This window comes from Glandiceps talaboti, chromosome 7 (assembly GCF_964340395.1).
Source record: "Glandiceps talaboti chromosome 7, keGlaTala1.1, whole genome shotgun sequence".
NCBI lineage: Eukaryota > Metazoa > Hemichordata > Enteropneusta > Spengelidae > Glandiceps > Glandiceps talaboti.
Genome location: NC_135555.1, coordinates 6,093,304 through 6,237,482, shown reverse-complemented (window position 1 = coordinate 6,237,482; position 144,179 = coordinate 6,093,304). Strand labels below are relative to the sequence as shown.

Sequence of the window (144,179 nt, the reverse complement as noted above, 5' to 3'; positions counted from 1 at the left end):
CTGAGTGCATGGTCTGTTTTAAACTTTCCAAAATCGGTACTGTCACGTGACCCCTACGCCACAATGTTTTTCCCATCGTCCACTGAAATAGGCTTTGGTCAACATTTCGGGTACTTCACTACAATGTGTGTAGCGCCTCGCTATGTCACAACAAACAGACATACACACTTGAATATTACAAGTAACATAATGAGTGGACGGATGGAACCTGATACCATGTACAATTGAACAGTTTCATCTGGGATGATTTCCCAAATCTTTAGCATGGTTTAATGAGTTTTAAAAACAAAATCCATTTGGCAGACGTAATGGATACGCCAGTCCGTGTTGAACCCTTAAGAAACTGTAATTCACTTGTTGACAGCTGACGCCGATCCAGATCTGTTCACATGAACTAGAGTGGTAGTTTTTAGTCATACAAACATTCTGAAGGTGTTGACTGATATAAATATATTTAATACCGTACCAGCATCTCGAAGGCAAAAATCACACTGTATATGTGGGTATGATATCTGGAATTTTAATTATTTCCCATGCCATGAGTATTTCACATTGCTTGATATATGATTGCTTGTATAGAGCAAACAAACATACACGCAAGCAAGCAAGCAACAAATACGCTCATTTAAAGGCAGACAGACAGACAGACAGACAGACAGACAGACAGACAGACAGACAGACAGACAGACAGACAGACAGAATAAAATATCCAGATATACAGCAATAATTGTTCTGCTCACAACGCGGTTTTCTCCCAGTTGTTGTTATAGACTGATCAGCAATTTTACTCTCTGTACACAGTGGGTATGTCAACAGACAGACAGACAAACGGACATCCATTAAGTGACAAACATAAAGGCGGGCAGATAGACAGACAGACAGACAGACAGACAGACAGACAGACAGACAGACAGACAGACAGACAGACAGACAGACAGACAATCATCTATAGCTGGTGTAACAGTTTCGGTACAAAAGAGCTACAATTTTATCACGTGATGCAGAAGTAGGATACAAGAAGAAAGGAAGGTAAATCGCAATTTCTTCTCTCTTTTTTTCGGGGGGGGGGTATGTATGTATGTATGTATTGTGTATGTATGTATGTATGTATGTATGTATGTATGTATTGTGTATGTATGTATGTATGTATGTATGTATGTATGTATGTATTGTGTATGTATGTATGTATGTATGTATGTATGTATTGTGTATGTATGTATGTATGTATGTATGTATGTGTGTGTGTATGTATGTATGTATGTATGTATGTATGTATGTATGTATGTATGTATGTATGTATGTATGTATGTACGTATTATGTATGTATGTATATATGTATGTATGTATGTTTGTATGTATGTATGTATGTATGTATGTATGTATGTATGTATGTATGTATGTATGTATGTATGTATGTATGTATGTATGTATGTATTATTGGGTACTTATAAAATATTTACAAACAAATGTTGACAGCAGTTTATATGTATAATATAATTATATTAATGTATCACGGCTTTCAAACAAAACGAACAGCCTTCTGACAAATGCTTTAGTTATTCTAAAAATTCCGTCCAATTCGAGTGGTTGAAAATTGCGACCATTCTACTCAGCAATTTTAAGAAGTTATGCGTGGTATTGATATCGAAACCATTGAGATACCTCCAGACAAAGAAGCCGGGTGAATACTTGTAGAAATATCAGTAGGTTGGTGTTCAATTGGCTTGGGCCCGGGGGTCGTTAATATGGTATTTATATCATGTCATACAAATATTACTAACGCTAACTGCCACCATGGTCTTGCTTTCGATCTTCAAACTAGCAGATTATTAGAATTGTTCGATTATGGATGTGAATTTATTGAGTATTCACAATAATGAAATTAATTGAATACATTATCCAAATGATTGACGTTGCCAGTTAGCATTGTAATATGGCGGATTAGCCAAACATTGCAAATGACTACATCATACCTACAGAATAAGCTGAGATGTTATGCAAATAATGCTTTAACATGTCACCAAAAATAAAATTTTGACTCTTTGCTCATGTTTATCTAAATTGTTTCAATTATTTTTGGCGCGAAAATATGACCAATGTGTTCATACGGGAGACATGACTTGAACTTCTGTTCACGCAGACGATAATAATGCAAACTCTTGCTCCCTTTCGACGGTACAGAAATTAACAGGAACATTTGCAGTTCTAGTGATGTGTGGAATGGTATGGACGAAAAATCCATTTCCGGTTATAGATAAGAAATTGCGGTTTTACTAAGACATGGCATTAAATTTAAAGGCAAATACAATTCTGCTATAAATCTATCGACAGATATTGATTTTACTGGCATTTACCAGAAAGTACACCAAGTCAATTGGCCAATGCAAATACCCTAGGTTTACACGTCGATTTGTATATCCGTAATGCGATCATTTATCTTTCGATACATTGGATAAAATGATTTGAACAAAGTTTTGAACTTGAAGCGAAACAAAGAAAGTAGCAAACAAATCTGGCAGCTTGTTAAAGCTACCTTATGTCGGTTGTTATGGCCGACTAGCATGGGAAACAACACACTTAAACCTAGAGCAACAAACTAAAGAACCATGCAGTACACACCTATTGAAATGCAGCGGCGCGATTTATCGCTCTCAAGGACGTAGAGACTACATCGCTAGCCTTGGAATGGTGCCTTTTTTCAAAAATCAGCGCTGGTGACTACAATCTTGGAAGTTTGTTTACCGGTCGGAGGTATACAACATCGGCGTCACTTAACGAGGATCGCTGAGACAGCGACAGTAATCGTAGCGACAAACGAAGACTTGTCTAGCGCCCTCACGATCTGATCCGTGACGGAAAGAGGCTGTGGCTGTGTACCTTGGCCTCGTTTTGAAGTTCGTGTTTAATAATCACACGAGGGTCAGTATACACTGCCGTCAATCTTAACACGAATTGTACAGAGTTTTGACAAATCTGGACCAACAGCCAATCGTCTTCCTTGATACCCGATATGCGTCATTTTTCACACAATACATTTGTTTACCAAAATGGGTGGTCAGTTTCTCTTCAGAAAAATTCAAAATAAACACTTTTGAAAGCGGCTTGGGTGGGCTGTTTTAATTGGTGTTGCCATTTTATAAACAAACTTTGGCCGATGGTGCACGATGATTGGTGGAGAGGTGCCGGACACGTGTAAATGTGTCGTAATGGACCGCTGTAAGAATAGTGGGTGGGCAATGCCATAAAGGACTATTTGCTCAATGTTGCATTTATACACTCATGCGATAGCCCACCTAACCCTAAATACAACAACATTCAACAACTTTAAAACAAAGTGGCGTACATGTCTCAAGAATAACAGAGACTCCCCGTTTCCCTTAAGAGCCAGTGTGGCGTTAGTACGGGCTCCATAACTGGCACTGTGCGGTAGGGTAAGAACACTGATTCCACACGCTGTGAGCAGGACAGGTGTTACTTCACGACTCACCAACATTCAGTTAGAGTTACCTGAACTACAAATCACTGCTGTCGACTAGTCATGGCTTCCTTAACGAATCTCTACCCAGGCAATTACACATCACTTCCCACGGGACATTTAAGCTATCTATCACATCATCATGGCTGTTACTTCACCCATGCTGCGAGAGACGATGCCTACAACCCGCTGACTTTGAACGTCTTAGAGAGGAGGGAGCAACCACAGAAACCGCCATATTCCTATATCGCATTGATTGCCATGGCAATCAGAAGCGCACCTGATCAGAAAATCACACTCAATGGCATTTATCAATTTATCATGGACAGGTTTCCATATTACCATGACAACAAGCAAGGTTGGCAGAATTCGATTCGCCATAATCTCAGTTTGAACGACTGCTTTGTCAAGATGCCTCGTGAGAAGGGAAAACCTGGTAAAGGAAACTACTGGACACTTGCTGCTGATTCTGAAGAGATGTTCGAAAATGGTAACTTTCGACGTCGCAAACGGCGACCAAAGTCACATATCAAAATTGGTGAAAAAGACGACAAAAAACAAAACGTGAACAGTTGTGACAAGAAGTCTGAGCAGGTGAGAAGAGATGACACTTCAGAAGATGATAATTTAATTGATGAGGTGGAAGATGGGGAAGAGGAAGAGGTTGAGGAGGAGGAGGAGGAAGAGGAGGACGACTGTAACTTTGACAACAAAACACAATCCAATATCACGAGGGACAAGGACAATATAAATGAACCTTCTCAACGAAATCATAATACTGAGAATCAAACGCCGGTGATTTACGAAAATGAGAATTTCGAACCATTGATGGCTTCAGTTAGTCCCACCGAAGACTTCGCGTCAGATTACGACGTCGACACTTTTTCCGAAGATGAAAATGCATCGAATTCTACGGTTCATCAGTCGTTTGTTACAAATGAAAAAGGAAAGAGCGACGGTGAAGAAGCCCATGAGATGACGATGAACAAACGAGATATCTCATCAATATCTCGATGTGTTCAAATCGGCAACTCGAACCACACAAGACATGAAAGCAGGAACAGTGCGTTTACGATCGAAAACATCATAAAACCGGACAAGAAAGAACGAACACCTGCAATAATGCAACAAGAACGTTCCTTTGAGAGCGTACCCCCATGTGGTCGGGCTCTAAACACACCACTGAAAACAGACGAAGAGAATGAGTGCTACGGCAGACGTGGACAATTCTATGCTCAAAATAGTTGTGAAAAATTGATGAAACTTGCAAGTTTAGCAGACAGAATTAACCCCACTCAGAGGGACACCCTCAGGGCTAACCCGGCGTTTGAAATAGGGGGAGTCTACACCCAGGAATTGAGGAACTCTGCACACTATTCGCAATATCATTCTACTTCGGCATCACATTCTCCCATCCCGTACTCTAGCGGTCTGAACAGCTCTTATCACCATTTCATACCCGTCAGATACTCCCCCTACCCATCATTTCAATATTATATCCCCCAATACCAACAATCCGCCGGTCTGCCGTCGACCGCCGTCTCGTTCCCGTATGGAGTGAAGCCGTGGGCACTGAGTGAAAGGCCAAGCAGTTTGAAAGATGGTCGACTCCCCTGTTTACTGTAGTCAAATTTTATTATGTTTATAACAGAACTTGAACCAGATTTAGTGACTTTTATGAACGGTGGACATTTTCTGTATGGATATGCACATAGAATGGTGTTTGTATTTGAAACGAGTTTGTATTTTATCAAAGTGTTCTGTATGTAATCACCGAACAACCTCATAGTATACCACACGGGTTTATAATTCATGTTCGTATATTGTTTATCTCGATATAGCATTATATCACGGTTTTTGTCTTTTTGCATCTATCTGTCAAAAAATGTAACCTGACATTTCAAGGAAACCCTTCGTTATCAGTCATTTAAATTATATAAAAAGTGACATACATTACGGAAAAGATTCCTGTACGACTAAAAAACACGTTATCTGTGAATCTGTAAATAAGTTGGTGTTTTTATCTGGCAGGTCTCAGTCATAGACATGTTTTGGTAATTACTGTCAAGGAGTTGGTGTAAAATAGCCAGTAACATGTGTAATGCAACTCACTACTCCCCTGGTTGGAGATATATTGCTGCGATTCCACTTTGTACAACATTGGGAAACTGACATTTACGTGTGTTGCATGCCTGGAATTTTTTGTAGAAAACCCAAAGTGTATTTTTCCCCCCGAAAAGGGACATTAAGAATTAGCCATGGCATGTATGTCTTCAAAAAGAATATATGAAATATATTTCCATGGGAGTTTTCTTTCCAATTTGAAACGAAATGAACATATTGATTTTGTTTTCAGGAACTTATTAATTTTGTTTGCCGAACTTAAAACAAATTAAATTCACAAGGTAATTTTTACTCTTACGAATAAATTGGAGTTAATGTCAAGTATTTACAGGCACTTATCGTGATGGATTCTGATTATGTTTGATAAAGTCTTTTAAAAAGAAAACTAGAAGTTATTCCGAAGAAAAAATAATTCAGAAATTTCAAATGAAAAGGACCGGGCAATTTTTTAACGACAGAATTAGAAATTATAAATGAAATTGATCAAGAAAATAAGTCATCAGAAACTTGAAATAGATAAGACTATGTGAAATTGAAATGGATCATGTAGGAACCTGAAAATAATATTTTCAAGTTGAGAATTATGCAGACTATACAAAAGTCATTGGAAAGAAAGTTTAGCTGGAATGGGCCATTCTCAGTCGTAAGCAGAAATCTAACATCGATTTTATTTCAAGATTATATTGAACTATTGGTTGTGAAATGCGACATCTTGGATCGTAACCGATGAGACATCTTTTTGTATCCAGAAACTTTGAAATTGACAATATAATGTTGTGCCTAGAAATCAGAAATGAAATGGATGGGATACTTAGTACTATAGAGAGTCAGAGAATGAAATGAACAAGGGGTTGATGAACTCAGACATGAGAAACGCCTTTCTCCGTCTATATATCTTCTCTCGAGACCTTAATGGCAAAGAAGTTTTAGGTTAGTTTATTTCAGTGACATTTGTGTATTTGGACTATTCCAAACCATTCGCCGCCAGATGAGTGTGTTTAACCGTGTGTGGTATTCAGTCACAGATTGATTTCCTTTGTGAAACTTTTACAAAATATTGTACATTTTTGAACGGTATATTTTTAAACATGATTCTTGAAAGAAATGAAGGGTTTTGCTGTGATTTATGTATGTCTAAGGTTGCGTGTGCACCCGTGTGGCGTGTTGACAATGATTTCCTTTAACCCATTTTAAAGCCATTAATAGTAATACCCACACGCTAGTAAATGTACACTCTTTACTTTTTCCAATAGCTTTATAGGAGATATCGCTGAGGCGGTCGGAACGTGTCGATTTCAGTCAATTTCACTCAAAATATGAACGGTGTGATTCATACCTGTGATGGTTTTGAAATGTACACGTAGAATGATGGACACGATACCTGGTCGACTTTGATGCGATTTGAAACAGGTATATCGCAGTTTTATTAAGAGGAAAGATTACTGTGGGAAACTTCAGAGTTTAGCTTGTTGAGACAGAGTGCGAGCGACTGCCCGTTTTGAAATTGATGAGGTTACGTTTCAGTCGCAGTACAATTTGCTGTGAACGGACACCGCTTATCATTAATAGTGATTTACCGTGGTGTTTTCTTTTCCCTTGCAACAAAATCCGGTTTGTTTAATTTTGAATCGCCCCGGTTGTTTAGGTTTCATAATGGCAAGAAATGATTGTATTGTGAGAGCTAGACATTCATAAATGATCCCGGGCGGACTAAACAATACATGTTGTAAACTTTTGCCTTTTCAGTAAATAGCTATTTAATGAAACCAACGAGTCAACAATATTGTTCCCCTAGCCAACGTTTAAAGAAAACCTGAAAAATAAAAACAAACAGACTGTCGATAACCAATAAACGTATTTGGTATTACTGGTTAGTTTATTAGTTCCTTCAACAAACGAGTTCCAATTGTTGGTGCTATTGTCCAATGTAGGCTTTTAGGCGGACAGTATTTTAAGGGGTTATTTAAACAACACCGGTAGCTCTGAATACTTGGTTGCAGTTGACGGGCGTTAGGGAAAACATTATTAGGCAGTTGCTTTTGTTGAGGCGAATTCCACCATTGAAAAGGGGACGTTCTGCTTCGGGGGAAAATCATCCGGGAGAATGCTCTCGTACAACACTGGCTATTCAGCTGAAGTGGCCAGGTAAAATGGTACACAAGTACGGCTTGTTTGACTAGGAGACAGAGTTTACTTAAGTTGCAACATCCCAAGTTTTTTCATTCTTTTTTTCCCCTTTAAGTTTTGAATGTGGAGGTTGAATTGTATAGCCGAGCTAACAAAATGCACGGGTCAACTCTAGATGCCAAGCAGAATGTTTACGAAAGCCGCTGAAGGTAACCAAACACCTTCTATGGGAACCGGCGACGGAGTGTGAAGGTGTCGGCAGAGAGAAGGTTTCCGTGGGAACTTAAGATTTGGTAGTCACGGTACAACGATACAGTCTACATAGCTAACCCTGTGACGAGGACGGTAGCTCACTTTTAACAAGTTTCTGTTTTGTTTCAAAGCATTTCGCAATCACGTGTCAATTGAATTTAATCGTTTTGTCAACATTACTGTGACAAATATAAACAAATATAATTAACACGGTGACACAATAGCGGACTCGAACAGAGAAGTACCTGTTCATCATTACCGCAGAACTAAACTAAACCCCACCGTTCTCCGATTGGTCCTAGAAACAAAAGAAAGGGTATACCGACAAAAAGAATGGTGATACAATTTCGATAACTGAAAGCATTATTCCATTATTTATAGATAAGTATCGAATGAAACAGTCTCATCTGGGCCGTCGTATTCACCAACTGGTGTTTTCTTTCATTCGTTAAAGAATTCGCGTTGTTTTTCCAAAACGTCTCGAGTACCAGTGTACACACGTTCAAAGGGCTTGACTGCTCCATTCTTCAACAAAATGGGCAAGTAAACATAGACTATAACGGTTTTATTGGCCGTTCGACAAAGCTGGAGTAGTTTTACAAACTGTTATACAGCAAACACAGCTCTGGGTACAAGTGGACCTATTGTTCAACAGCTTGAACTTTGAACATCATGAAGGGGATAAAACTTTTTCTTACAGAGCGATTGATATCTCCCAGCGATATTTTACATTCGATTACATAATTAGCCTTACGGTAAATATTCATGATAATATGTTAATTTGAATTCTAATTTGAATAATGTAAAACTACAGACTTCAGGTGTTTGAGAATAATTATATCGTTTAAACATTCACCATCATCTTTTGGCGCGAAAGCCCATCGTGTACTAAGTGAGAATGTACATTTCTACTGATGATCACTGTGATGCAACTCTACTATATGTGTTTAATATAGTAAACCTACACATTACACTTCTGATAGCCTCGGAATATACAGAGGAAAGGCAAAACCGTATTCTAAAATGACAATCTCATTGTTAGGGTGATGGGTATCCGTACACAGAGATGGGGGAGGTCAGAGAGATGGAGACGGAGAGAGTATAGAGAAAGAGATCAAATACACAGTCTGTTTCAAATGCCAAACACAGAAATGTACATACAATGTATAAATTTATGAGGGGGCATTACTGTTAAAGCTGTCGGATTAACGTTAGCACATGGACGAACCCCCCTAGGGCTACATCAAACCTGTATAATCTCGACTATACATGTTTAGTCCTCGCTATAAATATTTAGGGCTTTGCGGGTGACTTGTACAAGCATAAATACAATCACAAATAAATCTTTCATCATCATCATCATCCCACTTCTAAAGTAAATTTTAGTTTTTTATGATTTAATCCGACATAAAAGAGTAAATGAAGAACAAACTGTCGATGGTCCATAAACATCAAAGGTGTTGTACTAACATATAATCGATCTAGATAAACTTTTCACGCAAATATTTATGTGGATTCGGATGTAATAAATTAATGTGTTGAGAAAAGAATCGGTGGTGGTGGTGGTGGTGGTGGTGGTGGTGGTGGTGGTGGTGGTGGTGGTGGTGGTGGTGGTGGTGGTGGTGGTGGTGGTGGTGGTGGTGGTGATGATGATGGTGCTGGTGGTGGTGATGGTGGTGGTGGGGTGCTGCTGGTAGTGGTGTTGGTGGTGGTGGGGTGCTGCTGATAGTGGTGTTGATGGTGGTGCTGGTGGTGAATTGGAAAAGTAGAAGAAAAGGAGAAGGAACCGGATGAGAGGAAGAAATGAAAAGAGCAAAGATAAAAGTTTATAAGGAACTTGATGGTTGATTATACAGAAAATGGGTCAAATAGATAACATTGATAGATTACATCCACAAAGAATGAATAAAGAGACATCGAGACAGTTTACACATCAAATTCACATTTTCTCTAAACCTACGTGTAACTTAGACGGTAGTATTGGTCATATGACAGGTAAAGACCATGGCTGATTCTCGTCACTTTGGTCGTTTACTAATCAGCAATACATGATTATATAAACACAGAGACTTACCCTATTTCTCATTCCAACAGAGAGATTGTATGTATGTATGTATGTATGTATGTATGTATGTATGTATGTATGTATGTATGTATGTATGTATGTATGTATGTATGTATGTATGTATGTATGTATGTATGTATGTGTGTATGTGTGTGTGTATGTATGTATGTATGTTTGTGTGTGTGTGTGTATGTATGTATGTATGTATGTATGTATGTATGTATGTATGTATGTGTGTATGTATGCGTGTGGGTGACGGGTGAGGAGAGAGATGGGAGAGGAGGTATAGTAGCGCGGTTTTTGCGGTTTGAGATGGGTATCTGAAACATTTAGGATCTAAAATAAAAGGAAGATACCTGCGACACAGTGAACAGCATGAAAAGCATTGCCTTGTAATAACAAACACAAACTTTACCAGTTTTCACTACAAGATGTACATAATAGCCCTGTGATGTTGACTTGGACTTTATGCTTGAAATAACAAACAACTTGGAGATAAAATCAGTACAAAAAGTAGACTGTTTAATTATAAAAAATAACTTGGAGATAAAATCAATTCAAAAAGCATACATTTCAATTATTGTAGCCCTACAGACTCAGTCAATAAACTCAAAGTATTTTTACTTCTAAAAGGCCGACGAGGAGGCATTTTGAAAGTTACAATATGAAGAAATAAAGAGAGGGGACGCTAAATGTGCTGTCAGGATCACGCATGCTCACTCTGTAGTACTGCACTCGCCATCCCAGCTTATTACGCTGGAGAAATTCTGACACGAAATAAGTGGTAAGGGTCAACATTTTAATCATGTCTTAATTGAGATTGTAATGAACACAACTTTACAAAATCAAAGGTGATAAACCTTGTACATTTCATTAGCCCCAGCAGGTACGTAAACAGTGGAATGTACCCTCCAAAGTTCCAATATGTGCGCTTGGCTAGCGGGCAAATTAAACATTTTCGAGAGGGGCTAACAACCGGTGATTTTGCTAATGCGTATGGTAAAAGAGATCCCAAAGTTTGCTTTTCTTGTTGGAGTGAGCATACGTAGTTTATTTTACAGCGTTCTTTGCCGTAACCGGGTCTACAATGTCTCATTTGTGTATAAATCTTTGACGAAATGTTTGGAAAACAATCCGTCTGTGAAGTCGTTTCCAATGGGGTTTGTTGTATTTCTCAGTAAATTTCAATGAACCTAAATTGTATCTTTTCACACGCAATTGGCAGCGATTGAATGACCACTTTTCAGTTGCACAGTAAACACAGAAAGGTTTTGCAAAAATACAATTTCACTGTTATTTTGCTAGCAAGCGAAGTATGACCCTTTCCGCTTTGGTTTCTGTTTAAAAAAAACCTAATGTGCTTGGCCTCCACTGCTGATTAGAACGTACGACCACGCTTCAATGGCAGAGTATAGGGAGGTACTTTGCACTGAAGGTAACTCGCGTAACTTGAACCAACTGTGTTGATCGGCCGGCAACAGGAAGCACAGTCTTACGATGGTGTTAGATGAAAGAGTTGTACGTAAGTCGAGAACACAGTCAAACCAAAACGAGTTTATTTTCTCCCCACTCTCCTCTTATTTCACCTAATAAACTCTACTAGTATGTGACACTTGGTCTCTCTTTGTTTGCTATGTTTTCAATCAAATCGATTTTCTAAAAAAGAATGTCAGTATACTTTTCTCAGTGCCTTGGTAATGTTTACTAACTGATGAAGTGTCAATCGGTGGCAAACACAACCCCCCCCCCCCACATACACACAATAAAATTTTAAAAAACCACCGGAAAAAATGTGGAAAAACGCACAGGTATACACCGTGACTAAGATGGTAGACTTTTTTGCTCTTATAGACTACTTATGCTTTCGCTACTCAACTTTCACGTCGACTAATTGCTTGTTTTAAAGCGATAACTAAATTACAGTAAAGTCCAGTCTGGGGAATGGTATACAGTGAGTGGGATTGTTAGGTGCAATATAACCACCGAGGATTATGGTTAGAGAGAGTTCGGATGGCAAGTCAGTTGCATTTGTCAATTCCATGCAACCATTTATTCAAGGAGGGGGCTGTTTATTTAACTCTGATTTGTGCATACGTGTAGTTTGCCGCGATAAACCAATTATTCCCTTCCATTACGATTAGATTACATGTACATTTCAAGCGATTTCTTCCACTCAGCAACCCACAAAGTCGGCGTCTGATAAAAACAAAAAAACAAAAGAGCATCGCAGTGTCCGCGACGCAGGCGAGACGGAACGTAACCCAAATAAAGACACTGTCGTAAACATTGCCATCCTCGTGGAGTGAAAATAGTTCATGATTCATGCGATAAAGTAGGATAAGGAAACCCTTTCCTGTACTTTTACCCAGTGCCGTGTTAAATATCTCACCTCGCCTACATCATATAATTAGAGACATGTGAATTATCTCGAAAATATTATTTTTGAGTGATATGACATATTTCATCTCTATAAGTTCAAAGTTTTGGCCTTTTTTGGTTGTCACCTCCATGGCATTTTTAAGAGATGCAACAAATTGAAAGTGACGCACGTCTTTTGCTTAAACTAGTCCAGTATGATATTAATGTCTATGACATTACAATTATTGCAATTGACTCCGTTGAGGGATTTTGGTGTCATTTTTATATACGTACAAAAAATTACGCCATCGGATCGTTTGTAAGTATATATCTCAATACCAGGCCTGAGTTCAGTCAATAGCAAATGATGGTTGCGTATGCTTGTGTACGTGGAATACTTTGAGTACATTTTAGATAGGCAGCGTAATAAACTAAGTGTATGACATATGGGCTCACTTATACATCTAAGATATGGTTAACCCCGTCCACCTCGTCCCACACTTGAATGTTCCACTAAGTAGTCACAATATTCAATGTTTATTTTATTTTAATTTTTTAATTTTTTAATGTTCTTTAACACAGTCATACATTTTAGTCTTTTTTCATTATTTTATGCACTTCTATTTTGTCCTCTGTGTTTATTGTCTTTTATTACCGTTTGATATTTTGAAACGATAGATTACATTGTGTTCTGATAATAAAGGTATGTTTAGTATATTTTACCCTGTCTTATGTGTGTCGCGAACTGACAGTCAGCGTGTCTGCGTGCATGTACATCTGTATAGTTGTGAATGAGAGAGGAGAGACAGACAGACAGACAGACAGACAGACAGACAGACAGACAGACAGACAGAAGACACTGAGAGAGACTGCGACTGAGACACAGACATACATACATACATACATACATACATACATACATACATACATACATACATACATACATACATACATACATACATACATACATACATACATACAGACATACAGATAGACAGACAAACAAACAGACAGACAGACAGACAGACAGACAGACAGACAGACAGACAGATAGATAGATAGATAGATAGATGGGGATAGAGACAGAGACATAGACATAGAGGGAAAGAAAGAGATAACATAAAATTTCGATTGAGGGCACAACCCTTAATCAACATTTTCAGAAATAGAATTGGCCTCTTTCAAGTCATAGTGGCGACTGTCTCAAATACTTCCTGTAATGTATGTAAAAGTCTTATATGAAGGCCAAATGTAAAAGTTGTCCACCACTTTAAATGTAACTATTCGCAAAGATTGTTGAATATATGAGAATGTTAATATTGTTAGGTCACTAATGCTACTGCAGAAAAGAAAGTTATCTTGACAAGTTCAACAACATAGTTTACGAATTTGAAATTGAAGATAGTTTGCATATCATGAATCCATAGTAGATGGGCATATACTCTCATATTTTTTAAAATAATACAATTCACACTATTGAGGATATTGTGGAGCATACATACACCTAAAATAAAAGTGAAATACAGCCGCTAATTACATAAGAAATGCAACAAACTTTGTCTAGGACCCAAGCTTTCAACCGAGAACTTGCATATGAATGAGGTGATTTGCATATCACTGTTACTTTTATCTGGACTTTGACAGCGGAGTGACATGGTGTCACTCACTCTTATCTTAACTCGCCAAGAAGAACGTCAAGCAAACTGCTTCTTTGTAGCGGAGTTAATCTTATTAGAAAAGTTTATACTAGTGTTCAAAGTTGTTGCGAAAGCCAAATAAACAGAAAGGGAAAGCTGGATACACAATACGACCCAAGTGTTTACTCGGCCTGAAAGGATCTTTACGCCACCATCCGTATACACAATGAATACTTGTCGCATTTCTCACGAATATTATGCATTTCTCGCGATGCAATGTTCAAAAGCTCCTTGTATATTCTTTTCCTAAATATTTCCATGTAGAATTTCCACATAGTTTGGTATTGAGAAAGAAAGAACCATAAATCCGAAAAAGCAGTCGACAATGGCTCAATCCACCCAACGATTTTCTGGAACGGTTTGGATTGTAGACCGAGTTAGCTGACAGCACCTTTGTATTTATTATTGTATACTTTCTTTAATGTCATTAAGGATCCTTGCTTACCTAAATATAATATCTTTGTTAATGGTCGAACCATTATCTACGTCACTGGAAATGTTCATTAGACCCTGTTTATGTGTCTTAAAATTTACGGCAAAGGTTACATGATTGATGTCAGTTTTCTAACGGCTTGTCTTCACTCTCAGCGTGTGGGGTCTGTCAAGTAACAGACTATATACCAATGATGCGTCACCTAGCATTACTCAGCTGTAAAACTAAACTAAAACATAAATGTCAACCACTTTTTGTTTTGGAAATTAGAGTAAGAAATATTTGTGTTTTAATCATACTCAAACTCGTGTTTCATACAGAGAAAACAGACTAGGAAACATGCACATAACTACACACACACAGACACACAGACACAGACACAGACAGACACCGACAGACACACCCAAACACACAGACAGGCACAGGCAGACATACACAGACACAAACACACACGCACGCACACGCGCACACACACACACACACACACACACACACATATATATATATATATATATATATATATATATAGATATAGATATATATATATATATATATATGTTGTCTGATGATCGCACTATGCCAAACTATATATATATATATATATATATATATATATATATATATATATATATATATATATATATATATATATATATATATATATATTCACTAAGCAGTTTCATCTGAACATATGACTGGACAAAAGCTATAATTAATATGATGGATTGGGTCTACTGAGGCAGCACCGCAGAGCCTGAGCGAAACGTCTTGGCCAGAAACACTTTACGTATAATTATATATATGTATATGTATATATATATATATATATATATATATATATATATATATATATATATATATATATATATATATATATAATATGTGTTTGTGTCACTGTGCGTGCGTGCGTGCGTTTGTGTGTGTGTGTGCGCGCGCGCGCGTGTGTGTGTGTGTGTGCACAATATTATATATATATATATATATATATATATACATATATATATATATATATATATATATATATATATATATATATATATATATATATATATATATATATATATATATATATATATATGTTCGTTTGTCCGTGTGTCATAGTATTTTTGCTGAACTCTCAGGTAATTTCGCCAAACGTTCGGTAACAAAGCGAGATAATGTACAAATACAACATGCAGGCCTACTTGTACACAGGACAAATCATTTTCACAGCGTCGAATACACCACCCATCGTCATACAGTATTAATACCCTAGGCATAGCTATGTGTTGAAGCCCTCTAATACACGATAGATATAAATACCCTAGCGACTAGTTGAAGTACTCCCCAACAACTGTCGTATAACGTATGTGCCTATCCGTTGCACAAGCTACAACCACTTATGAACACGTAAGTACCGCTCGATGTTATCACCGTCCTTCCACAGCTTTCGACGAGTTCATCCCTCGCGGGCATTTCCGCACTCACATTTTCCGTCCCAAAATCATGAAAATCCGATCCCATGCACATGCTTGGCTAGCCTACAGTTATTTGAACACGACTAAAGATAGCACTTATAACAACGATAAGATGACAAAACTGCCAACCTTTCACAGTACAGAATACAGGCTAAGAGAGACAGGCGGGAAACTGCCCCGAGCAGTGAAAAGGTCAAGGGTCAAAGCAGTGAGCTGGTCCAAATAGCTCCGTTGTTGTTGAACAAGAAAAAGAAAAGACCTCTTAAATTCCTGACTATGGGATAAATAAACACGTAGCATTGAGCACGGGTGATTGGCAGCTGCCATCATGTTGGTAGTTTGACGAATTATTTCATACAACTTTAAAAGAAATAATCCAAGGGTTAATTACCCTTTTACTTTCTTAGATAAATCATATAGGTCTCCCTCCACTGTCTATGGTTTAACCTTCAAACATACCAAGATCAAGGCAAAGACACAAGGCAAACCTCTCATAAAGATATAACAGAATGCATAAGTCTATATATAACAGAATGCAGAATTGCAATTCTCGCAAGCCAGGACCTTATTTTTCTTTCCAAGGGTTATAAATAAAAAAAAAACGCGTTGTGTTTACCATTGCCACCAAGAGGCTTGCGGTTTTACGACATTGATAAGTCCACTAAACGTATTTTTAGTTACCTTTATTTTGTTTAAACTTCAGCCGCTTGGCATTACGTCGATTTTACTTGTCCTCGGTTTACAGTCTGCAATGGAATGGTAAAGTTATATATAACTTGAAAAAAGGATGAAAGACATACTATTCAATAGACGACGCGGCAAATATTCATATATATTGTGTACATGTACTTGGAAAAACTGTTCATCCGCTTCTACTGGGTGAAAGGCAAAGTAGAGCAGAGCATTTCTGTTCGCTGGGAACATTAGTAGCGAACAAAACACAGTAGTAATCGAATTCATGTATATATTCCGATAGCACCGATCCAATTTCATTACAACCAATTGAAACAGACATCGTGCGAGGGATTGGAAACGTACAAGTACCTTGTAACTAATTTTATTTGTAGATTTCGTTACAAGAACAACTCCATAATGTTTACTGAGATGTGAAGTTACAGGTTAGAACAACATTTGTATTTTTGTAGTCTGTCCGGTCACATTATCATCAGCAAGTGCGCACGGTCTAAGGGCAGTTCAGATTGTGATGACTGATAACATGGTAAAGATAGTTTACTAATACATCCGGGGTAATACAAATCAAGTATATTTCGAGTTCGGGTGTTTCAGTCTTGATCAAAACGCCATCATTCGTCTGACACGATCTAAGCAGTAAGATACAGTAACACTTCGGCTACATTTCTACGATATATTTAACCATGTCATCAGTTTCGACCATGTTGCTCAACAGTATTGTAATCTCTTTTGTTTTTTCTCTTTCCTTCGCTCTCTCTACCGTTGCGCATATTATGTTCTTGGGGGCTTACAAAAAGAGTTTGACGCTAAAATTAAAAAAAAAAAGTTTCATGTGTCTTTCGAGCACCAAGTGTTAGTTTGTTCTATTCCCTTGTACAGATTTGCTTCTCTTTCTAATTCCGTCCCTCGTTGCTCAGTAAAGCCATTGTCAAACGCGCGCGCAACGATCCCAAGTCATCAAGTGTGCACGTCTCCTACGGTGCACGGGTCTCCCACAACGGAACGTTTACTGAGCAACAATGGACAGAAAGAGAAGCAAATCGATGCAAGAGAACAGATCAAACCAAGATATACATTGGGATTACGCATGATTCTTGAAAAAAAATAAAACTTTTGAATTTTCAGTCTCACATTCGTGTTTGTAAGTGCCCAAAAACTTATGCGCAGTGTAAGATGCGCGGCGCACGACCACTGCACCTGAAGCTCACAAATATCATAATATTGTCTCGAGGTTCTTGTACGAAGTATTCTTAATATCACCAAGAGATAGGGGTGGTTGACGCCACAATGAATGTACAAGCAAAACACAAACAAATACAAATAAATAAATAGAAAAGTCGAATAAAAATGAAACAACGAATAACTAAATAAAAATATATTTGTCATAATCATGTTCAAAGTTTTAAATGATCGGTTCAGGTCATGCCTTTTAGTTCAAAGCAATAAACATATTACCCTGGACAATGGTCTAGATTTAAATCATACTTGACAGACAATTTCCTTAATTCAGTCATCCTTACAGGTCAAATAAAACAAGGAGATATCTGTACATTACAACACAGTATAGGAGATGTGTTGGGAGATTCGTATACTCTCTTGACCATCCATAAAGAAGACACAGCTGGCTAGTTTTAAAGAGGCATAAAACGAAAGGCTGGGAGGCACTGAAATGGAGAAGTGAATTGACGACGAAAGGGGGGGGGGGGAAAGCCAAGTCTGAGGAAGTCAAGTTGAAGCCAACATGAGGAGACAATCACAGATAGAAAGATAACTACCATTTAATGAGTGCTATCACAAAACTATGGAATTCAATGTCAAGTTTATTCATAGTGAAGAGACGTCCAACTGTTCAGCATGCTTGCTGTAATACAAGCCTCCATTAAGTTGGTATGCAAGTATTTGTTTGGAGTATTCATTGCAGACTTCACTGTCACTGATGAACGAGACGGTGTTATATACTCTACAAATGGAGAGTGTCATTGCTGATTATTTTGACTTGAAGTAAAAACGTACTTTACACCCCAGTGTATAGTAGAAACCGTATATACCGTGCATTGTCTATAAGTATTCTATGTATACACTTCAGTCTATTGTAGAACAAGCGTACACCATACACTGTCTATGAGCATTCTATTTATATCACCCTGGCTATGGTAGAACTAGTGTATACCATGGACTGTCTATAAGTATTTTATGTATACCAACCCAGTATATAGTAAAACCAGTGTATACCATGCATTGTGTGTCTATCGTGTATACAACCGATCCTCTGAAGCTGGACTGAGTTATTTGTCTCTTAATAATTCGGCAGTTACCCTAATAAAGTTTTGTTTGCTTGTTGGTTTTACTGTTTCTTCCATTTTTAATATTTTAAAAACAGAAATGGAAACACCTGAGTGAAATTAACTGAATTATAAATAGAAAAATAACAGCGAACGTAGGAATTTGTTCTTACAGTCTATTGTCACCTCCGTCAATCATTTTTTTTTAAATTCATGATTCAGTTTCAAATTTGATAGTAATTTGTGTTGAAATTATGATAGGTGACACATGGGAGATGATGAGATATTGGATAAGTTTTAGACAAAGCATATGTATCTATTAGTAACGAATAAGATTAGGTATTCAACAACATATTAATAAGCAAATTAGAAAGATTCAATATTTAGAGAGACACAGAGAGAGAGAGAGAAAGACACAGACAGACAGACAGACAGACAGACAGACAGACAGACAGACAGACAGACAGACAGACAGACAGACAGACAGACAGACAGACAGACAGACAGAGACCCCCAATGGCTTACAATAGCTAGCCAGTGTATTTGAAAAATAGGGAGACTAGACTAGTCGTTGGCTTTCGAATCAGGCGATCATTTTCAGATTCAGAAGCTAACGACAACTCTCTCGTCTAAAGAAATTAGATGCTACATGTCGTTAGGAATGTGACGTCTGTTAATATACTAGTATGTTATGTATGTTAGTGTATCTCGTGACACTCGTCCGGTGGTCAAACCTTGTTTCAAACTTATTGATAAGGACGCCATCATTCACATTGACTAGATTTGTGCTATAGGATGTCATAATACAGACACTCCTTGGCATTTACGTATATCTTTTTTTCCATCTATCTCTTTTCCTGCTCCTCTTTCTCTATCCCCGGCTTTCCTCCTCCCTGTGACTGTGTACGTCTCTCTCATTCTCTCATTCTCTCTCTCTCTCTCTCTCTCTCTCATTCTCTCTCTCTCTTCTCTCTCTCTCTTTTTTTTCTTTCTCTCTCCCTCTTCCTCTCACTTTACCTATTCACTCTTTCTGATCCATTTCGTTGTTTCTTCCTTTATAACCCCCCCCCACTCGTATTACAAATTAACTTCAGAAACTTTTTTTTTACGATTTCCTACTAGGAAGTTTATTGGGTAACACGTGCTTTGTACCTAAACCCATTGTGGACTGAATTTATATGAGGCCCTGTTTGTTGTCATTCGAATATACCCAATTACATTTTAATTACTTTTAAACTAAGTGAACCAGGACGAAAACTTTACTTATATATAGTGTATAGAAAAACACATTAATCTGAAGTGCAAAAACTTTGTCTTTCCTATGAACGCAATTATAGTTGTTTACAATTTCAAATTTAATTTAAAAAATAATTTTGATATTTTAAAGAATGAGATAATGAGAGATATTCAACGAGTTTGTATACATAGTCAAATTAATAAGCCCTATGTACCCTCAATCAACAGCAATTTTAATATTTTATCAATACTATATATTTCCAATCAGCTGATTTAAGAGCCTTGCTGGTTACTAGAGAGAGACGACAACTTTTAAATGAATGATGTTTACACCAGCATACGATATTGATACTACCCTTATCCCAGCACGAGGGTTATCATGTGTATTTTGCAGTTCTAGTGTCTGTTTTTTCCAAACGGGGTGAACATCCAGGGCAGTTGTTCATTTTTAGCGTATCATATTACTAGCTAGCTAGTTAGTGTGCTAAAATTTTGTTTCAAACTAAATATGCCATCCTTAGACTGAATCGTGTATCAAAATTTGAAGACGTCATCCATAGACTGGGTCTTTCTATATAAAACAATGGAATATGGTAACATTTCAATATCTTACAAGACAATCAATATAGTAAATCTGCAATTTTCCTTTTTTTAAAAAAAGGATATTTCGAAGCAATAGAGGGTTTGTATGGTTAGTTTAATTTTAAGTTGTTATTGACAAAGTCAATTTCATGCTATCTAACGTATAGTTCTCCTCGACAGTGTGGCAAACATTATTTGAAACAAAAAGTGAATGTACAAAATGTACAAATTAGGAAGTTGATCTCGAGTATAACAAGCAGGAAACAATAACAAGATTGTACATGATTGATAACAGCTTGTAGAACGTAAACTCAGACCATTGTAGGCTGAGATATAGAAACGTTGTTGAGAAATCAGCAAAAATTGGTATATCGATTCTTGAAAGTTCAACGCAAATACTAATTTTTTTTCTTAAATCGAGAGAGGGTGAAATTTTTCTGAATTGTTTTCTCAAAACAAACAAAAGAAATAAGTATGTAAATATACAACATGGCAGGCAAACTTCATGATTTTTTAGATTTCCATGACAACGGAACAGCAAGCGACTTTTATAATAGACAACGGAACGAAAATATGATAAACGGAATATGTTATTGGAAACGAGGAAGGGGAGGGGAGGGAGGGAGAGAGAGTGATTTTTTTTTTTTTTTTTTTTTTTTTTTTTTGAAATTTACATAGGGTACTGAAAGAAAGAAATGGTATTCATGAAATAGATTATATAGATGGTGTAGTCAACATTATAGTAAGAAGGGGCGATCGTAGAACCGCTATCGTTGGCTGCATGTACATGACAAATGTTATCTATATCTCACCCTCTGGTGGTCTGTGTTTATACCAAGCCTTTTAAAACAGTAATTTCTTATAGAAGCCATGTCTGCCGTAACGAATTCTGCTATAAAAATACAGAAGTTGGACTGACTGGATTTTCTATGAAGACTGAAGAAGGAAAATGTCTACCCCAATAAGTTTTTTTAATCAACTTATTAAAAACGTAAATGGGAATTCCTCTGTGAAATTTACTGAATTATATAGAGAAAAACAACAGAAATGGTAAGAATTTGCTCTAAAATAACATACGTTAGAAATGTTGTATTGTTACTAGTGTCACGTCAATTGTTATGTTAACGAATGACACATTGCAGATAGTATTGAATAAGCTTGTTTATGTTATTAGATTAACTAAGCCATATGTACCCTAATCAAAAAATCATTAATAAATAATATTCAATACTTAATAGATGTCACTACATATCAGTCAGCAGATTGAAGAGACAAGCGGTATCGTAAAGAAGATACATCGTATTCTCTTACAAAGGGCGAAGTGTAAAGATGCCACCCGTCCAAGCATGAGGGTCGTCTAAGGTCACCATGGAAGAAGATGGCGACGACTGATAACACACGGTAAAGGTGGTTAGCAACACATCCGGGGTAGTTTAGAAATATATAATATTACAATTCGTCTGAATGTCATTTTTGTGTTGAGACTGGATCAAAACGGCAGTCTCTACCTGACTCTATTTATAAGATACAACACTTCATTCAATTCCTACATCTATCTTAAAACATAGACCCCCTCCTCCTGGTGGAGGGTCTATGGTTAAAACGTTGGTTTTGATTATGTTTCGCTTCATTTATTAAAACGTAGAAATATTCTCTCCCATCTGTATATCTCTATTTCTGTCTCTCTTTTCTTGTCTCTCGCAGTCTCTGTTCTGTCTTTCTGTCTGTGTCTCTCCCTCTGTCTGTCTGTCTGTCTGTCTGTCTGTCTGTCTGTCTGTCTGTCTGTCTGTCTGTCTGTCTGTCTGTCTGTCTGTCTGTCTGTTTGTTTAAATGTATTTATTTGTTTCACACACAGAGTGTATACATAAAAAATAAAATATCGAAGTACACAATTCGTGTTTGCATCTCTTCCTCGTCTGCTCCCCCCCTCTCTCTCTCTCTCTCTCGCTCCCTCTCTCCCTCTCTCTCTCTCTCTCTCTCTCTCTCTCTCTCTCCCCCTCTCTCTCTCTCTCTCTCTCTCTCTCTCTCTCTCTCTCTCTCATTATTAATACAGAATTACATGGTACGTCACACACTGTTGATAACGAGAGGTTTTAAATAAGTTCATACGTACCTCCAAATAAACCAATATCTTTAATCACCAATGATTAATATTTAATCTAGCAATTAGCTGATTTATTGACTTACTATCTCATTATGGCGTCTATTGAACAAATCGCAAATGATCATAATGGAAGAGACCCAAACGACGTGTCAGTTCTTTAATCCATGTAATAGTCCATCAAACTAATGAAGTACCTTTACTAATTGTTCTGACTGTATTGGTCCATAGAACAGAACAACTATGGACAGAGTAGGCTTATTACGTTATCAAAGTAATCAATTACGTCACCGAGCTGTGAAGCCATCGATGAATTAATATTTATATATATTTACTTATTAATCGACACAAGATTGTTTTATAATTAAACTAGCATAGCATTAGTGTGATATGGTCAAATGAAATACACACAGGTTCACTCGTTTTATAAAAATAAGTACAATTAATAGACACAAACTTTAATATAATACCATTGGTAAATTGGAACACGCAGTTCTTATAAATGGGGCAGGGGCACATAACGGTTTAAAACACGTGTATAACTATTATCAACCCCCCCTGGAAACAATGAGATCTTTTAGTCCTATCAATATCATCCACAAATAGTAAACAAACAAAACGATACATACACAATAACAATAAAAGTATGTATGTATGTATGTATGTATGTATGTATGTATGTATGTATGTATGTATGTATGTATGTATGTATGTATGTATGTATGTATGTATGTGTGTATGTGTGTATGTATGTGTGTGTGTGTGTATGTGTGTATGTATGTATGTATGTATGTATGTATGTATGTATGTATGTATGTATGTATGTATGTATGTATGCATGTATGTACGGATGGAGGGGAGAGACAGACGTACGTACGCATGTATATGTATGCACGTGCACTTGCGTACATACATTTGAACATAGAATGATAACCGTTAACCAACCCTTTAATTAGTGCTATCACAAAACTATGGAATTCAATGTCAAGTTTAACCATATTGAAGAGACGCCCAACTGTTCAACATGCTTGCTGTAATACAAGCCTCCATTAAGTTGGTATGCAAGTATTTGTTTGGAGTATTCATTGCAGACTTCGCTGTCAGATGAACGAGACGATGTTATACTCTGTAAATCTACAAGCGAAGTGTCATTGTTGATTATTTTGACGTGAAGTAAAATGTACTGTATTTCGACATCTATGGTAGAACTAGTGTATACCAAGCATTTGTCTGTAAGTGACACTATATGCAAAGTATAGACCAGGCATTTTTCTCAATGTCGATCTATGCAAAGTGTATAATAGGTATTGTTTGCAGGTGACAATCTATGAAATGTGCAGACTGGACGGACATATTCACCAGGTCCTATGACCATCATACATAGGGTGTAATTTCTTCTAGGTAGTTTTGTTTTTAATTTTTTGAAGACTTGGATAGAAACATCTGAGTGAAATTTACTTCTAAATTATACATAGAAAAATGACAGTGAATGTAGGAATTTGTTTTACATAATAGGTCTTTTGAATTTGTCATCCAAGTCACTTCAATGCAATTGTTATTGTATATTTGTTTTTCGGTTTCTAAATTTGATTGTAACTTGTATTGAAGTGTGGCACATGAGAGATAATAGGAGAGAGGGGGGGGAGATATTGAATAAGATTGTATATAGGATCAAATTAAATAAGCCATATGTGCCCTCATCAACCTATCTCTAATCAATAATATTTAATATTTAATCTATCGATATTATGATGAATAAACCAGGTGATTTAAGAGCCACATCGGGTAGAAAGACGGCGGCTTTCAATGGATGAACCACAATGCCCTTAAAAACTTTCCAGCAGAGCTCGGAGTTCCTTGAGCCATGAAATGGTATCACGAACTTACTAGCGTCACGGGTTTGCAATTTTTATTACGATTGTGACGAATAATTTATCGGTGAACAATAACGTTAGAGTAGCATTGTTTATGTTATCAAATTAAGTGACTCCATCATCCTGCAAATGAATTACAGAAGTGTAATGAATATTTAATTATTAAACAAATTAATTGTTCGATAAAAAGGATGAATATTAAAATCGGTATGAAATCTAACTCAATGAATTATTAATGTGCTGTGCTTCTAAGAACTCTTTTTCTCTCTCACATGAGGTTGTTTCATTAATTGGACTAGCAAAGCAGTGGAGTGTAACTTGCTGATGGTAATACTAGTGCATATAGATGTTCGTTGTAAAGAATTACTCAAATTTGTCCATAACAAAGGTTATTACAAAATGAAGTATAACAAAGTGTTAATATAAACTTTTAGTTGGCAGATGACAACGTTACGCCTACAAGGGAAAGTGCAGTTTTTATGGGCGGGGGGCGTCTCAGTGTGGTCACGCTTTTATTTTACAATGTAGAGAGAGAGCATCTGACTTTCTATTCTCGTTGGTTCAGCCGTTAGAGAGTGATAAACATTGCGTTTCTTAGCTTACATATTAAACTAAATTAGTAGACTAGTGTGATCACAGATCAGACAAGGTGTGGTGTGGTGTGGTGTGATAGACAACTCACAGACTCGACTCTGGTCTTTGTAAATAACAACAGTTATCACTTATCAGGGGCGTTTGCTCTAATACTCAATACACCGAATCGAAGGGAAATTGTTTTACTTTTTATCAAGGGAAAATTTTAAGAAAAGGCTTAACGCTCCTCTAACCTCACCCTATTCCTTGCAATTGATTTGGCTGATATCCCCCCGACAACAAATATAGTGGGTGCTCCCTAATGAGGCAATCAAGTCAAAATTCGGCTGCATGTTAACCCTACATTTTGAGCATAGCGAGATCGCTTGGTGTTGCGACCTTGCAGTGATCTCACAGCAATGTAGAGTAGTGTTTCCCATTAAAAAACACTAGTCAATGACGTTTCAGATATTTGGGCCACCCAGCTAGCAAGCGACGGCCGATGGATCAGATCATGGCCAGCCCATAATCCTAGACAGCTTTGCTGGAACACTGATCCCAGCCCACATAATGAGACGTACGTGTATTCTATCGCTTGGCGGGGTGACAGATTGTTGAGGCTTCGCTGGTTCTCGTAGGACACCGCCCCGACTATAAACACTGCATACTGGGGGTGATTGATAGTCGAGACGATAAATGAATTGATGAACATGATCGGACAAATTTGAACAGTTCTGGTGTCTGTGTATCCCCTAACTTTATGAGTATAGTAACTTCAACTGTTGTAGTACACACGTACATGACTTTGCTTTAGAGTTGGAGCTTAAAACTGTTAACGATTTCATTCATTGGAATACTATTTATATCATCTGTTTTAAAGTAAAACTTTTGTTTAAAAATATGAATTGTATACACGTGCGTGTACAAATTTTACGTGAAATGAGTCAAGTACATTGATGGACTTAATCTTAACACACTTTGAAGACTGTGTATCATTTTTGGCATAAAGTAAAATCAAGGTAGTCAGTTCCGTCTGTGTGGTAGTTGGTAAAGTGGATGCTGTAAGAGTGGCTGTTCAAACAAAGACACGTATTTAATACCCCATCCCTACCCGGTATAACATCTCCGTCCAGTTTCGTTTAGGACATGTTACATACGTCAATCCTGACTCTAACAAATCCAGCATTTATTGAAACCCGTGGTAATCGACTTTATACCTATATGTCCATTACTTTGATTGATTGATCTTAATTCAATGTCATAATATTTTAAATAATCGATACAAGTGTACCTTATGGTTAGACGGGTAGTGAAAACGTACATTTAACCCAAACCCACCCAGCCACCAGCGCCCCCCCCCCCCCCTCCGGCCCTAACTACCTTTAATTGTAATCAAAGGGAAAGTTGACTTAGCCTAGATAAACCACAGACGTCTATGAATAGCAACATGAGAAAATCCAGCAGACTATTTTTTATCGGTTTTTGTTGCGACAGTGGGCCAACCTGACGGAGCACCACTTCATAACAATATTATAAGACCGGAATAATAATTTCAAGTAAGCTAGGGGACACTGTCAACAGGGTCGTTTTGTCTGAAATACGTCCATATGATCCAAGTTTAGCCAATTCGGTGTAAACATTACACACACTGTGTTATTGACAAGTTCGTTTCGAGAGCTATATTTGGTAACAAAGGTCCGTACAGTTTATTGAATATTTTATCCTAAACGGCTACAGAGGAAGTGAGCAGTTACAAAACACTGTAGGTCAAAAACTAATGTATACAGTTGGTACAAATATGGAAGTGTCTGGCATTTCACGGAGGCAGGCTGCTGAAACAGCTGTCCTATTTCACAAACTGTTTAATGTCCCTCATGTATATATATAACGCATATAGATCAATTTATACTTTCATCGTCAAGTTAGTTGTATACCTAATCTTGCTTTCCTACCCAAGAAAATGTGAAAAAAAAGTGAAGAAAAATGAAAATATTTAAAGATTATTTTTGTAGTTGAATTTTAGATGAACATGCTAAGACATTCGTTACGGCCTCACTTACAGTAAGACGAAACAAATGAACAGATATCAAATATTCAATTCTTATCCGAGCACCTTCATATCACGATCAGACGTTTTGCAAAAATGCGCCTCACTTTTGTAGATATTTAAAGTAAATACTATTAACTTTATCGAAATTTTGATCATCTTTGAACCAAATTTTAAGAGTAGATTTTCTTTGTAGTATTCCTCCCAAAATAAAGTTGAAAGATACAGTAACTGTACATGTCAGCAAAATGAAACTTTGTTCATATCATTTTTAGCGGGAAAGAATTCGGTACTGAATTCGTTCAGCAATTCACGTATTTCAGTTAAATATTGTCCAGTCTGTATATTTGACTTATTGCGTAAAAGACTAAATTACGGATTTAAAGTCAAGTTACGAAAGTCTATAGACAACAAATTCTATATTATTCAACATAACATTTTTTTTGTCCGATTAGCAACGACGTCGTCAACAGGACGAATGCACGTATAAAGTGTAGTTTTACAAAGAGCAATTAGAGCAAGGCGTCTTCCATGGAACACTTGACAAAGACGTTCGTTCACGTTATTGCTCCTCAAGTATACCATACGTAATGTTGTCCTCCCTAACATGGGTACGGGGGGACACAGGTCCAAGAGAACAGTATTGGAATTCAGAGATGAACTAAGCATGACATTGTAAGGCGAAAGAACACACTTTAGAACTTTTTAACAAGGGGTTTGAACTATTGCCATTCTCAATAATCGAAATGGGTAGCCTGTTTTTCGGTTATTTTTTCATTTTTCGTGGTTTATTCTTTCTATCTCGCCATACATGTCTAGACCACCAAAATCTTCTCTCATTGCTCTCTTTGGGATTGCAATTAGTGAATGGACACATAGGTATAGTTATGGCGCACTCAGTCTGATCACTGTGATGTGGCGTGATACGTTGCCACACCGTCTGGAATGCGTGCGTGCGGGTCATAGATTTATGACTATTGGACTATTATAGGTAACTTCATCCCATTGAATAAATTTACTATTTCTGAAAATGAAAATGAAAAATACGAGTCTTTGGCACTGGAAATTCCTGACTATAGTAAAGACAAGGGCAGCGATATTCTTTCGTATCAGACATAACTTCGTATTTAGAACAATTGAGAAGTTTAAAAGAAAATCAATAATGAACATCTTACAGAATTAGCTAGTTCACCTATCAAGCAACAACGATGCAAGAGTTACAGAACGGGCTACGCCAATTCGAGAATCAACTATACGTTTAACAGACGAGTCGTAGAACAAGCAATGTCCATCTTCAACAATCTGTACTGTTGTATGCAAATAACAGAATTAATGAGTCAGACGGCATTCAAAGTGATATCTCACGTCACACGTCATCAACGGTTGATATGGACATAGGTCTAGGATATTAATTCATATCAAGCCATCAAATTATTATCAGTCGTCCTCACAAAACGCAACTCTCAAAGCGGAAAGAGTTCAAACTATTAACTTCTACCAAACGATTCATGACCAGATCTATCGCTAACAAGATTTTACTACCAAACTTGAGAGACTATAGGAGTTTCAATTAGGCGGCATAGTTTTTTTTTCTTCTACATCTCGTACTTTTTTGTACGAATTACAGAGACAAAATACAGGTACTGATACACTCATGAAATGTTACATTTTGTCTCACTGTTAACACAAATAAAGTTTTTAGGTTTGAATCTTCCGTGTTTGATCTGACAGCGCTGTTGATGTATGTTCAAAATGCATGTATTTTTGTTTTATCTGTAATTTGTAACAAAACTCATTGTGTGAGACCCAAACATACATAGTGGTGCCTAATTGAAACGCTATAGTCACTCTGATTTGGTAGTATCGTTTCACACCATACTACACGCATAGCAAAAATCGACCAGAGATAGCAACTCTTTTACCCTTATATAGAATTTATTAAATTTCACCATCATTAAATTAGACCTGAATTGTCGACAAACATATACTGCGCCCTGTGTACAGTTTATGCATTCATAAACAACTCCCTGTGATCCTTTTCCTACCATACACACCCAAATCTCAATAATACCAAAATTATATTGATATCAGAAAACTAAGTGTGACGTCACCTTCAATCATGGAAAAAATCCAATATTAAAGTAAGGTTGCATTCCAAGAAGTATAAATAAGCCAAATGATGTGAAGGTTGGTATGTCGCAGGGTTTCACAAAACACACTAGTTTTGCAAATTACTTCATCCCTGAAAAACTGTATGTTGTGTAAATATGGGTAGAGATAAATAACAATGATGGACAGCTAATGAAAGAAATAGTTGAAGACTAGATTCTCAAAGAAACATCATTGTTTTGTTTTTGTGTTTTTTTAATTTTGTGTCTTTCTTTGGCCAGGATTTTGCTGAACGAGTGGAACTATGCAGTCAGCCATAGTACAAGTGGTGTTTATGGGTGGCAAGGTTGAAGACTGTACAGGATTTCTGAAGACCGGCTTACTGAAATTGCAACTCTGAAATCGTGATATGTGCAAACAATGTTTTATAGATATTACCTGATCCCCCCCCATGTTACCATGGTTTCCAAATCATAGTAAACATAACGTTCAGAATCACAAGTTATCCTAAATACTTGTGACAATGGTGTCATATGATAGCCTGTCATTTGATTTAAGTACAACTTTCACTGTGGCTAATGGAGGCATGAAATTAACAACTTTTGATCACATTTTTGCATTGAATGCATTTACACATCAGTCTAATTATTCAGGTTCTGTCAGCAAAACAAACTTTTATGTTTGTTCAGTCTTTGAAAACGATTTCCTATCTAGAATACAATTGCTCTGGCAAACAAAACACTGGAAACATGATTATTTCAAAATTCTAAACTTGACACATTTTCAGGAGTGATACAACCTAAATATAATTTATAATTTAGAAGTTAAAGACTTTTCAATTTTTCACTCTTCATTCTTGCATTACCTGAGAAAATTAATACATAAACATCTCCATATACTGAAATTCATCACTGAAGAACTATCAATGTAATGTCACACTGGAGACTTACACTGGTTTAACACAGAAATCGGGTTTTTGTTTGTAGCACCAAATGCTACAGAAATAATTTCTTTATTTGCAGCACCAAATGCTACAGAAATCATTTCTTTATTTGTAGCACCAAATGCTACAGAAATCATTTCTTTATTTGTAGCACCAAATGCTACAGAAATCATTTATTTGTAGCACCAAATGCTACAGAAATAATTTCTTTATTTGCAGCACCAAATGCTACAGAAATCATTTCTTTATTTGCAGCACCAAATGCTAGTTTTTTAAAATTTTGTAGCACTACATGCTACAGAAATGTTTTATTTGTAGCATCTGTGCTACAGAAATCTGTATTTCATTTTTTAGCACCAAAAGCTGCAACAATGTGAGACTCCATATTTTTTTTGACTGACTCCATATCTTAAATAAAAACTTTATTGCAATTTTTATTGCACAACAATTTGTGAAGAGATGAAAAATGGCAAAGAGGAAGAGAAAGAGGAAGACAGAAAGAAAAAAAAATGCAAATATAAACTTGCGAAACCACCAGAATTTAGCTCTGTCTCTTTGTATACGAACTACATTCCTTGGTCCCTCTTACTCTCAAGTGAGAACTTCAAAAATAATACCACATGATCAAAACTAATTATTCCACAAAATGGTTGCCATGGACAACAATGTACAATGCAAATCTGAACATGATATTGTTTGCAGTATAGTCTACCATGTGTACCTAGTACACCCCTTTCTATGGATTACCTGCTTCTGACTTTCAGCCACACAGTGGTTCATTTTAAAACACCAAAGAAAAATTTTCCCAACTGAAACAACAAAACTAAAACTAAAACTAAAACTAAATACCACTAACCTTAACCAGTTTCAATATAATTTAAAGTATGAAGTAAAGTATAAGCTATATATAAAAAACAAGATAAATATGACGGGCAGTTTAGAATACTGGTACTTCCTAGCACACTATTTTAAGTTATTAATTTGGTAATCCAGTAACCGTTTTGTTGCTGTTTTATTTTCTGTAGGAAAGCCAGTTTATTTATGCTTTAGGATTTTCTTTCATAAGGGCTATGTCAGATTCTACCATCTCTTTCACCAATCCCTGTGAAAGAAAGAAACATGAGAAATAAATGAAAAAAGGAAAGATGAACAGAAACTTTGACAGAAAATATTACATTCTCTCTTTGAAACTGTCTTGCTATAGCCTGGAATCCTTGTGATTTTTTTACATTTGTCTTTCGAAAGATGAATGTAAAACATCAGTCTTGCTACAACTTTGGATAAGTATTTTGTATTAATTAAAGGTACAATGTGCCTTAGAAACAAATTTCTTTCAAAATCAGAGTTCTTAAATTTTCTCCAAATTTTGCAAAATGAAAACTTGTTACTGGTTCTTTTGAGATAATAAAGAAATCTTGGGTTTCACGGTCTTGTTTTCAAGGAAATCGTCAATCTTTGTTTCACCATAGCATTAACACTGTATTTGGTGGCCATATTGGATTCTAAAATGACTAAATTTTGATATCAATGTAACCTCTATTTCAGTGATGCCAAATTTTTAAAATCAATTTTATCTAAGCATAGGTTGGAGTTTTCTTGAACATTACAATAGCTCTTGACATTTTGATATGAGAGAGAGAGAGAGAGAGAGAGAGAGAGAGAGAGAGAGAGAGAGAGAGAGAGAGAGAGAGAGAGAGAGAGAGAGAGAGAGAGAGAGAGAGAGAGAGAGAGACAGACAGACAGACAGACAGAACGGGGAGGAGGGGGGGGGATACAAACACATGCAGAAAAGACAACCCCACACCATGAAGACGACACAGACCAAGACAGACATTGTTTAAACAATGAAGTTTCTATAAAGGGAAAATAACAAGATGGCATGTAGCTTATAGCAATGTGCCAAAACCCGTGTCCATTGACAAGTGAATGTATAAAACAGCACTATAGGAATATACAGAACTGCATACCTTGAAATCCGTTTTCCGTTTCCAACCAAGTTGTGTCTCTGCCTTGGTAGAATCACCTAATAAGAAATCCTGAAAAATATAACGTTTGGAAAGAAGAATGACTAAATGTACCAGAGAGTACTTGCACTGACGTGTGTGCATACTAATAGTTTTGCACTAAAGTGCAATACTGAAAATATTATTGCATACATATTATATACCAATGATATGCAAACGAGTGCACATTTTTTCCATGAAATTGTGTGATGTGAAGTGTGTGTTTTTTGGAAATTACTTAATCTGGCTCAACATTAATCTTACTAACATATCTACATTTGAATGTCTGTTTCAATGAAAATCTGAGCAAAGACTCCTTCAATTTTCTTTGACTTACTGTTATCCCTTTAGAAGATCATATCTAAGTAACTGTAACACAGTAAAACAATTAACACTTTGAATGAATATTGTGACATTATTTACAAACAACAGTAGCATACACCATTCACAGTCTAACTAACAATCTGCTGAAATAATGATACATGAAACTGTATGATAACCAAGGCATTGACAAATAGAAAACAACATAGGGAGGATTTGGTTTAGTCATACGACATTCTGTATCAGGTTTACAGGTGTCAAATTGTGTATTTTCAAGAAATAAAATATTTTGAATTATTGTTTGTCAAGTTTGGGTTAGATTTTCAGTAAGAGGCAAGCCTGTAGTGACAGAGAGGTGACATTTTAAAGAGGTAGAACATTTACCCTTTTCTTCTGATGAGGAGTAATAATACTCTCTGTATTTCATCAATACTGACACTAACTTTTCAAGATGTTTTAAAAACTAGAGTCACATGTTTCAAACAACTCAAATTTGTTGTGTCCACTGACAGCTGTTAGCTTTGAGGGATGATCTTTACAAAAACAATAACATAATAGCATTTTCTTCAAGTTTTCTCCACAAAATAAGCAGAAACTTGTCTTTTGATTAAAAATTTTCAGACTTACAGTTACACTAAAAGTGTGGTATGAAGATTTAGAGAAGACCCAGCGAAATAGCATCAAAAGTTCAAGAGAACTTAAATTACAATCTCGCCCCCACTTCTTACATAACTAGTATTGAAAACCCCTAGACACATCTTTTACATCCTGTGTTTGTTCATTCCACCACCTTCATATTGACAAGTCTACTCAAAACATCACTGTTTAAATACATCTACTGACATTAAAACAAACATTGTGAAAAAATTTCAACTTGTTTCAATTTTACATTCCCAACCCCCTGCAAGCTTATGCATGTCTGCCACAATGTTTACTTCTAACAAATCGATACCGAAAATAAAACACCTCAATGTAAAGTAGCTGGTGTTTCTAAATTTTGTTGAAAGCACGGTTACAGATAACAATGATTATTTGAACAGGTTGTACCGATTCCACATATTTACAGTCTGGGATGGTTCTTCAACAATGTACCAAGAATTTCGAAGGCTTCTGTTTCATTTTTTTTGTTCAGATTCTTTCCTTTTCTTTCATCTTTTTTTGGAAACTTTTTGACCACTTTATTTGAACAGCTCCTAGAGAAATGTTTGGCTATGTGTACATTTGAAGTTTCACACATTTCCGTAATCAATACAAATTAATCACCACTCCCTTGTAAAAAAAAAAAAAAAAAAAAAAAAAAAAATTTCCTCTGAGAACAAATTTTTTTTCTGTCCATTTCAAAAAAGATTCTCAAACTTTAATCTTAACTCTAACACATTCTATTTGTTTTCAATTTGAGGATAATTAAAGTAATAAGTACTCTTGAAGTTTCCTTGAAGAAAACATAGTTTTAGGCCACTGTAAGAACTTGAAATTTGATCTGATATTAAATAACTTGTTCACAACAAAGACAACTGAGTACTTCTTTTACATAAAAGGTCAGATTTCTATCGTATCCCACCCCTATGCCCCCCTTCTGAAATTCCCTCACCATGAGCATATTATGAATTTCAAAATGACTCAAAGTCAGTCATTTCCTTATACAAGGCAGATACAGTATTTGTTTACTTCATGAATTCAAAGTTTTCGTTTTTTCATAGTATTAAGTTTATGTATGTTATTATTCAAGAGTGGGTACACTTTAAAATTAAAGTCTTTCCATTACAGAACTTGAAAATAAAATCAGCTATTTTCACCTGCTTATGAAAGGTCTAGTAGTACTAGTAGTTGTACATTTTCCTTTAGTGTTAACTTTTAGATTTAGGTTTACAACAGCCATTAACATGACAACTTTGCACTTCTTTCGAGTAAAACAACTTAAAAGTGAAATTAAACCACCCCGTTTTGTTTTTCAGCCCCAAAACTATCTTCACAAGTTAGCACATTGTATTTCAGACACTCCCTTTTTGACAAATATGTTGAAGATAATAGCTAGTGTATAAGGTGTAATTATGAAACTTATCATTCTGATGTGGATCGTCGACTAAAGACAGATCGAAAGCTCAATGCTGAAAACTTTGAACTGTATGTGTGTTATAACTTTTGTAAATCAGTGTATTATAAGATGGTTAAAACTCTCATTAAATCTGCTTAAAATCTACTCATTGTTCATCGAGTGAGAACAATGATTGACTTCACAAGAATGATACCGTTACAGAGTTGTAATGTCAGAAATCTACAACCTGGAAAGACAATTCAGTTTACAAGAATACTAAGATGTTTCACTGAAAACAACATTATGCAACTCACCAAAACTATTGTTCATGATATTGAAATGACTCAAAATATCCACAATGTACAAGAGATTCAAACGAAATTTCATCAATACCCACATTTGTGTAAGTTGTGTATTAATCTGTAACTCATTCATATCCAGGAATCACAATTTACATGAATGAATGAATGATTGAATGAATGAATGAATGAATGAATGAATGAATGAATGAATGAATGAATGAATGAATGAAATTTATTTCACCAGATAATAAAAATAAGCTACACTTTCAAAGAAACATACGATACAAAAATACAAAATGGATACAAAAGAAATACACAATTGTTATCTGACATGGACCAATGTCACCATGGAAATAGTTCAGCGGAACTAGTCTTGTCCATGGCCCATACATTTTTCTACATTGCAAATTGATAATGGGACGCAATGAAATTTCAGAGGAAGACTAAATCAAAAGTACACACAGCACACAGCACACACAGACACACAGACACACACACACACACACACACAGACACGCACACACACACCAAATATATGACTGCATTCAATTTGTTATTGCTTACATACATCAAACAAAATTGTTATGATATAGTAAACATACACACTTCACAAATTATGGATAGTATAAATATAAGAGGAAGTACCATACAGTATATGGCAATACCAAAAATCTTCAAATATCAACTCTTTTTCTGATTCTTTTATTTTAGAGTGCAACACTTTAACATTTAGTTGATTTTTTTCAAATCTTTATTTGTTCAAGAATTGTGCTTCATTACCATTAATATCCAATAGTTTAGTTCCAATACCTGTCTACCTTTTCTATGATCGCTATCGTAGTGATCATAACGCATATAGGAAACTAGACTACTTATCCAGAGGTGAAAAAGTGTTTTTAAAAAAATACAGTAAGTTGTTTAATAATACAGCTTTGTGGTGGGGTAAGGTAAAGAAAGATGAAATCCCTTGCCCTTTTCATTGGACTGTCCTCAAGTGTTGTATCACCACCCCCAATCTCTACTATCAACATTTTGGTTTGAAGAAACTAACACTTAAAGAGAACAGTGTAGAGATGGGTTACAGCTATACAAACACTTGACTGGGGCTTTAGCTAAGAACTTAATGCGCTGGTTTTGTACAATTTGTCTTTTAGCTTAGGTGTACCCTGTTGAAGTCCACCAAATCAACCAATAACAATCTTTCCTGTCTCTGCTACACTGTGACGAGACAGTCTGAGTGTAAACTTTATAATCAATCTGTGGATGTTGATAATGGGTAAACTCCTTGTAAAAAAAAACTACACAAAAAGATCACTATGGCAACTATCCAGACATAAACAATAGATGGAATTGAAAGTGACAACTGCAGTGAAACAAACGAGATTGCACAGATACAAAAGAATTGGTGGAAATTCCTCACACCCTTCACAAGCCAAAGTTGCATACTTGAAATACCAATATCATGAAGACTATTGGAATGTGTTCAATGATTGAAAGGTACACATTAAAGACAAAAGGTATGAAATCAACGATGAAATTGACAGACATTTGTGTCTTCTGTTATAGAGACATTTTACTATAGAAACACAGCATCCTGAGCAGTAAAATCGGTCAAAAATTGGATGGTTTCATTTTTAATGCGAAAATGAAGTGTGGCGGTGTTTTGGTTAAAAATAATCAATACTTTGTTGCAATGGTTCACCTGAATCAATATTATTTACACGTTAATCACTATATGCGTAACAAGTGTCTGTGTTTGAAAAGGTCTGATTTTTTTTCAAAGACATGATTGAATGAAAAGAAAAATGTTTGCCATACTTTCAGTGCAAGGTATGTCAGGAAGTTGTTCCGTTTTCCACATCGCTGTCTTCACCTGTATTCTTTAGTCAAGAACGTTTTGGGTTGTTTTTCGTATTTTGGAAGGGTCAGGCTACAATACACAAAAATATTGTTGAAAGCTAAAGGCGTTAATTTTCTGGCCTGGTGGTGGTCCCGTTGCGGTTCTCGTCGGTTATCTTTTTAGATGCTGCTCCTTCAATAGTATCTATGTACTTGTTGGAGGGCTACAAAAAGCATGCCAGAGGGCTGAACCAACACATAACCGACACTAGAATCAGGAAGAATAGACCGACTATTTACTGTTGGTCACTTTGTTTGTTTTGATGCAAATGGTCTGACAATACACCTGGTTCAGTATGGGTCAATACAAAAACATCTGTCCTTGTTCCCCAAGAAAGGGAGATAATTGTATTAATCATCATCTTGGAGTGGACTGACCGCGTGCGTTTCTTCTCGAATTAAGTCTCTGTCAGCTCTTGACGTGCCAACTAATCAGGTCTTTGAGAAACTGGTCTAAAAACATCCAATTAGCCATGAAATGAACTGTCTAGGGGTCTTAGACCAGCAGGCGAAGATGTGGCTAATGCCATAAAGTATGCTTGATAAGGGAGTGCGAGATGATGAACGGTACACAATTCTGAGTACTGAAGGTCTTTCGCAGAAAAACAAAATACAAAACAAGTAAATGTGATGATGTGTTTGTATTCTTACAACACACACCTGGTATTATGTCAAGATGTCTTGTTGAGTTAATATCTGCCCATATTTTAAAATCAACAAATACAAAGGCTAGATTTTATGGGTCAGGTAAGAAGTTGGCAGTTCGGCTCCCTATCTGTTTGACCGAAACACTTGATGGAACAACAAGGATGGGGATATACATACATAAATATCCAGTTATTAGCTAATGACTTCTAGAAGACATCTTAACCACTTTAAGTTTTAAGTTACGTTGTAAACAAGACACTTTCATTATGTACACACTCAGCAACATACAAAAGTTGATGGTTTTAGTTTAGTTCCTTCAAAGATAATTACTTTCCTGATAACAGCTTACAAATCGTTCTTGTTTATCTGAAATTTTTTTTTGGATGAATTTTAGTCACGTTTTAGATCCAAGTGACACAAACTAGCCTTCTCTTTTGAATTTTTGAACAAAATTCTTATTCATAAAATATGACATCAATCTATAACTTTAGTCACATTTCTCGTAGCACCAATGTCAAAAAAGCACATTTCCACTAAAATTTTCCAAACAAAAATTCTTCAATTTCTGTAAATTTTACGTGGTATTTTTCTCACTTGGTCAAAGACAGGCACCTTCTCAATATTATGAAGTCAAAGTGACTATCTTCCCATTCGTATTTTCATAGCACAATATCTAATTTTTATACCTGTAGTCTAATGTCACTGACAGATTACGATGCAAAGAAACACCATCATAACTAGATTTACACTCATACATGGTCTATCAGATTCTCCTCAAGGCTCTCAAACCTTTGAAATAACATTATTTTTTTAGACTTAGTGAATTCATCACAGCACTTGTAGCCGACGTCAAAATGCTGAATCATCAATGACACAATAAGAGTATAATTAGGAAAGATTGCAAGATCTCGGTTATACACTAAATTGACACAGAGGGCAGGCTAACTGTTAATTAGTATGGCCACACATTCTGTACACAGGTAGGCAATATAGCATGTACAATGTCAGGATATCAAATGATGTACAGTACTTGCAGTCCTTTGAATCTACCAGCCAAGGAGGACATTCCAGCTGACATGTTTATAGTCCTTTATGTTCAAGGTTTTGGATCAAGTTCTACCTATTACAAGGATATTTTCCTTTTTATCGACTTTTTTGTTTATTATTAAAAAGCCAAATTTAGCAAAATAGCATAATATAACTTAGTAACTGAGAGTTCAATAAAGTGCTGAGAAGTATAAAATTACTGCTAATGTTAACATTACTTGATGAGACATACATTTACAATGACGAGTCTCGCTAACTTCACTTCAACACTACAAAGATTTCAACATTAGCAGGGTTTTTTGGATTACGCTTTTCTCTCATTTTTGCATAAAATTAGAATCAATTTTGCACTACAATAAGAGAAATAGTCCTTATTGCTCCAAAAATATTATGATTTTTCTTCAAAAGTTAACACATTTATAAAAATGTTTGTGAAAATGGAGTCATGGATGGAATGGCTGACATATTTCTGACAGTATAATGTTTAAAGTGTTGTCCATGTAAATTAAATCCTAACTTGTAATGCTAATATTAGAGACTACATATTTGCAAGTGAAAATGATTTTGATATTTTCATTTTTCAAACTGTGTCAGATTTGTTAGGAAAATTTAGAGGGAGAGTTATTGTAACTTATTTTCTTAGATTTGGTCTCACACTGTCAGTGATGTTAATTTAGGTTTTATGAAATATTTCACAAATATCTAAAATTGTGTCAGGTTTGTCATTGAAATTTTACAGGTAGAGTTATTGGAATTATAGACACATTTTTTGTTGGATTTGACCACATTCTATCATTAGTTTTGATCTTGAACATATTTTCACAAAATATTAAAAAATTAAGTCAGGTTTGTTGGAGAAACTGCAGAGGAAGAGTTACCATTTTAGTTGGTTTTAACCTTGTACTGTATTCCATATATGATTTGTTTACTCACTACTTAATAGTTGAACTCCATTTTTGATGGTAAAATTGTGTCAGGTTTTCTCAGGGAACTTTCTGAGGTAGAGGTATTGGAACTATTTTTTTTTTTGTGCTGGATTTGGTCTCATATTATCGGTATTTCTGATGTGAAATATTTCTGTATACTGTGTGTGGTTAGATTAGATTAGTTTATTTCAGTAAATCAACCAAAGTGACAGATGAGACTTGGATAACCCACAGAGTCAAAAACTCGTTTCCAGTGGGGTCCATAATATGGGTTTCACTCCGTTGACTACATTAACTTTGGATTTCATTTTTTCTTGTATATTTTCTTTTTTCTCAGTCTCATTACAACACATTCTATATTATATTCCCACACTTAGTTCCCTACCTTAGCTTCAACCACGCCATCCCAATACTTTGACACTTTAAAATAATATTTAAAAATTGTTTTGGAAATATTAATAAACATGTTAAAAGAAACTTGAACTGTCCACCAGTAATGAAAACAAGTCAAGTGCATAGTTGCGATGGTTTGCGCACAAAATCAAGTGTTCCACCTGTTTTAGTACCACTAATGAGAACCATTCAATATGTGGAGTATTTCTACACCAATATCTGACATTAACTAAAAAAATAAAGCTGCCATATGTTACTGACGATGGTAAGAATCTGAAGAACATGTGTTAGCCACTCGCTGATAGTAGCATAATAAACAGGATAAATTTGAAACATATCGTATTCTTGCTTGTCTATACCTAAAGTAGTTTGAATTATAGGCTAAATTTGACAGTCAATTAAAAGTATCACAGGAAACTGATCAGTATTTCTGCAATGTACGTTTCCCTTGCCAACAGTTGCTAAGACCGAATGACGACAAATGTTTGGATAATGAACTTATTCAAACAAACAAGCCTATGAAAACTATTTTGTGAATCACACAGGCTAATGTTATCAGTTTTTCTTTTGATAGTAAATTTCAATATTATTTTTGATACTTGGGTACTATGGCATTTTCAAGACACTTTGCATGTACTTCCAAATGCTACATACAGTGGCGTTATACAATGTATAAATTGCCTTGAGGACCAAACATTGCCAATATGAAAGCTTGTTTCGGGTCGTTTTGGAATCATAAATGAAATTTGGGGATTCATCGCCTTATTTTCAAGGAAATTGACAATCTCTTTAATTTATAGAATTAACCAGGATTCGGCGGCCATATTGGATTCTAAAATAACTTCATATTGACAATATTTTGACCTCTATTTAAAAAAATTTATGGTGACCCTTGGGTTTTTTTGTCTTGATTTTAACTGAATATGGGTTGGAGTTTTCTTGAACAAAGTAACAGTAAAAGTTGAAACAATTTATTTCTGAGATGCATTTCACCTTAACTACGAGCTTCCATGGTCCACTGGTACCTATATACTGTAGTTTTATTGCCTCTAGATTTATCAATGACCTCATACAAGCTATATTTGGTGACTGGTTCATGGTAAGACTCGATTACATGTCTCTTGAAGAAAAAGTTAATTTTCATAACAATCTGAACATACATATATAACATGTTCTATAATTATCTATACTGTTATGAATTTAATTATTTTGATTTGATGAAATAGACATCTGTATAATGTTATAGGCCAATGTCAGATTAGGAATAAATCTACAATGTGAAAAATGGTGGTCTGACGGAGTTATAGAAAAAAAAGTTTATCTCATTAAAAGAATTATCCTATGTAATCCCTAGGGCTCAACGGATAAGATAATACTAATCCCAGATTATGGGATTAAGGATTAAAACATTGGGGTTTAATCGGGAAGAATCTGGACTGAAAATAAAATTATTCAGAAATGATAGGCGCTTCCCTCAAATATAACCTGTCTACGGGCGTGATGACAGCAACTCGGCGCCATTGAATTACAACACAAAGTCGCAGTCATCGTCGCAGAAATAAACAGACTACCACAAACAGTGATTGACAGGTCAAACTGTATCAGGGGGTGAACTTTTGACAAAGTTCATGACATCAGCGACCATTGTTATTGCGCTGAGTTTTGACATCAAAGATCTCTGACTAGACTTCTCTTTACGACCACAACATTGTTATTGAGTTTAGAAAAAACAAACATCTAACTTATACCTCTGATTTTGATGAAATATTATTGTTTGAAATATTTGGTGTACTTTACATCAAAGAGGACTGTTTTACCAACATTTATTCTACATCACTTTTAATCAATACAGTCCTAACAGCATTTATTCATTTCTACACTACTATTGTTAGATAGAGTTTTGACGCCAAAGATCTGTCTGACCCCCCCCCCCCCCCCCCCCTTTTATGACCAAATTATTTTTATTCTTATTAACATGGATGTAAAATATGTCAGGTTTACTGTGATTCACGTTTGCTAACTTTTTCCGATGTAACTTTTTTTAATGCAAAACTGTAGTTATCAAAGAAAACACTTTTCACTTCGACATCTCTATAAGAAAATTGTCAATAATTTGCATCAGTAAATATCTAGACTGATTCAAGTATTATGTTTATGTCAAAAGTTCTGAAATAGTCAATAAACGATACCATTTTTTTTTGTCTGTGTCAGCCATCATCAATTTTGGCGAGAGATTTTATTAATGTATTACTATTACACATAAAAGGCTTATAGGTTGCTTTCTTCATGCAAAACTGAGATGCAAGGCAAACTGCTAAGTCTTGACAAATTGTAACCTCAGAATCTGAGCATATACAAACATACCAGCAATTTCTGTCTTTCTTGGCAAAGATAACAGGTTACATATAATATTATGTTTTAGGCTAACCAACACCCCTACCCCCACCCCCACCCCCACCTCCACCCCTTATATACATTTACCATGGAATATTTAATGCTATGTTAGTTATATTTTGTTCATACATTAATAAACAGAGTGTAGTTTCGGAAACTGGAAACTATCATGCCATCATTCTGAATTTATTGCGTCACACACTCAAATATTTGTACAAAGTAAAAACAATACAAGCAAAGTACAAATTGTAGTTTTACAAGAAATTTGTATAAAATTATTCAATGTTAATCACAATATCAGATTGTGAGCATCAAAGATATCCTTTCAATTTTACAATTAGAATCTAACCAAGCTTATTCTGGATAAAATTCATTTTGACAACATCTTTACAAAATTACAACAAAAAAAATGAAAATAAAATTTTGAATCTGACCTACGAAAAACCAATATGACAAAGTATTTGATGAAGTCCAACTTAAAGTATAATTTCAGAAGGCAAAAATCTTGACCATGTGTCAAGTGTTTTTGAGAAGTATTAAACGATTTTTACAACTTGGCAGTAGGGAAAATGTGTGGCGCCCTCTGGTGGTAATTTAGTGTATATTCCAGCAGCTGGAGCTTGAAAGGTTGGAAGATGACAAGGGTGTACAGCTGACAGTCATAGACTATTTGTGGTATGCAATTAAGAAAAACACTGTGACAGAAAGCTGCTAGTCATCCCCTTCCTAGTGAGAGAGAATCAGGGGATCAAATGCCTCCAAGATAGTATCGCTGTCAGCCAACATGTTGATAACTGCAATTCAATGCCTGCTTTAAACGTTACCTATCACTGTCCACACAATTGGTGATATGCCATGCTACTTGGAGGGTGACACGGATTAGCTAACCCAATGCCGAGTGTGTGCCTTGCAAACATACAATGCAGTTATCAGTACAAACATATCATTTAGTCTCTCTACACAAACATTGCAAGTTTCATCCGAGATGGACTATGTATGTGTTGAGAGATATGTTTGCTATAGGCTTTCCCAAATTCAAAACAATCCGATCACACACTGAGTCTTCTCCCCTCAGTATGTTTGGAACTTTAATTGGAGCGCACCACTCGATATTTTCTCCCAATTAACATACAGTCAGGGGCAAAGTTGACAGACGGAGTTCACGTCAAACTTTTTACAATTTTTTTTTTTTTAGAAACTTCCATTCATACTCCTCATACTGTATAGCCTGAAACTCTATCTGGTTGTTACTTGAAACACAATTACACACTTGAGTGATGAAAATAGAAAGAGAGAATTACTGCAGCCAAGTCTAGTGAATTGAAAACATTGCTATGTATATGAAGTGTTAGCAATTGTACCATATCGCCTACCAAGAGCAAAATAAAAAGTGGGAATATTTCTTTAAACTGAAGTACTGATTGTCTGATATTTTGAACACTTGACGATACAGCAGTCGCTGTGTGGTAAAAATATTGATAAAGAAGTATGAATTGACACAAAGGCAGCAAGAGGGTGTTTTAACGATGTCTAGCCCCTTAAGGCAAGAGTACACTGCGACAAAAGCAGACCGCACAAAAGGGCTTACGAGTTGGGCCGAGCTAACAGTTAAACTAATTACACCAAGAAAAGGTACTCAATTGTTCACTGCTGGTCTTTTTAAACTTCAGTGAATATGTTATTCTGCCTAAAACACATTCACCTTTATTCCTTGAACATTTAAACATGTGATACATTCATTAAAAAAAAAAAAAGAACATTCTTTTTCTTTTCCTTTTTTACTGTACATGTATTGCTGATTAGCTGTAGTGGGTAGGTCATTTTTTTTTTGTACAGGGCTCGCTTGTTGGGCAATCAGATTAGTACAATTGGGTGAAGTGATCATGCAGCGGCTATAGTAGTCCATACAAAAATGTGGAAGGAAATGGCTGGAAGGCAAAATAAATGGGAGCAGGCCACTTGGACAAAGAGAGTAGATGGAATGTACTGCTAGTATAAAACAACCTATCGGTAGTGAATACAAAACAACTATTATAGTGGTATACATCTAATTACCGTACTCTCTGCCTGAAAAGTTTTGAAAAACAAAATTTGAATACGATGGGTCATAAAAAAAAGCAAAGAACATGTACTAACATAATAATGATTAACTTAACAAGTTTGCTTTTACGTTTTTTAATACAATGATGGATAGCAAAGTCATTAACCACATCAAATAGTTTCTTTGGAAAATACAGTTCGGTAATCACAATTTATTCTAAGATAGACATTTGACGACAGGGCTATATTTTGAGATTTTTCAGGTTTTGAAGTGAATTTTTTTCAGGATCAAATGGTTTACTCTTCTCATTGTGCACAAAAATAAAAAATAAAATATTTGTTTTGGATATTCTGGCTACTGAATTTCATGGATTAAAATTTATGTAAAAAATGCAAAAACATCCAAATTGGGCTGTAGAGAACGTCAAAAACAAGACCAACCAGAGAGTGACATAAGTTTTTGCTGTGAAACTTGTGGTAACGTTATCACTTATACTAGCCAAAATTTTTATATGACTTTATTTAAAAAGCCTTCTGCCAATAAGAAGGTGTAGTGCTGTAACTCAAGACTGGTTCTTTTTACCAAAATTTCCCCCAAAAAGACAAGAATTTTGATCAAACATTTCCAGCAGGCAAAGTCTTTGGTACTTGAGAGGGTAACTTATTCATGAATGAGAATAGCCACGTGCAGTATTACAAAACAACTAATTTTAGCACCAGTCTTTTCAGCCTTCTTGTCAACCACACATCTGACATGTTGAAATGTGAGATGACCTCATCAAAGTACAGTTAAACGAAAAATAATGATTTTTTGATGAGGTTAACCATGTCCGGCAGGGGCATGAATATATTGGCGATATCAAAACTCAGACAATATCTACAGAAACGTAAAAAAAAAGATTTACACTGACACCTGCTTCCTTATGTCAGCCAGTACAAGTCTGCTGTTACTCCTGGACATGGTACGCAAACAACTTTATGTTTTCTTAATGCTGATAGCACAAATGACAGAGACAGAGTTGAAATTTCAGAAATGTTGTCCACCCTGATGTGGGAATCACAGGCATCTTTTTTTGATAGCCTTTTAATGTGCATCTGAATACTGGAGAGCAGTGTATCAATTAACATGGAGTTAGGCACACAATGTTCTATAGACTCTACTGCAGTAACCCAATACATCGCATACGTTAGTCTATTACAACATGAACATCACCCATTAAGCAACTGTCATTTCATGCCTGGAATTAGATGACTTCAGAGGAGAGGAGTTGTTGGAAGGGCAAACAACAATCCTCCACCTGTCACTATTAGCAACAATAGGACATTGTTCTAGGTTGGGGGAAACGAACATTGAAATCTGACATGTGTTCCATTTCACTTTCACCAGAATTCATTGGATATAATAAGATACTTTTGTAGGCGTTGTAGGCCATGCAGAAATGATCAAATAATTAGGCCATTGATTATTCATAGTCTTAATCACTGCTCAACATTGTGTCTTTTGTTGGGAGGACACGAACTCATCAATGTTTTTTTGTAGAACTGAGCTTACAGTCGCAGGTAAATCACCTCCGTAAATCAGACCCAAACCAACTTATAACAGATTCCCATTCATTTGCTCTATTGTCACGTCTATGTCTTTCTTTTTTTAAATTGTCCCTTAATCAACAGCTAAGTTATTCTCAAGGCTTCATCATTGTGTATTGTTACCATGGATTTTCTAAGATTATAAAAATGACCTTCAATTTCAAAGAATAAATTGAAAAGATGGCTCAGACACTTAAAATCTTTGATGAAAGACCTAATTACTTTTCCAATCTAAGCCATAATGAATTTAAAGACCAAACATAGTAAAAATCAACCTTTTTCAGCACTGTATCCCGGATATTTCCCTCTCTTATCACCTCCTCTTTGCTGTTACTATGTCCCTTTCCCTCTCAATTCCCTCAGGGTTTAAGATAAGAGCCAGCTATAAATTGGCAAAAAGAGCTACTCACATAGTTCAATTTTCAACACTTTACAAGATGATTTTAACCACTCTTGAAACTCCATGAGTTCCAGATAAGAGTGGGTAGCTAACAAAAAACACAATCAACAGATAAGAGTGGGTAGCTAACAAAAAACACAATCAACATTTTTCTCTCTTACTTTTCATCATATATTTCAGACATATATTTCCATATATTTTTTGAGATCATAAATATACACTAGATAATCCTTGTAATTCCCCCCCCCCTCTCTCTGTGTGTGTGTGTCTGTCTGTCTGTCTGTCTGTCTGTCTGTCTGTCTGTCTGTCTGTCTGTCTGTCTGTCTGTCTGTCTGTCTGTCTGTCTGTCTGTCTGTCTGTCTGTCTGTCTGTCTGTCTGTCTGTCTCTCTCTCTCTCTCTCTCTCTCTCTCTCTCTCTCTCTCTCTCTCTCTCTCTCTCTCTCTCTGTCTCTCTCTCTCTGTCTCTGTCTCTCTCTCTCTCTCTCTCTCTCTCTCTCTCTCTCTCCCCCTCCCTCCCTCCCTCCCTCCCTCCCTCCCTCCCTCCCTCCCTCCACTGGAACAGTACAGAACTACATTGGTGAAACAAGAATGCAACATCGACATTTCAACAAAGTACGTTTACATTTGACAAGTAAGCCATGTGACCCCAACATCCTGGCACCGATTGAACCTATACACCTTAGGTTCATTCAGCAGGTCATTAAACTAACTTTAACCCTAACACAGTTATTAAAGCTGCACTAGCGGCAATGGGAACGTTTTTTGTAATGTGTTATAATAGATATAATGACTTACTCCTAATATTGCACACCCTGCACAGTATTGAATCAGTGTGGGTAAGCAATTTTGTGTCGCTATACACATAACATGGTACAATAAATCCAATCAAAACTGATTTTTAGTACATACCCTAAAATCAGCGGCCCCAGTGCAAACATGCTTTCAACATGAAACTGTACTACTAATTATGGATAAAATCAACCTCTAATTAGTATGTGTAATGTCTAATTATTCATATTTTAACAATTTTCAGTCAATATATTGTTGGCTGTCTGATCATAAAAATAACATTCCAGTTACAGCTAGTGTAGCTTTAAACTAACCCTAACCAGGTCATTGAACTAAACCCTAACTGTAACCAGAGCATAACTCTATCAATATGTAGTCAATGACGTAATGTAAGTCTAAAAGTCTTGGAAGTACGACAATACAGGAAGATTGCTATCATTGCAAATCTTTGAATTAAGTGGAACTGGTCAACCAAGAAAATTCTATAAGTTTAGATCAAGTTTGTTACATACTCCTGTTGTCTTTCACAGTGCATTGTCCAGTCAGAAAAATTAATCACAAAATATATTCTTCTACTTTTAGTTTGTTATTGTGATTGTGATATGATTATTTTGGAACTGTTTTGTATGGATGTATAGCCAGCACTGTCATTTACCCTTGCTACATGTAGGCAAAGTTAGTTCCCTAATATTTCAGCTGCATGAACTGGCCATCAGTGGTTGGAAAAATAAACCAGCTATATGAACTGGCCATCAGTGGTTGGAAAAATAAACCAGCTATATGAACTGCCATCAGTGGTTGGCAGATAAACCAGCTATATGAACTGCCCATCAGTGGTTGGCAGATAAACCAGTTACATGAACTGTCCATCAGTGGTTGGCAGATAAACCAGCTACATCAACTTCCCATCAGTGGTTGGCAGATAAACCAGCTACATCAACTGCCTATCAGTGGTTGGCAGACAAACCAGTTACATGAACTGTCCATCAGTGGTTGGCAGATAAACCAGCTACATCAACTGCCCATCAGTGGTTGGCAAATAAACCAGCAACATGAACTGCCCATCAGTGGTTGGCAGATAAACCAGCTACATCAACTTCCCATCAGTGGTTGGCAGATAAACCAGCTACATCAACTGCCTATCAGTGGTTGGCAGACAAACCAGTTACATGAACTGTCCATCAGTGGTTGGCAGATAAACCAACTACATCAACTTCCCATCAGTGGTTGGCAGACAAACCAGCTACATCAACTTCCCATCAGTGGTTGGCAGATAAACCAGCTATATGAACTGCCTATCAGTGGTTGGCAGATAAACCAGCTACATGATGAACTGCCCTAACTTGTTGGCAGATTAACAAAGTATCAATAGTTCTCATTACCACCAAGGCATGTCTTAAAACTAATACTCATTCAATTTCTTGGTAGACACCATGACTTCCACTCAAAGCATTACACATGCATTATTATAAGCTTGTGAGAGAATAAGTCAACCTTCTTGTTGTATTCTGACCCTCTAGCATTAGGTATAATGCCATTGCAGGTACTGAGAATAAGTCAACCTTCTTGTTCTATTTTGACCCTCTAGCATGAGGTACAATGCTATTACAGGTACTGTGAATAAGTCAACCTTCTTGTTCTATTTTGACCCTCTAGCATGAGGTACAATGCTATTACAGGTACTGTGAATAAGTCAACCTTCTTGTTCTATTTTGACCCTCTAGCATGAGGTACAATGCTATTACAGGTACTGTGAATAAGTCAACCTTCTTGTTCTATTTTGACCCTCTAGCATGAGGTACAATGCTATTACAGGTTTCAAGAATGGGTGGGTCAAACGGTAAACGGTGAGAGGCGAAAACAGAATGACTAACTCACTAACTCACCACTTCAGTTGGTCTGTAAAATTTGGCATCGACTCTAACCCTGACTTGGCCTGTTTTTTTCTCTCTGCCTATTTCAGTCAAACCTTCTCCTTCCCATCTGAGAAAACAGAACAGAAATGATACATTCTGGTTAAATTTACAAAGTTGATTGATTTTGTCAATTGATACAGATATTGCAGCATAAGTAAGTTCCAATCACCGATAACTTCCATATGACATTTTGATGTTGTCAACACAGCGCCCTCTGGAGTTAAGATATAGTCTACATCAAAGCAGCCTCTACTTTTGATAGAGAAAGTTACAGAATTCCTGGTCCTTAATATTGAATATAGCTGTTGTTCAAAATAGTCTATGTGACCATCTGCCAAATGCTGTTCTGTCCTGTTTGTCAAATCTAAACTATTCAACAAAAAATATTTCATTTGAACTGAGAATAAAATTTGAAACTTCACATTAATTTTACACAGACTATTACATTTGGTTATGTTGTGTATAGTCAAACAGAGTTTTATTTTTCCATGCTACTTTACGAATACTAAATTCTACAATTCGAATCACAGAAAAAAAATGGCCTTTTAAGGACACAAAAATCTACTGAAAGGGAGGAACTACTATGCTGGCCCTCACTTCCGGTCCTGAAACTACTTGTGAAAAACACTTCAAGTGGGCACACCATGAAATATGTCTTCTTTTCTGACAACTGAAATTATTTGTATAAATGTTAAGATTTCTATTATGATATTGACTTACTCTATTGCCTTATCAATAACTCTGAATGCTTCTTCTACAAATTTCCTAACACTGTGTACTTCCCCAGTGGAGATGACAAAGTCGTCGGCTTTCTCCTGTTGTAGCATCAGCCACATAGCCTGTGAATGTAGGGAACAAAATGTTAGAAAGCAACCAGACACAGAGTAATGGTGACCAATTGTAATAACCCCTCTCTTACCATTTTCGATTTGAGTACTTATTATTATCATTATTATCCTTGACTTTATTTAATCTCGATAAATTGTTGAGACATAGGCTCTTCTTACCCAGATGTGGAGAAGGAAAACACAATATTTACATTAATAATTCCGTTCATACTGGTAACTTGAGAAAACTACAGTTGTCTTAAATTGTATGATTCAAGCAAATGAACTTCAGTTCTATTTATTACAGTGCTATGCCAACAAAATGCAAATACAAAGTTTTCTCGCAATAGTGTAATACCTCTATGAGCAGAGACAAGTTTGGATTCATTTCTTGATATCCTGTTTGTCCTCCACATACTATTCTTACCTCTACGTAATCCCTGGCATGACCCCAATCTCTCTGTGAGTCTAAGTTACCGAGAATAAGTTCATCCTGCTGGTTAAGGTGGATCTTTGCCACAGCTCTGGTCACTTTCCTTGTCACAAAAGTTTCACCTTTCAAAATATAAACAGTGATAATCTTATATGAAACTGAGATTATTTACTTTGTTAGAATCAATATTAAAAGGTTAGTTGGCTGGTTTCTCAATCAATATCCATAGATATATGACTGACCCCCTTTCAGTCAGGTGACTACCATGTGTGGTGTCACCTGACAGTCACAAGTTGTTTATCACTGTGTATCAGTATTGGAAATTTAGTGTTAATTTCTATACTATATTGATAATCTTAGATGTATATTATGGTATGTACTTTATATCTATATTTGTATCAGAATCAAAGCACACTCAGGCCTCATTTAAACAATGATATTTTCAAATGAAAACACTACCGTTTTGTTTTTTTGCATTTGCACCTACCGTTTACACAGAGATGACAAAATGCACATGAAAATGCAACAATAGTAGACTGCTTTGAAAACATGTAAACTGGTGTACACGGACAAAAACACAACGAATGGAAATGCACATATTTGACTTCAGGAATGACCCCCCCCCCCCCCCCCCCCCCCCCATCATGTTACACGGATCTCTCCTATTGGCAGATACAATTACATGATGTACACAGAGCTCTCCTATTGGAGGATACAATGTACACAGATCTCTCCTATTGGAGGATACAATTGTACGGTGTATGTAAATGTGACAAGATTTGGCGGTATGGTAAAGAAATGAACGTTACCTCTTCTAGGACTTTCATGATTAAACAGAATACCATTACATGCGTACATATTGTAGGCTTCTCTAAAATTGACAGTGATCCAATATGCATACACTTTAGCACAGCCTACAGAGTAAAAAAGAACAAATCATTGGCTGGGTCAATAATTGACAAAGAATCTACTACACAAAATTTCCTTATAATACATATATCAACTCACAAATTGCAGATGACAATATTACAGTTCAGAAAGAGTAGATGTTTTCAGTGTACATAAAAAGAAAACCTTATTAGCCGACTGTGTTTTGCCTAACTTTACATCACATCCTTGTCGAGTTAGGCAAATTTTGCTCATGACATACAGCTTTGTTGACTACTTGCCTAACTCAGCACTTTTAATGTTGGCTATGCAAAACTTGGTCTTAATTTACAGGGTTATATATCGATGAAAGTTTGAACAAGTTGTTTTCTTAGATCAAAATTTCACTAATATCATTGAAATGCTCACTATGTATGAATTAATATCTAAAAGATGTCTCACTTTAGAATTTATTTCCCTGGACAGCTTAACTTGATGTGGTACACCAGAAAAATGGCAGTATTAATTTCAAACATAAATACATGAATCGGCAGTAAGAGAATATGATATAGTGATTAAATGCTGATTTCAAATTTATTTCTGCAAGCAAACTAAATCTGAAACACAAAGTTTGAGATGAGAGGATTTTTAACGACACATCTGTGTACACTACAAATTATGATAATCTTGAATATTGAAAGTATAAAATAATCACGTAATTCAAACTGTCTAAATCTTTCAAAGATGCTGCTATTTCTTCAGCTATGAAAGTATATTTTTTTCACCATACTATACAGAAAGCTAAAAGTTTTACCACCTGTAATATCTAACAAAACAGTTCTTTGGAACCATTTCCAAGTTTATATTTCTCATTGCACATGTAGAACTTTATTCTAGTATTCAAGGGTAAGGTTAAATACTTGTATTGTGTGAATTGTTTTTTGAGCCTCGAGAATGGTGTTTGGTTTAACTTAAATACTGTTATAAAAACAATTCACACATTTGTTAATCTTGGATGGGGGCAGTGACAAATTAAGAGAAATGTTTACTTTAAAACAACTGCAATTAAACTAGAACACACAATAAAATTTAAATCATAATGTGCCTGTTCCTTTTTCAATGTAAAATTACAATGTGCATTCAATTTCTAGTATTTCAATGGCAGCACTATCTCTCAGTCAACTGGTCTACAGAGGGTGCTATTCAACTAAATTACTGCCATGGCATGCCAATGACCATGTTGATTCAACACACATGTAAATGGGTTTGTTTACCAAGGAAAACCATTGTTGAAAACTTGGAATTATTTCAACAAAACATAAAACCTAATAAGATATAAAGAGGATACTCTGTCAAGAATTGAATCTGTCAATAATTGTATGAATTTTGTTTTTTATGTGAGGGGAAGGAGGGGAGGGTTAATTTCCTCTCCTCCTTTATACCTTTGTGATGATGAAATAGGCTTGAAATATCCATTGCTTGCTTAGGTGTTGTTACACAAAATCTTTCTTGAAGGAATACCTTGTCTATTCTGTCGCTGACAGGAAATTCCAGATTCTTGTGAAAAAGAAAGGTGTTTTCCAAGCAAACATAGAGGGCAGTATACAGCACATTTCTGGTACTGTGCTAGACTATTAGTATTGTTACTCCTGACTCACTTTTCTGTCTCCTGGAGACCATTACAATCTTTACTGAACTAGGCACACTGGATTAATCATTAACTTAAATATCTAGTCCTTCATAATACCCAGATCTAACAATGTATGGATCCAGAGTCAGTCACCTCACCTTACACATACACACACACCGCCGCCGGATCTAACAATGCACAGATCCAGAATCAGCCAAAGCCACCTCATTCCCCCCCCCCCCCCAATCTAATATGTAAAAATCTAGGGTCAGTATCCTTTCGTATCATCATTTAAAGTTACTTACCATAAGGGGATCTTGGATAGAAAGGTGTTGTTTCTTTCTGTGGAATTTCTTGAACTTTACCGAACATTTCACTACTTGAAGCTTGATAGAATTTAACTTTCTTGTCCAGACCACAGGTTCGTATAGCATCTAACAAGCGTAATGTACCTACACCATCAACATTGGCAGTATATTCACCCATTTCAAAAGATACCTGTGAAACATTTAAAACAGACAATATAGTTTAAATTGTGTACAACAACCTGATACACTGACATTGTTAATGCAAACATGTCAGACACAATGTTATAGTCAGTAGCTCTTTGGAGATTTCCAATTAGCTCTGATTACTTAGGTTTTTTCTGGTCCTTCAATTGGGTGTGTGTGTGTGTGTGTGTGTGTGTGTGTGTGTGTGTGTGTGTGTGTGTGTGTGTGTGTGTGTGTGTGTATGTACGCACACATGCCGGTGTATATATTTGTGTGTGCATGCATGTGAGCAAGCTTATTTTGTGACAGTAGATTGAGATGTGAATGCAAATTTTACAGAATTAATAAAAAGGAAAGAAATTATTTCATGGCCAATGGGGGCGCTATTACCACATGACCATGACCATCCCACTCTAAATCAAAGTAACAATAATAATTTGCATATAGTAACCAAGTAGTTATAATGAAATGGAAGTCTATAATAATCAATGATAAATAATATGATTTGTACAACAATATCAGAACAAATACTACTACATCCATCAGACCTGACCACAGGATATTTTGGAAGATAAATGTCAAACAAGATAAAAATTAATGATAGGTCATACACTCTACCATTTTAATGGCCTAAATAAATTACAACTGCATACATATCAATTTTTTTTTTTTCATTTTCCAACATTCAATAAAAGGACTGATCCATCCCAGCTGTTACTCAGAATCCAATATTTATAATATGTATAAATCAAACAGACAGAAATTGGTGACAGATGTCACCAGTTTACACCAGTAATCCTATTTCAGTTACTACATTCCATGGAATTGATACAGCAATAGACATTGTGTGGTTTTTGTTCTTTCATGGGCTGTAATCCGTTCCGTGGCAGCCATTTTGTTAAAGGTGACATCTACATATTACCACAAGATTTATAAATTTATCAAATCTCTTCCTGACCAGACATAGGGTAAACAATTATCCACAGGTTCCATTTTGAAATCAGTTTATTTTTGAAGAAATTCTTTTTATGTATAAAACAAAAAATTTGTACGATAACTTTTTATGGGAAAGTATTTTTTTAATTTTATAATCAGTTCTTAAAAGTAAATTCCACTACTCTTAAACTCAATATATTACAAACTCAGTGATAATCTTTATAGAATTACACAAAACATACAGTGCATGTCATTATTAATACTCCATGACAGAATTTCAGAAATTATTCGATAGAATAACTTTCAAGAATTTCACAAATTTGATAAAATTACTTTCATAATCCTACATTCCCAACACATACATCAGCTACACACGGTGTATCCTCTAATGATAGCCATATTTTGTTGTTGTGAGTCAAAATGAAATAAATGTCATTTCTTGTGAGTCACCACACAGTAAGAGATAGGGGAACACCACATTTTGGTGGGTACTAGAAATTGTATCCACCAGTGGCACATCAAATTGGCTTAAAGGGCACACTGGCTACATACAAGTAAAACACCCCCCCCCCCCCTCCTCTTAAAGTAAAAAACCCTAATAAACAAATGTCCCCCTCATAAACAATTTGAAACCTAGCAATGGAGGTGTACTGTCAATCATAATGTTTGCCTCTTTGTGATCAAAAAATTTACTATTTAAATCTTGTAAGTTTACTAAAAAACAATCATAAGGACCTATCCACCCACATTGTTCACCCACCCACATAAAATGTACCACACTATTCACTAGAGTTGTTTGCTCTCCTTGAGACTGACCAATCAGACACTTCTAAATAATATCACATGACAATCCACATGACAGGAATGAAAGAGTGGGCGGAGGGACATGACAACCAATAATAAATTATCTTTATTTAATAAAAAAAACACTTCACACTTTAATACTAAATCTCCTTTCATTTTGAATGTTTTTCAACTCAGATAAAGATCACATGAGAGCAATCCCAATCAAATTTATCTGTTTGAAATTCTATTTCCTTTGGTAAATTTTTTAGCACAAGTTTGTAATTCAGAGAAAATATTTTTCAGCTGAAACCAAATTTTAAAAAAACAACAAAAAAAACTTAAAACACACTGGGAAAAAATGTCATAAAATGTTGAAAATCACTTGATTGAAATTGACACTTTTGACAATCTATTGATCCTGATTAACAATGTCATTTGCTAATATGAAATATATTTATTCCTAATAAGTCGGAGATGGGGTTGAATACTAAATACTAACCCCACCCCCCACCCCAACCCCCACCACCACCCCATATGTGACATACCGGGTGGTGAATGACTGACATGGAACCAGTGTCATATTTCATGCTAGGCTAATAATGATAAAATCTATCAAGAGAGGCTTTATTTTTACATCTGTTACCAGCTGTAATCAATGCCACATAATACTACAATGCCAGAATAACGATATTTCATATATTGGAATATCTTTACAACAGATATACATATTATTTATTAGATATAAACTATAACACATTATGACCTTGAATATACTGAAACAGTTTTAGTTACCAAAACATAACGTTAGCACCATCTCCACTTTTTTTCACAATATGCTGTAAACAAATTCAAGTTTGGATAAAAACAAACAAATAAGTTATGTTCTGTTTCTGTTACCTTGGTAACACTAATACTGGTAATAAGTATTACACTAAGTTGTGGTTGTTCATGTGTGTGTTGGCAGTACTTAGTTAGGGTGATGACTGTTCAGTTGTTTTGACACTTCAACAATTTGAAAATAAGAACTTTAAATTTTGTTACCAATGACACTGATATTAAAAGTTACTTAATACTTAGTAATACTAATAGTAATACAGCATGCACATAACTCTATTCTGATGCATGATGTAAATTCTGCAAATTTTGAATTTTTTAATTTTATGAAGGACACATCTTTGTTACCATCTACAGTTTCACTTCTATCATGAAATAAATACTAATGGCTTGTTATACAACCTTTAAAAGTGTGTCATTTGAAATAAACTTTTACAACATGAATACTACTTATGTATAATTCATGACTCCTTGTCATATGACTTTGCATGTTTTAGTTTCAGTTGTCATTCTGTGAAAGTAAACATAGCAGTTTGGTCATTTTGGGGATTCAAAGCTCTTGAAAAAAAAATACCGATCAAAAATAAAAAAACTTTAGACAAATTCAGTGAGAAACTAGGAGTACTGATGTACTGTATAAAATGTAGTTATCTCATTTCTTTTTGTTAAAACTTTTTTCTTCAAATTTCAATAGAGACATCTGTGTTCCTGCAGTAGTTTCTTTTTGTGATTTATAATGGAACAAATTTGTGAAAAATTGCTGTGAAAAGATACGATTATAAACGTTTATTGTATAATTTTCCATATCAATTTTAGGGGTAACCCTTGTTGTAATACATTGGTAACAGTTATACACATTGGGGGAGGGGATAAACCTTGTAATATTTGGGAACTGGTACACAAATTAGGGGAGGGGGTAAACCTTGTAATATTTGGGAACTGGTACACAAATTGGGGGAGGGGGTAAACCTTGTAATATTTGGGAACTGGTACACAAATTGGGGGAGGGGGTAAACCTTGTGATATTTGGTAACTGGTACACAAATTGGGGTAGGGGGTAAACCTTGTAATACATTGGTAACAGTTATACACATTGGGGGAGGGGATAAACCTTGTAATATTTGGGAACTGGTACACAAATTGGGGGAGGGGGTAAACCTTGTAATATTTGGGAACTGGTACACAAATTGGGGGAGGGGGTAAACCTTGTAATATTTGGGAACTGGTACACAAATTGGGGTAGGGGGTAAACCTTGTAATATTTGGGAACTGGTACACAAATTGGGGGAGGGGGTAAACCTTGTAATATTTGGGAACTGGTACACAAATTGGGGGAGGAGGTAAACCTTGTAATATTTGGGAACTGGTACACAAATTGGGGGAGGGGGTAAACCTTGTGATATTTGGGAACTGGTACACAAATTGGGGGAGGGGGTAAACCTTGTAATATTTGGGAACTGGTACACAAATTGGGGGAGGGGGTAAACCTTGTAATATTTGGGTAACTGGTACATAAACCTGGTTAACAAAAAAATTTGACTCTACAGGTTGGTTTGCATGAAACTGGGGATAACAGAAAAATAGCACTGACTTACTGACTAAAGTTAACTACACAATTATTGTCATAATTTCCAATAAGTTGCATTTCTGATATCAAATCAAGAAAAATACTGAAAGAATTTAAAAGACTTTTGACTTTTGTGACACTGGAATATTTTGTTACAGGTCACATATCTAATACTTGTATGTTTATCTTTCAACCACTTCTCACAAACAGTCTACAACTACCTCAACACGTTACCACACCATTATCAGATATGACATGCAACAAGAGACAATTACTACATTCCTGACCCAACCACAGCCACTAAACACTGGAATTCACTATGCAACAACAGAAAAAAATTAAAATGACAATTTCAATGAAAGCAGTATTTAGTAGCTAATTAATTTTTTTGACATTGTTTTAAACCCTCATTTCACCTCTTCCATATATTCAACAGATATAGTCATTCATTTCCCATTATGTTACACCTCTCTATATTATGGACCACAAACTTGACAAGTTTGGAAAATTACTTCTTGTGGTCCAGCCAGAAGTTTAAGTTTTGTAATCATTATTTATTGCTAGTATTTATTTATTTATTTATTACGTTTTGTATTTATGTTGTTTTCTTATTAATTAGTAACCTTTGTTTTCTTTTCAACATCTCGCAAATAGCTGTTATTAAATTACACACTAAGCTATAGGTCACATATTCAATATGCCAAGTGTTAGAGAAGCCACCCAACTTGTATTGTTTTATGAAACTATGCTGTCAACTCTTCCTTACAGTGGTGGTTTCACTTCCGCTCATAGAATACTACATCATTTCAAAGCTATGTGATACATCAAATACCTATCGCCCACACACTGTAAAGCCTTCCTGTGTTTGCATCTCAGAATAAATACGCTAGGGTAAGAAATGTACCCGCCTAAGATAGGTCAAATGTCTTTGTCGCAATCTAACGAGCACGATCGTTTTGAATGTTAATGTACTTCGAGCACGTTTTGACCCGGACTCCACATGATGCATAAGAAAGCGTTCATTTCATATTTAAATATGAGTTACGCATAGTTGAAGAATCTACGCACTTGTCATTTCCTTATAAGGAGAGAATTGTTTTCAGCTCACGATTCCCAAGCATGGAAATTTCCGCCCGTTAATCGTGGCGCCACGATTATTCGATTTACGAGTTCAATGAAGGACATTTCTGAAGTTGTAATTCACAAATACAAAACAGGTTTTTTTGGTTAAAATAAGAATCTACAAAAACTCATTCATTCTGATTATATTCTGACTAGTTAATCCTCTCTCTATATGCGGGGGGTGGGGGTGGGGGAGGGGGGATTTCTTTATACACAAAAAATTACAAAATGGGAAATACATGATTAAATAGTATTACTTGTATACATACTTATTGATTCACTTTTGGTACAAACAACTGAAAATTAAGTAAAATACAGCAAATAAAATAAATCTAGCATTTCTTCCTCAGACTGCAATGCTAGTCTCTAAAATTATTTGGCAACATTTTGAACAAGTAAACCAGGAAAAAATTTGCATTAATTCTTTAACAGCCCACTTACAACATTAAAACTGTCATGTTTTGAGCAAAACACACTAATTGGGAACATTTCCTGAGGCTGATCCAAAGGAAAAATAATTTTCACAAAGTGTCTTATTTAATTTGACTTTATGAAAGCCCATGAATTCTTACAAAGTATGTCTGTCTGTCTGTCTGTCTGTCTGTCTGTCTGTATGTATGTATGTATGTATGTATGTATGTATGTATGTATGTATGTATGTATGGATCAAAATTGACAAATAACTTTTGGACTTTTATTTCCTGTGTTGTCTTGTTAATATGAGTACTTCATTGAATTTGATTCAGGCAATGTAACTATCATAAGGAAATATTTTACAATAATGGTAATTGTTGAAAATTTTTCTCTCCTTGCTTCATTTGACATTAAATCCTCCTATTTCATTTAAATGTTGCACTCGTCACTTACATCAGATACAAGATCGGCAGAAAAACTTTGGACGACAGCGGAAATTATACAGACATTTTCTCATTTGTATGTTGACGACAAAAATTGACCCAAACAGGAAGTGAATAATGCCAATGGTATGCGATCAACCGTAATTGGAAATCCAAAAATGTCAAAGACACGTGTAAACGTTTCTCGGTTTTCGTAGTCGGTGACAACATGCAGTTTAAAACTTTGATGAAATTGTACAAAGTTATAACTGATTTACAAATGAAGTGTTTTATCACTGATAGTAATACAAAACAAAGCCTACTCTCAAAAAAATGCCAGAATCGTCAAAAATGACACAATTCGTACCAATATCACCATGCGATAATTAATACTACTGAAACTGCAGAAAATACATAACAATCCCAAAGACAAAACTGCCACATAATTGCAACAAGCCTTCATAGAAGACACAGCCCCTCCCACAACGCTTTCTTTGAAGGATGAAATGGTGTTTTTCTTCTTTAATTTAGCTTTGTATTATGTGTAATCTAAAAGAAATCAGCAATACTTAAATACAACAAAGTATCTGCAATATGTAAGAAATAGCATTGAGTTTGGTAATTGACTCTGAAGCCTAAATGGGGATTAAAAATGAAAAAAGACTAATGGAAGAAAAAATTTGTGACTACATTCACTGCAAAAATAAAGTATATCAGATTACTGCCTTACCTTGACATGACTCTGAGCACCTAAATTGTAAATTTCAGTTGGCACCACATCGCTGATAATCTTAACTAAATTGGTACTGTCTGTTAAGTCACCATAGTGTAGTTTCATTGCTGTGAAGACAAGACATAAAGAAAGTGGTTTTGTGCCATTGTTCAAATAACTGAATAGAAAACAAGTCATTGTAGAAGACAGTCAACCCTCAAATACTTTTACTTCTATGTGACTGAATGGAGACACGATTTAAAAGAAATTGGTAGCAGCAAATAGATAATGCAGGAAATGTATGAATTTCGATAATTAAACCTGAAGACTAAGGTCAAGGCCAAAGGTCAATGTCTCAAAAGGAAATTTAAACTTGGCTATATGGGGGTAGACACCTGAATGCAGTCTCCGTATATTAACATTTTTTAGTTATGTGGTAAATCATGATCATTCACAACAAATATGGCTCCCATTGAGTGAAAAGTGACATGAGCACCAAAGGTAATGCATGTGTATGTTTATCTTAGTTCTGTATTACTTATAGATGTGATCTAAGAGAAATTAACCACACATAAATGCTACAAAGTGTCTGCAATACACAAGTAATAGTTTAATTTTGATGGCCTACCTAAAGTCAAGGTCAGGGGTCACGGTCTTACAAGAAAGCTTGCATGTGATTATGGGGTTAGACACTAAAATGGAGTCTCTAGTCATTGAAGTTTTTGAGTTATGCAGATATATAGTGTTTGTTTTTATTACTACAAATACGGCTGCTATTCAGTAAAAGTGATATGACCTCCAAAAATAATGCTTAGGTATAGTTCTTTTCTTCAATATACTTGTAAACATGATTTAAAAGAAATTTTCCAAATATAAATACTACAATGTGTCTGTGATACGCAAGAATTGGCTTGATTTTAATAATGAACTCTGAAGGTCAAGGTCAAAGTCTCAACAGATAGTTTGCATCTGATAAGACAGGGGTAGACACTTAAATGGAGTCTCTATGTATTACATTTTTTGAGTTATGCATTTTTAACCACAAATATGGCCGTCATTCAGTCAAATTTGCTTATCAAGAAACAAAGCGATGTGCATATGTCCCATATGATATGTCACCTTTGTATCTGGTTTGAAAGAAACTGGATTTTCCATGTCTGAGAAATGATGTATTACAAATGGATGGATGGACAGACAGACAGACAGATGGACAGAGCCAATTGCAATAGTCCCCCCTTCAGGGAACTAAATATGGTTGAGTGTGGTAAACCCATAAATCAATATCCACATTATAAATTGGACCTAGACTGGAAACTAATTTAGTGTTCTGTGATCAAATATTATGATATTTACTTCATATGTTTTATATTTCTATATTCTACAATATTTCCAATGAAAGGGAGAAGGACCATATTGGATTGGACTGGCTTATACTTGTACAATATGGTCCTTACATTTTGTATTTAGTTTGGGTTGCAAATAACCACATCATAAAATTGTACATATTACTCTAGTTTCAATTATTAGATAAAAAGCCGACATAAAATCCAAACAAAACTATAATGAAATCATAATGAATTATAGTTTTTGAAGGAAATAAAATGCAACAGAAATTTCAAAGTCTAGCGGTGCAGAAAAAAAACATCCCTGGGTATATAAATCATCAACAGGTGCTACATGGCTGGGTTTTCCCTAAAACTTGTCACGCTTGATCACCACCAAAATGACCTTTGACCCTCCCCATAAGAGGCATCAATCCGTTAACATCATCTATACGGAAATAGATTGATTCAAAATATGACTATTTGTACCATGTGTGGGTGTAACTAATTTCAGCTGTACAAAGTCCTGGTGTTTTAGAACATAGCTAGACAAGTAACTGACACAATACGACAATTAGCATTAATTTAAATAGTCTGAATATTATGGGTTAGCACTGGTGGTACAAGGCTTTAGTAATTTGCTATTATAATCAAGTCAATCCTAGATTTCAGTTCTACAGAAAAAAATGAGAATTGGTCCAAAATATAGAGATGACTGGAGAGAGGGGAAACCAGCCTACATAGAACGAGACTGAGGATGCTGTGAGCATCATTTTTATCCCTTTCTACCTATGTGAATATTTACCTTTACATGTAAAAACAGAAAACTCTATCTTCTAACAGTAAAATATATTTACTTTGGAAAGATAAATTGGAAACGAATGTCACTTTTCGATCCATCTGCTATGGACATTGACGGCATCCTTTGCTTTACGTTTTAACCAGTCATTGCGTGATCTAACTTCGTAGTAAATAGATCAAATGTTGCGCTTGTTTCTAATTTAGTTTCCAAAGTAACTACATTTTACTGTCCTATTGATTCTTAAAGCCATGACCAACTATGTTATTATTATAATTATCAGTATTTAATTCATCTCACAATAGTTATGTTTTTTACATTTTGTTGTATGTCACGTTCATATTATTTAGTGTATTTTTCTGAAGTGAAAGGGATAATAAAGGTAGTACGATGCTGACAAGATGTCAGAAAATTGCGGATTTGCTTCCAAGAATTTTTTAGACTCTGTGAGTTTAAATTTCATTAATAAACAATATAAGAACTTTTCTTTATTTAGCTCAATACATCACTTTAAATTATTTAGTGTGTGACATCTATGAATGTGAAAGGGAAAAATAAAACAGAATTACAAGTTACTAGTTTTATCTAATCTAATCTAATTCAATTTTCTTATATAGCGCATTCCATATAACTATCACAATGCACTTTACAAAGTACAGACTCAAATTGAAATAGGTCTTAAGACCTGATTTAAATGCCTGGAATGTAGCGACACTCTGCAGATACGATGGCAGAGCATTCCACAAGTTTGGGGCACAAATGGAGAATGCTCTGTCACCATAATAAGCAGTATTGCTGAGTAGTTGGTGTAAGTAAATTTTAATATAATGTACTACTAAAGGATAAGACTAGCTGGATTAAACCTTACTATCATAAAGTATCTCAAATGAATATTCATGAACTCTGTTTATAGTAAAACTTCTATCAGGAGAATCTTGGAAGCAAAACCCAAATTTTCACCAATGGACATCAGCGAAAATCTGAGATTCACTTCCAAGGAAGTTTTTGACCGCAAGTAGAATTTTTCATTTACAAAACATCAAGCACTTACTAGGTTTTTATTTTACAGTTGATTGTGGATAGCTAGCATTAGAATGTACGGTTCTCCATTCAATGCATTTCAAGTTAGCATATCAGTTCGTTTCATAACACAAGTTAAAATAAAAACCCAGTGAATACTTCAATACACTGACAGCAATTACTCTCACCTCCTTGTCTATGTGTTTTAGGGTCTGCATATAAATGTGCTATTCTTCCTGTGTTGAAGGTACTTGCTCTTCTAATAATACCATGTACCTATGAAAACAAAATGTTTAACAAAAGTGTGTAGTTACACTATAGAATAATGAAATGATCAGGGTTAGCCACACAAGTATTATTATTTCTTCACCTGTGTCCTAAGACCCCATCTCCTATTGGATCCCTAACTTTCTAACTGTATTATCATGACAGTAAAAATACATAATAATAATTACATATTGATTAATTAGTCACTTAGCACAACCACTTTCAGATAACCATTGCAATTTGATGAATGGTTTGATCATGTGATATGTGATAGTGTTCCGTGCATAACCATGTTCTCATAGTATCGAAACAAACTAAATGAGGGAATCATCAGAAAACTATTAAACTCTTAACTACACTGTGATAGTGTCCAAGATGAACTTTAACCCTTAAAGCCGACACCCTATATTTTAGGGTGTAATTATATAGAGTTACAGAAACCAAGTCATTACAACATAAAGGGTTAAGGATACTCTGGCTTGTCGGAAATGTTACAAATCAACTTGAATTAATATTGTAAACTTCTCATTAAGTTTTGCAATTGTCAATCAAGGTGTGAAGATCATGTGGAAAATGTTAACAGATGTGTAACTCAAAATTCTCATGTTTGACAAACAAACTAGTAATTATTGAACAATGAAATATTCCTCATATTGTGATGGTCAAGTACAGTCAGAAAGGTTGTAAATTTTAAAACACTTCACATTCTTTATTGTTCAAGTTTGTTCACATACTTGTATCAAGTTATTTGTAAAGATAAACACATTCACTAATCTCGTTTCCCCTCATGATATATCATATGCTTCTTTAACATTTCTGAAATTGTTTATTAGAGTCTAGTGACTGTTTTGAAATACTTGTGGTTAAACCTAAAATATTTCTCTCCTCCTATTTCTTGTACAGTGACCACTGATTCACCCCTACAATGTTTGTTAACAGTGTTGCAGCCAGAGGGGGGTTTTGGTCATTTGACACACATTTTTTTGACCTGACCCACAATTTTGGAAGTGAAGGGTCATAGATGAGCCACACTAAAATTGTATGCAGATATGTTTAGCAACATGACCACACCTACATGTATAGCAACAGCCAAATGATTGCGTATATTGCATAGATAACAGGGCTGGATAGACAACTGCATAATCATTTGAAACAAATATCTAGCATGGATCAGCATGTCGGTAAATATTTTTACAAAACTGTACAGTTGTGCTACAATGCCATTGGGGCTTTTTTTTTATAATGTCCCCAAAAAATTTATGATGACCCAGAAAAATGAAAGTCTCGGGGCACTATGTCCCACTCTTTCAAAAGGCTGGCTGCAACACTGTTGTATATCACATTCAGTATATAGGTCGGGTCAATTTTGTCAGATTGAAATGCAGTAAAATTCTAATATTTCAAAGTACACTAACACTTTATCTTGATTATGTGTTGACCCTTGACCTAACTTATAATAGTATACAAGACAAAATGAGTGTTTTGTTGCATTTCTTACCTCATACCCTTTGTCTATGAGAAATTCAGCAAGATATGACCCATCCTGGTAGGAGAAATAAGCAAAACAACCAAATTAGATTCATTCATCACCATAGCAACAATTCAATACACAATGACTGTGGAAAAGGATGAAGATTTATGCTACCTGCAGCATCCATACGTGGGTTGGCTAATTCAAGATATCGCTAACTTTAACCAGTTTTGAAAACCAAACAAGCAAAAAGAAGTGTGATTTGAAGGTTAGTGAGGGACTGTATTGGTTATGTGTATCCAATAATCTCCAGTTACCCCAACATTGTTCACATATTGTAGATCAATAGTAGTTTATATAAGTCAAGATCATTTAAAATGTGAATATTAAAATCTGTCAGTTTTTGTTCACACAAAGTACGTTCATAGAACATTTGATTTAATCTTTGTATCAGCAAATGGTGACAAGTTTCGTTTGAAAATAATTTTGAATTTATTTTTTCAAATACTGACATTGCGATCCCTTCAAAATGAAATTGATTTTTGTTGTTTGATTTTTTAAAATTCATTATTTCGACAATTTTGTGACATTAAAATTACAATTACAGAAGAAAACATGAGACCTGTCTGTGATGTATTTAGCCATTTTATACAGCATTTGTTAGTAAGTAGAAATATGACTGAAATACTGAAGTGATGAAACTTGGAATCTTTGATGTCTCACTCTACAGTACACGAAAGATGTTAAAATGTCCTGTCACATTCTAAGTGATCAAGGCCAAGACAAAAACCCCACCCCTCCCCTGAATGAATTTCACTTCAACCTTATATCAGAAACGTACTTTATCCACACCCATGGAAAACAAAAAACAACAATTGTGATTCAGATCTCCTTCATAATATATCTTTTGTTCTCTCAATTAGAAAACAAAGAGACAGGAATTCACTCAATAGTGAAACAATACAAGTAGGGGTGAGTCACCTCCAAAGGCTAATCTAATTAACATAACAATAGACAACAGTTACATGTACACAGAGATTCAAGCATGGCAAAATACAAAATGTAAATACTTAGTCCTAAAATGGTTTGAATTGATACATTCTTCTGTGAGATACATAAACTTTGTTAGTATAACTATTCTACATAGATTGAAATAAAGTTTGAGAAGAGAATTTGATTGAATACACTACTAATCCTAAGTCAATTAAACCTCATCAGTATAATTACTCCAAGATTAAACCATGGATGTATCTGCAGACAGACAGACGGACAGACAGACTGACAGAGAGACAGACAGAGAGACAGACAGACAAACAAACAAACAAACAAACAGAAACTCATGTTTGAGGTAAGAAAGGAAGGCATGCCGAAAAGTACATTACTAATACTATAATGTATTAGTCCTGTTAGTGCAACGGGTGTAAGGGGTTGGATTCTGACAATGTCCCTGGTGGGAGAGAGTTGTTGTCAGAATCGAACTCCGTCTGCAGGCAGGACTGATAACGTAAGAAAAATGGAATGGATCTTACAATGTTTTAGTAGTATGCCACTTATGTAGTCAAAATGTTCATTCTAGAACGGTGTCATTTTTTTAACAACCTCTTTTCTGAGCTAGCCCACCCATATGCAGTCCTGCTTGCAGGCGGTGCACGCGTTACGCCAAGGAAGGGGCGACTTACTCTGTATGCAAACAGGACATTGTATTATGCCACGTAGTCGTAGTGAAACAACTGTGACAGCTTGGTATTGTTCGTATAAACATAAACGCAGACACGCCGGTCTGTGTACGTACGTATGTACATGTACGGAAGTCACAGACACAACTGAACGATTTTCGGCACTTTTAGAAGCGTTGGCAACTTTAATTTTAGCAAGTCAATATAATGGCGCGTTTACGACCTCGACAGTCGTCGTATAAACTTTCGTAACCATGACAATACGCACAGAGTGTCAGACGCCGGGCACAGGCTCGAGACTTGATAATGATATTGAAGCCGGCCGGTGAGTTGAGAGGCGAGGCGAGCATGTGTGGCACAACATTCATCATATCTAGTCATCTAAAAAAATGTAGCTGATAATTTGATGATACACGTAACCTCTCTGTTTCCTTACCTGCCCAGTAATTCCAGTGATAAGTGCCACTTTTCGATCCTTCCACGCATCTTCACCATCTCGTAACTTCACTGCATCAGCAATGCCCTGAAAAGCCGCCATGTTTGAAATACATTAATATTAAACATTGCGATCTTTCTGATTGGTTTTTCAGAGAGGTCAAGGGTCAAAAGTAGGTCAAAAATTGAAGTCGTTCATTTGCCGATAATTTATCAAAATAAGTCGTATGAAGTATTTTCAAAGCTCTTCGAGATAGTTCAAAACAATTTTTCCTATTTCTCTAATTTTCCTTATCTTGTTTTGAAACGGGCGCACAAATACTTAGTGACATACATGACCAATCAAACTCAGTGATGTCGGACGTGTAGTGACATGGTAACCGCATATTATTTGCATAATATTAACTACGATAGCGTCTTTCCCCGTGGACATGTCTGGGCAAGCACGAACATGCTGCTATTTTTAGACGGTTGGCCCCTACGTCATGAAGATATTTGAATAACAAAGTGAAATTTATGAACTCAACCAATCGGCGTGCTGTTTACCGGCCTAGTACGGCGGACTGCATAATAAGATACATGTTCATTCACAGTACAAGCATGAATCGAAGAAAATGTCCCGGCAATTTTTACTATGCGACGCCGGGACTTCGCTGCAATATTTGCTAGAACATGGACGATAGCAGCGCTATAGAAAGCTTTCTAGAGCCATTGGATTTGATGCAATATTTGGAAATTTTCCAAACCAAGGGTTATGACAGGGAGACGGATTTCAGCACTTTGACGGACGTGGACCTGGATGAGCTCGGGATTACGGACGATGATCACCGGGGTATGATACTCCATGCAGGTACGTGTAATATAAAATTCTGTACTGATAAGAAAGTATGTCTTTGCACATTCTCTCATTCTATCATAATTGGATTGAAAACACGACCTCATTTAGACGCAGACGACAAGTTTCTTGAACATTTTGGAGAGTCATTGCATTGAGCGAAGAGGCCAGGGGAATCCCCATAACCTCATTAGTAAACAAAACGTTGGTACAACGTTTAAAATCTCTGAATGCCAGGGTCAAGATCAAATCAACGTCTTTCGTCTAGAATTCAAACTAAACGTGAAACTTTTTGGAGTTCGCAGTTTCTTTCTTACTCTTTACACCCCTAAAGATTTTGTTTTCTTGAAACGTCGAAAGGGTGAAACACCGGGGACTTTTTGATGAATAAGCGTATACAATATCCACACACTTGTAGGCCAAAGAAATGAAATCGAAAACAAGTCGGTAAATAAGCTTACATGTCCAGTTTTTTTTTCGTGTTTTTTTTCGTGTTAGCTTATATCTTTATATATTAAGGGATGTGTGTAGCCTCTAGAGAATCGTCCAATTCAACAACTGAATTTTTTGGTATATGGAAGTTATTCGGAGTTTTTTGTTAGATGGAAAAACACCACTGTATTTTAATGTTGTAGAGGAAATACATCTAGGATATGTCCCTACTATTAAATACCACGGCTCATGTTATCGGTTATAACTCGATGGTATTTATTATACACAACTGAGTCAAATTGCAATCACTCGTGATATTCTAGCAAATTGTATTTTTTTGGCTTTCATAATTGTTGATGACTTCCACAACAAAACCGACAGTTTAAATAATATGGCGAGACTGGCCAAAAGTCCCCTTTGAGTAAATTGCTTAATTTAACTTCTTAGTCACCGTCTAGCTACATTTAAAATTATTGTGCTCTCAGGCTCAGCTTTCACCCAAATTGCTTGGGTGAATCTTCTGCAACCCCCCTCCCCCCTTTTCAATATGGCCATGCAGATTTCTAAGTTCTGTAGAACTGTAACTGCCTTGCATACAATATGATAAAGCACCAGCTTATATTCTCGCTAGCCAGCGCACGTTTTTTGGCTGACGTAATGAGACCCGTGGTTTACAAGATGATGACGACGACGACGACGACGACGATGGTATATCATAATCAACGTATTAAACCTTGTACCCATCCCAGGATTCGATGATTCACAGCGCGGCACTAGTTGCCGTAATGATAATAAAATATTGTTTGTTTACCATGTCGTCCACACTTACTTATTAACAAGGTAGGGAATCCCCGTGCCCTGGGGTCACTTAAGGTCATAGAATGATTTACACAGACCTGTGCCAGGATCAATAGGAACGTGCGTCACTAGACAAGACTACCCCCACGTGTACTGTGTAAGTTCTAGAGTCACTTTACATTTTACGGTACCATCGGAGCAGAGAGTCTACTGTTCAATTAAAGCGTCCTACACCTGCCGTTGGGGGAGGTTTTTTTCTTCACTTTTCTGACCATGTTAAACACTCATGATTATGTTTTAGGAATTCTTTATATACATTAGAAATGACTTATTTTAACATTCAGCAGTGTCTCTATTGCCTTTATCCTATTTATACATTGTAAATAGTTTTTGAATTAACTTGTTTACAAACCTATAATTAGGGTTTCATGTTGATTCGTAAATAAATCAACGAATACACAAATTTACACATTTAGGACAAGAAAATACCCGTGTGTAAGACAACCTATTTTCCTTAGTATAACGAATCCATCGAACTAATACCCGGGGGGTTGTAGTGACGTCATCGAAAATCAATCATATTTTCGCCACGGTCCCAGGTCGATAAACGAATCATGAGAAACAATGAAAAAACCTACAATTATTCTAAACATTGTTTCTCCTTGCATATAGTTCTGTAATCAACAGTAATTAACATCGATAAAAAAAAAACAATTTCTAACCCGTGTCCAATATTTCTTTTGTTTCAGCTGAACATTACGAGTTATCAGACCAGTACAAAGTATACCAATTTTTAAGAGACCACGAACTGGACTATTACTATAAGCATTTTATCGATAGTGAATATACTTGTCTGGACACTCTTTCTAGAATGGACGTCAACGAAGACACTTTAGATGATTTAGAAATCACATTACCCGGGCATAAAAAAAGACTACAATTAGCTGGTAAGAATTTTTTTTTTTCATTTTTATTTCATATCCGTTCCTTTTGTACTTAGGGTCTATTTTTTATTTGTAAATTGTATGAGCGGAAAATGAAAGATCCGTTCAAACTTGTTCTTGTGGTTATTGTTTGGAGACCGTCCGACGGTCATTTAGTCCGGAACTCAGTTACGAATATTCAAACAAAATCGGAAACGGGTTAATTTACGCGCTGGTATCACGCATGCGCTTTCAACAGTTCTTTGTTCATTTTCTTTGTACATGGCAAGTACGAGCGGACCAAATCGGATGTAAGCTTATAGAACACAAATAAAGGACAATAAAAGTGTGATTGAGATATGGGAAAACTTGTATTTCTTTTCAAATATGCTATTTTTTCTCAACTTTGCTGATTCAGACCTTATCCTTTGTCCTTCATTTCAGTTTCCAAACTAAGAAAGAGACGGAGACTAAGTGATGAGGAGGCAGAATCTCCCGTTGCTATTGGTTACTGGGGTAGGCCTGCAGCTCTTGAAGATGCCAAGTACGACTTTCTGTGTCTACGATCGACGATCAAATCAACTAAAGCTAATACCCCATCGTTTGAACTCGGTAGGTTTTACTATATCCACTATTGTGATTAAAAAATATCCCCATCACTTCCAGGACGCTCTGTAGTAACTGATACTACAAAGTTACTGTACATGTCAGAGAAGTGAGACTAAATAGAATTGACACTGTCGTAAATCACAGCCTCTTTTACGGCACTGTCTAAGACGTACAGCCAAGAGGTTTATTTGGCAGTGTCGCAGAAGAAGTAACAGCTCTAGTTTGCGAGAATAAGAATTGAAGGTGTATGTCAAATGACGGGGAAGTAGGGGGGGGGGGGATGGAAAGTATGAAAACTGTATATCCCGGGATCAATTTACAATGTAAATCATTGAAACGTTTTGTGCTGTTGTTCATACAGTTAAAACTCTCTTTTCAGTTATGAACACGTTTCAGTTGTTTGGGTTGCCGCAGTGCATTGCAACAATATTCACTCGTTGGATTGTAAAAAATAAAATTAACTCAACAATCAACCAATGTGGATATTTATTTATAACTTATCATCGGTTTAACGTAGCCAGGATTTACTTCTTTTACTGCCCCCATTGAGTGCTTCGAAAGTAACCAACTTTCTTTTTCTAATCCGATTAGAATTCATGGTAGATTCCGGAAGTGACGTTGTAACAGTACGACAAAGCATTTTGGACCAATTAGATTTGGAATTAATAGGTACCATTCAAAGTCGAGGTGTACATGCAACGGTCGAAAAGCAGCTGTACAAAGCTGTGCTGGGAGTTGGAAATTTCAACATTGAGATCGAGGTAAGAGACGGTTGATTTTTTACATTTAAAATGAAAAAATAAAGTATGTGATGGCCAAAGTTGATGATGATGGTGTTGTTGTCATCATTATTTAAGGAAACGTTTATTCATAATCAGACCCTGTTACAATTAAAAACTAAAAAAATGCATGTAAGGGTAGCAGACTCAGGTGAAAGCATGGGGTACTCAACTGTGCAATGAAATGTTCAGTATAAAGATGTAGAAAGGTTCTATAGTTACAATTATCGGTAGTGACAAAGTGTGTAGACGGACGGGTTTTGCGTTGAGACATACAAATTCTCATTGTTTTCGTGAAAGAGAGTTCTTCTGATCGAAAAAAAGGTGAAAAGGGCGAAAAATATTGTAATAATGTCTGCAGACATAATCATCATCATCATCATCATCATCATCATCATCATCATCATCATCATCATCATCATCATCATCATCATCATCATGATTAATTTCACATGCACCTAATATTACATTCGGAATGATGTTAGTAATGTTTCTTTGTTTATACTCCAGGTAATGGCAGAACCTTATGAATCCATTGGCAACCGCGTGTTACGTCACTTCCGTCATTTCATCGATCTAAATCGTCATATTTGGCTTCAGGGACAAGCTTTAAGTTCACCCTCTGTGAGCTCAATGACATTCCATGGTGAACCTTCTACATCTACAAGTACAAGTGCAAGCATTCCAGAGACGCCATCACTGAGTCAAGAATCGACAACAACATCAACAAGTCAATCACGTGATTCAACAAGCTTGGCGAGATCCCGATCGAGTCAAAGCGAGCATAGGGAAGACACCCCCGGTGGTGACGGCTCCACTGCCGAAAAATCATGACATTAAATAACTTTTATACTGTAAATATGTCTGTAAATAAGCATTTACATTTCATTTCGTGAGGAAAGCGACTTTATTTATATAACTGAACGATGAAACGCACAAAAAGAAGAGAGAGGACACAAAGAATTCACAAGTGTATTTTCCTACCATTGAGTGGATTATTTGCCAATCTTTGACTTTTTATTTGAACATGATATTTGACATGCGTTTTTTTGTAAATAACAATACGTGTAGATCAAGATTTTAATTTTCACATATTTTGATGAAATTTCAAATACTTCCCCGGCGGATTTTAAAATACCATGTTTTGAAATGTATACATGTATTAGAAATGACATAATCATGTGAATGGATCATTCCACTAAGATTTTAGCAATGGAGTCAGTAATAAATATTTTTTACTTACAACTACTAACTTGGACCCGTTTGTATATTTCGCCCTGAGTATTATATGAGACATGGAAAAAAATTGCTATATTTTTGACATGAATTCGATGTCAAAGGTCGTGACCTTCATCTTCAGTCTATATTGACTACACATACACTTGGCTACAGTAGAAGCCCTAACTGTCAGATTCTCGTGGTACTTTTTAGACACATTTGTTGATCTCCTTCTAAAAGTGAAATTGTTCACTGAATTTAATTTCCTAGAAAATACTATTTGATTCTTTTTTCCACGGCCAAAGAATTCCATCTTAGTCAGACAGAAAGTGGTATACGTAATCATTTTGAAGTCATTACTTATACTGTAATCTCGGTCTTAAGTTAGTTGGGATGTACCAAAAGTTGAGATGAAAATATTTTTAAAATTACACTTTTTGCACACAATTTGGAACATAATAAAAATATAAATTCCTTCTATAGAAAAGTAAATAAAAAGTGCAACATACCAAAAAAAGATATTTTTTTACACACCATTAAGCATGATATTAAGAGTAAAATTACAACATTACTTCTGCAGAAAAATACAATTGAACATGTTCACTCAATAAGTCTGATTGAATGGTTGGAAAGCCTTTTTAAGTGCAGGACAATGGCAAGTAAACCCATCACAATACCATGTGATGTATGTTTGTTGTAAGTATCACACTGACTTCACTGAGTATACCTGTAGGCCCGTCATCTTTTCTTCAAATACTGCCATTGTGTATGTATGGAAAATTGTAACTAGCAAATGAAGAAGTACTTGCAGGAATAAACCAGTCCTAAGAGTTTAGTGTGGCAGCTCTGTTTACTGGTAAAAAATCATACACTGTTGCGCTTTAGCACCCTTCTCCCCTCTCCCCCGTGTCTCTGTGGCAAATTAAGAGAGAGAGAGAGAGAGAGAGAGAGAGAGAGAGAGAGAGAGAGAGAGAGAGAGAGAGAGAGAGAGAGAGAGAGAGAGAGAGAGAGAGAGAGAGGGAGAGAGAGAGAGAGAGAGAGAGAGAGAGAGAGAGAGAGAGAGAGAGGGAGAGAGCGGGATGTAGTACCATTCCGTGGCAGATGGAATATTATTCTGGATAAAGTAAGCTATGATTCAAAACATGATATCTTTATTCTCATATTTTCGATAAGTTTATAATCGTTTTATCCTCATGTACAGCCAAGAAACTAAGTCCCTATTGAAAATACAGTTAGTGTTAATTATTCATTTACTACACTTCATCAATGACTATATACAATTGACACAAACAGTAGAAAAATACAAACCAATATTAAAGGACAGACAGACGTGACTATACAAATAGAAATTTAGACGTATGCAATTGTACAAATAGAAAACTTGTAAATGACAAAGTGATAAAAAGTATAAATAATAGAAATGGCTGCCGGCCAAGTAAATGGTATATTATAACAGACTAACAGGGGGTACGGCACCTCTACTTAAATCAAACCAACACATCAAAAACATGACTAAATGTAATTATTTAAATTAATTTAATTCAATAAAAACACAGACGAGTACGTGATAAAATTACTACCAAAAGCATACTAGATAATTTTACAATTTCGACAAGGTGTTATTTTTATTGGTCTTTTGTATAGGAGTATAGAAAGTAGACAGACGAAGTAGATGTGACATCAAGCTTAAAGGAAACCTAAATATTAGTGGTCTGAGATCAATGGTATGAAAGAAACACTGCCAATTTCATAACTGTCTTCTCTATAACGTTTGTCAATTGACGTCACAATGACACCAATCTCTAAAGTAAATCGTTATTGTCTCGAGAGACTCGATTGTTGCCGGCCGGTAGTTTAGTTTTTAATGTTTGACTGAACTAAACACCTACGTAACCACATGGAGTTCGTTTTATATTAATCCAATCAACAATTCAATGAAAGGGTGATATGTGAGTATTAAGAATCAATAAATCGATTATGTAAACAATTGATCGTCGTAATATTGAGGCGAGAACGGACTGGCAATTGACTCCATTCATGGTGATCGATCGAAATTGGGGTTAAATTTATAGCTGAGAATGGCTGGAGAAGTGAAAGAGGTACTTTGGACGAAAGTACTTCTATTTCTGGTGTTTGCGAAAATGACGAATTAAAATTAAAGTGTGTCGTCGGACCCCCCCCCCCCCCCATCCCCATAGACATACATTGCGTAAACACCACTCCATGCATCAAAATCTTCCCAGGCCTTTGTCTAAACGATACTTCACGTATCATTAAGTTTAATTAAAAAAGCGAAATTGCTTAAAGTATCTGATTATCAAACACATTCTTTGGTCACAGTATTTACTTAAAAATAAAGGGGTGGGGCGGTAGAAGATGTAATTTTGTTACGTCTATTTCACCAACTTCTACAGTGATAAATTGTGTCTAGGAATGGCTCAGTGAATTTTCATCAGGAATACTGATATCATAAATGAAGTTTGATGATAATGTTTCGATTCAATTATCAATTATTTCGGTACTTTTATTGTGATCGACCGCGTATATCACATAATGTACCGATTCAGTACGACACTGTTTATTATTATTACATCGATTTAGCCATAGAGAAGTGTTTTGTGCGAAATTCACGCCGGGGAGAGTGGTGGGGGGTTATACCTAGTCTTCAATCAAACTAGATACCCGATCATCACTAATACTGTTATGACAGTATTTCACCGAAGGAGTGACACGTGACCCACGTGACATTCAGCAAATTGTTCTGTTACTTGGGATGACTGCCATCAAGTACTGAACTGTTCGCGTAATAGGTTATTGTCACATAACTGAACGCAACAAGTGATGGTTCAAGTTTTAAAGCCGGCTTTTCATTCTAATGCAAACGAAGTTGTACAACCATCCAATCTTATGTAACTCTTTTTAAAGAATACAATAAACCAGTGCTAATAGCAGTATAAGGCCACTCATTGTTTGTTTAATTCATGTAAGCACTGTCTTACAATACTTTAACATTAAAAATAATGGTTGAAATAACAGTTATTTCCATCTATGTACGAAACTCAGCGACCAAACATGAAAAAAGACATTTTGGCAATTTTTTTAAAGTCGGTTTCATCGAGTTCTGGGCGTGGTCCTTCGATCCAATGTTTCACAACTTACAAGTTACATGAATCACTGTCATCCACAGAACAGTAAATGCCATCACTAGTGAAGTCTCAAAGTGTTACTCTCATAAACACGAGTACATATTCAACGGCGACAATATAGACACCCAACACTGTTACAGAATTTATCCAACCGGTGACGACTGTTTTTTTTAAGAATATAAATCCCCCACTGTCGGGTGTGTACACGTGGCGTTGTCCTTAAGACCTGCGCAAAATATCCAACACCTACATAAAACACGAAAGTTTTCCGTTCGAATCATCGAGCACGTTGTAAAGCAAGGCAAAGAAGTGAGACTTACCGCTATTCGCCACTTCAGCATACTGAAATCATTTGACGGTATTGACTCCATTGAATTGCTTTCCAGTCGCTCTAAAACTACACTCTCTTGTTAATTAGCGAGCATTTATTAGGTTAACTACACCAGTTGAAATGCTACGAGACAATAATTATTCAAATACGTGGGTTCATTTCAACTGTGGAGATGCAAATTAGTGAAAACAACACGCAACAGCTGCATAGCTAATTGAATTGCCACGAGACAGATTTTTAGGGTCAGTTGTCATGTCAGTTGTGTGTAAACAGAGAAACCGGTTACGTTGGCAACAGTGGCAGGTTACTGAGGTTAAATCATCAGTATTTCTGACTATTATCCATTGATAAAAAGGTAAACAGCTATACTGCATATAACATATCTATAATAATAACAATTATTATATTATTAATTCAAGAGACCTGTGAACGATTGAAATAAAAATACTGGTTATCATTTGAACCTTAGCAAAGTACTAGAATGTACAATACTTTTTATGTGCATCTAACTAGGTGGGCCAACTTTACTTGTTTTACCTTCTAAAGTACGCCATTGTTTTGTGACCAAGGTCATAATACTGTCAGTTCACGTGTACACAGCCGATGTTATCCGTACATAAGTTCATCAGGTTGGATAAAACACAGCAGAAAATATAGTTCTTGTTACACGACCAAGGCATCTGATCATTTATGAGTAACCTTTTGCCTAGTTGTTCAGGTTAACAGGCTTTGTCAAACTGTGCGTTTTGCTAGCTTTACCGCTAGGCGGTGATGATGATGATAGTTTGCGAATTGCTACAACCACGACCTCTCGTAGTTTGAGGTCGACATGATGAAATGCATGGTTACTTCCAATTCAAGCTTAGTTGTATGCGAGCATTTATACCCTGCTGGTTTTCCGTTCTACGCCATGGCAACGCGTGTCTACGACACTGGTAGTTGGATTATGAGTCAAAACGTCCAGATTTGCTAATATTATCCCCCCACCTTTGTCTTAACATTTATCATGTACAGGTATAATCGCATTATTCTCCAATGTTTTTCTTTCAACCGGAAAATACTCGTGACAAAAAGGGTATCTCTACGAGTCACAGACTAATAACTAGTATTTCCTCGGACGATAGAAAATTGGTGAATAATATCTAAATATACAATAATTTATGATTAGAATATATATCTCAAGATGAAGTATTCTCATATTTTGAGATTTCTATTTTTATAGGTAATGATTGGGTCGGACATATTTCATATTTGTAGCAACTTAGGACGTCACTTGGTCTTATGGCCCGTGGAGAACTGTATTGCAAGGCCATTTTATGAGAAATGCAAGTATTACCATAATTTGAAGACTGAACATTACAAAATACAACATAAACTGTGTGGAATATTTCAACGCGTTCTACTAGTAGTATATACTTAGCTGCGTGGATTATCTGTTTATTTTTATTTTGCAGTTCAACTAGCCTTTTCTAATATGGAGTACACTTTTCAGTTGTGTTACCTATGTTTATTTGTTTTTTGGGTTTTGTTTTTTTGAATTTTTTATTTTTATTATTTGTTAAATCGAAAGTTCCTAAAGTATGTTGTTTGCTAATTTTTTTTGGAATTCAGAATTCCGAAATCCCTTATCGGATCAGTTTTTAATTGAGAATCCGAGGTTGCGTAGTTCTGATATTATATTATATTATATTATATTATATTATATTATATTATATTATATTATATTATATTATATTATATTATATTATATTATATTATATCATATCATATCATATCATATCATATTATATCATATCATATCATATCATATTATATTATATTAGATTAGATTATATTAGATTATATTAGATTTGATTAGATAGGATTTGAATATATATCTCTAACATCAACACAACACAACACAACACAACACAACACAACACAACACAACACAACACAATACAACACAACACAACACAACACAACACAACAGAAAACAACACAACATAACATAACATACAATTATGATAAAATAAAATAAACATAAAAGGTTTCACAAAATTTTTTTTTTTTAAATATTAGAACCGTATTTGGAATCCGAGGTTGCGACTCTCTATGCGACACTCAAAATTGCACTGAGATGACGGGTGAGAACATTACCAGCATGCAATAGAACATATCATCTACAACCTAGTACCTGTCATTATTAAAAGAGCTCTCTTGAGGAAGAGATCGGTTTCTTGTAGGTTTACTTTACAGCATCTGGACTTCACCGACATTTGCGAGGTTACGAGCATTTTTTTCAAGTGCACGAACTCAGTTTACTTTGAAATGTACACATTCCTATGTTAACCACAACTACTCAACCATAACTACAAAATAACCAACTTTTAATAAATTAATTACTTAAATCTGGGATAATCTGATAACTGATGACTGTAATATTCGTTATAGAGTTTATATATTTCATTTACGTGTAATATTGTTCTAACAGTGGCACAGCTCGTCGTTCATTTCACAACCACTCTTGTGTAGCATTTAATGGGGTACAGGTCCAATAAAGAAATCATGTGTTTCCGTTAACCCGACCTACTCTAGTTCAAACCCTTGACCCTAAGTATTTTTTTACACTCTCAAGTAAAACAGTGAGAATTTTCTTCTATTTCCGTGTAAATGTTCTTATCAAAGTATCTTTGGTCAAAAAACTCGCATTCGAGAAAAATCGAGAATAAAGTTGAATTGACACAATACAGTCTGCGTATTGTGCTCGTCTACTTCACATATAATTGTCATCATTTACACCTTGCTAAATAATCACAGAAGTATTGCTATCAAGAGTGTATTGTGTTAAGGTTGAATCAATTTCCCAACAACAAACATACACAAAAAAGGGCGGGGAATAAACGAAATTCCGACCTACCGACCCCATTTTCCGAAGCAATGTTATCGAAATCATTTTTATATTATACCATCTAATAGTTAAATACTTTCTTCAGACTCTTTTCTGCCAAGTTTGACTAAACTTACCCCGTTTTTAAAAAAGAAAGGAAATAAGAAATGCTACTGACTAAAGTAAATTGTTACAATTTGTTTGGACGACTATGATGAAAAGGTGAACACATTCTATTTTTTTTCGGATTGATAACTTTCGGATTGAAATGAAATCACAGCTAGCTTTGTCAGAGCAAAAAAAAAGGGGCTTTCCTTGTCCAACTCACCTTAATTTTCATTTGCAATGCCGTCTGTCCTTCCATGTTGGATTTTAAGATGTAGATATTGTAATATATACAAGTATGAAATGTACACGTATATGATGACACTGTCATCAATCGTTACCTCTCCACGTATATAAAACAACGCGTGTTACACTATGAAACTAGAATTTTCAAACAGGTTACCCTAATCGCCATAATCCATCAACACGCACATTAGGTTTTAAAAATAATGTATGTCCGCTGCCATGGCAACATGTAATCGTTTAACTGTTATATACCATTAGTGACAGTGCCGACTTTTCTCAACATTTTAGCCCTTAGCCCCAACAGTACAAAGACTTTAGCTCTTTAATGGCGTATATCCACGACTTACAACATCGATACTTTTTCAAGGCTCTCTCATTCAATGAGTGCTCGAAATACATTCTAATATAATGCCATCGTGGGCGATCCTGGTGTAGGCAGTCCTGGTCTATCTATGAGTAGACATTGTCTGTTCCAAAACCAGATAGTAAACTAATGACTCCGTTACCTAAAGCTCAGACCCCTCTATAGAAAATAGTGGTGTGAGCTTAAAAGTATCTTGTCCAAAATGAAATACTATGCAGCCTTTATTGCCAAATAAGATTGCTTGCTTCTAACAATGTGTAGCTTTCGCTAACAAAAATCTATATATCTCAGTTTTGTTTTGCAATAGGCAACATGATAGTCACGTGACCCCAAGAGAGCAATATACATATTAATGTTAGTGTTGTATGACATATCCTGATACCATGATAGTACCGTACATTAAATTAGAATGCTTCAAAATATGTCTTATATCTGTAATACCTAGTATGTACCAGCAGGGAAAACATACTTCTTCTTTTCTGCAAACCTTTGACTGCCTTAACTTTATGTCATACGAACTCTTTCACCTATAGACTACTATGTTTGTTAAGGTAGTGGTCAATGCTGTACATTGTACACTTTAGCTTCTCGTCAAGGGTATATGTTTGGCAACCATCTATACGAACATGTTCAGTGCAATATGTTACGGCACACTTCTCAGCATCACAGTTGATTTATGCAAGTATCTTTTGTACACTTTACGAGTATTCGACGCAAATCAAAGAAATACTGTTCTGCGACATCGACAGCTACAGTTTTTAGCAGCCTTTGCTTGACAATATAGAACTTTTTGCACTTCTGTCATAATCTAGGCATATCACCATTAATGTCATCAACATTAATCAAAGGTCGTAGTAAGAAACGTCAAAAAGAGTTTCGTAACGACTAGAAAAGGTCATACCAAACTGTAGACGAAACATACCAAACAAACAAACAAACAAACAAACAATCAATCAAACAAACAAACAAACAAACAAACAATCCGAGATGTAAACGTAGCCTTCGTCCAATCACATTGGCGAAGGTAATATAGGAAGATATGTCTGAATGACAACGTATGGTATTCATGACAACCTTTAACCATCGTTTATATGAACGGATCAAAGACGTGACATATATGGGGGATTAAGAGATGAAATTATTGACATTTGCGTAAAGATGTATTGGAATGATATGCCAATCACACTAGATTTAAACATTGAAATACAATTTCATTACAATCCTTCGTTTGGGAAGGCTATATGGTACTACAATACCCTGGAATATGCTATGGTGTACTACAATACCCTGGAATAGGCTATAGGGTACTACAATACCCTGGAATAGGCTATAGGGTACTATAATACCCTGGAATAGGCTATGGGGTACTACAATACCCTGGAATAGGCTATAGGGTACTACAATACCCTGGAATAGGCTATGGGGTACTACAATACCCTGGAATAGGCTATATGGTACTACAATACCCTGGAATAGGCTATGGGTACTACAATACCCTGGAATAGGCTATGGGTACTACAATACCCTGGAATAGGCTATAGGGTACTACAATACCCTGGAATAGGCTATGGGTACTACAATACCCTGGAATAGGCTATGGGGTACTACAATACCCTGGAATAGGCTATGGGTACTGCAATACCCTGGAATAGGCTATGGGTACTACAATAACCTGGAATAGGCTATAGGGTACTACAATACCCTGGAATAGGCTATGGTGCACTACAATACCCTGGAATAGACTATATGGTACTGCAATACCATGGAATAGGCTACGGGGGTACATATAAACCCTGAAGTAGGCCATGGGATACTAGTAAACCCTGAAATGGATCATGGGGTACTAGTAAACCCTAAAATATGCTATGGGGGTACTAGTAAACCCTGAAATGGATCATGGGGTACTGGTAAACCTTAAAATGTGCTATGGGGGTACTAGTAAACCCTAAAAATGTGCTATGGGGGTACTAGTAAACCTTAAAATGTGCTATGGGGGTACTAGTAAACCTTAAAATGTGCTATGGGGGTACTAGTAAACCCTAAAATGTGCTATGGGGGTACTAGTAAACCCTAAAATGTGCTATGGGCGTACTAGTGTACCCTGGTAACTACATCCAAGCAGTATTGCTAAGACTAACATTTCACCTGTTGAATGTATGAAATGAATTAATGTCATCACATTACATCAGAGGTCCACACTTCATCATTTTACTCTACATGTTGCATTCTGAAATGTTTCCAATAATGTTGTATTATGTACTGGTTTGGTCATTATATATATTGCATTCGGTCAATCATTTTTAATTTCAGAAGAAAGGTCGATCACCACTGCAAACGCAGTGCGACTTTTTCGATGTCGCGACCTTAGTAGCTCTGCGGAGTGGTCTTCCCTCGATATTCTGACAAGAACTTACATTCTTGAGGTTTATCTAGAGATTTTCGACTAACTTTTCCTTTTGTTTTATTTGCTTATCTCGTTGTTTTTTCTGCTTACCATTATAAACTAGTATGTTGTGTACTAAAATAGTAACTGTCCGCAGTTGCCTCAGTTCCCAGCCCCCTATACCGTATATTTATGAATAAGTTCATTTTCGCCCTTTTCACCGTCAATATTACTTAGCAATTGTCTACCACTGTTGTCATATTGGATATACACATGTAGACTATACATAAGTGATCAGAAATAGTTATCATAATTCAAAAAAGAACAATGGATTTGTTTGTCAAAATGTTCATTTCGCAAATAATGACGGACACCCCACTCGCGACAGATGTTCTAATTTACTTACGTGGCCTTTTAATTTTCAATGACACACCCTCCGTCCAAATCACGCCTGCTGCCGCCACGTACAATATCCCGTGAAATTGGATTACATTTAACACGGTTTTAAATAATCATAGATTTTACCTACCTGTCGTTGAAATGGTATCTCTTTAAATAGTCGAATACTCTTTCTATTTTATTTTTCCTTGTACAGTGTATTTTGTCCAAATAGTCTTATCGGTTCTTTTTTTAATGACTGTCTATAAAGTTATATCAAAGCCACAGAAAGGGTGATCCGAAAATCATAAATAATTTTACCTTCCACAGACGTACTGCCAGGGCTATGATAAATTATGAAACCTACTTTAAATGTTCAAACTACATTTTAAATCCATACAGCATTGATACAAAATTTAGGAGGAAAGTTTAACTTAATCTGCACATTAGTCCACTTTTAATTCTGCCTGGTTTTTTTTTTTTCATTTTAAATGTTGCGAACTTTAACTGGACACATTAGGAACCTTCCCAGAGTAAAAAATTAAATAGCAGCTTAACTTACCCCAATTTTGTGTTCAAGTGCAGACTGTGCGTTCATCGTGAAGTCTTAAAATGGAGTATTGAAAGTACAGAGGTTTACTATTACAGCGTACTGTTGTCGTTGATGGGATCCACGTATATGAACTGAATTATGGGTATCTGAATTGAGTATAACAGCTAACAGGTTGTATCATCATAATCCCTCTTCTCCTTGTACAACGAAAAGTGATTAAAAAAACAGTTGTTACCATGACAGCGGCAACTCTAATATATCATAATATTACAACGGATGTCACAATTTGAACTGGGAATTACAAATGACAAAACTTTACTAATATAACAACAATCATTATCGTACTATTTCCTGGGAACACTGAAATTCTTCTTCATGGCAAAATTTGGAAAGAATGTAAGTAACACCGATATAATTAAATGCCACTTTTCTAAAGGCTAAATCCGTTGTATACGTGGAATAAATTTGCCCTGTCATTTTTTTTCAACCAAGTCATCATATCAGCATTATAAGGACATTTCTCCGGAATGGTACGGTTTTGACCAGATAATCCAATATTGTAAAATTCATACTAGATGTTTAATCGGAAAAAAAACCAATTTATTTGTGGTATATATGTATTTTGATATATTTATCATATTTGTATTAAACTACATACGTATGTACGTAAATGCATGCATAGATAGATAGATAGATAGATAGATAGATAGATAGATAGATAGATAGATAGATAGATAGATAGATAGATAGATAGATAGATAGATAGACAGACAGACAGATATATAGATAGACAGATAGATAAATATATATTTTAGATAGACAGACAGACAGACAGACAGACAGATATATATATAGATATATATAGATATATATAGATATATATATAGGTATATATATAGATAGATACTTTAGAATTTTGTTAAGGTGAGAATTGTTTTCATTTAAATTATCAAGGGGAGTTTGGAGAAGAAATTTACGACATTTAGTGTCTCTATCCAGCCAACAAATGAATGAATGTTTATGTATGTGTACAAACATGTCATATGATAATAAAAGCAGACCTGCATGCGACACATCTGTGTATACATCCATGTAAGATACGTCGTGTCGCTCCGCCCTCACCGGACTGCTCTATCGGACGTGAAAGGGACTGACCAATGAGGGCGCCCCATCACGGCGTACCTTACAGAGTACGTGTAACATCACTAATCGCTATCTTAGACATCACATTGTTTCATACCATTATTCTTTTTTCATCGTCAGTAAATTAAACTTTAAAGGTGATTCAAAATGCTCACATTCACTATCGCTAATTTGCTAGACTACATGTTTGTGAAATGCATTCTGGTTTTAAAACTTTTCAAAAGCGTCTGCAAACACCTTAAAATGATCTTTTTTCAGTCACTTCCCTTCGGATTTTAGCAAAATTTAGTTTACAACTTGTATAACATAACTTCTGGAAAAACATCTCCAGCCTTATAGTGAGCCATTTCGCAAGGGTTACTAGCATTTGACAAGTGATATTGCAATCCAGACACCTGAGGTATATATCAAAATATTCTACAAAGTATGACGTCAGTGTAGGGTTGATACACAAACACAGCCCATTTTTTTCCTGAATGAAAACTAATACAAATATAAAGGGCCTTACATATTTTGCACTGCAATCCGTTCAGAAAACGAATACAAATATACCGGAAATAGTACGATGTTGTAGCATCCTCATGCGGCTAAAATGTTGTTTCTTTTGTCTTTATTGGAACGGTTTTTTTTCCCTTCTGTTTATACAACTATACACGCCATAAGTAATCTTATATTACAATATCATCTGCAGGGTTGTCTTAAAGATTAAGTAGGTACAAATTGGATTATACAAGGTGATAATCTATAAAGTGAAGAATATGACAGATAATCGGTATAGTAGTCCACGGTTTTATGACAAATTGAATATAAGTCAATCTAATAAATATCTGATGTGGTGAATACGGTTCGATTTCTTTATTTACCTCAATGTCCTTCGTTTATTGTCGTTTTTTTCATATTGTTTGTTCCGGGGAAGGCAGCGATCACTCCCGGAACATTGAAATTGAGGTAAATAAAGAAACTGAGCCGCATTCACCATATCAAATTGAATATGAGTGTTCATTTGTAAATTGTATAAATGCCATGTATGGCAAAAATGGGTTATAATTGTGAGTTTCGAAAAAAGACCACAAAGGGGATATTTCAACAATAATAATTAAGTATGAAAACAATCATTAGAAATCTGAACACTGAGCCGAATAAACTAGTTGTATACCATAGCTTGCTTTAAAACGCAGATAAAATGAAGTAGACTGTGACGTTAGGGTAAGTGATTTTAGAATTCATAATCAAATTGATAAAATCGTTACCGGAGGCTTTATCTAGTGTGAAATTTTGAAGCGTCCTTCAGGTGTGCCCCAGGAAAGTTATAATCAAATTTAACTTTTTGTTGCAATCTGTAATTAAAACTGAATGACTGCAAGCCATTACAACTTACACGTAAACACAATCCACTCCCAGTACTGAATACGATCAATGGTTTCTTACTCTACATTAGTTTGAATCGTCGATCAAATTGACCAAACATGAAAATATATCTACAGTTTGAATGAACAAAAAAATATGAACAGTGAACGGCATCAACAGAAGGTTTCAAAACATCTGACTACGTATACCACTTTGTTAGCAGATTATTATGTTTGCAATAGTAACAATATTTTGGCATTGCAATAACATGACACGTGTAGGGCAAGACATAGAATTAGACAAGTGCAAAATTACATAACTTATACACACGTACTACCTAGCCATAATGCCTACAGCTAGCTAGCTGCCAATATCAACATTCTGTGAAAATTTGTACTTACAGGAGGTACTCAACATATATCTAGGCAACTAAGGCCTTGTTAGAAAGTACTCCCTAAACCTACACTAGCTGCAACTGGGAGGGTTTCTTTTTATAGGACTTTAAATTTGTATCTGTCAATTAGTAGTCAATATTATCTGTTGGTAGTGTGCTGCCAAGTTTGAATCTTGAGCAAAAGCTTGGTTTTGAATGTCACCATGTTAAAATTGTACCGGTGTAACAGGAGTATAATTTTCGATCAGACAACCACAATATATTCACTGAAAATTGTTAAAATACCAATAATTAGACATTGTACATGTCAACCAGTTGATATTATCCATAGCCGGTACAGAAACAAGTTGAAATCGTGATCGCCGTTGAGGGCGCACATTTTTAGGTGCAGTCCCAAAATCAATTTGCTTTGATTTGTTTATCGTGTATACAGCTACAAAAATACGTTTATCCACAGATAATGCGATACTGTTCATGGGGTACAATATTACGAGTAAGTTATTGTAGCGAACAAAATATGGTAAAAAAAAAACCCGGCTCCAGTTGCAGCTAGTGCAGCTATATCGTTCATTCTGCTATCGATTGCTTTTTTACGTCACCGTATATTGTCAAACTTATACTACGAAAAACGCTGACAGTACAAAATCATGGACTTTTAGTAGTTTATGCAAAATTTCTTTCTTTTGAACTCATTTAAAATATCAGTTTCTATCTTGGAATCAATTTGTTAAACTCTGGTCGGAGGAGTTATCTAAAATGCACGAAAACTAGTGCAATGTATGTGTGGGTGACGGTAACACGTTATCCTGCTTTGGTGGTCTTCTTGACCCTCTCCTCCTGCGACCTCGTGAAGCACTTCCACTTCCACTTCCACCACCACCACCACCACCACCACCACCACCACCACCGCCGCCGCCGCCACTGCTGGATGCATGTCCCCTTTCATTAGTTTTAGCGGATGATCGCTGATCCTTATGGTCCCCCATTCCTTTTGCAGGTGTCTTTGCAGTTGGAGCGGACATGGTATTGCTTTGTCGAGGAGCCTATGCAGAACGTGGAAAACATGGATAAACACAGTATTATTATTTCAATTTTATCTAAACTGAACTATTAAAGGCAACCACTTTGTTTTTGGAATCACACAAAATGTATTGTACAATGTCGTAATATTTCCGAGGATTGTCAACGTTTCTACTGACATTAAAGCTAAGGTCTAACTCTAAAACAAAATCACCATCGACTCTACTTTGTACTACTGGAAGGGAAGTCACAAAACGTAATATAACTTACCCGTTTTCGGTTTTTAGATCTATTGGGAGCATGTGATGCTGTCTGGTTATAACCTGGAGCAGATGTCCCACCGAAAGTCTGCAACGAACGAGCAAAGTTAGTTGTTATATATGACCGATCTTATCATCACGACAGGGACGGTCACATTATTTGGCCCGACTATGTTTTATCTATGGAATTTGAAGTTCGCTGATAACACGACAGTAATCCTCTTGCAATACTGTGAATTAACACGTTGTGGGTAAGATGACGTCACTGGTGATCTTCAAGTTTATTTTTTGAACATATTGCTTTTTAAGGCTATATTTGTCGGTAAGATTGTACATTTGGACTATTTAAGTACTGTCTTCCCAATCATTTCTCGAGCAAATACTTTTGGTTTGTCCTACTATAGATCAAACCTTGGACGAGTTGACTAAATGATTATAAAACGAATATTGTATTCTTAGTACCTTGTTTTGCTTCCATTCACCCTTGCTTGGACGTTGTTTTTGACTTGCTGACCTTGGGTTTGAGTTCTGATTGGTTGTTACCTGAGTATGCAAATGTAGGTAAATTTACAAGTGGCGATTAAAGTGATGGAATGGTGGGTGATACTAGCTGAACTACTTTTAAATACAGATCTCTACAAAGACCAACAAAAGCTTTGGCCAAGGAATTCTAACTGTAATGGAAACGAATTTAAAGTCATGCACATATTATAACCCCATATTTTCTTATACCATGCTTGTATATGGAATGTTTAATTTCAAATGGATTTCAGACATATACTGGTAGTGGCAGCTATCATACGGGATTGCTATTACATACCAGAGGCTGTCCTCTCTTCTGTTGAAGAAAATCCCTTGCAAATCCCTTGGAACGAGTGGATGGCGCCGACATCTGTCTAACTGATTTCTGGAAAAGTTAAATGTTTGAAAAAAAAATCAAGAATACATATAAAATGTTTCCTTCTCTTTATTGCTTATATTTGATTCAAATTTGACCATGTTTGATACTACCTCCTAAAAGAAACCTTCGATTTTTGCTGCTAAATCTTAAGTATAATGTCACTGTTACATAATCACTTTTAGTCCGTAATATCAGTTTCATATTGCAATGGATTTATATTTTGATTATACTTACATTTTCTCTGTCACTGTAATCCACTCTCTTCGGACATTGCTGACATCGAGGCCATTGAGCACAACCAGCACCAAACGCATCAGAAGAATCAACATTGTGACAAAACACATGGAAGCTAGAGCATTTAAACCAATCACCAATGGCAGAAGTTTTCAGTTTCGATGACTTTGAAGGGATAGGCTGCACTGGTATCCTTAACTTTGATAACACATCTGGATGTTTCTGTTTCAGTGTTGACAGAATATTACTCAGAGTTGTAATGTCTTGTGGAACCACATGGTGGTCTGCATGGTCAAGTAAGAAACCTCTTCTTGGTCTTTGCATATCAACCTCAATCTGTTGTACCGTCGATAGGGGTATAAGCCTTTCATGTAGTCGATACACTGCATGTACATAACAACTTTGAAGCATAAGACTGTGTGTTTCTTCCTTTCTACTGGAGCAAAGAGCATCATAACCACAACTTGCAATTTCTTCTAGCTTTTTGTCCATCATGTCCTTCAAATTTCTAGCATGTTCATTGATTTGCTTTAAAACACCAACTTCTAAATGTGTCTCTGTGTTGGAAATTTCGACATCAACAACAGCTATTACTCGACCAATACAAAGATGTGCCAGTGCGAGTTCTCTGTAACATCTTATGTTATTTTCGACTGATGACAGATCAATCAAGTTTGTTGATGACTTTATCATTCTTTCGAACAGTGGCTGGTGGTTGCGAGGTACTTGTGAAACCATTAGATTTCTAACATATCTTCTTGCAGGTATTTCGAATTGAAACATCCCTTCAACTTTCTTCATCTGTTCCATCGTAATAGGGATACGTTTTATGATAGAATTGTAACGTTTACAACGGACGACTTCTCTAGTGCATTTTGGGCATGTCTTGACACTCAAAGGGGTGATTTGGTCGCCAACCAGCGATGATATTCCAAACATCCACCGGTCAAGATCACGTGACTCAAATACATCACCACAAGTCAGCTGAATGAAGTGGCTTTCGTCTGTGTACATCCGACCAAAGAATGCTGCAGACGCTTGAAGACCTGGTTTATTACACACTCTGCATAATTGTGGACAAACCTCACCACACAAACCTACACAGTTATGGCCACATCTCAGTTTCTTCGGGCATGGATAGTTGCACACTATCCTATCACATGGTTCCCAGCATTGTCGTCTACATTCTTGATGCCTGCATTTCCAAGAACATCGCATAGTGCATCTCCTGTCTTTATTTCCATGGTCACATATAGTATGGTGCATGAAAGGGCACACACTACATGGTTCATAGCATTTATTCAAGCAAGTGTGTCCACACATGAGCTTGCGATCACACTGTGTTTTGCAGAGACTGTGAATACCACCTCGCCCACTGCAAGACCCACATGTTCCACTACACTTGTGTCCACAGGGGAGAACAGCAACACAATTCACCGGGCATAAAATTATTTGCTGACAGCAAAGTGTAGTTATAGTATGTCCACAATCTTGAAAATTATGTTGGACCTCTCCTAGGCATACCCGAGTACACTCTTCATGACAAAGCTTGGTGCATGTATGACCACACTTCAGTAGCCTATTGCATGGTACTTTACAGGGTTGGTGGTTACCACTAGTCCTACAATTTCCACAAGAACCCTCACAGGAATGGCCGCATGCAAACTTTACATCACACTTCACAGTACAGCTATCTGATGTCAGATAACATGGACCTTGTATTATGTGCCCACAAGGCCAGTCATCATGCAGGACATTAACATTGCATTGTTCGACACATTTATCACCACATTTCCTTTGGCAAGCATGTTCACATCCAAGGATCTTCTCACAGGGTAGGTGGCAAATATATTGGGTAACATCTTGTGAGCATTGAATCTTCTGAGTATGACCGCAACGTGGTAAAGTCTTCTCTACCAAAACCCGACACTCTTTAGAACAACTATCAGAACATTTTCTAGTACATCCATGTCCACAAGGCAGGACATTTTGACAAGGTTTCTTACATTTGAATTCCCCTGGATCTTGATAGCATTCCATTGTCTGGTTGTGGTGACACTTTGGAAGAATTTTTGAGACACGTATTCTGCATCGTGAACATTCCTCAAAGCATCTTAATGGACAAGGATGCTCTAGCTCACATCGTTTGGGACATTGCTCTTGACATTTGAAATCTGTGGGCTTCATGTAACATGGTACTTGTTGCTTGTGGTTACATTTTGGTATAGTTTTTTCAACTTTTACCTCACATCGTCTACACATCTTATAGCATGGCAATTCACAGGGGTGTCCTTCTTTGCATGCCTTTGGGCATTGTTCCAGACAGAGAATTGTCTCTGGAGGTTTGTGACATGGCACCATTTGTGTGTGACCACACATTGGAACAATCTTGCTAACTTTAACCATACACTGACCACAATCTTTATGACAATGCAAGGGGCAGGAATGTCCTTCTCCACATTGCTTTTGGCAGTCTTCCATGCAGAGAACTTTGTCTGAATCATCAGGATTTTGATAACAGTGCAACAGCTTCATATGCCCACATTTTGAGATCCTCTTGTACACTTCAAACATACATTTGCACTCTTTATAGCACCGTAAAGGACAAGGATGATCACGTTCACATTTTCTTTGGCAATTCTCCATACATTTATAGATTTCATGGTTGACGTCATGTGGATGACAGTGTAGTCTGCAGATGTGTCCACAATCTAGCAGTGTTTTACATAGAAGACGACAGCCACCCTCTGGAGCAGCTTTGAAATGTTCAGCAGATGAACACTCTGTAACCGTATCTGGATGATTCCTGCAGAACACTCTCAGACTTCTTCCAATGCTGTTTGATGTTTCTAAGTCAGAAACAATATTCTTCCAAAGGTTATTTCTTCGAGAAAGGAGCTTGAAATTCCCTATGCAGAAGAATCCCTTCTTTGCTCTACTAAGTGCAACACAAACACGGTTTGCAATATTTAGGAAACCAATGCTTCCTTGGTTATTACTTCGCACCAATGACAACAAAATGATATCATTCTCTTCCCCTTGAAAGTTGTCCACTGCACTAACACGAACACCTTCAAATATTTTTCTTGGCATTAGATTCTTAAGCTGGAGCAACTGGGCTGTGTACATGGTAAGAATTGTTATCTGGGATGGGTCATAACCTTGCTTAAGGAAGTATTTACATAGTGCAACAACGAATTCTGCTTCATGTGAGTTAGAGCGACTTCGGGTATCTTCCATAAACACTTCCCCCTCTTTGTGGTCTACAAAATAAATGTTGCTCCCAACTCCCAGGATATCTTCATATCTTTCAACTGAAGGGTGGTTTTTGAGATCTTTATAAATGTGTTTCATGAGTTTGGCTATTTCTGGTCTCATTCTATGTTGGAGTTGTAGGGTATCATGGTGAAGACCATTGTTGAGAAGCCTCTCAAACAGTGATATCTCAAGGTTGAAATCTTTCGCCAAAGTGTAAACGGTTGGATTTGGGCGTAATTGCTGATGATCTCCGATAAGTATTAATTGTTCACACCCTGAACTAAGACTCGTGATAATGTGAGATTCAAGTACTTCTGCTGCTTCTTCAACAATGACAATTTTGGGTTGAATAGCTCTCAGAATGTTATCATACTTTGCAGCACCAGTTGTTGTCATCCCAATCACTTTAGCTTCTCTAAGAATCCTAAGATCTTCTTGCTCTCGAACTTCCTTTAGTCTTAAGGAATCCATTTCATACTCTTTTACAGAATTCATTAGGCACTCTTTGTTCACAGCTTTCCACTTATTAAGCCAGAAGCGATACAACTGCCAGCGTTCAGCAAGGTTTAATTCCCAAATGTCAGTAACTTCTACTGCATCTTTCTCTATCATTTCTGTTGTGTCATTAATCAAATAATCAAGCATTTTCATTTGTTCCTCTGATGCATTCTTCTCCTGTCCATGAACTCTTCCTGCTACCTTTCTACCATGTGATTTATTTAACTGTCGTAAGATCCGTAGAAGTTCAGGATTTACAAATGCTCTTTGATAAGTATCCTCAACATCAAGCAATCTCTGTTGATTAGCAAAGTCAGCTTCAGTTTCAACATCTATCAACTCATTATCATGCACATGTGCATTTCTGGTTTCACTGTCCATGTGATCTACCAATTCTCCATCTACAGTCAACATATCCTGGTTACCTGATATCTCTGGACTTTCTCTTGCATTTGCACTGCAGATTTCTTCTATATGTAACTTATTATTTTCATCCTGCATGTCCTGTGGAGATCTTATCTCAGCAATTTTCTCAACGAGCCAAGTATTGAGTTCATTCATCACATCTTGATATGTGTCACAGTTGTGTTGTTGTTTTCGCATCAAGCTACTGTAATGTTCTGCGGACATCACGTTTTTCATATTAATATTATGGTTACCTTTGACAGCACTAAAACCATTGGTAATCAGTGACTTTCCATCATTCATCTTATTTCGAATATACCATCCAACACCTTTTCTTCTCTTAGTCTTTATCAGATGCTTCTCCAATGCTTCACATTTACTTCTACCACCAACCCGGACAATGTCCTGTTGCATGAATTTGGTGATACCTTCTAAGAACTGATCAAGTGCATGGTTCGTGTAGCAAACCACCAGAATAGGTGAACCACCAGATGCATGATATTGTATATGTACTGGTCGACGATTGTCAACAGCACCACCACCATCACCACCCCCACACCAAAGTGAATGGTTATGCAGAAGCATTTTGACTATCTTCAATCCAATGTATGTCTTCCCAGTCCCAGGAGGTCCTTGAATTATAGCAACTTCCTTAGTAAGAGCAGTTTTGACAGCCTTCATTTGGGAACTGTCTAACATCAATTCTGTTGCTGTAGGCCATTCATCGAATTGAAGAACTGGAATTGGCAGTCTTTCGTCTCTAGTAAGATTAGTCATTGAGTATCTCTTTCGAGTTGCCCTTTTATCAGAGTGATGCATTATCCAACCCTCATTCATTAATGGTTGAAAGTCGTACACAGGGTTGGTATTCACCTCTACTCTTAAATACCTGGCTACATTGATCTCTTTCTTGCTCAGTACAAGATTTCTTACAAACGGCAAATTGTCTTCATCCAGCTTCTTTAAACTGTTTAGAACATGTCTGTAGGCCTCAAAGAAGGCTATAGATTCAACCATTACGAATGTGTCTTCATTGGTTACTTCAATAACATCTTCTATGTTCTTGAACTTCAAAGTAACTCTTAATGCAGCCAGCCGATCCCTGTCTGTAACTGTTGCCAGGAGCATTGTTTTGAATTTGTCTCTCGACAGGCAAACCAGGGACCCATACAGTAATCTTTTCGTTGAACCCCACCGAACATTTTTCAGTTGTGTTCTGTCCAAAGTTACTTCATGACAAATACCTTCTGCATGACTGCATACAGGTTTGCATACCTGTACATTGTCATATATTCTGACACCCTCAGGTCTTTGGCGTTGTGACTTAGGGCGTTTCAAATTATCTAAGTAAACATTGATGCCTTCTCGCAATGGTCCTAGGTAATCTTCTCTGAGAAGCCGAAACTGCACATCCAGATAGTGTTCTGTATCTTTGTAAGAGCCCTTTGAGATAATAGGTCGAATACGAGGTCTTGAACCCATTTTTATATCTTCTAATGTTGGAAAGATCGAGATATCCCGGAAATCTTCACACGGTTCATTGTTTTGCCCTCTCATTTCTTTATCTGCAGTAGTTCCGATTGATCCTCTTGCACGAATACTCTCATGTTCCAGTTTTAATCCTTCTTCCAAGGCAATCACATTGCTGGCGATAGAATCATCAATACTGATACTTCTTTCTTTAAGTGACTTCATGATTGAGACAAGAACACTAAGTATTGGTGTCATTTCAACATATTCACTCGGCATGAGATTCAAGATGCATTTCAAAATCATCACAATATGGCGGATTACTGCTTCTGATCTGCCATCGAATCTCGCCCTCATTATATCGAATGATATTTCAGAGAGCTGTACTGGTACTTGATGCTTGAAGAAATGAGATTTCGGAACTACAGTGAGAAGATGGTTAAGGCTGTGAGGAACTGATGTACAGGATGTTGACCGACTAAGAATTCTTAAGAGTAAGAGAAAGTTAGATGTTCCCACCCTGGCTTCATCATTCAAGAGGGAAGAAAATCCGTCCATGTCGTCAGATAGTTTCATGACAATATCTCTTGGGTCATTCTCTCCATAAATCTTCTCAAGGCTCTGATATGTCAGTTTCGTTTGCCAATTGACCTTCTGCGGACGTTGCTGGCGAGGAAAGTTTCTGTGGGAACCAGTGCCATTTCTCTGGTGTGATTGACTGACGTTTTCAACATGTGATATTGACCTTTGGGGATTTGCGTCATGATTTTTTGTGACTTTACCAGGAAACACATGGTCGTGGTTTTGTGATTTTTCACTACTACGCATTGTTCCACTATAGCTAGGTTTTCTGCTGTTTTGTGCATGTCTTCGTTTTGAGCCTTTGTCGTTAAATTGTTGACTTCGCCCAGAATCCATACTTCTGTACTCTGTATTATGCGATAAAAAAAGCTCCTACAGTCAGGAACAGGGAGATTAAAAGGCTACAAACTGAGTTTATGCTTTTTTGGGCACATCTTTGTTGAATATTAAAAAGGTATTCTCAGTATACTATGTAGTGAAGTACCATTCATTGCAATTGACTGAACTCAAACCTTGTATTTAGATACAACATATAAACGATCCAATGTCGTTAATTTATCATACGTATAAAAGAATGTCTAGCCCATTCATACTATGCAATTCTTCTAACATTGCCAGAAGACAATTGCAATGATATAGACACTGACATTACACTAGAGTACGTTATTTGGGAGTTTATGTAAGTATTTTCAAAAAAATTACGAACTCAACTTCTGCTACTTTCAATTTACCAATAAATAAATCTGCTCAAGTCGGGTTATTGTAGTTTTGAACTATTATTTCATCCTCATTTAGTTATCTTCAGTTGCGAAAAAGACACTAAGCAAGGTTTAGGATCAAAAGAGTATATTTTGCCCACTGCAATAATTTTGTCTTCTTGTGCTTATAATCACCCACAAGCATACACACACACACACACACACACGCATACATACATACATACATACATACATACATACATACATACATACATACATACATACATACATACATACATACATACATGCATACATACATACATACATACATATACATACATACATACATGCATGCACCTACCTACCTACATACATACATACATACATACATACATACATACATACATACATTGTACATACATATACGCACGCACGCACGCTCGCACACAAACACACATGCATGTATGTATGTATGTATGTATGCATAAACATTATGAATATTTATAATAAACTTATAAATAATAATGAATATTTTATGTCAATGGTATATACATTGGATATATACCGAAACCTAATCAGTTTTTGCGATTCTAATATGCAAGATATAAATGAATCGATACAGTGGTTATACGGACGTACGGACGGACGGACGTACGGGCAGGTAGGTATGCAGGCCAACGGACAGACAAACGGACAGACACATAGAGACAGGCGGACGGGCGGCAGACAGATGGACGGACGGACAGACAGACAGACAGACAGACAGACAGACAGACAGACAAACAGACAGACAGACAGACAGACAGACAGACAGACAGACAAACAGACAGACCTATGACGTTATGTCCTCTTCGGGGAGATTAAATACATACTGAATATTAACAATTGTCAAGTAAAAATCTTGAAAAGCCATATATAGGACACCTAGTGGCAAGAATAAAACATTGTTATCAATAGAAGTACTTCTTTCATTTGCACTATCTGTTGAGTTTGAAGTGCTAATTGTTTTGCTTCTGAAAACAGTCATCAATTTCGCTTTTTTGTCTTTTCCAGTTTGAAAGACATTTCACAGAACAGTATCATTTTGATTTTTCATCATCAGATTTGTCAACTATCTTGAAACCTCTTCACATCTTACTAGGTACATCGAATTACATCAGATTCTGAATCAATCTGATTAGGTGAAGCGTTTTGGTTAGTGCTACAAATTTTCAAAGTCAAAGTCTGTTTTGTAATTGTACAATTATTAAATGTCATTAGATGCATCGGGAAAGTTTTCATTTTTTTCGCATAATCTATGTACCGTGATTTTTTTGGGAACTACCCTTTCTTTTGAAATGCGATTGACTGTGCAATTTGATATGTTTTTTTCGCAGTTCGATGATTTCTGACATTCGTGGAACGACACTTCTTTGTACTATGACTACGAAGAACAGAGGCAATTTTTTTTCTTAAAATATATATAAACAACACTTCTTCCCCTCAGCCAAATTTCAATCCCCTTCAGAAGTCAGATATAGTCATACCCATTGCTTCCCTTCATCTATTGACACTGAACCATATACAGACTTCTGATGGGGGAAACTTTAGTGGGAAAGAACATAGCGCAAAAAAAATCAAATTATCTGTGGACTCGTAAATCTTTATGAACATGCAAATTATCAGAATGGTTTGAATTTCAGCAGTTTCAGTTTGTTTTTCGCCGAAACTCATGGTGTGAACAGTCATGTCGACAGTACGCATTTCTTTCGCGCAGGCACGTCATTGACAGACAAACAGACTCAGACAAGCAATCGATCCATTGTTCGAACAATGTTTACGCAGTGTGTATGTCCTTAGTAACAACTGGTAGACCACAGTGTACGATCGCCATGTAAAGGCACATCAAAAATGTAACTGGTCAAATGATTTCAATCTAGAACTTCAGATATTTCATATATGTATGTAACAGTGTCATCTACACATCACAATTTCATAAAATTATGAAATTATTTTGTAATTTTTTTTACAAAATACGTATTTTGTTACTGTTTCTCTATAACTTCCAAATTTATTATCTTCACTGTCTGTCTGTCTGTCTGTCTGTCTGTCTGGTCCATGAACTTTGATTGAATTCCTCCATGGTCCTTATCAGAATATCCTGTTTCCAAAAGATAGTGTTTTTGTTTACACATTCTAGTGGAATAAAGTTCAATTCAGGTACTTCCTTATATTACAATGTATTCAAATCCTTGGAGGAAACGGGGAAAAGAAATTTAAACGGTAGTAACTTCTGAAAAACATCCTGTGTTTTACTGCAAGGATTCAAATACTCAGCCATAAGTATACCCACAATGTATACGTATGGAAGGTTGTGTCTTTGCAAATATTATCCTGCGCTGACGTCGGATATAGAATGAAAATCGTTAAAACAGAAGAAAAAAATAGTACACGACAGCAGTTAAAACGCATGTACAGGCAAATGTAGCAGTATGATAAGGGTCGTCGTCGGTTATTGCTCAGACTAATAGCAGCCTGAGGTTATTGTCAAAGATATACAAAAGTTACAGACTGTAACCCCCCCCCCCCCGCCCGCAATTGACAATGAAGTTTGTCGGCACTATTGTGTAATCTATGCAAGGGTATTCCCCAAAATACAAAGATACTACATACAGACATGCGAAGTGGCCTCAAGCCAGGATATGTTGATGAAGTGTTGTGTTATCTATTTTTGCACATTTTGGTAACCGAAATATCCGAGGTTTAAATCATGAAATATTTCGTTAAATTCCTCTATTGCGATCAAAAATTTAAAACTTGAACCGTACAATGGTAACGGTTGTGATTGTATATAAATCGTGTTCACAGAACGGTTCGCACCATGCTATGAACGTATACGTATGAATAAACAGCCGAGAACGTCACAGCGATATGAAAACTAATGCTCGCAACAGAGCAACACATACACACATGTACGTCCAACTCTAGCAGGAGACGATACGTCACTGTGATAAAAAAAAAAAATAAGAAAGAAGAAAACTAATGCTCGCATCAGAACAATACATGGAAACATGTACGCCCAACCTTAGCAGGAGACGATTCGATATAAAACCCACGAGCTGCGCATTCATAACGGTGGTCGGTGGGTCATTCTCCCAAATCAGAGCTGATATTTCTTGCGCGACTCTGCGAAATATCTTGACAGTGCAGTGCATCCTGGACGGTGTCGTACAAGAGGTTATGGTTTTCGACGATACGGAGGGTCGTCAACCGATAAAATGTCTGATTTTGAAAGAATTAAAATTTGATGACAACGTATCAGCTCATTTCCTAAGGCTGACAACACGCTTCTATATTTCGTACGTACCTTCAGTTTGAGAATCAACTTAATAATATTTCGTTGTATTTAATACCATCTGTTCTCTGAACATAAAACCACCATGTTGTTGGGCGCGGTCTGCAAATATCGCAGTATGTCGCACACACCGGATCTTCTCAGTAATATAATTTACCCTCTGATATGTCTGACATTACTAGATGTAGGATACATGATATGAAACCCTCGGCTCAGAGTAAAGCGACGGCCCCCCTCCACTGCCAACGGTTGACTAGACTGACTGCGGCTTCAGTAATGAAATGGGTTACTACTAGGAATGTAGCGCTAGGTTTCAACGTGTGCTATGAATGTAGCGCTATTTATACTTCTTCGTGGAACTCATTATAAGTATTCAAAGGTATACAGGGTTAGCTGACCTGTGCTTGTGTACGTTTACCACGAAATGTCATCCTATTTGAGGAGTTTGACTGCATTGACTTCTAATCTGTCTTTAAATCTAGCTTATGTCGGTTAAAACAACTGCACGAACCCCCCCTCCCCCCGCTGAATTTCACACGAGTTTTATAGTTCCGTGCCATACCTAATGATCTTACAGTCTTGTTTTCTTTATTCTACTTTCGTTTTTGTCAGACTGGTACATGCAGGGTTTAAAGTACTATATTCATACATTCAAGTAAATAATGAAGTTCTTTTGGATAAATAAGTGTACTCTATCTTTAGTATTTTCGCAATTGGTCCATTAAAAGTTGTAGGTATATTGCCTATAGTGGTCAGCAAATGATGTATTCGTATAATTGTTCTTCGTAATACGGGATGCTTACTTATAAATAAGGGTCGTCTTTCGAGCGATATTTAATTCTGTTGGCCTGACTCACAATATCGAAAGTTTTATTTCTTTAGACGTCATGAGATTTTTAAAAAACCCTGATATGACCATGTCACTGGTATTTTTAAAAACAATTTATAGAAGTACCACGGACTGATTTGCAATATGTTTGTGCGTACACATGAACTCGCATATTGTCAAATACACTATCATGCTGCGAGCGCATTTACACACGTCGCATGCCCGAAATTGACATTGCTAATGCTAACCTAATAACTATTCAAGACAACACCTATAATAAATACACTAAATAGATTTCAATGACTACAATCCTGCAGATTGGGATATGTATCCATATTTTATATATTTGATATCTGTTATTGCGAGATACAGCAGTGAAAACAGATTAATTCATAGTCAGTAGATACCATACCTTTCGGGGTTCGTTTGTTTGTTGTTGTTTGTTTTTCGTGGGGGGGGGGGGTTGTGTGTGTGTGTGTTGTGTGTGTGTGTGGAAATTAAGGCATTTTCATAAATTTTGGGTCCTGGAGAGTCATTTCATGATCTCACATCATATGAATCTCGTGGGCTTTAACAACGTACTGAAACTTGTTTTAACATTCATTGTCCTAACAATGTCTAGAATTGCCTCATGGGAATTAACAAATTTGCATATATATTAGATGAACAATAGATATTCATGATTGTTTGTATGAAGGTAATAAGCACTTAATAATCATATGTATTTTTCATCTAATACAAATGCATGTATTCTGACTCCCATGAGTCAACACTGGAAAACTGATAAAACAGGGAACAATGAATATGACTCAAGATTCAATTTGGTGTCTGTAGGCAATCGCGCGACATTTACTTAATGTGAAATCATGAAATGACTCGAGACGTAATTACAAAAAAGATTTCATTTCATGGAGTGCCGTTTGCCATTAATAAAACTTTGATGACAGAAGTTCTTACGAATATCTGCAATAATCAAGATACGCAACTTTACTAGAAACATGAGACCAAGGGGGACAGAGAATCTGCACGTTTCACGTTATGTTAGTAGTGATTTGGTTTGTAAAATAGCGTAAACTTTGGAGCTCCACAGTTTCACCTCAGACCACTATAGAAAAGTTTCTATAATGGTCTGAGGTTTTACTTACAACTTTGCCTAATAATATCGAGAACACCAATTGGTAATTGAGAACATCAAAATAACAAAACAGGCAGACGTGGCGATACATAGATATAAAAAATGGAGTAATTCACTCTGGGAAGACGTCATCTGTTGAACTACCGGAATTACAACATAAATTGACCCACATAGAATTAACAGGCGTTTTGATAATCAAAATGAGTCTGAGTCTCACATAATCGATGCTACTTTGCGTCTTCATGTCTGTCTGCCTGCTTTGTTGAGGTTCTCCTTACAACCTATAGCTTCTATCTCCATTAGAGTACATTGAGAAAAATGATTTATGGTAAACTTAGTTAAATGCTGTCTACACATCTGAAACTTCATTCCCTTCATTAAACGTTCTTACGTATCATTCGAATGTGGTGGCCTAAAGCTAAGCTGCACTCGCTGCAATTGGACCATTTAAAATTACTTTGTTCTGACTAAACACCATGAGGTGCATTAATTTGAATCATCGATAGGTAAACTTATGTATGTAGGTGTACAGATAATATGGTAAAAACACATCATGACTTTATATTTGCATGTTATCATTCATGGGACACACAGTGAAAGAATATATGGCGTTCGCAGTGACTGAAAGTGTATGGCCTAACTTGTGCTTCGATATTGAATATTAAATTAACACCATCATACATAGCTATCCAGTCAATATAAACTGAACACTAGCGACGGATTCAAAACCAAGCTATCGATCAAAATTTAAACCTTCTCTACATTAAGTATGGATCCGGATAAAATCGACCACTAACAGGTACAATGTCCTTTTGTAAGTTACTGAACAATTTAATTGTTTTACTAGAAGTACTTAAAAAAATGCAGCTAGAAAATGTCAATTACTGACTAACTAGTACAATTTACTACGCCGTCCGTTTATTAGACACTCATAATTGTGTTAAGCCCCATGCATAATAATTAATGCCCCCATTTGTAACACACGGATTTCTCTTTTAAGGTAAACAGCAATGAATGCTTTGAAATACACATATACATGTATATGTCAAATTCAAAACTTTGCTATATTCTATACAACTATGATATTTACAGTACTATACAATCACAGACTTCATTGCACATGTTACATAATAACCTGGCACCTGAAGAAGGAGGCTGTATGCCTCCGAAGGTTACCGTACTTCTGAAACACTGTCATCCCACAATGCCAGAATACATGTAATTACAGGCGCAGCCAACGAAGCAGCACTAATCGGTTATCATGGGTAACATGTTGTTAAGTTCATTAACTATTTTTATCATTTGTCGATTAAATTCAGAAATGACTCGTTGGCTGTACCTGTAATTACTTTGTATAGATTAACTATTTATTGTGTTGACTTTGATCAATTATTACCTCGTACAAGATTTAGTCCTTTGGCGGTTCAAAACGCAAACACTTGTGTATTTGATACCGAAACAAACTCGTTAAGATGATATAGTGATACACTGTATTTCTATGATCAATCAACGAGTACTAGTATGTCGGCTATTATTCAAGGAAACTGACAATTAATTAAGTTATCACAAATTATAGCTGATAACTTTTACATGCTCGTACAATGCGTTATGTTGTTGACTTTACATTGAGATGCAACGGTTCAATGAGAAAAAATAATAACGGTAAGTAACTGGATATGTTGAAAGTAATCCAAAAGTTCTGTTCTCTTTCGTCTTTCAATTGTCCGGTTTATTTGTCTTTTCATCGACGTCTGCCCTTATTTTTCCCGCGACTTCGACTGCGGCCTCTTGCAGCACCTCGATTTGGCATGTTGTCGTAGGAAGACTGGGGTGACGGGCCAGACGTCGAAGAATCAGTTTGAGCTTGGTGGAATTTTCCCCTTTGTCCTCGTTGACCTGAGCGACCACCTCTCGGACGTGTTCCTCGATTATTGCCACGGCCAGGCTGCTGTGAAGAGAATATTATATAAACATTCAAAATTTTACATTCACACATATTTCTTGAATGCCTGATTCATGAGAGGTTTGAGTACACATTGCCAAGTAATAGTCGTTAATAGTATATGAACCGTACTAGCGCACAAACATAACGTTTTGTATATTGGACATTGGCCAGGTTCGCTTGTCTTTGCCAGTAAGATGTATGAGATAAATATCATAAATCATGCTTACCTTTTCCCATCTCGGATGTTGTTGAGCGTAGAAGCCGGGGTGGGGGACTGGACTTTGGCGGAACCTTATGGGTGACATAGGTGTCTGAACTTGTGATGCCTAGAATGTACGAAAATGAAAAAGTGATAGAAAAGAACCCGGAGGCATAATCAAAGGACACAGATACAGTGTCAACAATAGAAACAGGTTGATACTTTACACTGTCAGAAAACAAAGGAATTTTACCTCATCATTATCAATGTAGTGTATACTTTAAGTGAATTCGGTGTTATAATCTTCCGCAATTCGTAATTTGTATCGAACAATTGGTTTACGTCATTGAAAATATATTAAACAGAGTATGAAATTATGTTATCTAATCGAGATAATGAAATAATAAAGGTGATGAAATACTGGATCTTACCATGTGAGAACTTTGCTGAAGAGAGTAGTATCCTCCACTTCGTCTATCAACATGACTTGTATTTTGTTTACCAGCCTGAGAAAAATATTGAAATACTAAAATTAGGAAACACCAGAGGGAAGAACATTGTTGACCTAAAGACCCTAACAGTTGACGGAACACAACATGTGTTAGTGGATACAGTTCATGGTTTTGGTAGTTTGATTCTGTATAGAATGAAAAGTGTTACTAGTAAATGTTAGTACCTTATAGCTAAACTATGGCACTACTTAAAGAAAATCATTGAATGTTAACATAAGGAAAACGTTCATCATTATCGTATGTTAACACGAGGAGGGACTTGCATACGTTAATCTACAGTGTCGACGAATTTCCAGTAAATCTGGGTATGAAATACAAAAAGTAGAATACTAAGTAATTCTACAATGAAAATGGATTTGACATCTTAGATAGTGACAGTGATCCCCCAAACAGACAAAATATTGAAAAGGTAAAGGTATAAAGGAATTGGGTTTGCAGTTTCTTTCCGCATAAGTCCTTTGAAATAGCATCCGTCTACCACATGAAGAATTTTGCAAGACGTTGCTTGTATAGTTTGTACATTGCATTTAGCTTAAGGAGGATTAATGAATCTAAGCAAACTATCAAAGGTAAACTGTAAATCAACCTTCATAGAAAAACAGTTGAACTAAGTTTAGAGTAAATACCTTCTCCTGTGAAGAACTTGCAAATGTTTTATCTTCATCTTCATCTGCTGGGAATAGAACACACTGCTTACAGGTAGGCCATTGGACAGATTGTTCCTGCTGTGAATGCCTTGCTGCAATCTGCTGGAGTCGATGGTAGAATAGATGACCCCTGCCACACTTGAACCAAACGCCGGATGCATAACTTTTAAATTTGTACTGATCAATCAACTCTTCCTTTACTGGAATGTCCAAGTCAGAGAGTTCTTGACGATGATTTTTCCTAAGTCGCTCAAGTCTGTGAAAAATCAACCGAATGGGAGACGAATAAAGAGAGAAGGTAGCATCATCAATAGCAAACACTTCGTTAAAATGTGTGAAGCTGCTAGACAGCCCTTTTCGTCTTGTCGCATCAGTTGTAGATGAAAATACACGCTTTCTATCAAGTCTTTCATCTGGTGTTTTGTGTACCACACTCTCAACTATCTTGAAACTCGCAACAGCAACAAAACCCCTTAATAGTACTTCATGTATTTGTTCATCTTGTTGTGGATCAGTTGGGTCGTACTTGCATGTGGCTAATTTGGTTTTCCATTCCCCAATCAGGTTTATCACACTTTCTACTTTTTCGTGAAGCTTCTCAAGATAGTCATCATTCAAGTTGGATCCATATTCCTTCAGATTCAGTATTGCATTCAGGACATCACAAGACAAAACATACCAAACTGACACAGTCCTATACCATCGTATGTGCTTTTCAGTCTGTGTTACTCTTTCAAGCGTGTTTACATCTGTACATATTGCTTCAAATGATGGTCTGTGTTCTTGTGAAATATGTGTTGAAATCAATTTCCTGATGTATTCTCTGGCTGGGTCTATAAACATTGCATCCTTTCTGTCCATCTCCTCTATGGATACCATGACATCTTTTATGACAGAATTGTACCGCCTACAGCCTTCAATTGGCTTATAACATGAAGGGCATGTTTTGAGGCCAACTTGAAAACCCCCATGAACAGATGAAATGCCCATCATCAATCTGTCAACATCTTCAACAGTGAAGACGTGGCCACAACTTAGCTGTATGAATCGCATATCATCAGAGTAGCGTCTACCATAGTATGCTGCTGCGGCTTCAAGTCTTTGCTTGTTACACACTCTGCATAGTTGAGGACATGGTTCAGAACAAACGCCAACACATTTGTGCCTACACTTAAGCTTAAAATGACATGGATGGTCACATGGCGGTCTGTCACAGGGCTCATAACATTTCCTTGAACATTGGTGATGTTTGCAATTCCAGGCACATTGCAGATGGCACAGCCTCCCACGAGTACCATGCTCACATACTTGATTATGCCTTGCGGGGCATGGACCACATGGTAAATGACATAAACTTCTACAGGTATGTCCACAAAGAAGTCGACGGTTACATTGTTGACTGCAGATGTTGTGACTTCCAAGTGATCTGCATATTCCACATTTCCCACGACATCTGTGACCACATGGTAAAGCATAGCCACAATATTTCTGGCATAGCAAAGTCTTCTCCTCGCAACATGCCATTTTGACGGTATGTCCACATTCTTGAATTTTGCGTTCTACACTCTGTAGGCAACCACTAGTACATTCTTCATGACATAGGTTTGTGCAGTTATGCCCACAGGCAAGTTTCTTAGAGCATGGCATCTCACAAAGTGGATGATTTCCATATCCATAAATTTGACAGCGATGACAAATTGCTTTGCAGTCATGCTCACAGTCAAGCTTCATGCCACAGATCTCAATACATTGATCAGGAGTAAGATGGCATGGTCCTCGAACTTTATGACCACAAGGCCAATCATCATGAAGCACTTGAACCTTACATGCAACATTGCATACTTCACCACATTTTTTTGTGCAAGGATGTCCACAAGGTAGTGACCTTTCACATGGCAGGCCACAGTTGTAGAGATTCACATCTTCTGAACATTCCATTGACTGAGTGTGTCCGCACATCGGCAACTTCCTTGTTACATTGACATGACACTCTTCTGGACAGCTATCAGAACACTTTTCTGTACAGTGATGTCCACATGCAAATATCTTTTCACACGGTTCCTTGCACAAATGATCCCGTCGACGTTTTGAACATTTCATAATTTGTACATGGTGACATGACGGCATTATCTTAGGAATTTTGACTTGACAATCTGTACATCCCTGGTGGCAATCTAATGGGCATGGATGTCCCCGGATACATTTTTTAGGACATGGTTCCATACAGGAAAATGTAGTCGGGTCTTGATGGCATGGTACCATTTGAGTATGTCCACAAGCAGGTATTGTCTTTTCAATCTTGACATTACATGGTTTGCAACTTTCATGACACAGCTGTTTGCAGGGGTGCCCCTTCTCACATGATTTTGGACAAGGTGCCTTGCAATGGAAGGATTCAGGATTTTGATGGCATGGTACCATTTGTGTGTGTCCACATACAGGAATAGTTTTTGCAACTGGTATCTTGCAGGGATGACAATATGCATAGCATGGATCTGGACAAGGATGATGTCGTTCACATACTGTTCGACACTTTGCGAGACATCTATGGTCTTCAGGCCTGACATGGCAGAACATGGTCTCAATGTGACTACAACGTGGGACTACTTTCTCAACTTTGATCATACACTTTCCACAATCCTTATAGCACCGAAGTTTGCAAAGATGTCCTCCATCACATTCCCTAGCACATGGCAGGTTGCATTTATATTCCTTATGATTTGCATCCTTTGGATGACAAAATAGTCTGCATGCATGACCGCAATCTAACCTGCACTCACATCGCAGATTACATCCACCCTCTGGCACAGCCTTGAAATCTTCAGCCCTGAAACATTCAGTGACAGTATCTGGATGATTTCGGCAGAATAATTTCAATGTTCTCCCAATACTTCCCTTTTCTTGAAGATGTTTGATGATTTCTCCCCAAAGTCGGTTCTTTCCAAGAAGTTTGAAATTGCCAATACAATAGAATCCCATTCTTGCTCTGCTTAATGCAACACAAACACGATTTGTTATATTCAGAAATCCCATCTTTCCCTGTGGATTACTGCGGACCAATGACAACAAAATTATGTCATTCTCTTCCCCTTGGAAGTTATCAACTGGACATACTCGGACGCCATAAAATGAGCTTTTAGGCATCAGATTTTTCAATTGTATCAACTGAGCAGTATACATGGTAAGTATAGTTATCTGAGATGGTTCATATCCTTGTTTGAGAAAGTACTGGCACAGAGCAACCAGAAAGTTTGCCTCGTGGGAACTTGAGAAACTCCTGATATCCTCCATAAATGTTTCTTCCTGTTGATGTTCCACAAAGAAGATATTCTTATGCACACCATGAATGTCATCATAGTTGTATACAGAATCATGGTTCCGTAGATTATCATAGATAAATTTCATCATCTCAGCTATTTCTGGACGCATTCTGTGTTGAAGATGTAGTTGCTCACAGTGTAATCCATTCTTCACCATCCTCTCGAACAAAGATATACCAAGATTGAACTTTGTGTTGAGCTCAAAGACTGTTGGGTTTGGTCGAAGTTGTTCATGGTCACCAATCAAAATTAAATGTTGGCATTCTGAAGAAAGAGAAGTTATGATATGTGATTCCAACACTTCTGCTGCCTCTTCAACAATGACAATTTTCGGTTTAATCATCTTTAAAAGTGCCCCATACTTTGATGCTCCCGTGGTTGTCATGCCAATTACTTTAGCATTACTTAATTGTTGTCGGTCTGCCTCTTCTCTATGCTCTTTTACTTGACCGATAAGGTTATCATACTTCTGTATCACTGCAGCGAGTTCAACAGATTTAGATGATGTCCATTTGTAGAACCAATGACGATATATTCTCCATCTATCTGCAAGATGTAGTGACCAGATATTTGTTATACTTTGGGCTTTTGCCTCAGTCATTGAAGCTGTATCTGTTAGGAAATCCTGCAGTATCTCTGAATGATATCTCTTCCATTTTCGTATATCTCTTTTCCCTCCAAAACGTCTTTGTTTGGACTTTTTATATGGTGATTGGTTAAACTGTTCGAATAACTTGTGCCAAAATTCCAAATCTTCTGCAGTAATGGTGTCGTCAGTTGTCTTTGTCTGTGAAGTTTGTTGATCATCAAGCTGCCTCAGCTCATTAATGAAGTCAGTTTCAGCTTGTACATCAATGGTATCATTGCCATCATTTGCTTTACCAGCTATATTTTCATTTAAAGCACTTCCATTTGTATACATTTGGCCATCGACGACTTGGCCATTGACGACTTTGTCAGGATCCTTAACATCTGGCTCCTTTTCATCAAGAATCTTTTCGAGTAACCAGTAATGTAATGCTGCAATTATATATTGGGCATGTAAACCCTGTGTAGGACATTGCATAAGGCTCTCAATATGATTTCGTGGGAGACAGGGGAGCACATTTTCACCCATGCCAAACTTTCTTCCATTTTCAACATTACTGAATGCCTTCATAATCTCTTCACTGCAATTTGCTATATCATCAAAAAGATGTTTCCCAGCACTTCTATCTCTTAGTCTGGCTATATTGAACGGCTCGAGCACTTCACTTTTACTTCTGCTGCCAATACGGACAATGCCATGTTCGAGAAAAGTCAAAATACCCTCCAAAAACTGGTCAAGGGCATGATTTGTGTAACATACTACCAAGATAGGAGATCCAGTGGCTTCTACATCATCATTTATTTGTGGTTGGGACCAGAAACGATGGTTACAGAGTAACATCTGCACAATCTTTAGACCAAGGTATGTCTTCCCAGTACCAGGTGGCCCTTGTATAATTGCAAACTCTTTGGTGAGTGCTGTCTTCAAAGCATTCACCTGGGAGTCATCAAGTCCTAAGTCATCTGCAGTTGGCCAGGAATCCAGTTCAAGAATCGGTATCAAGTGCTCAGTGTGCCGTCTTTGCGGTATGAGATGGTTACTGTGTCTCATTTGCTGTATGGGTTTGTGAGCTTTCAAAATTGGACTGAAGTCATAGTGATAACCATCCTTAGTTCGATGATGTGGTGCTGACATGCCTCCAACTGAGTTCCTATCAAAGGATATAAGATCTTCCAAAGTTCCATTAACATCATTCTGCAGGTCATCATCATCATCATCCTCAGACATCAGATATCTTGGTATTTCTACATCCTTTTCACAAAATACAACGTGTCTAGCAAATGGTAGTGTAGCACCATCGAATTCTTTCAGCTGATCCAACACATACCGATACGATTCAAAAAAAGCAGTGGACTCCACCATGACGAAGGCTTGGTCATCTAATTCATTCAAAACATCTTCAAGATGGAGAAATTTTATAGAAGTGATTCCTCTTTCAAGGTCTCGTATTTCCCTATTTGCGACTGTTGCAAATAGTATAGTTCTGAAGTTGTTCCTTGATAGACATACTAATGAACCATATATCAAGCGTTTACTTGTGTGCCAACGGACACGTCGTAATGCATTCGTATCGAGCCTTATAGTGTGACATATCCCTTCGTTTCTGGAGCAGGTTGGTGTCAGTACATATACATTTTCATATATACGGACATCACTTGGTCTACTACGCTGTGACCTTGGCAAGGCTTGGTTTTGAAGATACTCCTTGATCCCAGCACGCAATGGAGAAACAAAGTCCTCCCTTAAGAGACGGTATTGTACATCTAGATAGTGATCAATGGACTTGAAGGACCCTTTTGCTATATTTGGCCTAATAAAGGGTCGTCTATTCATGACAATATCAGCAACACCGGGGATTGTTGGAATGTCATGGAAATCATCAGGTGGGGTAAGACTTTGAACATCAAACTTTTGCCCAGCTGTCTGACTTTGGCCTTTGAGTGTCAATTCCATATGGCCAGCACGGATGTTCTTGAGCTCTTCTTCTCTGTCTTCATCAAGATTGCACACCTCTTTGCATATTTCGTCATCCATACCAACGCCATTTTCTTTCGATAAATTGACAATTGACTTCAGGAGATTCAAAGTGGTAGCCATCTGGATAAACAGACTAGGAGTGCGTTGCAAGATTGCCTTCAAAATCACAATCACGTGACGAATTATAGACTCTGAATTACTGTCAAAGGTTCCTTGTAGAATACCAGCAATGATGGCTGAAAGTCGCGAAGGCACGTGACGAGTGAGGAAATCAGATGCGCTTACTGTACTGAGGAGGCTAATGACATTCTGTGGAATTGATGTACATGTACTTGCTCTGCTAATCACTCTCAAGATCAGGATAATATCATTGGGAAACCTAGTACTGTCTTCATTCAACAATTTGCGAAAGTCTCCGGTGTTCTGGCAAAGAGAGAAAACGATTTCTCTGGTATCCTTCTCGTACAAATTTTGAAGGGTATCGATGGTTAGTTTATGATTATGTGTGCCTCTTCTGTGATTATTCCAATGTTTTGGAATTGCTCCTTGCGTAGCATAACTCTTTCCACTTGTATTCTCAATTCTAGGTCCTGCTGAAGAAGGCCTTCCCCTCGCTCTACCTCTCCCTCTCCCCCTTTCTGGACACCTGCCTTCCCCATCTTGTGTTCTTCCATAAGGTCGATGCATTTCAAGTAGTTTGCCTTCTAGGGACGGAAGAGTATTCGGTCAAACAGCATCTGCAAAAGTTCAAGAACTAGGAACAGAAAGTGACATTATCATTCGTTAGGAGGCTCATCTTTAACACACAAAATCTCGCATTTCTGGTTATACTTAACAAGATTATAACTTTGTGCCAATAACATTTTTAAATGCATAATTCCCATGAAGACATACATGAGCCATGAACCATGAACCATGAACCACGAACCACGTGCACGAACCACGAACCATGTTCCATGTATACTGGGAAAGACGATAACAAAATGTTTTGATAGAACTGAACCAACTACTAGAAGGTACAGTTGTACAACAATTGACATATTAGGTTTTTTTTCAGTATCTTTCGAAATTGTTTCATTGGGGTTATTTCTTCAGTTAACAGTTGCAGTTTTAATGTAGAGTTTGGGTTATTTACATTTATAAACTGAAAAGGCTGTTCTAATCATTACCCACCCACCCACACACTGGCATAAGTCCAAGTGTTGATCTGCTACTGTGAAAAAAAAGCTCAACCTAAAGCTTTCGTTTTGTTTTCGTAGAATCCAGATTCGCCATGTTTATTTCATTGGAATTTGAAGTCCGTGTATAGGTTCTATAGAATTAGGCCTACTAAATGACCGACGACATGGATTCAAGGTTATAATTAATCGTGTATTATAGGATAAGTGGAATTCAGTCACCTCTATATATCATATTCACGACATGTAATTTGCACATACATTCGATTTAAAGACAGTCGACTCGTGTATAAGTTTATACCGGGTAAAATTTGAAGAGAGAAACTTCAAAACTACTAAACGAATTGCCTACTAAATTATCCGCTATACGGGTTGTATGTTATTGTTAGAGTCTCAGGTCCAATACATGCACTTCCGTGTGCGAGCTATATATGGGTGTATATAAACTAACTGGTTTTAACACTTCCGTGTCAAATTATCGCTTGAAATCCCGTTTTTCCCAAGTTGTATTTTTTTTCCTGTACATAAAAAATACCCCCTGATCTCTATGAAAAAATTAATTTTAAACTCAGCGTTGATATACCGGATCAGACATATAAATTGACACTATTGGAATTGTCAGGTAGTATTTATACATCACACGTTGTATTCGTAACTATTCAAAATGTTAAAATAAACATATTTTGAAACTTCGCTGGTGGAATCTCTGAACATATACTTCACATGTACACGGACTCATTGTGTTCACACGAGCATCTTAACTCTGCGACACCTTCCTGTGATCATCGTAAAACCACTAACCTCTTTGCGCCGGCGCTTTAATATATTAACAGACGCCGAAATGTTATACCACAAGAAATGCATTCCTGTTAGATCTGTTTAGCTTTACATTATAAAAACTCCTAAGAACGCTAACAATTGATGTTAAATTTCAGTTATGTTTGGTGTAAATATGTCATTTCTTCCATTTTATAAATATCTAACTTATTAGTAACCGGTTTCTGTTCTACCGGCATCGTAATATAAAAATAGTGCTTCACAGTCCGTGATTGCTATAAGCACAGTGATGAGGTCATTGACATATGAATAAAGAAACCAGACAGAGTAAATCGAAAATAAACGTAGTATTCCCATATATTAAATATCCCCATGTATTTGTTAGGTGCTTAGTACGATAATCTCATTTCAATGTGATTTCATCATCATATCATGAAATAAATCTAAAACGTCATAATCTTATATATAAGGCTTATATACTCTGGGTATACTCACTACATATGTCACGTCTGTAAATCGACCCGCTGTACTACCTACACAGTCACATCATTTGGCGCACAATTGGCAACGGAGAGACGTGTTTACCACAAGATGACAGCTTGACCGAATCATGCAAGGAGAACTCACCAAAGCAGTGTCGGTATGCAAAGACTGAACAGTCGAGACTAGGGGTGGCTCTATCACCAGCTAGATCTGGTATGTACAAAATAAAGTAGGCGGAACAGGTGAGACAAGCACCATTGTAACGACCTTTTGTACTACGAATCTGACACTTCTTTCTCTTCTACTTCCTAGAACTCATTATATATTCATTGACCTCAATTTACCCTTACCACGAAGCGTGAACTCGTGATCAGTATACTACATAGAAATCAGCTCACAGTCTTTCAAGGTAATACGTGTATGCATAACGAAAGTTTACATTTTCACAGCCAGACGGAGAAATTACTCAGAAAATGAATGAAATTCGTCCTTAATACATAATACAAAACAAGCTACTATCATGGAAGGAATGTTAGTTGTTCATGACATCATTTATAGCAATGTCTACTCATACTCCAAAATACACTACAGTACAAAAGACAAAATAGACTTTTAATGTAATATATGAGCCAAATCCACTCTGACTAGCTAGATGCGCTTAAACTTTAAATCGTGTCCAGATGAAAGAAAAACTTACTGTATTCATCAAATGACTATCGAGTCTAGATAATGGTTGTCAAGGTCAGAGGTCGGTTTGCAGGTATAGCTGTACTGACACATGTGTATACATGTGCACAATGTTGCTAATATTGGATAAATTGCTTATTGACCTTAGATATGAACGTCGAGGTCATGGGTTGGTATATTATCAGAAAGGTTACCTCTCATAACATGGATGAAGACAATTGAATGGTTACATTTAGCAAGTTGATTGTGTACTTTTTAATCTTATCAACTGTGAACCTTTTATATATCTCATGTTGTTTTTTTCACAATTTCTACCATACCACACACTCTGGTCGTGTGTGTAGTGTAATAAAGATTGAATTGAATTGAATTGACCCTCCCAGGGTGACCTTATCAACAAAACTTCTGAAGTTGTCGTGCAAATTTCAGTTTGACCCTAAAGATGTTTGTGTCGAGCCATATCAGAGAATGGGAACACGTATAGTGTGGATGCAAAGGTAAAATTATATCGTAGGCTTCAATGTTTATCACATGAAGCTTAGAAACTGTGTTCCAAATAAATAACTACATACATACATACATACATACATACATACATACATACATACATACAACGCGTGCGGAGGGGAGGAAAGGGGAAGGAGAGCTACAAACACATACACAGAAAATAAGAACCAACACCATGCTTAAACATTTGGTTTGATTGAATAATATACAGAAGATATATCTTAAAACGAATTTCTTCTGCAGATCCTTCTCACTTGTTCTCATTTGTTCATATGTCTTTTATTGTATTGAGATTATTAGTAATGAACTGTTCCAATAATTCGATGAGCCCATCATTAATTTACGCTAATACAGATCCTATCAAACAAATTTTGGAACAATGTTTAACAATGAAAGTTTTTCTCTATTTTTAACCATTGATACTTTGATTAGCTTCTAATCAATTGTATATGTATGTACATGTATGTATATTTTATGACCATGATTGACGAGTCTGTGCGTTCTTAACTTTGCTGTGTGGAATTCATGATTACTAGATTAAATATTTAGCTTCAGTTAATGACTAATAGGGAATGGGCGGAGTTTAACATCCTGTTTATTGCACCAATTAATGAAATTTTCAGTATCACAAAAGAAAATAATTTTCGTTTATTGAACACTCTGGAACGAATGATAACGAGTGTATGCGCTGAACAAGCTTCACAAAACTTGGACCAGAGCTTGACATCACAAGAAAGACGACTTGGCCGGGAACATGTACATGGGCACGGACCTCCTTTCCAGGACAACCTTTCTCGCTGTTCTTTGTTTGGTTTCGAGTACTAGAAAAACTGCAGCTCTAGGTAAGGTTCATAATTATATAGTTTTAATGATTGTTGCTATATATTCTATTGCCGCACACGTGTGTTTTTTCAAACCAGAAATAGATATCATTTAGGTTAAAAGAAACTGAAAGATAATATTTCATTGTTTTCATTATTCATATACGCATTTTACCTCTAAGCAAGGACATAATGTTTAAAAAGTGTGTACACTGAAGAAATTTGCATTCTAAAATATAATAAAAACTTTAAAGTCTGATCAATTTCAATGATCATTTCCATTTTATATCCCCCTTAATATCCTTTGTGTTTCTTAAGTTCTTAATGCACCGACCATATTCAGTCTGCAGCCATGATACATGTAGAGGGTGTAAGAAACAAACCTAGTTGGTATTGAGTTTGTATTCTAAGTGTTTTTGAAATTAAAACCTGCACATTGCCCTTGATCAATTATAGCGTAGTCACACAATATACACCTTTTATTGGGAATAATTAAATTGTGCAGATATTTAAACGAGTCAAGATGGGTTAATTAGTTGCTAAGTAAATCAGTCATGTACTGTACTTAACCATCAACAATTATTAATAGCATGATCAATTTTCCCTCTTGCTTCAATTAATAATTCAAGTCATGCTTTGACACAGTTTTTGTTAACATCGTACATTGTATTTGAGTTGCGCCTTTATCAAATCTTGCCCTTCAATTTTGCTTCTCCCCCGCTCCAACCAAAAAGTAGAAAATAGAAAATAGAAACTGTCACTATCCTGCACATGTACCAGAAACACGATATCTTGGAAAGTAAACACTGAGAAACATGGCACTAAATGTAAAATTAATTACAAAAGAAATAAGTGGTGTTAATGGAAGTTTCAGTGTGTTCTAGTACCCTGAACCTTTTACCCGAGTGGCATCATGGATGAAGTATAGTTACGGTTATAGTCGACTACTCTACTGCTCTCTAGAGCTTGATGATAAAATAATAGTTATACTAAACACGCTTCTATCAACTCTGAAATGATTCCATGTTTGCCTCAACTCTTTAGGTTTGTAATCCAATTACGCAAATCTTTAACCCGTTTCCAAAGTTGCAAAATAAGTCCACGAAAGGGTGTTAATCGGATAATTGTTTTATTGTATTTTGTCAGAAATGTATGGTATTCAAGAAGACAACATGATATACACATGGAGTGACGTCAATAGAAGTTGGATAGGCCCCATCCAGAATAGTTGTTGCGTTAAATCCATAACTGTTATGGTTGATAGAACTATTGTGGGTGTCAATATGGATGGGCAACTAGTGACAAGGACTGATATTGCTGCAGCATGGCAAGGACCAATAGCAAATAGTTGTTGTGTAATGGATGTCACTTCTTTAGCAAATGGCATTTTGCTAGCTGCTGGACCAGACAAGAACTTGTGGACACGTCCAGGTGTGCAGGGAACATGGTCTGGTCCAATGGCAGACAGCTGTTGTATGACTGCTATGTCAACATTACCCAATACTGCCGAAATAATTGGTGTTGCAGGCCCAATAGGTAAATTACACAGGCGTCCTGGTGTACAGGGAAAGTATACACTAGCTAATAGTAACGGTGGCGTCTCCGATATCTCTATTCACCATACAGGAACAACTGTGGGTATTGGTAGTAAATGTCATGTATGGACAACAGAAAGCTATACGTCTCGCTGGGTTAGGATACCAAATAGCCAATGTGTAATCTCAGTTGCCTTCGTCGATAGATGTAAGTATATATGCGTTACTTGTTAGTTCTAATATCACTAGCCACTAGCCAAGTGTCATAATGTTGAAAACTATAGGGAATGGCTGGAAATATCAACCTTGGTGTAGGGCACTGATGTACACTGAGAATAACAATAAAGCAAATTTACTATGTGAGTTTGTACTTGAAAAATATTGAATGTGAAACCCAGTGTTCTACTCAGTAAGTTGCAAGAAATGTGTGTTACTTTTGGTATAGGAAGTAGGTTGCAGAGGAACAAAAGAACAAACGACATTAAACGTAACAGTCAAAATGAAACCGTGCCGTGTACACTACATCGGATTTTAATCAGATTGGGTTCAGTATATCAAATCAAATATCAAATCGATTTTGGGGTCTGCACCCAAAATTCAGTCGTCGCCCCCCCCCCCTCCCCATGAATAATGATTTCAACTTATTACCATACTCACTACTTATAAGGTATAGATGAAAAAGACAGTTATTGGTATAATAACAATTTTCAGTGAAAATATGTTTGTCTGATCGAAAAAATAATACCCTTGTTCTTATGCAGCTGTAAGTAGAACATTTTATGGTGTTTTACAAATTATATTGTTTGTTAAGTAGAAAAAACAATTCTTTGAATATCCAAAATAAATATCCGTATCCCATCCATATGACCACTTGCAAACTGTATGTGATACTTTTTTCTTTTTTTTATTTATTTATTTATTTATTTATTTATTTATTTTTTTTTTTTTGGGGGGGGGGTTAATTGCAAACTAATGTATGTTTTTAACTTACACACTAGTGTGCCTCATTAAATTGTTTAACAGTCAATTCAACAATACCAGCACCTGGTCCAATAACCGAACATATGATAGAAGTGCTGTCAACTCTATCGCTATCACCAGGATCCAACACTAATAATTCAGAAATATCTGATGACAAGGTATGAGACCAGTTTATTTTAATTGATTGTAATACTACTCAAGGAGCCATCATATATTACAGTTTAGTTTTTACACCAATCATCACTTATAGTACAGGACAATCTGGCAGATTTTGAGGTCAAGTGTGAAATTTATATTAATTCTTTCCACCAAACACAACGTGCTCCTCATCATCAGAGCTATCTTGATCTAGAAATTACATGTTGGAAATTATATTTTAAAATATCTAGGGGGCGTTCTGAAATAAATGCTTGCGAGGGGTTAGGGGTTCGCAACGTACATCGGTTGAAGTAAGGTTGAGCTTTTCTCGACCTTGATTATGAGTAATGCCATAACATGAGAACTGATTTACGTTTTTGTGTTGATGTTATTTAACGACCCTTGTAGATGATTTTGAACATGAAAATATGCGAGTTCTCCTAGTGTAAACACAAAGACATACGTTTGATAACACCTAAAACATAGCCCGACCTATTGATTTAGTTATTATACATACATTAAACTTAATTGGTTTACATTTCTACATTGTTGGCAAGGCTAAAAATTATGAGTTTTCATCAAGGCAAACAAACTGTGTGGATGTTTACCATTCTGAACTGTATTCAATGTAATCATAGATCATGGAGGCTGCAAGTACATTGCTCAATACCACCATTAGCCTTGCTAGGTTTGATATTCTTTTAGACGAAAGAATAAGATTTGCAAAAGGTAAGCTGTTATGAATTTTGCATATATAAATTGACAATGCTTTTTTGCATCAATAAAAGAGTAATTAACAAAACGAGAGATCAACAAACCGTGTAATAACACAGACCAGCGCCATCAACATCTTAGTATAAAACTATAGTATAATTATGTGATTAAGAACATAGTTACCTATTTCACTATCAGTCTGTAACATTTCCCAGGTGTACTATGACAGAACCTTGTGACGCGCGACTGCAAATGTGGCGTATTCGGGGTATTTGCACGAGTGATTGTTGTGTTCTCTGCGCCCATATTTTCACGAGCGTGGCGAGTTACTGAAACTCACGTGTCGTGGGGTTCTGTTATTACATATGCATAATATCTGAAACGGCAAACATCCATAACAGTCTCACAGAGCGTGTCTTTATTTGCGTACTATTTGCATGCAGGTATGCAATAATGTTTTCAGTATTGCATTGCAGCGAAAATACCACCTGTATGAGCGCAACCGTGCTAGTAATCTCTAGTACGTATGAATTAATATTCTCGTATTGATTAATGAGAGTAGTATTTCGCAACTGGCATAAGACTATATATTATGATAAACATGGACATTATATTATTTTATTACTTGTTTGTGCAGTAGTGCTATCATTGATTGTTTTTTGGATTTATATGTTTTTACGACGGATGTATGTTCCTGCCATAGTTAGAAATATTTCTAAAAGACAAACCATGGTGAGGGTTTAGGTACCTACCCACTGTACAATGATAACAACTTTGACAATATGGTTGAGATAAAAAAAATGTTATGTTAAAATAATAAAACTGTTAAAACTTGAATGGCTCTTAATATGTTATTAGAATATCTAAAGGTAAACGACCTTCTTCTTTCAGTAAAATCAGTAAAGTTTAGATGGTAAAGTATTGCTTGCGAACTATAGTTGTGAACTGTAGAACTGTTAATAGAGGTGATTAACTTTCGTAGCTCTTATTAATTCTGTTTTGCGACACTCATAAGGTAAAGAGACTCTATCCTTTTATCTTGCCCAAACATATCGTGGTGTCTGATGTGATGAATAATACGTAAACCTCATTTAATATTTTAATTGCAGAAATAGGGTTCACCATCGATGGTTTAATAACCTATGTCGCATCTGAAAGAGATCACCTTATGCCAGACACCCTAAAATTCTTCTCTAAAACTATCATGGAAACTGTACAGGTACTATCTACCTTTGTTGTTTGTAAGATGAACCTTAATACTGACCCTGTGGTCATCAACTCGTCTTCAGTGGTAATGCATCTCGAGGCAGGATCCTACTCAAGTATTGGTAGTAAGTCAGTGGATCTGGGTAATAACAATGGATTTGATATTCCAACAGCTGCGGTATTATTTCCAATGTTGGATAGGAATGCTACCATATATATGACCGTAAGTGAAACATACATTTTAGACGTGTGATTACCCAAACGAATAACGAATGTTGCAATAATTATGTTTTGTGAAGAAATGGTAGATTACTATTAAAAGAATGTCTGGCAGGTATTTTGATGGTTCGGTTCATCTCTCATTTCACTAAATGACGAACTTACGTGGATATGTTGCTTGAGAATATTGCTTCCAAAAACAGAAGGTTTTTTTGTGAAATTTCTTTTACGTATTTTGTTTTTGCTAGTCTTACAGTATCGATGTTGGACCCTTTCTCAAGAGTGATCAAGGAAGTACATATGCACTACTCGGCTTAGCATTCAATGATGATATGGGTGGTATCATCAAAGGTACGTTTTAGAAAGTCAGACCAGACATGTAATGTATTATCTCTGTTCAACAAACGTTGAAATATGAGACCAGCAGTTATATTTCACTGTTGCTTGCAGTTTGGTATGACGTCAGGTGTAGAAGACTAGACGAAGCTTAAGATTCATCAAGTTGACAAATCCGTTTCTGGTGTCTTCTGTTAACTTGTCTATACAAGGTTATCAGTGTCTACGTGTAATTTATGTCTACGTGTTAAAATTATCTGCATTTTGAAGTTAGATGCGGTAAACTGCGAATGGCTTTAAAGCATGGTTTGTATTTTACATCCATGTCACTTTTCTCCACAGTAAATAACACAAAAGAAAGCATCCGAATTCGAATTGGCAAGCAGACATTTGCTGACTACAATGGAAATACCACAGAACCAGTCATAGTGGACAATAGGACATCTTATAGTTGGAATGTAAAGGTAAAAGAGGGTTTTCATGAATATTTAAAACCTCTAGTTAGCATTGACACTGTGACCTATGGTATCTATTTTCAACATTACATTATACAGCCTGTGTATCGTCTAAAACATGAGATATTGGTATTTATATAAAACTTTACTATGTTCTTCTACAGTCTAAGTCCGTGTTCGTAACAAACTATAGCAAAATAATGTAACAACAATTAGTAAAAATCTATTTATTGCCGATAAAGGAAGTAATTTGTAAATAAACTGAGTAAACACAAATACTCACTCTCTCATGTTCAGTCTACACGTGCGCCTGTATAATTGAGCAAAAGTCTAGACGTTTATTGACAGATAGAAAGTCACCAATAAAAATAATAAGATTCATGAGTAACTTCATTTTAAAACTGTTGCCATTTTAAATTCAGAGTTTTAATTGTGTGTGGTTGGAATCGTATTTTATAGAGCTTTTACATTGTGTGATATTTGATTGACGTATACCTTTGTATATATGTCTTTGTGATGCTTGTGTTTTTAGGACCTGTAATGCCAAAAAGAAAATTTTCCATATGTTTTTAACAAATGGACAATAAAAATTATTATTATCAAACCTTTTCTCAACAGATTGTTCGTCCAAATACTGCCTTAAAGGTACATTTAACACTGAAGAGCGACGAGGATGTGTTTGCGAATACTTCAATGTATTTAAACTACGTTCCTAATAAGACTTCGATTGAATTTATATACTCTGCCACATTTGAAACAAATGGTAAACAGGCGACTGTGTTTATTCCAGAACACAAGACTAAGTTTCAAGGGAATTACACAGTTATCTTTCACCTTTCTTCAGGTACGAGTAAATATAATTGCAATTAATTTTAACAACCAGGCGTGTAACTTGCCCTTCGATTGGTCGAAATTTAACACAATCTGTACTACGTTATGCAATTTTATGCTATACATGCAAAGCCACAATGCCACACCATGCGTTACAATAAGATAAGACAAGATAGGTTATGACACAGTATGGTACACGATAGTATACATTCTGATATAACACGACACGGCACGTCATGACATGACATGACATGACATGACATGACAGACCATGACATGACATGACAGCGGTATTTCACATCCATGCAAGAGGAAGATTTTTCACAACCATGTGCCAGGGCTGTGGAAAAATATACTTTGTAACTGGGCAGAGAAGCACACAGCTGGTACATAGCTGTGCTCGCCTTCCTAGCACTAGGACGTGGCCACATCCTAGCACTAGGATCTGTACATCCTTGTGCTAGAATGTACAAGGTTCCCAGTGTATGACCATGGTATGACATGACATGACATGACATGATTTGATATATGGTATGGTATAGTAAGATATGATATGATATGATATGATATGATATGATATGATATGATATGATATGATATGATATGATATGATATATGATGTGATATGATATGATATGATATGATATGATATGATGTGATGTGATGTGATGTGATGTGATGTGATGTGATATGATATGATATATATGATATGATATGATATGATATGATATGATATATGATGTGATTTGATATGATATATGGTATGATATGATATGATATGATATATGATATGATATGATATGATATGATGTGATATATGATATAACATGACATGACATGATATGATATGGAAAGGTATAATATAGGATAAGGTATGGTATGGTACATTATGTGAATTAAATCGATCTAGTGTGGTTCATTCAATATAATGTAGTGTAGTTTATTGTGGAGTGATGTGTGTATAAAAAGTACAGTACGGTACAATACAGTACAGTACAGTGCAGTGCAGTACAGTACAGTGCAGTGCAGTACAGTACAGTACAGTACAGTACAGTACAGTACAGTACAGTACAGTACAGTACAATATGACAGTGTTGATACAGTATTGTATATTGTAATATAGTATGTTGCATAGCATTACACCACATGCATTCATGGGAATATGAAATGAAGAAATGCAAAATGGTGTTTGACATTTATCTTATTATTTAGATATTGATACAACGGCCAGCCTTATCATGACCCAACATGTATGTAGTTACTTAGATGAGACTTCCAATGAGTGGCAGCAAGATGGATGCTTGGTAAGAACCTAATTTCGAATTCACATTACACTCGGATAAACATTAATGACAAGTTAATATGCATAAGTTGATAATGGCTTCTGTTCCTATTTAATACCTATATTAACATGTGAATAATTGTCTCAAATTTGACTGGGATTAGTTGGGGTTTATCCATACACATCATAAACTGTATGGTCCTTTAACAACCACAATTGCTTGCCATATAGCTAGAAACGTTATTGCTTTTTTCATTTAATTATTCAATAAAACAGACGACTTGTGTTTGGAGACAAAGATCAATTCTTTATCACTGGCTGTTAGGGAACAAACTTCCGCAGTTTCTAAAGAAAAAGGCATCTCAGCACGTCATAGAAGCTTGAAAATAAAAACAAAGTATCGGATGTCAAGTCACAAGGTTGAAGTTACAAGACACATATATATAACTACATTATTCCATCGTGGATAGATGGACCTGATGCTGTAAAAATTACCAAATTATATTATATATATAAAATAAATATTATATATATATATAATATATATATATATAAATATAAAAAAAAATATAAAAAAATTATATATATATATATATATATATCATTTTTGTTTAATACACCCTGTATATCAACAATTGAGAGAAGTGTATATCCCACAATAATTCTTTCATTTTCCTTCGCAATTTCAATTTTATTATATATATATATATATATATATATATATATATATATTTGTTTAATATGCCCTGTATATCAACAATTGAGAGGGAATTGTATATCCCACAATATTTAGCCTCCTTCGCAATTTCAATTTTATTCTTCGATGAGAACAAATCATGTTCATACTCAGAATAATTTAGCAAAGTTTGTATTTTTTTGCTTTTCGTTTCACCAAGGTATATATATATATATATATATATATATATATATATATATATATATATATATATATATATATATATATACTAGTATATATATATATATATATATATATAATAAAATCTAAATTGCGAAGGAATATATATATATATAGTTTAGAAGACATACTTGCACTTCTATTGATATAATTGTGAAAAGCGTATACTTTTCACAATTACATATTGTCATCATTTGAAGAATATGTCGTCTACAAAATACTTGTAATTCTAGTAATTCATGAAAACCTTAACAGTTTGCAAGTTTCACAATTTATGATCTCTTTAGTAAACTATGGTTACAGCAATTTTCTATATAAGCGTTGTTCTGCTTCCATTGCAGGTTTCACCAGAGTCAAATTCTGACTTCACTCTTTGTCTATGCAATCACTTAACTATATTTGGAATTTCACGGGATATGATTTAACAGAAATGATGGACTGTCGATAAAAATACAAAATACAGGATAATGCATCATATTTTCAACATACTTTTTTGAACTTGACAGATCACAACCATCTGTCTAATCATTCCATTTGTGCAAGTTAGTTGATCTTTCTGGTGTCATATTCATCTTTCATCTCTCAGAATATTACCATTTTTATCAGAGAAGTTACTTTATCTATTGCATTTGAAATGTTAGCTTCCACATTCTTTTCTCTGTCTGATACCATTTATCAAGGGAGGTTGATTCTTCTGTTGTTGTTCGTTTACAGAGAGGAGGGATGGGGGTTATAATCAATTCACGATCTCAAAGATAAATGTGTTATGAAAGAATTTGATATATTTTATTTATTAACTTACTTACATACATGCATTAAGACGTCGTGTAACGGAAAAATATCATTACGGAAAATAGATATGTAAAACTTTCAGACAAAAAAATGATTATTACTTCAAATATGGACAAATCTTTCTTCGTTAGCTTTACAAGAAAAATATTAACATGAAAAGCATGAAAAAAATTGTAATAAACCTGTTTTTTCTTTTGTTGTAAGTTCATCAAAAGTAGTGATGTGGTTATCGAGATACGGATGACGCAAACTTGAGCAAACAAACGTTAGACCCATTCATGTAAATACATGCAAGTATACAGGAGCGTTGGATTATAATTTAACTTACACATGTACGGGTTTACATTAATGGGTTTACAGACACACATTTAATTTCATATACAGCGCATTGCATGTTACTATTCACTCACTGTTTGATATAACCATGCATACGTGCAAAAACCAATAAACAATGCACATTCTACACTGTAAGACAGCAAAATCGCAATGTGTTGCTACATTTAGTCTGAATGAAATAACCCACAACTAGCTAGATGCAGACACTTGGGCGCCAATGTTCTGATGCCTGCATTTTATTTCTGCCCACTTTAATCCATTTCATTTAGACATCATTTAATGGTGATAAAATTGACGCAATAACTTCTATGTTTTTGGATTTGTGTGTATTCATCATTTCGATCGAGAAACTGAAGTACACAATTTGATGACATCAACAACAAATTCTAAGAATTCGAAGACAGTGATGATTGACAGACCAATATAAAGACCAAGCGTTCCACCGATGTCACTGAATAACTTTTCGAGCTGATGGGGGAAGAAAAAAACAATAACATGAAATTCGGTTACATACATCAAGACCTATGGTTTCAACCATATATTAATTCAATATTTAAAAAAAACGAATTGTACAGTCTATTGCGATCAATCATGTCAATGACGCAAACACAAGATTCAAGATTCAAACTAAAATGTCTTGCCACTACACCTCCTACTGATAATATTGACCACAAATTTACAGTACAGATGCAATGTCGTTTTCATAAGTAATTGACTAATATCTAGAATATATCATTCTGGTTATTTGATGAAAAGAAATATTCAAGTTGCAGCTGTGCAGGTTTAAATCTTTCGAGCCAACTATTTGTAGCCTATATAATGACTTTACATTTTAACACAGGTTTCAGAAAGGAATACCATATTTATTTAAATCCACACCGAGATCATTTGTTTACTTCAACTGAAACGTAGTCGTTCATGATTTTCGTGATAACAATACACCTATGCAATAGAGTTTCAAAGAATAATCTATAATTTTTACCGGATAGGCTGCTTGTTCACTGATGACTTCATAACTCAGTTCTTCGAAGTAAATTTCAACACTGGCCAAGTTCAAACTGAAAAAAAATATCAAAGCAGTAATATTTTAGAAAAATTATAAATGTGATGTAAAATGTCACGGAATCTATAACTCTGTAAAATTGCCTTACAAATGTATCACAATCGTTAACTCTACAACAAAAACAACATCATCATCACCTTTGTCGCACAGTACCATTGTAACTAAATGTAAATGTTCTAAATTACATGTATATTGTAGAAGTCATGTGAGAACAGTTGTAAGAAGAGAGCCCTGGCATAACACATTGACTGTACAACTAGAGAATCTATACTTGTGCACAAAGTTTTACAAGTACTATACTGTACTGTAGTGGTTTTAGTAATGCTTCCTTCATTTCCAGGGAAATTGTGTCATATGTAAATCAGTTTTTCAATCACATATTCAGCTCTATGACTATAGAGGGACTATGGTCACGTGAACTTTTCGATAAATTCATGATTCACCACGCAGACCATGTCTTGAGTTGCACCACTAATCCGTTCATAGTTTCAGACAGACATTTTAAGGAAGATTCTTCGCGATGTATTATACTCCTATATTGAATAACAGGTAAAGTCTAATACACTTTATAGCATTATACACTAACCTGACAGCCTCCATGTTGTTCATGTTCCGTGTTTTATTGTGACTGGCATGTAAAGACCTCAATAGATGTTTCTATTACAGAAATATAAAAAATCATGACACGTGTTTTCAAGGTTATGCCAAGTTAAACACAACCAGGGAGATTTGTACGGTGAAGTCTCGATGTTACTAATAAACTATTGAACTTAAACATGGTGTAAACGGTTGTTTATTAGTTTGAGATGTCACGGGAACTAGCCCATAACACATTTCAACAATAACTTGCTTCACGGACAGTGTTTTATTAAAAATTGCATGATACAAAATGTCATACTCAAGGAACAGTAAAAGAACACACTAGTGTCGTTAGTAATAATATGACAACTTTACACAATATCTGTTGTTTAAAACCAAGCTGACAAACATACAACTAGAGTCCTAGATGACTCGTACATCATCATCTCACGTAACTCAAGAACAGTATATTTATTAGCCTATATGTTACACTGGAAGAGAAGAACACATTGTTAGTCTATTTGTTACATTGAAAGGGTGAGGTGAGACAACAAGAGAAGTCTTACCAAGTACACTTGTGAGGGCCATGCAGAATGTGATCCACTGTATGTGTAATACTTGTCCCTGCAAAGAACAGAAAAAAATAATCATGTGAGTGAGTGAGTGAGTGAGTGAGTGAGTGAGTGAGTGAGTGAGTGAGTGAGTGAGTGCGTGCGTGCGTGAGTGAGTGAGTGAGTGAGTGAGTGAGTGCGAGTGAGTGAGCGAGCGAGCGAGCGAGCGAGTGAGTGAGTGAGTGAGTGAGTGAGTGAGTGAGTGAGTGAGTGAGCGAGCGAGCGAGCGAGTATAATTGTTTCGATTGTCTTTCACGGATTTCTACATCCTTTACGTCAAGGTATAAAGTGTAAAGCCACCTAAATGAGTATGAACACGGGTCAAAGGGGAATGGCAATTAATGTATGAATAAAACCAATGTTGACGTACCAGCATGGCTGTGGACAGTAACAATTCAGCGCTTTCACTTGATAGAGATAGAAAACCAACTGACGACATAAATCTAAAACGAAAAGAAGATTAAAAATGTAATTATTATGTTTAATCGACGATAGAAAAAAGAAACAAAGCTATCAATATCTAGTTAATCGGATAATGAAATATTTAAGATAAAACCATCGGTACGTGATCTGGGATTTCATTTCATAGGTACGTGATATCTCGTACATTTGATGGGTTCGATGTAGAACTTGATAAATGATTAGTATGTGTCAACATGTCAACATATTAGGCGTTCAATGATAGGTTGATTGTTTCCCATCGACTGTACAAATGTAGCATACATAGAATTTGGAAGAAGGCTACACTTAAACATTTAAGCTATTACAAACACACAAATTTTACCTTGAGTTTTGTTAAGGATGGAACATGGTGGTGCATTTTCCAAGTGAACTGTAAGAGAACATCCACATCTCTCGACAACCGCCCTCTCACGACATGACTTTTGACAGGACTGAAATATAGAATGGGGGATATATAAATAACTGATTTATTGGAGGTATATCCAAAGCCTGATATCATAGTGCGATGATTCATTCTTCTTCTTCTTCTTCTTCTTCTTCTTCTTCTTCTTCTTCTTCTTCTTCTTCTTCATCATCATTATTGTGTTGTTGTTGTTGTTGTTGTTGTTGTTGTTGTTGTTGTTATACATACATATCCATTCATACCGTTGTTGTAACTTGTAACGTATTGTGTAATCGGCAACAGTTTTGTTCAAGTCTTGAGTTATATTTCAGAAAAACGTAGAAACAGCCTACCTCTACTTTATATCGATACTCTTTACCAAATATAAACTCTGTAGTTTCACTGTTCCCACATGATCCATGAGGCTCTGGTAGTCTTGTCATTATGCTCTGTAAAAGTGAAAAATATTGTATACACGTTGTGAATATTGCATGTTGTACAGGTAAGATCATCTTCAGTTGGTGGATTTTCGGAGAACCATTAGTAACTATAATATCTCGACAAGAACACATGTTAATATACACAAGTAATTTGCATGTGTAAGCCTGTCTTACAACAGGTGTTCTTTTCAATAAATGCACCACACCTGGACCACTTGTTTTCGATGTAGTACGTGTATTGTCGCCAAACAATCTCGAGAACATAAAATATGCTTTACCTCTCTTATTCCGAGTGACGTGACAGTGCCCGGTCTCACGGTAAATCCTTCATCCTCAGGGAATGTTGGGACATCGTGGGGAGTGATAGTTACACGTGCTCCAGCATCTCGACCATACAGACTAATGTATTCAGACTGTTCCATGAACAACGTCAATTTCAACCCTGTCAGTTTACAACAAGATATGCGAAGAAGGGAGAAAACACGGCGTAAGGTATGTGGATATGTAGTTTTGTTATCCCATGTGAAATTATCTACCATTCCAACTGTTGAACCTTCTAACCATGAACTAATCATGTGTTACAGTATGACAGTATGAAACCTCACATGGGGGGGGGGGGCTATTCTTTTGCAATTATGTAAGAATAATAGCCATTGTATGTGGGAATGACGTTACACTGAAGATGTTATAATTGTCAGATATTATCTAACAATGTAGCATCTTAGAGATAATATTATTGAAACTGATTTGTGTCGACCAAACTGAACTACGGCTCGTTTAGGGGTTTTCGAATGAGAGCGAAGATCTTGCGACATTTTGATCTAAACGAAGTGGCATATGATGACAACATTGGCCAGTAAACTATCACAGGCCTGTGTATGACCCAATAATATTCAGACACCAAGTTATTCAATCAGAGCATTAAATATATTCATTTGTATGTCTCGTTCACATTAACGTAGTGCATCAGAATATAAATGACAATCAAAGCCCCCCCCCCCCCCCATCACCCCTCCACGTTATAGTCAATTGAAATGTAGAATATCTATTACAGAATGACACATTACGATATGTTGTAAAATGAATATAGTTTGAATATTCAAGACAGATACAGACAGGGTGATTTTGACAACAAAACCTGTCAATATTTTACCGGTGACAACATCCTTTGTATGTACAAAACTGACGGATTTTCATAGGCAAGATTGAAATTTTCTTGAATTGTGTATAAAATTTAATGTGGTGTTTATCTGTGTGTGTCTACATACCAAATCCACTAACATAGACTGTCAATGTTCTCCAAAACATGACAAAACTTACCAAAACTTGCTCCAGTTCTAGTTGCATTAAGGACAGGTTGTCCGTATTTGCCATGGTTGAATTTGTAACAGTTTCCATACGCATCATCTTCGAAAATGTAAAAATCTTCACTGTATGAAAAAATAACGGAAATATTCAAATAAATAGGAAAACCGCGCCTCGAAAAGAAAACACTTAAACTATTGCTGTTACCTTGTTCAACAAAACTCCAACCCATTCTCACTTGAAATAAAGGAAAATAACAAAGGTCAGGGGTCACCATAAAATTATAAAGGACGGACCAAAACTTTAAAAAGTAACCCATTCTAGATTCTAAAATGGCCGTCGAATATTTGGAGAAAAGGAGAGTTGACAAGATGGTAAATAACTGTCTGTTGATAATATGACAAATGCGTTGAGAGATTTGAATAACTTGGATTTCGTGGCAAATATGCTGCTGAGACACATTCTACCAATCACAACACATGACCACCATTAACTTTGCTGACATGCAAAATATCACCAGGACCTAACAAGTTAAAATATATGATTTTAAGAAATAACTTTTGATGTAGACAAGTTTGCAATATATACGGCTTAGTGTTCAACCCAGGTACGTCAGTACCAGTGGTAGCTAGTGATGTCTCAAATACGTTAGGCTTACAACAGTCAATACAATTGTCGCGTGTTAAATTTTGAATGACCCATACCTAGCAATGCACGGCTTCTCATCAAATGCACATTGTACAATAAAGTCTTCTGCCTGGTGTCCATATTGCCGTACCTCTGCTTTTGACAATTTCAGCACATTTTCTAGATCGCTGAAATCGGGTGTTGAACTGAAGGTCATAAAGCCTTCCCAATCCGGGGGATTTTCACCTTTAACCCTTTCAAAACGATTGTCACGGTAGTAATTCTGACGAAATTTATCATATGTGAAAGGGTCGTCAGACAAGTCCAGGAACTCATCGTACCAACCATTTTCAAACACGTCAGAGATTGTGTACACTGGAAGAAATTGGATAAGTCGTTAAGTGTAAGGATTCTAATATCAAAAACTAAAGTTTACAAGTCATTCTACTTCCTAAAACATTCAATCACACAGATAAATTGACCAAAATGTATATACTCGATACAGGAAGAATACTAATGGCATAATCTAAAAGTACTATTCCAAACTTTAGGCGGACTAGAACGTTCACAAAGGTATATGAGTTTCATTTGTTACCTAAACAATGAGTTCAAATTTATTATATACACATGTATTCACCTTTGTTGGTACAGTTTGAGTGCTCATCGCTTTCATCTGGACAATCGGCGACTGTGTTGCACTCCTTGTAACCATGGATACATCGTCCTCCACCACAATCAAATTCAGTCGAGCTACAACCACGGTCAGCTGAAACGATGAGGAAACATAACTGTGTAAAATTTACACAACGATTACTTTTTTAAAGTCTCTACACCGTCAAGAGAAGACATCGCAAACCTACAGGACAGTGACGTTCAGATTGACTATTCGTACTTTCTTGGCAAATGGACATATGCACGTTATTCTACTACATTTTGGTTAATATACATGTGAATCGAAAGTACCACGTGTACATTTGTACACTTACCAGGTGTTGTCGTCACAGATACTGGTCTTTTAGTCGTTGTAGACCGAGTACAGTTGTTCTCATCCGTCATATCCCGGCAATCGTTGGTGGAATCACACAACAGATGTTCAGGAATACATAATGTTCCGTTGTCACAAAGGAAACAGTTAGTCTCTGTAACTACAATCACAATCAAACGAATTAGTAAAAGGAATTTATTCCAAATTTCATGTTCACGACATGGGGTCATATGCATCGTCCAAATATATGGTATTAAGTGCAACTGTAAACAAAAAATAAAAGTGAAAGTCTAATACTCACTAGTTTCGGCTTGCATCACGACACGATGAACTATTTCGCTTTGTGTTGTTAGTTCATCAGTTATCATCTCATATGTATAGTTGATAGAATACCCACTACCTTGGACAAGTGCATCACTGTAGAATGCCACGAACACTAATCCAGTATCAGAGGTCCATGATGATGGTAACAACTGTCCACAATGCAGTTCAGATTTTCTATGAGTAATTCCGTCTTCAAACTATATCAATATATAGGAAAGTCAGTGATGATGTTTGCAATTCTTAGATTGGGTATCGATGGTATAAAATGGCATAAATATATCATATAACCTTGTCAGTGCAATGTGTGTGATATTTCTAATACCACACTCCGGGCATATACCCGTCCCGTGGAACTGACAGTTGATAGAATTGGAGATAATAGACATTCTCGCAAATCAGAGCTTAATTTTTTTCTGTGTCACAGCAAACAATCCTTTTGACGATGTGACTTGTACGGTATCGTAAAAGGGCTGTGGTTTACGACGATGATGATGATGATAGAAAGGTGGTTCTAGTCAACCTATGACCACTCATGACATGGACGTTTTTGATACCATCATCTGTTGATGTCGTACTAGTACATTAATGGTTAAACATGGGTTATCTTTAATATACTACATAAGTTTTACCGCGTGTTTGCAGTTTTTAACAGGTATAATCCCAAACTGCCATTCAATACTGCATTTGAATGGATGTAGACACACTGGCGAAAAATGCAAAGAGCAAAATTTAAGAACATTGACATTTATTTAAAGAACGTACCAGCACATAGTCATAATCACACGTAGTATGGTCTTCAACGTCAAACTCAAGAAACTGGAAACGAATTATTCCTGGACCATATTCCCTTGTATCAATGATTATACTACAGTATATTCCAGCAGGATAATTTTCAGGATAATTAGGTGAGTTTAATGTAGCAGACACTGATGTAATCACCTGGTTGCAAGAATCTGAAAGGGATGTTTATGTTAAAAATTTGCTTACCACTTATTTTCGCTGGCGAACAAAAACATGGTGACGAAAATGCTTTCTTGTACATGATCACAATGTACCAGTCTGGTAATTACTAAAATTAGTCTTTGAGAACTAGCTGAAGACTGTAAAATCAGAACATTTTCTAGTGGTGAAAATATCTAGGTTGGAGGACTATTTATCATCATATGGTAATTTCTTGAATGGAATATCCTTCCAATATGCGCCCTCATATCAGTTCTGTCGACGGGTAATTACATACATGTAATGGTTGGAATCCCGACCCTTTATAATAGGGTTGTAAATCAGATGTTTTGTGAGCATATAACACACTTCTAACGGTACATATCAGCTCGGCAATAAGCATACAAAGAAGTCGACGAACAATACTTACTGGTTAAGTTATTGTTATCTGTGTCATATGTATAGTTGAACGCATAGCCTTTCTTAGTGTACACTTCATCACTATGGAAATGAAGGTACACGAGTCCTGAATCAGATATCCATGATGGTAATTCTTGTCCACATAGTTGCGGTGATTCACGTAGTGAAATCCCATCCCGAAACTGCAATATGTCAAGTATACAAATCAAACATGTTGAATATATGGAATTATATTATACCAGTATATTGATGGTGGAAATCGAGGGATCTGATTGGTCTAGACATCGAACTAGCGCGTCTAAAACGAGTGATAATGCACTGCTGGTACGATAATGCACTGCTGGCACGCGTCCAAATTTTGTTCGTCTACGAGCGTTGAGTTGTAGTCCGCCGTGATACTGATAGTGAACTCTTCGAATTGTCAGAGGAGGATTTTCTCTCAATGAGACAATATTTTATGAGAAATTATGAAGGAAATTTCGAGAGCAACCCAGTCATCGCGTATTTGTTCAAACCATCGCCTACTACATGTACTAAGGTCAAGGCGCTATAGCGCTAGGCATGCACGAGATCGGTCCCAGCCCAGCCTCGGCGCGGCGCGGCTGGAGTGGAAACATTGGTGAGCTGTCCTGTCCTGTCATAAAAATGAAGCAAGTGAAAGAGGTTACACTGGCCGACTTACCATTAATCTAAATAGAAATTTGTCTGGGATCCTGTCCTAGAGTATCAGTCATCAATCCGAGAGGGAAATCCTCAAACCCGAAAATCTACTGACGTAACTTCCAGTAATATAAATACATTGTAAATATCAACCTATCTATCATCATTTCACCGAGTCGCGAATTCAGCCGGGAACGATCGAAGCACGCTGTATTCAATAAACCACTTCAAGTTTATACCTTGAGTCAAACAGGTTGTTTATTCATCACTGTGCACTTTTAATGAGCCGATCAATGTACAGATTATCCCTAGAAACGACGAGCAGATAAAATAAATCCAGTCGCTGCACGACGTTCACATTGAGGCCAAGATCAGCTGTCTTGAAAAGAAGCGTTATTGTTATGCAAATTAGACACAGAGGCGCATATGAAACGAGAAAACGTTATTTCTTATCTTGTTTCCGATATTTTCAATATACTGGTATAATATAATAGCGATAAACCACCCCTGGGGAAGGTATACCACTCGGTTTTGACCAGTGAACTCAATATATGCACTCGCTATCGCTCGTGCATATATTTCGTTCACTGGTCAAAACCTCTTGGTATACCATCCCCAGGGGGTGGTTTATTGCTTAAATAGTAGTTGTAGGTTGAAAGATTTAGTAGCATTGGGATTTATACACTGTAGCAATTTACATTTCACTATTTTTCGCCCACAGTGTAATTTTTGGCAAATCTTACGGATACGGTAAACAATAAATCGACCATGGCTCATAGAGTTATTAAATGCGCATTTCAAAGAATAGAATATTAGGTGCACAACTGTTCTAATCAAGGTAATACTATGGCAACTGTATGTCATAATTTCGGCTCAAATTTATGTATATAAATACTGTTCGCACTAATTTGAATCATTTACAGGTCACAGACAGACAGACAGACAGACAGACAGACAGACAGACAGACAGACAGAGACATAGACATACACACACACATGCAGACAGACAGACAGACAGACAGACAGACAGACAGACAGACAGACAGACAGACAGACAGACAGTAAAAAGTAATATTACTTGTAATACTACTTCGTCACTTCATTACAAACAACCGTACCTGAAGATAGTCATAGTTGCATCTAGTCTCGTATTCGATGTCGAAATCAAGAAACTGGAAATATAGTTTTCCTACACCATGTATCCTGACATCGATAGTTAGAGTACAATCTTCATTAATAGGATAGTTCTCGGGATAATCACTGGACATAATAGTAGCAGACATCAAACTTATGAAGTCGTCACATGTACCTGAAAGATTAGTTCGAGTATTTCATGTATTAGACTGAAAGATCAGCCGTTGTGGGCGCTCTTCTTATCCCTATCCACAAATGAGGGAGGGGGTTGATAAGTATGCCTCCTGGCAACGTACTCTGCAGTCTATAATGTATATGATGCTCCTAACCAACATTTACATATTCATTCAATGTGTATACACGTACTTCTATCACGATACCAGAGCTTTCTTTCTGATCTCTGTCGCTAGCCAGTCTCAACTAAGACTCCATACATGAATGTGTGTTACCATACCTAATCCTTTTATGATAACTAATAAGAACTCTATCTCTATCTCTATCTATTCGAGACAACCTTAAAAATACAAGCCAGCAAGCATAATCTCTGTCTATCATGCAGGCAGAGCCTGTGTTCAATATCCAAGCAGCCTAGACTAAGAACGTAATGTAAATTAAAATGATGACAATAAAATGTCAATGGAATTTCCATACAGTGTTCAACTTGGTTGATTAAATACGTGACAATACATCTCTGATCAATGAAAACAGATTTAGCAAGGATAACATTAAGATATGAACGTGAATGTACGTTATATATAGACTGGTATACTAGTAGTAGACTACGAAATTACTTCAAAAACAAACAAGTCATAACAAAAATTAATCCACATTTGTAAAGAAACTACAACAAAAAGTTGTCGAGGTGCAAATATAAAAGTTAATACTATTCACCACTAAGATTGCGTAGTGTGTAATGGTCGCCGACACAGGGCGCCCTCACACATCCACCATGCGCATTTTCACTTCAAGAAAGTGAAAGCTGATAGCATGACACATCTTACATACTATATCATTACGTCATCGTTCATGATATCCCACCCGAGGTTTGATCCACATTACCTGGTCTATAGTCGATGCAACCATAGCAATCACAATAGTTAGGTCCGATACCACACCATCCACTCGTCGAACAACATGGACTATCACTCGTTGGATCACATTCTGTATCACCCCCATTCGGCAATGGAAAATAATAACCACATTTGCCGTCCTCTCGCCAATTATCTGTACAAGAAACCGATATTGTTAAACGTTAGAAGCGGTACATATATAAATATATTCCCCTTTAATTAATTCATTTAGGCCTATACATTGTCGCTATCATATAGACATAATTTGTGATATTTGCCATTTAATTGTTTGTGTTTCTGTACTGTATCCCTTGCAGTGTTATTTGATACTCATAAATATTTAACTGTAGCAGAGTACAGAAGAGATGCCTAAATTGCTCTAGGAAAACATGGCATAACTTATAAACTGAATGAAAAAAGACGAATTTCAACACTTTTTCTACAAGACAAATTTCTAACAGAGATACAGATATAGCTGTAACAAACTTTATTTAAAAAAAAAGTTGTACCGCGTTTATGATCTACACATCCATCACAGTTACAGTAGTCGTCACCATTACCACAAAAACCAGCACTTGAACAACACGTAGACAAACTGTAAGGATTGCACTGTGAGGGCGCTCCATTCGCTAACGGATAATCAACGCCACACCTGCCATCATCTCTCCAAGGGTCTATAAAAATAAATAATTTTTATGTACCGTAATATGAAATTACGATTCCATGATTTAAAAAGCATACGTGGAATTGTATTTTCAAATACCTGTGACGAAATCGTGTTGGAGAACATGACTGTTTATTGCTGGCGTTGAAAGTTAAAATTTTAGTAATTACGCACGAAAACAAACTCTTATTGAAAAAGATATCTTTGCGGTATGTTTCCTGACATCTTCTGACAATAGGGATGGGCTTCGATGTGTTTAATTCATACATTCTAACAAGACATGCTACCAAGTTATGTATAATAAAAAGTAACGTCAGAACGTCTAGCTAGTATACCTAACATTGTCACACAAAATGAATGTTTTTTATATCGCGTGAAAACATAATCTGACATTGCCGGCACTTACGTGTATTGCCGTCTGTACTGTTATCAATAATTTGCTGGAAACTATATGTAATTTCGTATCGCTTTCTGTTGCCAGTTCCGTCACTATGAAATCTCACATATACGAGTTCTGAATCAGATGTCCAGGGCATTGGTAATTCAGTTCCACACAGCTTTGGAGATACGCGATATGTCAACCCGTCTTCGAACTGTTAAAACAACAAAATATCTTATCAGTATTCACACGTCCGCAGGTCAAACGTAATGATAAGTATTTGCCGAAAGTGCACAAAGTGTGAAATTAGAGCGGCGTCCAATGATCACTTCTAATAATGGAAAGAAAAAGACAGATATGCGATATCGATAGTTGGTGGCGCTACTAAATCTAAGCGCGCGTAGGACAGAAGAGTGACACCAACGACAATGTCTTGCAAACAGATAACACATGAAATTATTGCCTCGTTACAATACCTGAGCGTAGTCATAGTTACAGCCACTTTGACCTTCAATTTCAAAATCATGAAACTGGAAACTGATTTTTCCCACGCTCCCTCCTCTGACGTCAATTGTGACAGTGCAGTCCAAACTATTATCGTAAGGTTGTGGATAGTTTGGAGAGCTTATTATACCATTTGTTGACTTGAATAAGCGATGACAGGTACCTAAAAATAGTGGATTTGAACAGAGTAAATAATACTTTTAGACGTAAAATAATAAAATGCGGCAACATTTCATTAATATAAAAAAAAATAATCTATTGAACTTTATATAAACCCTGGAGTGAAAGTCATGCTGAACGATGTACTTCTAAAGGAAAGTGGACTATATATGTCGTTAAATATTTTTGAATTTTTCTGTAAGAAACCCACGTTGGTCAAGCTTTCCAACTTTCTAATGTTAACAATTTTCGACGGCGTTTGACAAATCCAACTGATATGAAACGTTATATATTATTTTTTTTGTAAGATTAGTAAGCAACAAATTAGCACTCACCTTCTGAATAATCAACACAATTAGCACATTGACAATAAGCAGGACCATTGCCACACCAGCCACCGCCTGAACAACAGGGCGAATCGCCCGCAGGGTTGCACTCCGCAGGTTGTCCACTGACCAATAAGTTTGATGGTCCGCACCTTGCGTCCTCTCTCCAGAGACCTGCAAAACATACGTTTGCGATTGGTAATGAAACCTGTACAATGGACAACCAAGAGAAAGGAAAAGTATGTTCCTTGTCTATAGAACAACTGTGGGAATATATATTAGTCGATGTTTGTGATTACATAAATCCGACATTATGATTGGCAAATAGCTATAAAGATAAAATTGCCTGCATCATCTCTCTCGAATGTATAAGCCTGAACTTGACGATATGTAGTGTTTAGGGTTTTATCTTTTTTTTCAAAATGTGTTCATAGGATAAAACGACAAAAATCAAAGCTAGGCATGATTACAACATCGGAATTCGATCACACACTATCTGCTGTGGGATAGATATATACAGTTGTGGACGTAAAAAAAAGTTAGACAATATTTACTTGGTCTAAAATCTATGCATCCCGCACAGTTACATGATTCAGATCCGATACCACACCAACCATCAGCTGAACAACATGGGGTATCAGGATTGCATTGTGAAGGGTTACCGTTAGGTAAAAGATATAAAGGCCCACATCTCCCGTCACTTCGCCAAGAACCTGTCAAACAAGAGAGAAAACAATATTTGGATGAAAGTTTTCCTTTTTATCCCAGTATTTATATTCTTAGTTTGGACCAGAATGACCTGTGTCACACTAGTTATAAATATACCTTTCAGGTTCATGGTCGTTCATGGGCTTTCATGTACACATTGTATTCTATGGGAGTCGACTTTATATTTCAATCTGACACTTGGCCACAGATTTGTCTCTGATGATGGCAAAAGACGATCCTGCAATTGTGATATGAGGACAGATTAACTGATTAACACAAATGATCTTTGGCAGTGATGTAATGGAAAGTTGTAAATTAATACCGTTATATTTGATCTCAAGTAATAAACAAAGAATGAGAAAGGGGGTGGTAGACATTTACGTCCAAATTAAAAGATACACCAAGAGGGAAAATGGAAAAAATTGCCATACCTAACACATAACTGATACACCCAAAACATTCACAGAACTCAGAGTCATTGCCGCACCATCCATGTGTTGAACAACACGGACTAGAACTGTCAGGATTACATTCAGCTGGTGCTCCATTAGGCAGAGGATGATCGGGACCACACCTGTTATCATCACGCCATCGGCGTCCTTTCAACAAAACAGAAGTGATAGAATGATGTTGTACGTAATCAAATAAAATCGCAAAACTGTGGTACTATGTACTATGTTTACGTAAAATAAACACTTCCACTGCATAGTGTTATTGATAAATCTGAAATAGTTTTTGTCGAATGAAAACTTATCTTGATCCCCACCCGCGTTCCACATACACGTATTTAATCAACAAGATCAAATAGGGGAAATGGGGAAAAAACTCATGGTCATGTTGCAAAGTTGTTAAAATATGAAATCCATAGAGCTGAACTACAATGCTAATAATATCACTGATCATTGATAAGTTCTTATATGAAATGAGATCATTGATTTGCCAAATCCCTTAAACGCCAATCTGGTCTCTGGTAGAAACAATCAACTATTACTTACCGGTATCACTACAAAGATTCGAATCTTCATCAGATTCATCGAAACAATCAGATTCACCATCACATTTCCAGTATTGTACGATACATTGACCACTTAAACACCTGAATTGACCCGAGGAACAAAACCCTGAAACCATGAAAAATGTGAAGAACAATTAATATATACTACACAAATATAAATTAAGACTTGGTGCCTCCACATGATGGTTACATTTTTATAAATGTCATTTCACTTCTCCCTTGGTGTCGAAGTTATTAATGATTCATATCGGCTAGTTATAATTAAATCATTTTAAACTATTTATGTACGTTGATTTCATAGATCACGTGACGTAATATAAAATGCTCCGCTATTATTTATTATGCGATGGGATGCACGGTTTTTAAAAAGTCATTTTTCACGGTTAAAAAGAGGAAAGCAACCACAGGCCATGTTAATACAACTTCAATTTCAGTGGCATATTAAGGTTCAACGGTGATCTTCCCTGGTGTCATTAATTTGAAATATGATTCTGACTCTTCATGTAAAGTATGGAAGGGTTTCTAACGAACATTCCTACAATCCTAGATATCATTCTTGGAAAAGGACAACAATTGAAATTATTCTTACCCACAGTCGTTGGGGAATTATTTGTACAGTTCACCTCATCCGACCAATCGCCACAGTCATTATAACCATCACAGTGAAACTCGTCGGGAATACACTTACTGGAGTTACACTTGAATCCTGTAGCACAGCATTGTGGACACACACCGGCGTGACATCTGGAATCGCCGTCACAATTATTACTACCTTAAAGAAAAAACAGACATACAATGACCGAGATGAAATATGAAGAAAAATCATCCATTGTTGATTGTATCATGCATTAGATCAACAAATTAAACGGCAATTATTTGTACTTACTAGGGCAGCCAGATTCATCTGATCCATCTAAACAGTCTTTAGTTCCATCACAGCGTTTGTCTTTAGACACACAACCACCTTTGGTTTCGCATTTGAACTCCCTACTCTTGCATTCTACATGGCCAAGAAATACAATTGTTATCAAAAATAAGATAATTATGTAATTACAATTTTTAATATAATACTCCGAAGGTCAAGGTCGCAGTATACATGCTACAAATGACAATGAAGCACTTTATTTGTCTGTACAGTGAAACTCTCCTAAATTGCTCCACACCACTTTCAGTGACAGACAGTGTTTAAAGCGGCAAATGACTTTCTGTGCATAGAAAACCCCAATATGAGTGAAACCGGGTATCTTATCTTCTAGACATTTTATTACGTCATTATTCAAGATTACAGTAAAGTCAACTTATAGTTTTCTTCGATTTAATTGACAATTTACTTACCACAATTATTCTCATCTTCGCCTTCATAACAATGTATATATCTGTCACAATAGTAGGACTGTGGTATGCATGGTCCCAGGAAACTGCCACTTGCACATCGGAATTGGTCACTACCACATTCACCTGTAATCCATGCAATGTTGTATCAGTTTGTACACTTGTCTGTGTTTTCAAAAGTAATCCAGTAAAATGTGTACGTACAGCGCGTGTCACGTTACTGTTCACGTTCACTTGCTCTGTTAGATACAACCATGCAATACTTGGCGAATGTGTAGTCTTGGATGAAATTAGACGAATTTAGTATGCTATTAATGATGTAATTATATTACTGATACCAATATTAGAATCAGTAACGAGAAATCGATCAACAAATGTTAAAACTATAGAAAATGGAGTATAACCAGATGGATGAAAACAACAGACACGTTTTTATATAAACACTTCCCAAGAAGTCCAGTGAAGGCCATCCCCTCATGGTTCAGTGTTAATATGTATCCAATAGAGTGCTGAAAAGGCGGCATATTTTGAAAGTCAGATGGATATTCATGATAATAATTATCCGTTTTCTCAATTTATTATCGCATGTGCTCTGAACTTTCGTATTGTGTGAGAACATATTAGATTAACTTATGTATGCCTGTACTATAATTACCGTATATACAGCCTTCTTCGTCACTGTTATCACCTTTGCAATGTCTCACTCCGTCACAGACCAAGAATCGCTTAATACAGTACAAACCACTCGTACAAGCAAAATCACCTTGTATGCATGGACCTGGGAATATTTAAAGACACCAGCACACTCATAGTCATATTACCCTACAATGGTTTCAGTTAATGCAATGATTCACTAAGGTTAGTAGAATAAAGGCGCAAAATGTTCATAAACAATTCGATACTATAAATCACCAATCATTTTAAGTACATGTATTATGAAACGAATTAGTGTATATCATGTCTATATCTATACAAATGAAGATATCCGAAATGAGTTACTGTGAGTTGCTGCTGTCTATGAATGTTCAAGTCAATTGTGGAATACAATTTCTTTACAGGTCTTGATTTACAGGTTTAACTCGCCTTAAAATTTGGTGTACTTGCAATTTTCAGTACCGTAATACGTATTGCAAGAGCCTTCACTGACTCAACACCTTTAATGTTATGATAATGAACTGAGTACATGTACCGAGATTCGAATTTGAGGCAATCCAAATGTGTGTGTGGTTTTTTTTTTTAAATACAAGTGCTAACACTTGTCAGTGGGCTTAAGTATTACGAAAACAAAAGTTTTACAACTTTAGAAAATACCGTCTTTTGAATATTATTTTAATAATTTGAGAACGTACTGTAATAAGGCAGTATGACGTCACCGTCAACAATCAGCATGTCTTTGTGGACACTCTCAGCTATGGCAGATCGTCGAAGTTTATTGGTATTACAAACTGTGACACTTGGAAACCGTAGAGAGGGTTCGGTAACCACATTTATCTGTCGTCAACAAAATACAAAAGATACTTCATTAAGTGGGCAAGACAAATTATTTTAATAAATGGAATACGTCAATCACTGCTTACAGGTTAAAGTCTTGGTTGTGTAATCAAAACTGTATTGTATTGTATTGTATTGTATTGTATTGTATTGTATTGTATTGTATTGTATTGTATTGTATTGTATTTAATTTTTTTTAAAATAAAAAAAATTTAAAATGATGAATATTTTTTAATTTAGAGTAAAAAATTTAAACTCTTTATGACTGTATAAGTTGAGGGTATACAATTTGGTGGTCATTACAGCACGTTGTAGGTTGCTGTCACTCTCTTAATTGTTTGATAAAATCTTGCAGAATTCGAAGCCAATGAGAAACAGCACATGCACACTCCACACTTTAAGACAGCAAGATCGCAATTTCTTGTACCTTGCTACATCTGATCTGATCGAAATAAACCAATTAAACTTCCCATATGAAGACAGACGGACGCCAATGTTTTGATACCTGCATAGTCTCATGTTAGTTCATTTCACTAGAGACAAAATGTAGCAAGAAACTGTATTCATTATCTTGATTTGTAGCATGTGGAGTTTGTTATTGGTTTCTGCATGGTTGTATCAAACACAGCGAGTAAACTGTAACATGCAATGCACTGTATCACAACCGTGTCTGATCGCAGACACTTGGCAGCTTCAATCAAAACATATTTTTACTATAATTTCGTTCTGGAATGAAACATAAGTCATTGGCGTTTGTTGTTGAAAATGTTAACCTGCTCTGTGTATTAAAAATATCACACTTCGAAATTGGTAAACATTTTACTGTTAGTACCTACCTTGTTAACCACTTCAAAGTCTAAATAGGCTGTCACCAACAAAGAAGTCTGGACAACGAATGCTATCATGGCGATGACAAAAATGGACACCCACAATAGACGACCACGGTTACTTCCCGCCGCCGCAACACGAGGAATTCCATGCGCAGTCGTATTCGCCATAAACCTTTTGACGACAGGAACGAAGCCAGCATCACTCTCAGCACTCAAGTCTGGCGTTTGGTTGTTCGGGTCAGACGCTACTTTATTCCAATCTCCTTTTACAATTGTAGTACTAGGAACGGTATTTGAGTCACCCTTCATATTATCGATATTAGTGTGAGAACCTGATGGGACTTCACTACAGCTAACATGTCCTGTCGTTGTTCCTTGGTTCTTCATGTTGTTCACTTCGATTTCTTCGTTACCATGGTGTTTGTATGTACCAAATACCGTTATACTACTACTGTTCCTGCGAATGGAAATATGGAAATAGATTATGTAATGTGGGATGAATGTCCACTATTTTGCCTGCATAATTCTTAGACAGTCACTATGAAAACTTTGGTTTTGCTAAGAATAAGAAGCAGAGAAACAAGAGAGAACCAGATTTAAACTGAATGCCTCCCGTAAGGGAATCACTAATTATGCAAATAACTCATTAAAACTATTTAAAAAAATATGGTAACAGGCTTTGTTTTTTGGACAAGCGTGCTTTCTTAGGTTAATGTATGTAAGAGTGTATGATACTGCTTAATTACTGATTTTGTTGATGTCAATGACCAGCGATTCCTGAGTAAGAGTAACTCTAAGCTAACTAAATGAGTGTGATTCCCCGAAAAAAAAGTGGTTAGTATCAAATCATAACAGCCTTGTTACAATTGAAATAAAATTAAAAAAGAAAGTTTCAATAAAATTTGCGACAATGAAAGTACTAAAATGTTTACTCTCGTAAATTGGGCGTGTGATGAGGCTGTACTCAAAATAGTTCGTCAGAGACTAGATGTTGCTACATGTAAATCAAAGAGATACTGTAAGTTGATTGGGTAGGAGAGATAAACGACATGCTAGCATCTATACACACAACTACTATACGCAAATAAATGTACCAACAATAGTTCTAAGAATTGGAAACATCAAACCAAATGATCTTACATTGAGAACTAAATCAACACAGGACAAGGATCAACCAACCAAAACGTGCATAAAATTTGAATATTAATACCCCCCCCCCCCCAACCATAAAAAGGAAACCGCAACATAGTCGTTAGACTGCCACGGTCTTCTTTCTGATGTATCAATTTATTTGTGATGTTTTCTTATTGACTTGCCAATAAAAAAAATGAAATCTTAGATCTGTACAAGGAAATGTAGTTTAAATTTGTTTTTCTCCTCCTTGTAGTGAAAGATTATTTTTGATATCCAAAAACTTAACAGTCTTTGATTGCTTCCTCAACAATAGTTACTTTTGAAATTTGTGGATTTTAGTCAAAGTTTAATTCCTCTCTGTTTTGTCCCCTTAATGTTTGAATATTCATCCAAAAACATTTAACTTAAATGGGTATTGCATGCCGCATATATGCAGTAAAGTACATGTAATAAATATCACAAAGTCTTTTCAATATTTTTTTCTTCTAAAAGCCTTCTGAATTTTCGTAACGAATGTCGAAATGATATCTAATAAAGTAACTTCAATATTTATGTCCGAAAGAGGAATCTCCGAACTTTGGGAAAAAGGCAGATCGGCCGTTATTCGTGATTTGAAC

The 144,179-nt window shown here is 36.2% G+C and overlaps 4 protein-coding genes across 6 annotated transcripts; 2 read left to right on the top strand and 2 right to left on the bottom strand.

Annotated features, from left to right (window-relative positions):
• Nucleotides 1-3,538: 3,538 nt before the first annotated feature.
• On the top strand, nt 3,539-5,101 carry LOC144437437 (uncharacterized). The gene has a single exon (XM_078126378.1). The coding sequence runs from the start codon at nt 3,539-3,541 to the stop codon at nt 5,099-5,101; it is 1,563 nt and encodes a 520-aa protein (XP_077982504.1).
• A 24,202-nt stretch (nt 5,102-29,303) lies between these two features.
• LOC144437170 (GDP-mannose 4,6 dehydratase-like) lies at nt 29,304-83,246 on the bottom strand. Of its 3 annotated transcripts, none has more exons than XM_078126051.1 (12): nt 83,138-83,246; nt 67,161-67,247; nt 65,076-65,120; nt 63,499-63,586; nt 60,188-60,297; nt 53,191-53,383; nt 51,198-51,302; nt 50,383-50,510; nt 49,849-49,967; nt 49,099-49,195; nt 32,396-32,464; nt 29,304-31,530 (listed from the first exon to the last, which is right to left on the bottom strand). In XM_078126051.1, the coding sequence occupies exons 1-12, from the start codon at nt 83,171-83,173 to the stop codon at nt 31,468-31,470; spliced, it is 1,140 nt and encodes a 379-aa protein (XP_077982177.1). In that variant the 5' UTR covers nt 83,174-83,246; the 3' UTR covers nt 29,304-31,467. The 3 variants fall into 3 exon arrangements, with proteins under 3 accessions (XP_077982177.1, XP_077982174.1, XP_077982176.1); XM_078126048.1 differs by lacking the exon at nt 83,138-83,246 and adding an exon at nt 79,428-79,548; XM_078126050.1 differs by lacking the exon at nt 83,138-83,246 and adding an exon at nt 76,220-76,352.
• LOC144438292 (uncharacterized) lies at nt 67,832-72,369 on the top strand. The gene is made up of 5 exons (XM_078127348.1): nt 67,832-68,009; nt 69,974-70,171; nt 70,592-70,759; nt 71,348-71,517; nt 72,046-72,369. Exons 1-5 carry the CDS (start codon nt 67,832-67,834, stop codon nt 72,367-72,369), a joined length of 1,038 nt encoding a protein of 345 aa, XP_077983474.1.
• A 19,131-nt stretch (nt 83,247-102,377) lies between the features above and the next one.
• Nucleotides 102,378-112,517, bottom strand: LOC144437436 (NFX1-type zinc finger-containing protein 1-like). The gene is made up of 5 exons (XM_078126377.1): nt 112,276-112,517; nt 103,919-110,579; nt 103,212-103,286; nt 102,809-102,907; nt 102,378-102,584 (listed from the first exon to the last, which is right to left on the bottom strand). Exons 2-5 carry the CDS (start codon nt 110,510-110,512, stop codon nt 102,378-102,380), a joined length of 6,975 nt encoding a protein of 2,324 aa, XP_077982503.1. The 5' UTR covers nt 110,513-110,579; nt 112,276-112,517.
• Between the last annotated feature and the right edge of the window lie 31,662 nt (nt 112,518-144,179).

Excerpts from the sequence above, each read along its gene's own strand:
- LOC144437437 (XM_078126378.1), top strand. The coding sequence starts at position 3,539 with ATGGCTTCCTTAACGAATCTCTACCCAGGCAATTACACATCACTTCCC.
- LOC144438292 (XM_078127348.1), top strand. The coding sequence starts at position 67,832 with ATGGACGATAGCAGCGCTATAGAAAGCTTTCTAGAGCCATTGGATTTG. Across the intron at positions 70,760-71,347 it reads TACCCCATCGTTTGAACTCG|AATTCATGGTAGATTCCGGA; the intron begins GTAGGTTTTACT and ends TAATCCGATTAG. Across the intron at positions 71,518-72,045 it reads ATTTCAACATTGAGATCGAG|GTAATGGCAGAACCTTATGA; the intron begins GTAAGAGACGGT and ends TTTATACTCCAG.
- LOC144437170 (XM_078126048.1), bottom strand. The coding sequence starts at position 79,535 with ATGACAGTGTCATCATATACGTGTACATTTCATACTTGTATATATTAC. Across the intron at positions 63,587-65,075 it reads TCATAGACAAAGGGTATGAG|GTACATGGTATTATTAGAAG; the intron begins GTAAGAAATGCA and ends TTGTTTTCATAG. Across the intron at positions 49,196-49,848 it reads GTTATTGATAAGGCAATAGA|ATGGGAAGGAGAAGGTTTGA; the intron begins GTAAGTCAATAT and ends CTGTTTTCTCAG.
- LOC144437436 (XM_078126377.1), bottom strand. The coding sequence starts at position 110,512 with ATGCATCGACCTTATGGAAGAACACAAGATGGGGAAGGCAGGTGTCCA. Across the intron at positions 102,908-103,211 it reads TTCAGCAAAGTTCTCACATG|GCATCACAAGTTCAGACACC; the intron begins GTAAGATCCAGT and ends CGTACATTCTAG. Across the intron at positions 102,585-102,808 it reads AACATCCGAGATGGGAAAAG|CAGCCTGGCCGTGGCAATAA; the intron begins GTAAGCATGATT and ends TTCTCTTCACAG.